Source organism: Thamnophis elegans, chromosome 4, assembly GCF_009769535.1.
Source record: "Thamnophis elegans isolate rThaEle1 chromosome 4, rThaEle1.pri, whole genome shotgun sequence".
NCBI classification, from domain to species: domain Eukaryota; kingdom Metazoa; phylum Chordata; class Lepidosauria; order Squamata; family Colubridae; genus Thamnophis; species Thamnophis elegans.
Window position 1 is genome coordinate 122,041,915 of NC_045544.1, and position 144,179 is coordinate 122,186,093.

General features: G+C 41.1%; 1 protein-coding gene and 1 long non-coding RNA gene across 5 annotated transcripts in view; one reads left to right on the plus strand and one right to left on the minus strand.

Moving 5' to 3' along the window:
- The first annotated feature begins 2,028 nt into the window (after positions 1-2,028).
- Positions 2,029-79,442, plus strand: ZZEF1 (zinc finger ZZ-type and EF-hand domain containing 1). 3 transcript variants are annotated; one of them, XM_032214867.1, is made up of 55 exons: positions 2,029-2,674; positions 9,195-9,339; positions 10,397-10,591; positions 12,531-12,702; positions 14,320-14,519; positions 18,279-18,489; positions 19,704-19,820; positions 19,915-20,093; positions 21,489-21,587; positions 26,507-26,598; positions 27,289-27,437; positions 28,274-28,385; positions 29,773-29,988; positions 31,109-31,209; positions 31,709-31,878; positions 33,242-33,372; positions 33,696-33,766; positions 34,937-35,051; positions 35,859-36,018; positions 36,200-36,321; positions 36,405-36,527; positions 37,440-37,606; positions 38,604-38,685; positions 38,809-39,010; positions 39,767-39,924; positions 40,657-40,897; positions 41,378-41,457; positions 42,398-42,491; positions 43,350-43,842; positions 44,682-44,846; positions 45,048-45,167; positions 46,669-46,830; positions 47,663-47,792; positions 48,658-48,796; positions 49,500-49,665; positions 50,437-50,699; positions 52,255-52,415; positions 53,323-53,488; positions 55,700-55,836; positions 56,172-56,449; positions 57,292-57,466; positions 57,862-57,994; positions 58,903-59,099; positions 60,295-60,414; positions 61,460-61,645; positions 62,575-62,675; positions 63,405-63,540; positions 64,603-64,962; positions 65,966-66,109; positions 68,687-68,855; positions 72,988-73,086; positions 74,159-74,324; positions 75,826-75,976; positions 76,063-76,134; positions 76,504-79,442. In XM_032214867.1, the coding sequence occupies exons 1-55, from the start codon at positions 2,150-2,152 to the stop codon at positions 76,576-76,578; spliced, it is 9,093 nt and encodes a 3,030-aa protein (XP_032070758.1). In that variant the 5' UTR covers positions 2,029-2,149; the 3' UTR covers positions 76,579-79,442. The 3 variants fall into 3 exon arrangements, with proteins under 3 accessions (XP_032070758.1, XP_032070759.1, XP_032070760.1); XM_032214868.1 differs by having other exon boundaries at positions 39,767-39,915; XM_032214869.1 differs by lacking the exons at positions 72,988-73,086; positions 74,159-74,324; positions 75,826-75,976; positions 76,063-76,134; positions 76,504-79,442 and having other exon boundaries at positions 65,966-66,137; positions 68,687-68,766.
- A 58,504-nt stretch (positions 79,443-137,946) lies between these two features.
- The window catches only part of LOC116508472, a 12,196-nt gene continuing 5,963 nt past the window's right edge, over positions 137,947-144,179 (minus strand). For both annotated transcript variants that reach the window (XR_004255343.1, XR_004255342.1), the window contains exons 2-3: positions 139,578-139,680; positions 137,947-138,245 (exon numbers count right to left, since the gene is read on the minus strand). This is a non-coding gene — a long non-coding RNA (uncharacterized LOC116508472). The remainder of the gene's footprint in view (positions 138,246-139,577; positions 139,681-144,179) is intronic.

Sequence of the window (144,179 nt, forward strand, 5' to 3'; positions counted from 1 at the left end):
CTTCCTTGAGTTATATACAAAAAAGTATAAAATAATAATAATATAGTAAGATTTGCCATGTCACAGAGACTTCTAATGACAATGCTGGGTCAATGAATGGTTGTATTCAAGCAACATGTTTAAAGACGTTGCTGAATTAACCTATTATCTGGGCCATGAATCACAAACTAATTAAACAAGCTAGACTTGCAGCACATATCAATGTGCCAATACACAAGAGAGAGAGAGAGAGATTTTTTTTAAATGCAAGGGATGTGCTTTGGCTTGGTGTGCCTTATAAGAGTAAGGAAAAAGGGGTAGTCTTTGATATCAAAATTTATTTTTATTAGAACATCCCTGCTTTGTCCCTGCCAAGCACCAGCTGTTGTAAAAAAAAAAAAGCAGTTTTGAAATGTAGGAGGGCAGTTTATAAGAATGCATTTTTGCACTGACTTGAGGATTTTTAATTATTTGGTTTGCCTGAGAAATGTTGCAATTTGAGGGGTGTTGTTGAATGCAGGGTCTTTAACCCTTGCTGTTTACCTAAGTCAGCAGTTCTCAAACACTGGATGGTAGAAGTAATGTATATCTACCGAGAATCGGCGTGAAGGCATTGTAAATCACACAAGGAGGTAAATATCTTACTGCCATTGCTTTCCAATCCAGCTGGAAGCATGCAGGTGGTAACTTATATTACAAAACACGTTACCCAGGCAGTCTCTGGGGGAATGGCTGCGTTAGATAATCAGAACCTCCATTTTCAAAGGTATTCTACCCATTACAACTTCCTGATGCCACCGACTGCATAGCGATTTCTCCATCTTCTACTCCATAGAAAACAAACTCCTGCTTGATGAGATAAACCACCAGAGGGTCTTTTTTGATAGATATCAATTCAAGCACATCTATCTTGTTTCTGCCTAGTGGGGCTCATCTGTTTTTCATTTCTATGCAGCCAATCTGGATCTGCAAACAAATCCCCTTTGAAATAAACTGATAGCAAACAGAACTCTTTACTAGCACTGATGATGCTAACTACTATATGGCGGTACAGTAGTATTCACTACTGTATAGTGAAATATAGTGCAATCTCAGGGGTTTTCAATTGCATTGTATATGAATGTGAAGGATGTGTGTGTTTTGTTTATTTTATTTTATGATAGTTATTACTGTGTTTCCCTGAAATTAAGACAGGGTCTTATTATCTTTTGACCCCAAGAATAAGCACGGCCTTATTTTCAGGGGGGGGGTTGTCTTATTATTTTTGAGGTGCAGGAGGCGGCGAGCGTGGTCACCTCATGGCTGCTGCTGTGTTGCAACATTTTTCAGAGAGGTCTTATTTTCAGGAAAGGTCTTATTTTAGTGCATGCACTCAAAAGCCTAATCGGGCTTATTATCTGTGGAGGTCTTATTTTCAGGGGAAACGGTATAATGTACACTGAAGATGGCATATAATTTCGTTGTACAAGGTGCAGTGACAATAAAGTAAACTAACTATAGCCTAGTTTGGGTAATGATTTTTTGGGTAATCTCCAAGAAAAAGACAACTACAGAGAGCAGCAAGGAGCCCTCATTTCAACCCTGGGCTACAAATATTCTCCTTTATTGGTGCCCTTTGAAATAAGCAGGTGACTCTTCCCTTTTCTTATCTCTATGCCGCAAGTTTCCCTCAGCCACAATTAACACTATCGGACAAAGACACTCTTGCCTCTGCCGTCAAAAAACGAATCCCGCTTATCTTTTGCGACATTATGAGACGCTCGCGCACGTTAGGTTATCATGATATATACTCTTAGCTCTAGGCGGCTGTGATTTTTTGCGACTCTGCCACAAAATGATGCCAGCCCTCTGTTGCTGTAGAGACCCCCTCCTCCCCTTGCTCAGGTTTGCGGCGTTGCCGAAAAGCGATGTTATCACTTTATTAGACGACAGGGGGCCATCTTTCGCCGTGCCGCTCGGGCCCTGGACCACACCATATTTTGCAGCTCTGCTGTACGGCAGGGTCGTAAACCGCCGCTGGGCGAGCGGCCTTTGCGACGTTTGGGCGGAAATGTGTCCTGAGGGAAGAAGACGCGAGAGAGAGAAAGAGCGAGGCGGCCCTTCCTGATCCGTGACAGGAGTTCGCCTGAAGGGAGGGAGCCGCAGGGCATAAAGGCGGCCCGAGGGCTTCATGGGGAACGTGGGTAGCCACAGCGAGGGCGAGGAAGAAGAGGAGGAGGCGGCAGCGGAAGGAGGGGGAGGAGGAGGAACGGCAAGCATCGTCACCTGGAGCAATAGTAACGGCAACTGGGCCGCTGGCACCAGCGAGTCCCCTCCACCGGGAGCTATGGAGGCCGCCTTCCCGGGCATAGCTTCCCCGCCGCCGGCTTCGTCGTCGTCGTCGTCTTCCTCGGCTGCTTCGACCCTCCCGCCGCCGGCGGTGTTGCTCGGACAGGCCCGGCTGCGCGAGGAAGCCGCCGCCCGCCTTCGCGAGGTGCCCTCGGCCGAGCCGCTGCTCTCGCGCCACCACGCCGCCCTGGTGCGCTGGCTGGAGGAGCGCCTGGGCCGCGGGGAGCACGCCATCAGCCTCGAGCAGCTCTGCGAAGCCCTGGAGATCCGCGCTGCACCCGCGCAAGGGACGGCCACCGCCGCCACCGCCGGGACAGGAGGGGACGCCGCTGCCGCTGCGGCCGAGGAACGAGTCAGGAGCGAAGAGGTGAGTGCGGGAGGGAACGGAAAGCTCAGGCTGGCTGGGTGTCAACTGCACCTGCAAGGGCGAACGGGCAGCTAGCTTAACGCTTCTCTTCCAAGACTGGCAAAAAAGACATGTTGCGCTCAGAATTTCAGGGCAACTTTCCGTTGGGGCATCTTTCTTCATGTATATGATACCAGAATCATCAAACAATCAGAATAACACAGCTGGAAGGAACCTTGTAGGCCATCTAGTCCAACCCCACTCCTCCCAAGCAGGAGACAGATGGCAGTCCAGTCACTTCTTGAAAGCCTCCAGTGATGAAGCTCCCACAACTTCTCAAGTTAACTTCATTGATCAATTGTTCTCACTGCCAGAAAATTCCTCCTTATTTCTAGGTTGAATCTCTCCTTGTTCAGTTTCCATCCACTATCCCTTGTCTGGCCTTCAGGTGCTTTGGAAAATAGCTTGACCCTCTCTGTGGCAGCCACTCCAATATTGGAAGACTGTTATCATGTCTCCCCTGGTCCTTCTCTTCACTAGACTAGCCCTGCTCAGTTCTTGTAACCATTCTTCCAATGGAATAGCAATCAACTAGTGGAATAGTTTGCCTTCAGAGGTTGTGGGTGCCCCAACACTGGAGGCTTTTAAGAAACTGGACAGCTATCTATCAGGAATAGTATAGTTCTTCTGTAAGAACAGGGAGTTGGACTAGATGACCTCCAAGATCCCTTCTAACTCTATTACTGAACTGCAGTCTAGAGCTCACTTCCTGCCAGCTTCCACCATGCTCAGACTTAAAAAACAATGTTCAAAATAACGGAATGAACTCACTTCAAAAAAAATCAGGCTTTGTGTGTGTGTGTGTGAGAGAGAGAGAGAGAGAGAGTGAGAGTGAGTGAGAGAGAGAGAGAGAGACTGTTTTTGTTTTCCACTAAAGATGCATGGAGTGACTCATAAACTCTGGGTTACATTTAGTACTAAGTGTATTATTGGAATTTCATCTTTGACTTTCTCCTGAACCAATTAGCAGGCTTCAAGCATGTGCAGTTTTTACCAAGGATGCCATTAGGGAACGTGCCATTAGAGAATACATTTGAAATAATGAGATATGGAATGCCTACAAACATATTTTTAAACCATGTCTAGTTGAACTTAGAGGGATGAATACCAATTGTCAGTATGATTTTAATGGAGCCCTTTCAGCATGTTTATTTCTAGATAAATACAGAGTACTAATCCTAGTGATTCCTTTTGGGGCATCAGGGTTATGCTGAAAAAATAGTAAGCAAAATAAATTAGAATCTACTGGAGTTGGCAGACAGTAAAATTTAGGTTGAGTAAGGATGGCAAGAGATAAGTGAAAAAAGGTAAGTAAAATCTAATGAAAATATTTATACCTTTCCCCCCCTTACCTATCATGTTTCCACTATGTCTGTACACTGTCTCATACATTACTGTTCGTTCTTTAATCCCACTCTATTCAACTTTTCATTTTTTTCTGACCAACTCTTCTGTATAACAACATAGTTAGAATCATGTTTTATTTTTCTTCTTCTGGTAAGCATTCATTCACCATGTATTTCCCCTGCCTATCAATTTTTCTTAAATTTCTGTCTATTTTCTCAGATTTAATAAATTTTCTACCAAATTAGGCAAATTTTATCTACTTATTCTATTTTTTTTATTTATCTCTAAAGCTGGCAATTGTTTACTGCACTTTCTTGGTCCAACACATTTTTGTTATATTATTGTAGATACATATTCTTTGTCGTATCATATAGTGCAATATTTGTGGCAACTTCTTTAGGTTCTTAGCCAACAACTTCATAGTTGCATATAAAAATTACAAACCTGTTTATGTAATCAATGACTCACACCAAATAGCTGTTGGCTACGCTTGATATATTCTCTTTATCACAGAGAAATGATCTGATAACATGAGACTTTTGCACCAGTTCTTGTTACAGGCGGATCATTCTTCATGACAAAGAGTTTAATGGGGGTTGCTAACTTCCACAGGGAGAAAGCATTGATTTAAGATGACCTGTCTGAAGTGCTTGATGAACATACAGGGTTTTCAGATGGCTTTGGGGAATTCAACAATTAGGGCAGCTCTATGGAATGTATTGATAGCCTCTTGAATATGAAGGCGGCTGCTTTCAGAGTGATTTCTGATGAGTTTTGGGAAATTAAGTAAGAAAAGAGATACTTGGAGCAAGTTTGGGGAAAACAAAGTGTGACTACAGCTGAAAATAGGCATGAGCAAAAATTTGCGCCTGCCTCATGTAATAAGGGCAACAAAGCAAGATTGCATTTCTGTGAGATAGGCAGCATATAAATATGATTCAATAAATAATTTCTCACTCTTGTTTTGTCTTCAGAATATTTGCCCATTCACGGTGTCCTAAGCTCCTCTATAAAATTACAGCGAGAAGTCCCTGCTGGGAAACTGCAATTACCTGGCTAAGCATTTCAGGGATAAGGTTGCTCATATTTCTCTTTGAAGCTGGGCAGACAGTATCTTGCTAGCTCCAATGATGTTATATCTAGTAGGGTAATGAAACATCTGCAAGAAAACAACCAAGCTCAGGGCACCAAGGATCCCACAGTATCTTAAAATATTGCAGAAACGGCATATTTACCTGAGTTGGTCTTTTAGCCTGTGGCATTTGAGGAAGTGAGGAAGTTGTTGAAAAAATTGTTGGAGCAATAATTAAAGCTCTGGACAACATGGGATATCTGGCAGTTGGGAAACAGGCCTCAGTAAGGAGATAATCTGATTGTCCTCATGATTGTGGGCTATCATGATGACTGTCCTTATCCTCTCCGTGACAAATACTGTCAAACACTGGGCCATCTGTGAGGATTGGGAATTGGAGGCATTTTTGATTGATTACACTTTTATTTGAGTAGGTGGATCTGACCCTGGCCCAAAAAACCCTGGCCTTATGCTTGGAGTCTTGATAGGGAAAAAAAGTTTATACTTAAGCCAAGCAAAATAGAGTGGATGTTAAGTCAGAAGCCAGCTGAATCCAAGTTAATATTAAATATAACTCTTAGTAGGGTTATGCTTACTCAGCACAGGTTTACTACCACAGGTTTCTTTTGGATTCATAGTACCTGCTACAAAAGCAGTTGGAAGCTGTAGCCTATACTGCCTTTTGTTCAGCTCCAGTCAATGCACAAATTGTAGATTGGATTACCGTATATACTCGAGTATAGGCCGACCCGAATATAAGCCGAGGCACCTAATTTTACCACAAAAAACTGGAAAGTTATTGACTCGAGTATAAGCCTAGGGTGGGAAATGCAGCAGCTACCGGTAATGATGTCCCGTGCAGCCGCGGGAGCGATGTCCCGCCTCCTATGACACACGGCACAGTGATTCCTATCATTGGATCACTGTACCAGAGGAGGTGGGACATCGCTATGTGGCTGCTTGCCATAACAAGGAGGAGGTGGGACATTGTTGCAGAGCGGCAGGAGGGGGAGGAAGGGGAATCGTAAGACAGCCCTGCATTACATTAGAACGTGAGGAGGGGGGATGGTGCGGTGCGCGCTGCGCGGCAAACTGACACAGAGGGAGGGGAAACTCACAGGGGCACTGGGCCATTCACGAGTGTCACCCAGCGGCATGGCCCTGCCCCTTTTTCTCCTCCATTTCGGGCAAATTTTTCACTGACTCGAGTATAAGCCGAGGCGGCTTTTTTCAGCCCAAAAAGTGGGCTGAAAAACTAGGCTTATACTCGAGTATATACAGTACTATAATTTATTCTTAATGGAACTGCTCTCCAAGACCATCCAGGAACTTCAGCTGGTCCTGAATGCATCAGCAACATCAGTTAAACTCACTGAGAAATCTAGACATTGCAAAGTTACACTACTGTTCTGAGAACTACATTGATTAGCATGTCTTTTCTGAGTGCACCTTAAGTTATTGGTCATTAAAGTTCCTTTTTGTTTGGAGCCTCAATATCTAAGACATCTTCTTTCCCAATTAGAGCCAATTCTGATGACTGAGATGGATGTTAAAGATTTCTTGATTTTAAATGATTATAACCAAATCAAGTAAAATTGAATCTGCAAAATATTTTGTTGCTTATGCGGGAAGGGTGTAGAAAATAAATAATGTAATAAAAGACAATGTCAAGAGAAGTTCAGTATTGCTTCTGGGCAAAGGTTTAGTGGACCACACCCTGTTAAAAAACAAGTTATTCAGATAGGAAAGCTGGTTGATTTACATGCCTTCAAGCTGTGGCAAATGGCAAAGTTATCTTCCTTACTTATATTTTTGGAGTCCATTTCTGCAAATCCAATCATGCTATGGAATTATGCTATGAAATATATTGAAATAAAGTATGATCTTAAAAAAATAACACGTATATCTAGTTAATTAAACATTAGAAAATTCAGATGCAATTCACAATATATGGTACATGAAATATTAAGATATACCATAAATAATGCTTGCAAATAGAAATAATCAAAGCAGCACTATAGGAGACAAAAACAAAATTATTGATTATTAAGTAGATAAAATCTACCAGTACCTGAACAGAGAGAGCTCTGAATAATAAATGTACTGCCTACTTTGTTTACATACCATTGATCTCAAAACATTGCTGCTTAAGGTGTGATAGGTGCTGAATACAGGTGAAACAAATGTATTCTGTATAAATAGTTTTAATTACACTATCGCTAAATATGCCCAGAGCCAGGTAATTATTAGTGCATATTTCTTCTTTGTTTCCTCACAATATCCCTTATGGTCATTTTTGTGGATTGAAACAGATTCATCAGAAATTACTCAAACTCAAAGTCTTGTGTCCTTCAGATGGACTTGGACTCCCATAATTGCCATTCATTATGGTTACCACTCTTACTAGCAATTCTTAGGTTTAGAGTTTTAACACATTTGGAGAACACCATTCTATGTTAAATGGATGTCATCTAACACAGGAATTGAGACAGGATAGGCTATAAATGTTCTCCAAGATTGTTTGCTTTCATCAGACAAACCAAATCTGCTCAGCAGTATATTTACATTCATTGAAGATAGAATCTTAAATATGAGATCCTCTCAAAGAGTCAGTTCTTTGAGCTGAAACTGCCATATTCAAGGTAGCAAAATATGTATTCTTAGATCATTGTGATATCAGTTAATATATTGTTTCATATATATTATATTTGTAAAGTTTAGATGCAGCAGCATTCTGTATGCATCAGTTTGCAGTGTTGTGATTACCGTATATACTCGAGTATAGGCCGACCCGAATATAAGCCGAGGCACCTAATTTTACCACAAAAAACTGGAAAGTTATTGACTCGAGTATAAGCCTAGGGTGGGAAATGCAGCAGCTACCGATAAATTTCAAAAATAAAAATAGATACCAATAATGCCATTGCCCATTGAATAACATATACAGCCTGCCTGTGCCCATTAAACATACAGTAGCCATTGTAAAAATTTGCTCTGCATAACAAATTATTATCACACAATACCGGTGTATTCAATGAAATACTTCACTCACCTCATGATGCTGATGTCCCGCTGTGATGATGATTTCCCGCCTCCTATGACACACGGCACAGTGATTCCTATCATTGGATCACTGTACCAGAGGAGGTGGGACATCGCTATGTGGCTGCTTGCCATAACAAGGAGGAGGTGGGACATCGTTGCAGAGCGGCAGGAGGGGGAGGAAGGGGAATCGTAAGATAGCCCTGCATTACATTAGAACGTGAGGAGGGGGGATGGTGCGGTGCACGCTGCGCGGCAAACTGACACAGAGGGAGGGGAAACTCACAGGGGCGCTGGGCCATTCACGAGCGTCACCCAGCGACATGGCCCCGCCCCTTTTTCTCCTCCATTTCGGGCAAATTTTTCACTGACTCGAGTATAAGCCGAGGCGGCTTTTTTCAGCCCAAAAAGTGGGCTGAAAAACTAGGCTTATACTTGAGTATATACAGTACATGTTTCAGAGAAAGGTCTTTGAATGCTTTGTTTCTTGTCATCTAATATTTGCAGTCAGTAAGGATACTGTAATCTAAAATTGTGGTTTACAGTTACCTTAACTGCAGAGATCAGAAAATCTGAGGCCTTCATCACTATTAATATCAATCCTTTCTGGGTTGGACTGTGGTAAGTGAAAATAGGGAACAGTTGCCAGGAGAAATATGAGCATTTGTTTCTTCAGGCTGAGCATACTGAAAACCTGTCACTCAAGTTTGTATATGTTGTGTTTTGCTTTGCATATTATCTCAGGAAATCATAAGTGTCATTTATTTGTAATGACTGCAATTCTTGATTTCTCCTGTGAGAAACCTTTTACAGAATTTAATTTTTTAATAACTGTATTGTGAATACTATTATTATTAGAGATAATTTATATGAGAGTTATTTCTTTAGAAACTCAGGAAAGTGTTTGAGCAAGATGGTGTTAATGCTGACCAAATTCTAATCAAGAATTTGTTGGTTTCCAACTGCTGATGGATATGATAAGTACTGAGAGGCTTTTCTAACTTTTTTTCTCCCCAATAGGCTTTTGCTCAGTTTGATCCTGAGGGTGATGGCACAGTAGATGTGGAAAATATGCTGGAGATTCTCAAGAGTTCCAGTGGTGCAAATTTGCAAGGAGAGCTTAGTTACGTAATCCGGCAGATGCAGAGTTGTTCACTTATTCCAGGTAAAAAAGAAGGAAGAAACATGTTCTTGTCATTTTCACTTAAATTATCTTTGATTTATGCACTGGATAAATCTTTTCACTGAGGCCTTGGAGAGTCCTGGTTTAGATGGATTCAGCTTTTAAGAAACGTGATGTTTCAAGTTGTGTACATTCATATATACTTTGTCTACTGCCTGAAATAAAATATTATTTAAGTTCATGGAGCTCTTCCAAATTTCTAGAGAGAAGAGTGGAACAAAATTATATTTTCAATGTCCTTATTTTATCTCCAGGTTTTTTTTTAAAGCCAACTGAACCTTACAACTTAGAACCGGAAACTTTTATAAAAATGCCTACAATTATGAAAATGTGTTCATAGGTTCTTAAACCAGGAATTAATTGTCAATTTAAGATAATACTGTGGAACCATTTATTACTTTTTATGTGGATACATAATCAAATCATGGATAGCATTTAAATGATAAGTTCCTGCTAAGCAATAATATCAGATTCCACACAGTCAAAATTAACCCATGCATTCTTTATAGCATTTATGCTTAAAATAATCTGTTCATGAGTTTTACCAGAAATAGCTTTTCTCTCTTTTTCCCCAGCTCCATTTGATTGATTGATTATGTATTATAAAGTTGCCAATTCAAACACCACATAGATAGATTTTGATAATCTATCCCTAACCTGGTTTTTTAGGTCATCCAATGATGCGCTCAAAGCCACTATAACTGAGTCCATCTGTTTGACTACTAGTCATCCTCTTTTTCTTTCTTTCCATCTTTCCCTGCATTAGTTTTCACCAGAGAGTTAGGTCTTCACATAATGTGTCCGAAACAGGATGATTTGAATCTGGCCATTTATGCTTTGAATGTGAACTCTGATTTTGTTTGTCTTCTGAGGGTATTCTCCAGCATTCAATTTAAAAGCACCTATAATTTCCATTTGTGTTGAGGTTTTATTAAACTCCCAGAGTGAATATATATGGGAAAGGATATGGTAGAATAAAGTGAGTTTCCCCACCAACTTTTATATGCTTTTCCTTAAGGACTTTTGCTTTTTCTTGCAGGTTTTATAGATATATTTTCAGACTCAAATGAGCGCCTTAGTCTTCATGCTACTATGATTCTTAGATTCCTGCATCGGCATCGTATCACCAGCACTGTTATCCCATATCCCGTCTTGGAATACTTTAACAATATTTGCACTATGCGATCTTCTGTGCTAAAGGATTCTTTAGATCGACTACTCCTAAAAGAAAAAGGTATTAAAAATTAATTTTAATAGATTTACTTTGGGCTTGCTTTTTTAAAATATTCATATCCTTTTTTTCTGTTGCTAAATACAATACAATAGCAGAGTTGGAAGGGACCTTGGAGGTCCTCTAGTCCAAACCCCGGCCTAGGCAGGAAACCCTATGCCGTTTTAGACAAATGGCTATCCAACATCATCTTAAAGACTTCCAGTGTTGGGGCATTCACAACTTCAGGAGGCAAGCTGTTCCACTGATTAATTGTTCTAACTGTCAAACTATCTTGAAGATAGTTTTCAAAATTGGGTACCAATGCAGTCTATATTGAACTGACCATCAAAAAAAACCAATTGCAATTGGTTTGTTTACCTTTGGAATGCACCACTTAAACACACATACACCCCCCCCCCCCCGTTCTCGCTCCTATGTCCTTCATCTCACGATGGCATCCTAAATATCAGCATCCAATGCTGATATTACAAAAAAGAAAGACAGGATTATATGAGAGAAGGAATTTGTTTAGAAATTCTGTCATCAAAGTAAGTATCAGGCTGACAGTTGGGATTTATAATAATATGACTTTTGTATTTGGTTTTCATAAAATTAGTTAGTGATGTGTTGCCCTATGTGCTTTTCTTCAATTCCCCTAATACTTACGAAGACAATGATTTAAAGCAGGATTCTCCATAGTGGTCAGTATCAACTCCCAAGGGTCAATGAGGGTTGACCAAAACTGGCTGATGATACCATTATTATTTATATTATTAGTTAAAGTAGTATTTAGTAAATTGTTTTCATATAATAAATGTTTGGGGGGAGCAATCAAAGAACAATCTCAAAATTCATGACAATGTTAATGAACTGAAAAATATGGGGATCCCTGATTTACAACATACTTATAGAATTATTTTCCCCTCGATGCTCTTTTTTTCCTGGAAGGATTGTGCAACTAAAGAAGCAAGCTGCAGCATTGTGTAATTGTTAATTTAGGAAAGTGGATTTGAAGGCTTTTAAGTGGAGCAGAGCCAAAACCACTTACTGTTCTAGGTATTTCTTTCTCATTCCTCTTCTAAGTTAAAGTCCATTTTGCAGAATTTTCCTTAAGTGTTCTGCAGCATTTTGGAGGTGGCCATCCCTCTACTTAAAATGACCTAGAACAATGCTAGGGTTGAAGCATGAAGGAAGCTACAAAGCAACAACTATAGCTAGTGCTGTCCTTTGCTCCCTTCCTTCTTGAAAAACTTTAGAAAAAGAATTAATTGCTCTTCCATTGCAACAGAGACCCATTCCTGAGTAACCATTGAGGAATGTTTCTCACACACTGAAAAACTGAAGTAAAATTATTCCATACATTCTTTTGCCCATAAATAGTGTGGTAAAATTGATTTGCGCAAATCAGTCAACAGTTTCATTTGGGTTTTTTGTTTCGTTATTCAGACAAGTGCACATTAGTCAGCAAAACTGGGAAAGAGGTACTTCCTTCAATTTTTTTTTTATCAAACTGAATAGAGACAGCTAAAGATGTCAAAAACCACAAACAAGAAAATATTAAAAATTAAATGTAGAAGTAGTAGGCTCAGTAATCGCTATACAGGGGTGGTGGTGAAATTCTTTTCTTCAAATTTTAGTTGTATTCCCTATGGGATGAGGTGAATTTTACAATTTGTGTGAATGCAATTTTTATAAGTTTTTAGCTGATGGCTTGCACACTGTATTCTGAGTTTCTGGTGCCACATTTTGAGGGTAGCCACCATGAAATGAGAGAGTAGACATTCACAAAGAACAGCGAACAGATCTGTCTGTCTGTCTGTGTATCTGTCTATCTATCTCAAATGCATATTTCTAGGAAGTTAACAATAAAAGCAAACCAGTATGCAAATTAATAGTGAAATCTGTTGATAATGAGTGATTCCAATTCTCCTCTTTGTCCCTATATCCAATCTTTTTACAGAGAGCCCTAGTGATTTAAATGGAAACCAGGAATTGGACAAACTCAAATCAGTTTCTAAGTGCTACACCCATATAGAAACCTCCTCTAATTCATCCGATATAGACAAAATGACAAATGGAGAAACTTCCTCCTTCTGGCAATCGGATGGGAGTGCTCGATCACACTGGATACGGTGAGGCCTTCTTGCTAAATATTAACGAACTGTCTAAAATGGCCAGAATAAAATCTGACTTTGATGAAATTGATCTATAATTTTGTCAATACAAGACTCCCAGGTGTTAGGGGTGGCACAACTGGATTGTGTTCATTTAACCAGCCACATTTATATAATACACATAGATTAGGCCTAGCCCGAGACTAATGCTGGCATATACTTAAAACATGAACTCTGACCAAATAGAAATCTGACTGACCTGGCCAAAAAAATCAAAAAGCATTTCTCTCATACCAATTGATGGATCTGAAATAGCATACTATGATTCTCTTTCAGGACTATTAATTGACTGCTTGATATGTTAAATGACAAATGTTTAAATGACAAATGTTAAATTTGCATAAGAGAAACCTTTTTCTAATGGGAAAAATTTGTTCTCTTTTCAAAGTCTTCAGAATTATGCCTTCTTGTATTGGAGAAAATTGCAGTTTTAGCTTGATTTTATATGTAGTGTATATTATATGCACACATATATACATGCTATTTATTACAAATAATTTGATGGCAGAATAAAAAAATAAAAACTATGTTAAAAGAAAAGCAGGAAAATGCCTGGATAAAAGCAGTGCATTAAAAGACCAGGGTTAATGACTGGATATGGCTAACACACATTTGGAATTTTTTAAAATATTCTTTAAACATGTAACTTTTATCAGTCTACGATGCAATTCTATACATCTCTGATAACCTGTTTTAGGTAAACGGAATTTTATATTTTTGAAAGTGTATATTTGTTTCTTCTGTTTATATGGCAACCCATCTCCGATATATGACTTTAGGCAACTAACAAGAAATTAAAAGAATTAAAAACATCATAACATAAAAAACAAAAAGAACAGCCAAGATAAAACCATCCATCACAATCAGTCAATATCAGGGGTGTCAAATTTCATTTCATTGAGGGCCGCATCAGGTTGCCTTTGACCTAAGGGGGCCGGGGGGCATGGCCAGCATAGGCATGGTTAGCTCAACGTCACTCGTGTTGGGGGCACTTGTGAAGACCTGAGTGCTCTGCCATCAAAAACGGAGCAAGTTGTATTTTTGCTGGCAGAGGTTGCAGAATGCGCTCCATTTTCACTGGCAGAGGCACCATGGGCCAGTCCTTCGCTGTTTCCATGGTGGCCCCGCAGGCCAGATCTGGCTCATGGGCCTTGAGTTGACACCCCTGGTTTATATCTCTCTCTATATATATCTAAATGTTGCAGCCCTTTGTTTTCTCAAGATTCATTGAAATGGAAACATTGTTTTATCTTTCTCATGAAATATAAACCTATCAATTGATATAGTCATGCTTGCTATGTTATACTGTTTTCTGTCAAGTAGACTACAGTTGAACCTATTTTTGTATTAGTTGCTGAGAAATGTGAGTATCGAAGGCATTCCTTTTGGTTTCTTCATGTTTTCATGAATAATGCTTCTATTAAAAGTTTCCATAACAGTGATGTATCATCACACTTTAATTGTCCTGTGCTTATGTTTTTATATTTCATATATTGCATATATTCTTACTTTGTGAGCCAGTGAGGCTGCTGTAGTTGCAGTTGATAGATAAATTCTTTTCTTTCTGCCTTGCAGTTTAAAGATGAAGCCAGATGTCATTCTGAGGCACCTCTCCATTGCTGTCGCGGCAAACGACCAGAGTTACATGCCCCAGCAAATTACAGTAGCAGTTGGAAGGACTCCCAACAATCTCCAGGAGGTCCGAGATGTTCACATTCCCAGCAATGTTACTGGATACGTGACATTGTTGGAAAACGCTAACATTAGTCAGATGTGTGAGTCAATAACAATACAATTGGCTTTTTTTTGCTTTTTTTTGCTTTTTTTTAAAGTAAATTACTGAATGATTTGGAAGCTAAAGGGAGACCTTTAAAACAAGGTTTTAAAATATTGCTTTTTCCACCAAATTATATGAATATAATCGCAAATACATTATTTGTGTTGCGGCTTGCTCTTCCTGTCCCTGAATAGGAGTATGTAGGGAACTCGAGGAAGGAAGTTATATTTGATGCACTTTTAAAGAAGGCGCAAGCAGCCATTGCTGTTATTTGCTAAAGCTGAATGAGAAAGATCACTTTTTTTCCTTCACCCTGGCTTTCTCTACGAGAAAGAACATATTTCTTTTTTGTTAAAAGTTTGAAGGAAATAGAAGCAGCAAAGCATTGCTGTGGCTCTCTGCAAATGTGGAACCTGAGGAAGCTTCTCCATGGAGAAAATAGATGGTTTTATCCCTGTAAGGTTAGCTTTTTCAGAAGAATCAGGTGTGCCAATCAGCCATTCCTTTTCTTTGTAGAAGGTAGGGAGCTATGGGTGCATTTTCCATTAGAGTTTTGCAGGCAACAGCAATGAGGTCCAACAGATACTTTGTAACTGTGTTGATAGAGAAAAATCATCTTTCTTTTTGTTTGTTGAGTAGGAAGTTAGTGGTAGTTGAGTCTTCCTGCAAATTGGGCTTTTAAAGAAATTGCAACCACCATCTCCTGTTTGGCTTTTTAGAACGAAAAAGAGACTGTCTCCAAAATCTTTTTTCTTTGTAGTTATGTTGGTTTTTTTCAGGAAATACTGTAGCTGAGTATTGCGTTCTTTAAAAAAGGAGCCTGTAAAATAGAAAATAGTTTCTTTTCTGAAGAACCTGAAAGGAAAGTGGGGTGGGAATTTCTCATAAGTAGGAGATAAACATACAGATGTAAAAGGGGCTCATCTCTTAATCAAGAGATGACAATGTGTTCATCACCTCTTCCATCAGATATTTTCATTACAAATATGTTTCCTCCTTCATCCATTCATAGAACCTTAGAAAAATACTTGCACAAGTGAAATTATTCGTCAAAATTCTGTCCTGAGATTGTAGTTTGGTCCATTGCAAGCATCATTATCTGTGCAAACAGCAGCCTTGAATCTTCGGCTGTTTATTTGTGTAGAAATGGAATAGGGCCACCTAAAAATAAGATAGTGACTTTTACATAAGCAGGCACTTTAGCAGTGATAAATGATGTCAGTGAAGACGGCATAGATTATTGGGAGCACTAACACAAGAGCTACTCTAGGTTTTATAATACCCAAATAAGGTTATATTCGGGACTCCATATGCATACGTATGTACACATCTCTAAAAATAAGAAAAAACTCAAAATTATTTTGAACTTTCCAGTATCTACAGAATGTTGATATACCAGTTTGTTGTAAAGAGGAAAATTTCCCACACTTAAATAAGTTTGGGTTTCTCTCGTATGTTTCATAACGTAAGAAGAGGGTGACAGCACCTTCTGTTATTTTTTCAAATCTCCCTCCTTTGAACTTTTAGGTTTTCAAGGTCAATCAGCTCTAAACAGGATGGTTTTTTAGATATAGAGCTATATTGGGACTCTTGATTGCAGATCTCAGTTGTTTGTCTAAATTCTTGATTGTGTGAATATGCCTAAAACATTTCAGGGATCACTAGAATTTCTCTTTGGGCAGTAGTCATGTATCATAATTATAACTAACTCTTAAATATATATGCTGGCAGTGACAACCAAAAACAAAATCCTGTTTTAAAAATCATGAAATGGTTGCCTAGGCTGGATAGATCAGTAATGTTCAGAATCTGTCTATGAGATCACAGACAAAAGAAGCCCCATTGGAATAGATATGATAGGGTTGAAAGAATTACATTATGTGGAGTATTTATTGGGTTTGTCTAAGAAATGTTTTCACTTTAAAGAGTTGTGGTAATAGTGGAGCCCTGTTTCAGAATAATTAAACAACAATACTATAGGAATAATGGAGGCCAATCCATTCTGTTCCCTTCTGCCATTTTTTTTTAAAAAACTACTGGCGCAGTGGTTAAATGCAGCACTGCAGGCTACTGCTAGATCAGCAGGTCAGCGGTTCAAATCTCACCGGCTCAGGGTTGACTCAGCCTTCCATCCTTCCGAGGTGGGTAAAATGAGGACCCAGATTGTTGGGGGCAATATGCTGACTCTCTGTAAACCGCTTAGAGAGGCCTGAAAGGCCTATGAAGCGGTATATAAGTCTACTGCTATTGCTATTGCTATTATCTCCCCACCCCAATGCATTATTGCTGGATGTATACTTTCCTCTATGATTAATAGTTTGAGGAAAGGTAATTGGATCAGAAAAAATAGTGCAGGTTGACTTGTATCCTGATCCAAATGGAATTCTACTTCCCTTTGTAATTTCTGGTTTTATTTCTCCCCCTAAGTGACTACTTTAGCAGATAGCCTGGCCATCTGTCAAACAAAGTTCTTGGCCTACATCCATCTGCTGTTTTGCTGTTGATATAATATACTATCTTAATTCCTTGTAAATTTGATTGATTATTTAGATGTAGGAATTTATTCTTAATTTCGGCAATTGAGTGCTGAACTCCAACCTTACAATCATTGAGAGGAAATAATGCTCTAATAAGTCAGAGATGGTAAATTACTTGTTCTGGTTCCCCCCCCCCTTTGTTTTTTTAGTACAACTCCAAGAATTGAACTTGCAAACATAAGACACATCAGCTTCAAGTGGCAGAACATAAATTCCTACTAAGTTATCAGTGTAGTTGTTCTCATGGTGCTGGGACATTCATGAAATTTTTGGGTGTTGTGCTTTTTATTTCAATAGACTCATTCAGAAGGATATACCAGATAATTGAATTTGTATTAATCCAGTTAGGAAATAGCATGCCATTTTGCAATTCTCCAAAGCCCCAAAACCAGAACTGACATTGTTACAGGAGTATTGCAGGTCATTTAAAACTCTTACATTTGACAGACATGGAAACTATGTACTTTTACTTTTTTGCTCTTAAATCATCTGTATCTTTTCCCATTTAAATTAACTGGGGGATGTTGAGTATTTGTGTTCAGCACATGTACCCCGCTGGAGATGGTGTTGCAGTGTTTGCTTCCCTTTAACTTGCTTGCTTTCCCACTGTTAAAAAATTCATAGGTCATTTCAAGGTCATGATTCTAAAAGAGTCTGGTATAGTTTTCAATTGATACAATTTTGAGCTGGCAAGAGGTTACTTTTTTCTGATGCTTCCTATGAAAGCATCTATTCATTACTCTTGGCATGAGAAATGATTAGAAATCAATATTTAGAATGACGTCCGAGAAAAAAAAATACTATTACTACAACAACAAAAACAAAGATGTGTAATTTTCCCATTGTAACCTGATTATGAAAATGACTAGACATTTACTCTTTCTAGATTATCAATTTTTCCCACTGATTCAGGAGCACACTCTTACCTTTCATATTCCCCATACAAACTGTCTGACAGAGGATCTTCAGAAAGTAGTCCTGCCTCAAAAAACACCATGAGCCAAATGAGCCTACCTTTGGTTAGATTTGCTAACTAGGAAGACATATTAGTATTGAGATTATACCTAGATGCAATTGTGTCTTTTAAAGATTAATTCAACTGTGTAGCTATGTGCCTTCAGAACTGTTCTTAAATGGTGTATCAAGAACTGACTGACTTCTGAAATTTTCAGTTTGGCCCTTGACTGGAAGAAATTACCCTTGTTTGATATTCTTGACAGATGTACAGATTAACATCAAGCGTTGCCTTAGTGATGGATGTGACACAAGAATTCATGGTCTCAGGGCTATTGGGTACCAAAGAGTGAAAAAAGACTGTGTCTCTGTATGTGATGCTTCAGCAATCTGGTACTGGTCACTTTTGACCTCTCTGGTCACGGCATCCATGGAAACCAACCCTGCGATTGTTCACGCCATTCTGCAAAATACCCAGTAAGTTCTCTCCTCTTTCAGCATGTTAACTCTCCTTAAATCACTTTTTTTGTTTGGTAATTGTGTACCTTCTTATGTATTCCTTTATAGCATTAAAGAACAGTATTCATCCATATTCACATTTAACTTAGGTATTCAACCAGGTCAGCCTTCCCCAAATTTGGCACCTTCCAGGCTTTAACTCTTGGCAGTAATCATGCTGGCTGAGAAAATATGGGAATTGGTTCACCCATCTAGAGAGCATTCAGACGAAAAAGGTTGCTCTGCAGCTTATGTTTGGAACTTTGAACTATAGCATGTAAAATATCTTTAATCCAGAGATGCAAAAAAAAGTGATTGGTTCGGAACAGTTTCCTTTATTGATGCTGCTCATAGCCCTACAGCCTATACATTTTATAAATGCATGCTTCACTTTTATTAATATAATATAAACCTTCAAAATGAAGCAGGCAATATTTAACTGCTCTTGTGCAAATATCAAGATAGGAAAATCAGGTGCCTTATCCTTTGCTGGTTTGTCTGCTTTAGAAGCAATACGGCTCATTAAATAAAATATCCATTTAGAATGATGATTTTCAAGTGATTTTATTTTATGCATCATAATGAAAGTTAAAGCTCCGAAACAGTTTTAAAAATGTAAGCTATTATTTTCAAAAATAAAATTGTATAAAGTTATGCAATTAACGTAACCACTAACTATTTTCTTCCCTGCCTCCATGGAGTGGAGGAAAAGCTCCAGGCAACCTAAAGATATTAACTGCTAGCCTAGTGGCCAAAAAATTCAAGGTCTATATACTGCAAATGCTACTTTATAGATAACCACGTTGATGATCAGCCAGTTTTTAAGTGCACCTTCAGGGCAATACTAAGAATTGTATCACAGGACTGGATTGTATGGATTAAACCAATTTGATCACAAGCTGGGATGTTTTTGTTTCTTATAGAAATTAATTTCTTTGAATTCTCTGTAGAATAAGCTCTAGTGATTGAGCCTGTTATAGGGCAGGTATCCGGGTATTTATTAACAATCTACTTTTAGGAACCTGAATGGCTAAAAACAAACAGAGGTTGCTAAAACACAAAGTAAAGGCAAATGTAATTAAGTGCCTTATTCCTTTGTTGCCAAATTCTTGGGCAAATATTACCCATTGTGGCTGTCTTTTTGTGATGGGCTTGAGGCAATTACTGATGGCCTTCTTTCTCTTCCCCTCTAGGAAGGCATTGCAACATATGCCACCTCTGTCTCTGTCTCCAGGCTCCACAGATATTTCAAGTTTCTTATCTTCCAATGTTTTGGAAGAAGTGGACAATTTTCTCCTGGGAATTACCAGGTATGATAAGATTTAAGCTGGAACATAAAAAGGGGGAGGATGGTGGCAAGGTAGAATACATTTTTTAAATTTAAACTTTCTTTTTCCATTTCAGTTACTGTGCCTCTCCAGAAGTAGAACTTACACTGCTAGCTTTTTCTCTGGCCAGAGGGAGCCTGACCAAAGTGTTGAATTCACTTTGCACAATTGCTGGCCACTTGGAAACTACTTATAAGGCTGCTTCTCTAATTACTTCCATGGCTACAGTCAGGCAAAACCTGCTCTACAAATATGGTAACCATCATTGGAAACTTTGGGCTTGTTCTGTTCTCTCTGTGCCAAACTTTGACAGATAACCTATTGTTGCCACCAGGAGTTTGTTTTGTTTCTCTGTTAGCCTTCTACAGTCAAACCACAACACAGGGAGGCAGCCTACAGGCCACCTCAGAATCCCACACATATATCTGCGATTATACTGACAAGATCCAGTGGCAAGATGGCCCACTTTATACTGTATGGTGCAATATTTTGGAAGCAAATTAAAGGTGGGAATGAATGTGGGAGGCTTCTAAAAGTCGAATCATTTCTATTCCTGTCTTTAATACTCCCATGTCCTGCAACCATGAAAGCCATTTTTGTGCTAAGTATCATGAGTGTTGTTTTGTGTGTCTCCCCACCCACCCCACCCCCGGTCTCGTGTTGGGAGGTTTAAGGATGAGAATGAAAGAGGGTTGCCTCTTAGAAGCTCTAACCCTTTTCCACTCTCTTCTCAAGCCCCCAAATGATTCTGATCCAATTGAACATCTTAAGCTCTGTGCTGTGCTGACTTTCATGGAGTCTCAAATCATCAGGATATTTCTGAGCAGTGACTCAGCCACGTAATTTTTTTATAGTAGTAGAATTTAGTTCAGTCTTTTGCATGCACATCTGTACTTGATTCTCCTTCCCATTTCCCCCTGAAGTTGACTACTTTCCACAGCATCTGTTGTGGGGGAAAAAACCAGTTATTTACTTTCCTTTGTTTCACTCAGTTTAACAGCTTACTAGAAGAACACACAGGTACTCCTCGACTTACAACAGTTCATTTAGTGACCATTCGCAATTAAATGGCACTGAAAAAGGTGACTTATGGCCATTTTTCACATTTACGACCGTCGCACTATCCTTATGGTCATGGGATCAAAATTCGTCTGTTTGGTAACTGGCATGTACTTAGGATGGTTGCAGGGTCATGTGATTACCTCTTACAACCTTCTGACAAGCAAAGTCAATGGGGAAACCGGATTTACCTAACAGCCATATTACTAATTTAACAACTTCAGTAACTCACTTAACTGTGGCAAGAAAGGTTGCAAAATGGGGCAAAATTCACTTAACAGCTGCCTTCCTGAGCAACAGAAATTTTGGGCTCAATTGTGGGCATAAGTTGAGGATTTACCTGTATAAGTGTTTCTTGAACAGTGAGTATAATGCAGCACCTGTATTGTTGGACGTATATTGGGAAGAATAAATTTAAGTTTTCCTTTCAATCACATGTTGAAAGAAAAATTCCGCTTGTAAATGTTGGACCTGGAGTCATCCATGTGAACTTAAGCTGAAAGAGTAGAGGTTATTCTGAGTCATTCTCGTCCCACTCTGTTCTCCATTGGACGCCCTATTCTCTTCATAAAGCTTCTCTGCTTTTTCCAGGAACTGCCCTACAGCTAACTCTGCAAGCTTGTGATGTCAAAGGGAAGGAAGACAAATCAGGACCTGAGAATATGCTCGTGGAACCATGGACAGGAGATGGTAAGGGCCTCCTTTGATTCTCATTTTCAACTCATATATATCAATCTTGCTTTTTTTCTCAGAGAGAAATATCAAAGAGCCGTACAATAAAATAGAATATTAAAAACCCAATAAATGAAAGAGTAATGATGTCAAACAGCAATACAAATGTGTGACATGTATGACTTCATGAAACAGCCATCATCATGGTAGAAAGTGGTTTTCACTGATCATAGTATTTAGTATAGTGGTAAAAGTCAGCAATTTAAATTGAGGCTGGAAACAAAAGCAATATGCCAAATAACAGCCCTTTTAAAATATTTTCTCATATGTTATGATCAACCCAAAGCTTTTAGATGTTCTTCAGAGCGAACTCCATATTCAGCATATTGCAGTAGAACTGGACATGTGTAACAGTGGCTTGAAATGTTCTGTTTTCCCCAAAATAAGCCCTCCCCTGAAAATAAGCCCTCCCCTGAAAATAAGCCCTCCCTGAAAATATTGCAACACAGCAACAGCCATGAGGTGACTATGCTCGCTGCCTCCTGCACCTCAAAAATAATAAGACCTCCCCGAAAATAAGGCCAAGTGCTTATTTTGGGGGTCAAAAGAAAATAAGACCCTGTCTCATTTTTGGGGAAACATGGTACAAGTAGTCCTCGGTCAACAACAGCAATTAGGACTGGACATTCCATCATTAAGTGACACAGTCATAAAGCACAACTGCACAATGACATGCTGCACATGCTGCTTAGTGACAGCAATTACACAACTTCCAGTTGCTGCTGTTAGGCAATTCCTGCAACATCTCACAGCTGCCATTTGCGTAGGAAATATATTTTATTCAATTTTCACATTCCATTTGCAATCATTTATATACAGGGTATTTACTATAAGAAAAGAAAAAAAAAAAAAAAAAAGAAAAAGGGAATAAAACGAACAAGTAAAAAAGAAACACAACTCATCATTCACAACCCCACCTAACCCTTGCGTCCTCCATACACCCCATCTACCCCCTCCAACTTTCCTTTCTCCCTCTAACACTCCCCTCCTACTTCCCTTTCCCCTCAAGCCTTCCTTCTCCCCTTACTCCCCAGACACCCTCCTTACATTCCCCTTACTCCTTACATTCCCCTTACTCCTTCCTTACTCCTCCCTCTTCCTTCCCTCTACCTCCCTCCTTGGTGTATGCCTTTATTCGAGTGTTGTTTGATCTAATAAAAGTAAAGTAAACCAAGGAAAATAATAATAATAATAATAATAATAAGAAAAAAAAAAGAACCACCGTATATAAATACATTCTTGTTCTTATTAAAACTATATTAACACCCCCCACCCCACCCCCCACAATCCCCATCCCTAATCCTCCCGACTTCCCAGGGTCCACACCTGGCACTACCTTCTATCTAAGATATCTTGTATACATATGGATTAAAAAATAAAAGTAATATATCAAAAAAAAAAAAAAAAGAAAAGCAGAGAAAGAAAAAAAAAAAGGAAAAAAAGAAACCACTCTTTGTGTTGATCTCAGCCCCCCATCTTTATCTATGCTTAAATAGTATAAATCATTCTATCTATATTTTATTCTCATCTCTTACTTCTTTGCTATTTACCCCAACCTTCTGTAGACTCTCCCGTTCCCTTCCTAAACCTCATGATCCCTTCCAGTAAGATTTAAGCAGCGTAGTTTATGCCATATATTCAAATATAACTTTACAGACAAGTAATCAAACTTTCCCATCTAGTAAAATTTAAACAACGTAAATGATCTTTCTTTACCCCTTTTTCAAACAGTAATTCAAAATAATCTAACCCGATTTCCCCTTCTTAGTAAAGTTAAGCAGCGTAGATCAGATATTACTTTACACAGGAATCAATTTCTGTAATTCCAACCGACTTCCCCTTCTAATAGAATTTAAATAACTTAGTTCATTCCACATGTATTTTACCCTCATCCCCCACTTGTCTGATATTTACCACTATCAAATTTATACTACCATTTGTTTAAAATATAACTCAGAGCGATTTGTAGCATGAATCCTTCCACATATTCCAATAATACTTTCAGCAAAATTCAGTTAACCTTCTATTTTAAGGTAGTCGCTTCTAACAAAATTTAAACAACATAAATCATTCCACATTCTTTTTACAGTTATCTTAAGATAATCCCAAGCGGCTTCCTGTTCTAATAAGCTTTAAACAACGTAAATTTTGCCCTCATCCCTTGCTTGTCTAATATTTATCACAAATAACGTAGTACTACCATTTGTTTAAAATATAACTCAGAGCGATTTGTAGCATGAATCATTCCACATATTCCAATAATACTTTCAGCAAGATTCAGTTAACCTTCTATTTTAAGGTAGTCGCTTCTAACAAAGTTTAAACAACATAAATCATTCCACATTCTTTTTACAGTTATCTTAAGATAATCCCAAGCGGCTTCCTGTTCTAATAAGCTTTAAACAACGTAAATTTTGCCCTCATCCCTTGCTTGTCTGATATTTACCACAAATAACGTAGTTCATTCCACATGCATTTTACCCTCATCTCTTGCTTGTCTAATATTTACCACTATCAAATTTATACTAGCGTTTATTTGAAAAATAACTCAGAACTATTACAACCAACTTTCCCTTCAAATAAAAGTTAAATAGCATGGATCATATTCAAATAATGCTTTCAGCAAGAGTCAGTTAACCTTCTATTTTAAAATAGTCCCATCTAACAAAGTTTAAACAACATAAATCATTCCGCATTCTTTTAACCACTATCAGATTTATGCTAACGTTACTTTAGAATCTAGCTCAAAGTAGTTTCACCCAGCTTTCCCTTCTGATAAAAATTAGTCCACTTTTTCTACCGGAGAGAGGTCTCAAACCCCCATTCAATCCTCAACTTTAGGAAGTCTTTTGAAGTATCTAAATTCTCAATCTGCGTTCTTCTGCTTCTCCGAGGGAGGAGGGGCTACCCCCTCCATCTTGCAGCCGCATGGCCAGCCGTTTGCTTTCTCCTTCCGCTTGTCTCTCCTCTCTTCCAAGCGCGTCAGGAAGTCCCGCCTTCAGAATCCTACAATAGAAATCTTGAGCCTCCGAAACAGAGTTAAGACGAAATCTTTGATTCTCAAATGTAACCGTGATGCCGGCAGGGGCCTCCCATCTGTATCGAATCTGTTGACTCCTAAGCTCTTTAGTTAAAAAGGCGTAGTCCCTTCTTGCTCTCAACATTTGGAAAGGTATATCTTTGAAGACAATCACGTCCTGGTCATCAACTCGGAGACTGTTATTATGAAACTTTTGCACAATCGCGTTTCTAGATTCTTTTGTAGAGAAATGTATAATTATGTCCCTCGGGAGCTGTCGCTGTTCCGCTATCAATGAGTTCTGGCGATAGATTTTCCGAATCTGCCAATCAAGGTTAAGTCCCGGGCTTCCCAGCGCATGGCTGAAGGCTTCAGCAAATGTCTGTTTCAAATTCTCTTGCTCCTTTTCACGGAATCCTCTGACTCTTATTGAAAATGCCTTCCTATCAAAATTTAGCGTCATAAGCTGTTCTTCGTTATTTCTAATTTTTTCTTGTAAAATTTGAATATTGGTAGTCAAATCAAAATTAGCCTTCTCCAGACTTTCCAATCTGTTCTCTATTTCAGCAGAGTAATCTGACAGGGCAGACACGGCTGCAAACGTATTCGCCTTCATTTGATTAACTTTAGATTTTAGATCCTCATAAAGTTGCAATACAAATTCCTTAAGTTCTTGCTTAAGGGCATTAAATATTTTAAAGAGATATTCCTGTGTTAAAACTTCTCCAGTAGAGGGCGTAGGAGACAAAGGCTGTGTTTCCAAAAAAGATTGTTTAAATTCTTTAGACACATTTGTAGCAAGACGTTTCTTTGATCTGGGTGCCATAATAGATAAACAAGTAAGCAGTGCTTCGCTCCCCTCTATTTCCAAAGAAAAAGAGTTTATTTTGTTAAGGAGCGGTCTGCAGGAAGATAAGCCCGGCTAAGTACATCCAGTAATCATCCACGGAGAGAAATCGCCATTTTAAAGTCTATTTAAACAAAGAAGTCTTTAAGGCAAATGGTGCTGGTATTTAAGATAGTAATAAAAGCATAAATCTCACAGGGGTGGTACCCTCCCGTATCAACTCTAGCTTGAAAAAAACTTTGTTTTGTCCTGGGGGGGGCTAGCCTGTCTGGGGCTGCCAAAAAAAAAAAAGGCAGCTGAGAAGGAACTGGCCGGAGATAAAGGCTCCGCTTCGGCTGGATCTAATCTCTTCCACAGCCAAAAAAAAAAAAAAAGGCTGTGGCTTACGAATAGACCCTAACCTACGGAGCTACCCTCCCTGCCCCTTTCTTAGCCAAAAAGGGGTGCTATCTATGATCTTATTTAGATATACAGACCAGATCTCTGAGGAGCTCGGTGGAGCCCTCCTCGGCAACAGGCCACGCCCACAGGAAGTCCAGAACCATCACAGCTGCCATTTGCAACCTCCTATTGGCTGCCCCATTAATTTTGCTTGTTGGAAGCAAGCAGTCAAAGTTACAAACGGTGATCACATGACCACGAGACACTTGTGATGTTGTAAATGTGAGCCAATTACCAAGGACAGAGATTATGATCACATAACATATGTCCGCCCAGAACTTCGAGGACCGAACATAAGTATCACTTGTTCGTTGCTGCTCTATGTTTGAATAGTCACTGAATGAGTGGTCACTAAATGAGGATCATCTCTGCATTTTATACACTAGCCAGCCATCAGGAGTAAAACAAATTCCCAGAGAACATTCAAATTGCAAACTTAATTCTTAGACATGGTTAAGTTTTAATTAATGTGCACACTAATTGCAGAGTCTCAGGCAGACATATATCAAGTTGGAAAAGTTTGTTCTGAACATTCCAGATAAGTTGTTGCATATTTTGCTTTATCCAAAGGCTTCCTGACAGAGGCCGGAAAAAGACAAGCCAGCATCGTTCTCTCAACTGGGACAGAATCGGCCTTCCAGGTCACACAAATCAGAATAAAGGTCTGAATGCACTTCTTAAATATTCTTTCTGAATCTCTTTGTTTTACTTTTAATTGCATGGTCTCTATTAGTAAAATAAAGTTTTGCTCATTTAGCTTTTTGTAAGTGTTAAGATTTAACCTGTTATTAAAAATGGTGAAAACAAGTTTGTAGAACATATATTTCAAACAATGTAATATTAACAATAGGAATAGGTTTTTTTTGGAGTAGGGAACCCATAATAATAATATATTTTTTTAGAATTGAAATGGAAATGGACTGTTCACATAGCAAAAAGAACTGATGGCAGGTGGACCAAGGCAGTCATAGAATGGATCCCACTTGATAAAAAGTGTCCATGAAAGAGGCTTAAAACAAGACCAATTGACAACAGCAGCAAGTATTGCAGGCCCAATTGGCAAAGGAAAAGTCAGGACCATGTTGCTTGGAAACATGCGGAAGAGGCCTTCATCCTGCAGTGGGTACAATGGCTAAAAGGATGAGGATTATGAAATTAATAAGCAGTTAATATCTGTATCTACTTTAATGAATGAGTTAGATAATGCCTCAAATCAATTTGAAAGTTTAGAAGAGTATTATTTATGTAGAATACGGTTATATGGAGTTTATAGGAGCTAATCTCAGAAGAGTCATTTAGTTTTTCTCCTCTTGGTTTGTGCAATGCTAAACACCCCCCCCCCCCCCCAATAGGTGCGGAGAGGAGCAATTGGAGCTCGATGCGGACTGGTATTTGCTTACAATTCTTCCTCAGATAAATTTCATGCAGATGAGCATTTCAAAAGATTTGAGAGCTATGACAAATGGAAACTAGAGGATTTCCGACACTTCCTAAAAACAAGGTAAAACATTAAAACAAATGCACCTCATTAACATGTTATGTTAAGCTGCATTTTCCTAAGTTAGCCTATAAGCTTCTTTCATTGACAGTAACTCCCCAGGAGCTCAGTAGACAAAAGCCTTGCCTATCACTGCTTGCTTGTTCTTTTTAACTGAAAAGACCCAACAACTGATTCTGGGGCTTTCTATGCAGACTCTTTGAGTCATGATGTTTCCCTGACAACTAAAAGGTGGCAGTCTGTTAGGACTGAAAACACAATCCCAACAGTCAATTCCAGCTTCAGGTGTCACATTTGACCAATTGATCCACAAGATCATGACTAGCCCGTGCTTCTTGTCTTGTTCCATTCCCCACCATCCAGTCAGGGCTGAAGAAGCTTCTTAGATGAGAAGCGAAACGTCCTCAAAGAAAAAAACCAGAAAGTCCAGTTGCCTCTTGAAAAAGCACCTTTGGACAGAACCTGTTTGAATAATCTCAAAATGCTGGATATGGAAGGATGGATTTTAGTTATTACTGCCTCTGAAAATTCTTGCTAACAGTAAAAGCAGTGTGACAATGGAAGCCATTACACAGAGAACTGGTGGGCTTTCACAGAATATCTTCAAGACAAAATAGAAATTAGTTGTAGATGGTTTAGTTTGGATTTCCGCACCGATCAGGAGGTTGGGCACACCTTGCTGTCATTAGCTCAGTAATGCTTTTTGTTTATTCAGCCAGTCTTTCCATTCCTTTGAATCTTCCCCAGAAAAAGATGTTCAGTACTGGAAACTCTTTATTTTAGCTCTCTGGAGGTAAGATGTTATAAAGTTTTTTTTTTAAATACTGCCTGTTTTCCAGAAGTAGCACAGCATGTGATGAACTTGGAGAGGAAGATCCTGTTGGATGGTTTGAAATGGAAGAGGAATGGGATGAAGTAGAAATCAAAATGCAGCAGTGTAGAATATCTAAGGTAAAACAGACAGACTGTCTCTTTGTCTATGGATATATACATGACATCTTTTCTCTGAAAGCTCAAGATAACTTGTGGCAGGCACAATCCAGAAAGATCTTTGGCCACCTCAGCATGTGTGATCTTGGCTTCCTTGTTCAGAGGTTTAATAAACAAACCACAGGAAATGTGTCTGTAGTTAGCTACATCCATTGTCAGAAGAAGCCAATTGGGTCAGTGCTGCAGTTCCTTCCTTGTTCCTAGTTAAGCCAAAATCCTGGCTAGCTTTGTCTATCCATATTAAATGAATGTGGTCTATAACAACTTTGTTGTTAGGCATTGCTAGGAATGTAATACTACTTAATGTAGTAGTACTGTTTCAGTGGTGCTGAAATAGAAAGTGGAAACTGGAAGACTGTGAGTTATAGTCCTCATAGATGTGAAAGCTGACTGAATAACTTTGGACCACATAACTTTCTGTTTACCCACTTCACTAAGTTGTCATTATGGGAAAAGTAAGAGGCAGAAACATTTTCTATACCTTCTACAAATATTCAGAAATAAAGGTAGGGTACTAATCTAATAAATACATGAATTATATATCAGGCTTAATGGAGGTAGGTATAATTATTTGCTGTTAGGTATCTCAGTCACATCGATCTAAAGGCAGCATTACGAACGGCATCATTCTGTGGTTGCTTTTTAATTTTTCCATTGTTATGCCAATTTGGTGACTGTTATTCTGTGCAATTCAAATGGTTTGTATTAGGAACTGTTGTGTTGTTGCTGTTAATAGACTAAATCTAAATATATTTGATCATAACAAAGTATAACTTTAAAGCAGAGATGTAGTCTGGGGCCACAAATGTCCTATTAGCTTCTCTTATATCTGTCCTTGCCTAACACATATTGTGGTTGGCCCCATAATTCAGGCTTTTTTGTTATTTTTTGAGGGTTTTGGATAGTGATTTAATGAGCAAAATGTATACCTTAACTATTGCAAAGTTTTAACATATTTAAAGCCCCAATGACTTCCCTCCCTAAAAGGGTCCTGATCCTGCCTTTTTTTGCACTAAGTGCCTTGATCTAAAGGTAATTGCACTTTACTGGTCTAATGTAAAAAATCACACATTATTTTAGATGTGTGCTAAATGCTGCAACAGGCATTGTGTTAAAGGCATTACCCCCAACAGGAAAGAAGCTATTCTGTAATGACCTGAATCAAACATTTTAGTCTTGTGGATTCAGAACTCATATGTTGATATTAAAAGACCTGAAAATGGATCAAACAGAATAGCTAACCATATTTCATAGTAGGATTGTGTTTGTAAATCTTAGTGTGAAATGATTTAGGTTTTTTTTAAATGAAAATTGTTTAGATTTATGATTGTTTTCTGTTCTTTTCTAGTACTTAATGATAAAGTTCTTATGCACCAGGCAAGAGAAAGCTGAACGGCTCGGAGTACAAGGCTTAAGCGTCTTTGGTTATATTCGGTCAGCATCTGAAGAACCTAGCAGAAACAAAATATGTAGGGAATGTGACAGACTAAATGGTGATACCGTTTGTGGGATGACTCTTCTTCTAAAAACTCTGTCCTTCATTCAACAACTTGCACAAGACTTGGTATGTGGCGTTCTGTTCATTGTAACTTCTGTAGAGTGTTTTGTAAAGACACATTGAAACAAATTTTAAAAGGCTCATAAAAACAAAGGAAGAATGTAAGAATGACAATAGAAACTGGTGCAAATTTTCAATGAAACCCATTCTGTATGGAATTCAGATATGCAGAGGAATTATCAAAGGAGCTTTGTGATGGCACAGTGGTTAGAATGCAGTACTGCAGACTACTTCTGCTGGCTGCTGGCTGTCTGTAATTTGGCATTTCAAATCTCACCAGGCTCAAGATTGACTCAGTCTTCCATCCTTCCAAGGTTGGTAAAATGAGGACCCAAATTGTTCAGGGCAATATGCTGTCTCTGTAAACCACTTAAAGAGGGCTGCAAAGCACTGTGAAGCGGTATATAAGTTTAAATGGTATTGCTATTAAATCGCAGTGAGATTGCACTCTCTTCAAAATACAGATTTGCAATTTGAGGCATTTCTATTTGGCCAATTGCATTTAAATTTCTGAGTTCTCCTGTGTGCTGCTTGGGGAATCCAAGCATGGGTTAACTTTGTCCATTAGCCTAGAGACTGAGTTACGTAATTGTTGACCACGCCTCCTCTGACTGGGATAGTTCAGTTTTTTAACTCAGTCCAGCCTTAAAGAAATGCAAATTTTTTCTCCTCTAGGATAATAAACAAAATTAAGTCATTTGACTTGGATTTTTTCCTCTTTTTGGTACGCGTTTGATTACGGATTGTTGGTGTTCATTTCTTTAAAATTATAGAACTTGCGGTTCCTTGCGACTCTAGCGGCCGCAGGAACATTCGCCAGGAGGCTTACTCGCTGGACGCCTGAACGGGTCTTATCAGTAGAGAGTCAGTTTGCTAGCCCCAGAGTAGGGTAGGAGTGGAGATTTGTAGATTTTACCACGCCCACCAAGCCATGACCACAGAACTGGTAGTAAAAAAATTTGAATTTCGCCCCTGATTGAATTCCATTTCAGCAAATAGCAGATCAAGTGCATGATGCAAAATCAGTTCCCACCCATTATATTTAAAAGCTGTACTTTCTGTCCCAGCAAAATCTATTTCATATCAAATTCTTTTCCATTTTATTATTTAGTAATTCCTTTTATAGGTTCAGAAGAAGGAAAGTGGTCAACGGTATAAATCATATCTGGACTTCACAGGCCTGGATTTAAAGCTTTTCTGGAATTTTTATAGTAAACTTCACCAAAAGTAGGTCCCTTTCCATTATACTAAACAAAAATCAGTGCAGTTAGTTGAATGTGTGATTATCATTGTGGTGGTTATTAATAGTGAACATTATTAATAGTGAACAAAACCTTCAGCTTTGGTCTATTGTCAAATACGTGAGTACAATCACAGTGTCCTGTTGGGTGTAACAAATCAACAGATTGGAAGGCGTGAAACCGGTATGTTATAATAAGTGATAAATCACATTTGCAATTATCTGTAGACACAATGCTGTTGTTAAAAGGAAATCAAAATCTAAAGCAAGTATTGGATTTTCCAGAACTCTGTTACATAGTGCCTTCCGGAGGCATTTATTAACTCCCACAACCAAGCGTTATAAAGATTTTCTGCTGATTCGCATATAGGAAGTTACACAACGTAAGGTTCTAGGCTTGATTATGTTTAGGGAAAGCTTTTTAAATGCTGAATTACTGTCTTAACCATAGTTTCATGGCAAATGTTTTGTGGCTTCTCCTTGTAGCCCAAGAGAAGAATGCATTGATGCCCAGGCCGTGCTCTTACAGCTTCTTCAGAGTTGTTTCTCAATGCTTACATCAGATCCCAAGGCTGCAAAGACTGAGAAAGCTGCTCAGAAAACAACACTTGAAAGTACAGAAGCAGCAGAGGAACTTTATAAACATTTGTGTGAAGGTAATTATACCCATCTTTCACTGCAGTCCATGGATTCAATGCAGTTGCGACTTCTTCCTTTAATATAATAATATGAGGCATTTATAGAGCAGAGTAGCTGGCAATTCTTCTAGGAGGTGTGGGAAAGGGAATGCACTTGCTATGAAATTCCTGGGAACAAGGATCTCATACTGATCCTTGATTCCATGACAGATACCTAATCTCAGATCTCAAGATGACTGGCACTTGGAGTTGAGTTTACTTTCTGTTTAGGGAAGGAGGAAAACTAACTGTACCTGAAGTTCACCCATTTATAGGTGAAACTCGAAAAATTAGAATATCATGCAAAAGTTCATTTATTTCAGTAAAATAAATATTTCAGCAACTTAGAAGGTGAAACTAATATATGAGATAGACTCATTACATGCAAAGCAAGATAGTTCAAGCCGTGATTTGTCATAATTGTGATGATTATGGCTTACAGCTCATGAAAACCCCAAATCCACAATTTCAGAAAATTAGAATATTGTGAAAAGGTGCAATATTCTAGGCTCAAAGTGTCCCACTCTAATCAGCTAATTAAGCCATAACATCTGCAAAGGGTTCCTGAGCCTTTAAATGGTCTCTCAGTCTGGTTCAGTAGGAATCACAATCATGGGAAAGACTGCTGACCTGACAGTTGGGCAGAAAACCATCATTTATATCTCTCATTTGAGTGGTCTTTAAGATATGCCGATATTTTAGCCATCTCGGCTAGGTTTGTAACTTTCAATGTCCATTCTTGAGTTGTAGGCAAGTCTTCCTTCTTCCAGTATTGCGCCACCAACAGTCTTGCTGCCATTATTAGGTGCAGAACCAAGTTGGTCTTTACCGCTGTAAAGTCAGTACATATACCTAGTAAAAATAACTGAGGAGTAAATTTTATCCTTCTTTTAAAGATATTGCATGATCCATCAGATTTTTATCCAAAATGCCTTCCTTTTGACAAGTCCACCATATATGAAAATATGTAGCATCGAGAGAACCACATCTCCAACATTTAGGCTGTACATTCAGATACATAGAAGCCAGCTTTTTAGGATCTAAATGCCATCTATAAAACATCGATAGGGAAATCCATATTCACTTATCAACTGTGTGTTACTAACAACTTCAGGGATTCGCTTAACAACCATGGCAAGAAAGGTGGTGAAAGGAGGTAAAACTCACTGAACAACTGCTTTGTTTAGCAATGGAAATTTTGGGCTCAATGGTGGTCATAGGCTGAGGAATACCTGTATGAGATGAAATCATAATGGAAGTTAGAATAGAAACATCAGGAAAAGGAATTGGAATTTAAAATGGTTTATTAGGTCAGCATATTTTTATCTTTTTTAACACACAGTTGTTAACAGTGACAGTGAGTCCACACCATTGAAGACTCTGAAGCAGGAAGTGACTAACACATTACTCAATGGAGCAGCCATCTTTTTCCCCCATAGACATACCAGGCGGGAGCAGCTCTTTGCAATGCTGGTATGTTGTGTAGATCGGTGAAATGTAGCTTTTGTTGTATCTCCTACCTAAAAGTACTTTTTAAGATTAGATTCTTTAGATACATGCATCTTCTGTCCAATCTACCTCAACCTTTCCACCAGCAACTTATTTTTATTGGTTGTAATATTGATTAACTTTATTTTATCTTGTACATGTTCATTGTAAATAACGTTATCTAGTTAAGTAGATTCTGTCACTTCCATTTTGCATCTATCCAACAATCCTTTGAGGCTTATTTTTTCTCTTGCTAAAAGTGTATGTTTGTGAGATTTATTTTTAAAAGAGCCTTTTCTATTCTACAGAATAATATTACAGAGCAGAAACACAAGCCATCTGCGCAACTTACTTTCAAATCACTTTGTGCTTATTTTAGGTAAGCGAGTTAATCTTTGCATTTCTTGACTGACGTATCTCTGTGGCATTTTTTTTAACATTTTCAAATCTGTCATTTTGTGGTATGATCCTGCAGATCATCAGAATGAGATTGCTGGTTCAGGAAACAAAACAAAAAAATAGAAATGGTTAATATAGGAAATACATCTGAATTACTTAAAAAGATAAATTGTGGCCATAAGGATTGAAAAATACATGGCTCTATTTTAGAACCTGCAGCCATTCATATGTTTGTTATATTTTTTTTTGTTTCTATCCCACTTTTATTATTTTTACAAATAACTCAAAATGATAAACATATTTAGCACACCTTCCTCCTACTATTGTTCAATAGGCCTATGATGTAGGTTGGGTTGAAAGAGAATGATTAGCCCAAGGTCACTCAACTGGCTTTCGGGCTAAAGCGAGAACTCACATTCTCTTACTTTCTAGCCTAGTGTGATAACCACTAGACAAAATTGGCTGAATGATAGATCCATTTTTAATGCTCATACTGGCTGGGATGGCCGACATTGAATTCTGCATTATCTAGAGCAGTTTTTCTCAACCGTGGCAATTTCCAGGTATGTGTACTTCAAGTCCCAGAATTCCAGAGCCATATGGCCATTGATAAGAATTCTTGCCATTGAAATACATAGGCCTGGAAGTGGCCATGGTTGGGGAAAACTGATCTAAAGATTAACCAGTTGCCAATTCCAATTGTTTCAAAATGGATGTTCTAGAGCAGGGGTGTCAAACCCAAGGCCCAGGAGCCAGATGCGGCCCGCAGGGTACTTAGATCTGGCTCACAGGGCTGCCCTGGAAACAGCAAAGGACTGGCTCGCGGTGCTTCTGCCAACAGAAATGGGCTCCAGAGCTCTGTTTTCAGTTGCCATGGCATGCAGCCGTCCCAAGCTCCATTTTCACTGGCAGAAGTTTGCAGGAGGCCGTGGCAGCCGAAAACAGAGCGCGGGAGCCTGTTTTCACTGGCAGAGCGCTTGGGCCACCACAGTTGCCCCTGACAGGAGTGATGTTGAGCTGGCCACGCCCTCCCCTGCCCACCTCGAGGTCAAACACAACCCTCATGCGGCCCTCAATGAAATTGGGTTTGACATCTTTTTAGAGTATTTGGTAATTAACAATACATTATTGTGGAAATGTTCTTTGTCAGTGATCAGGATCCAGGTGGACTTCTGCTATTACCAGATAAAGGAACTTCTGCAGATGTTGATGTTACTCAAGTGCTAACAGTGATGAAGACCCTCCTGATGGTGATGTCAAAAGAGGTTGTATTTTTTAAAAATGATTTTTTTCCTTATAGAAGTGATAATTTATATATACGTTATTTCTGGGAAGTCTGTGAAAGCTACTTCTGACAATATGCTCCAATAGTTGCAGAACAGATGTATCAGGTATTTTTTCCAATAAATACTCTTGAAGTGACAATATTGATTGAATTTGCAGAAAATTACTGGCACATTTAATTACTAATCGAGCTGGGTTTTTGTTAGTCATAACTAAAGCTGAACAGAAATTTTGTGTGTTTAGTAATACGTTCTGCTTGATATAATATCACTATTTTACACCATTTTTAAATTAAACAATCCATTGTAGATTGTGCAGTAATGGTGAAGTAAACTCCATCCCCAGGTGTGCCTTGTGAAGGGAATCTGGTCCCTTTTCTTCCACGTAAGCCACGCAAACCCCGTTGCTCTCTTCTGCATTCTTCCCTGCATTCCCTATGAGGACTGGGTCGGCCTTGATCTTCAGCTGAACCCCCTCTCCTTTGTTCTACCTCTCCCCTGTTCTGGCCAGCCTGATCTTGCCCTTCCCCAGTTTCCTCCACAGCCAACGGAGCCACTTTTCAGCTCTCTTATCAGCTGTTTGTCTTCCATGTTAGAGTCAGACTCTGACCACATGACAGGAAAGTATCTGAAAAGCATCTATCTGCTCATTGGTTCCCTACCTCTTCTGGTCCCCAAGTAGAAAATGTGATCCCTCTCAGGCCAAGGAAAGGGAGTGCATTTTATTCTAGTTGCTTAATTTTTAGTTTTGATTTCTAACAGCTTTGAACTTAACTGATTTTTCCCCAGTGTGAAATGTTGATGAAGGACGTTGTCTTGCAAGATACTGGCCCTGTTCTCTCATCCTTATTCTGGTCAGTACAGGGTAGCCTCCTGTCTTGGTGTTACTTGCAAATTAAAGGCAGTGATGCAGCATCTAAAAGTCTTGCCAAAGAAATCCTTACAAAATGTGAGTAATGTATATCAGGTAATAATCATATGTATTACCAATCCTTCCCTAAAGCAATGTATGGTCAGTCTATTTGAAAATGAAGAAAGATGTAATCCGATATAGTTAGTGGGAACCCAGTAACAGGATTTTGTTGCTGATATTTCCTTTAACTGCTGCCTTGTACTCTTTTTTTGTCCAGATGTGCAACAGTTCCTGTCAAATGTTAAGACAATTTTAGAATCCCTCCTATCTCAATACAGTGTGAAAATCACTGTGGAAAAATTAAGCAACTCTGTTTTTGCCATGGTAGTCCGTCAGCTGGTGAGTGCTACAGCAGTTGCCTATTTTCAGTTTGGTGCCTCTTTTTGTAAGTGTTAACATCAGATGCGTTGTGTGTTCCCTAGATGATCTTTCTGCAGGATTTCTGCATTTTAGACATCCCCCATGGGAGCATCCTGCAGGATGTTGGCACATTGACAAAATTATTGAATGATCTTTCTGCAGAGTCTGAAAATTGTCCAAATAAGGTAACCTGAGAGAGAAAAAATATAAATGCTTAACAATATTTCATTTTTTGATTAAATGCTGGGATTGTAATACTAACACGGTGGATAAGGAGTCATAGTGAAGCTCTTAAGTAGATTGCAGGCTCCTGGGTACTTAGGAAGTTCTTATCTTCAGTTGGAACACATTCTTCTGGTATCTCAGCTTTTTGGTTACCTGTTCCATTCCAGGATCTGTTGCAAAATGATGATAGGCTGTTGAAAGATTTTAGGACTAGGAAAATATGTGGAGTACATTCCTGGGAGTGGCTCACATGTTAAATAAGGAATGACGTAGTTTCTAGTTTATTCTGAATCATAGAATCTCCTTGGGCTAGTCAGTTTTTTTCCAGTTCAACCTACCTCATGCTAATATTGTATTGAGGAAAAATAGGAAGAGCGAGTACTTTGTAAACTTTACCAAGCTCTGAATGAAAAGATGTATTCAAAAATAAGTTTGTATTGTAACTGGAGTAGCACTGAGACCTCTGTTTTTATTCAGTCATTAAATGAATCTTAGCTCTGTACTTCTCTATTTTTACAACTATGCTACTTGTAACTGATATTTCTTTGTCCTGCTTAAAGCATGTGTCAAAATCTGTAAAGCATTAGAGAGGCTTCACTTGAATCACAGATTTCTAGGCTCTGACATATGAAGATCTGTTGTTAATCAGTTTAGGAAAATCCAATTTTGAAAGTCAGATGCAGCTTTTAAATTAGAGAAACAGATCCCTGAGTGAGCAAGCCTATAGCTATCAGACAAGTCAAGATCTAAAGTGAGGGTCTGGATTAATTTTTCATGTGCCCACTGCATAAGTGGTCACAATTGTTTTCTAGATAAAAACTTCAGAGAGTTAACTAATATCTTCTCCTCCTCTGTGGTTTTGTTTGTGTCAGATGGGTATAGAAAGCTGGCAGCAGGAGCAGCCAGTGGTACTGCGAACATGGACAGCAGAATCTCCCCATAACTATGATAACAACTGCCATGATGTTACTGTCTTCCTGTGCCCAGGAGCAACTTCCTTCGAAGTTGAGTTTGACGAAAGATGTGAAACAGAGCGAAGGCAAGTTGATTAATCCTGTATTAATGTTCTTTGGTTAACATTAGCTGCATTCTTAAAGCTACTGAAAAAAAGAGGTAATTCATAGATTGTTTAGGTGAGACCAGTTCTAGGACTCTGCTTCCTCAAGAGTTGGAAATTTTAAATCTAGAACCAAATGTAAGAAGACAAATGGATGGTTTTGACCGATAACATTTGTCTCACATGGTATAACTTCCCCCATCAAGTCCTTTACTGTTTGCCACCCAAGGAAATATATTGTGGTAGTCAGTTTCTTGTAGGGATTACAGTTTATTGCATTCAGGTGGTCACTATGTGGCACCTTCAATTTAATCTCGTTAAAAACTATGAGGTATCGACTAGGGTGCTTGTAGAGGGAAGAGGGAATAACCTTGAAGAACAGGAGGAGGAGCTGCTAACAGGCAATGTCTATAGAGGTTCTCAATCATCCAAGTCACGGTTGTCCCAAAGGTGCTTTTTTCAAAAGGCAACTGGGCTTTCTTGGTTTTTTTTCCTTGAAAACATTTCTCCAAGAAGTGAAATGTTTTCAAGGGGGAAAACCCAAGAAAGTCCAGTTGCTTTTGAAAAGCATCTTTGGAACTGCCAAGGCAGTGGTCAAACAAAAAGGGCCCTGAGCCCAGGCCAAGAATAAAACATGAGGAAACATCTCAGATACATGTCCTCTCTATCTCCAAGATCACTTCCTAATTTTTTTGGGGTGGGGGGGACAGAACTCACTTGGCAACTTTTCAGCAACATTCTTGGGTAGAGTGGGCTTTCTGCTGTCCTGCTAGTAGACATATCAACCTATTCTCCATATCAACTTTCTGTTTTCCTTCAGCATCATAATGAGCCTCTTCAGAAGCATTGGTGGCCAATAACCATAATTTTAAAAATGTCTTGTGGCTCAGTTGCGTGTCTTGTTTTCCAGATTAATCCCAGGGTGCCAAAATCAGCCCATTTACGACTTGTTTTTTTAATCTGTTCAAAAAAAATGTAGGTATGATTATCTGGAATTTACTGATGCCAAAGGTGCCAAAACTCGCTATGATACCAAAGTTGGCACAGATAAGTGGCCCAAGGTGAGTAATCTCCAGATTCTAAGCGAGAAATTCATATTGATGTCATCCCTATCCCTGATAATCTGATCTTAACTTCTGACCTGATAGCACCTACAAAAATCTGACTGTTTTATTGTTCTGTAGAAAGTGACCTTCAAAACTGGTCCTCGGTTGCAGTTTCTCTTTCACTCTGACAGCAGTAATAATGAGTGGGGGTACAAGTTCTCTGTCACAGCCTCTGGATTGCCCGATGTTGACATTTCTTGGGTCCTGGATTTGCATCTTCTTGTGGCCAAGTTAATGGGGCGCCTCGCCTCACATAGTATGATGTTAAAATCTTCACAGGGTGAGTAATTATTAGTTTACATTTCTTCATTTTCAAACTCTTGATACTTTTACAGATGGGAGATGGATGTGATATGAGACCTCTGAAAACTATTGCTGACTTGCAATTTTTATTTTCAAGGTTTATTTTTAAAATGCTTATACATTTAGGAAACAGTTCAAGAAAAGCTAAGCAATGTGCTTTGAAACAAATATTCAACATCAGAGCTGAATTTGTCATTTGTCTAAATTTGTTTAGAACTTCTATGTCTCCATATCCCATTCACTCATTTATCTTCAAAGGATTATCTTGTCTGAAGTGATGTGCATCTCTCTCCGTCTCCCGCCCCCCCCCCCCCCGCCTCTGAGTTGTAAGCCTTGCTTTTGTCACCCTGACAAAAAAGGAACATATAATAATTTTGCTAGAAAGTGGATTTGAATAGGGATATCTATCCTCTGGTGCTTTACTTTACTTTAGCCACTATAGTTTCCCAAAAAATATTGGACTGGCATGAAATCCAAGATCCAATAAAAAGAGCACCATCACCTATGGCAACACTGAATGCATATATTGAGAATCTCAGAAGGAATAGAGCCAGGGTGCAAAGAGTGCCAATTTCTAACATTTTATTTGTATTGGCTGGCTTTTATAGTGAATTTACTTTTCGTTTTCTACTTTGTAGAGATCTTTGTAAGTATAGATTACAAACTATAATTGTAAAATATATTAAATTTGATAAAGCCTCTGCTATTCTAACTTAGCATTTATTCTCTTCAGGAGTAGGAAGTGAAATAGAATTGCCTCCTACTGAAGCAACAGCTGTTCTTAACTCTCCTTTATGGAAACCTGTCTTCAGGCATCGGATGCGTTCTGAACAAACACCAGTAGACAGAAAACAAAGCCAAACTCAACAAGAAAGTAAAAAGGTACTTAAGGTTGGTGGCTTACACTTAGTAACACCAATTCAGAGAGCCTTTTAATCATTCCCCCCCCCTTCTATTCTGACAGCTGTTATATAATTCAGGGACTGGAATGCTATGCCACAATTTACAATATTTTGTATCAGAAACAAGTGATCAAGACTAAAGATGGGATCACATATATTTTGGATTAAAAGCATGTTTAACCTCTGTCTGGGAGCAGCTGTAATTAGGTTAGATTTCATTCATGGCAGTGAGAGGCATCTTCTCTTTTTTCTCTACCTTAGTTTTAAAATTTCTTCTTAGTTCATGTTCAAGTGTCATGCAATCTTTGTTTTCCTGGATACTCTTTTATTTCCTTGCCTGGAATACTTAGGCTAATACAGTAGAGGGCTCAACTATAAATCAAACCAATGATTTATTCATACAATATCTACTTTTAAAAAAGAATTAAAATGATAGGATTTTTTATAAGAAATTGCAAGCCCACAACACAAAGAGTGCTGAGATCATACTGATTTATCTCTCAGGGTTTTATTTCCTATAATAAATTGTGGCATTGTTACTAATACTTGAATAACCTAGTTGAAATATTGGCTAGTTTGCTCATTTTCCCTTCTCATGGTAAAGCCAATTGTGTTAATGTTGAGGTTGCAGTTGGATCGTACAATGCTTACAGAATTAAACTTTAGAGACTTTGAATTGGGTTGAAGTAGAAGTTAATGCTGTTCTGATGTTATTTTTTAGGCAGTCAACTCAGATGCCAACTGCTGCCATGATTTTCTCCTCGAGTTCTCAAAGTCAGACCCTACCCAGGAGTTCTGTGGGCCAAATTCTGAACTTTTCAAAGGACTCTTACAGGCATGTAATAAACAGGCCCCAAAGACAGATATAATTGCTGGTTCCACTATCGATCAAGCTGTCCAGTCTACATTTGCTGCTTTGGTGTATCTGTCTCCAGATTTGTATGGGAAGCTGCAAAAATATGGTAACTTCTACATCAGTGAATATATACTCATAACAAAGACTGTTGCTCTTATTACATAGCAGCTTTCTGTGTCATGATGTCCACATGTGTTGAACGACACTGAACATTCAGAGGTTGTGGCAGCTGGAGGATTACGGGAACTGTAGCCTAGCAAATTAACAAGTCGTCAGGATGAGAAACTTGTTATTTAAAATTCACCAGCAAAGTACAGCTTGCACATCATGCTGGTCCTTGATGTAATCAGTTGAAAGGGGAAGACATAGATTCTTGAAAGTACTGTTAACTCATAGACCAAGATGGTTGGGAATTCTGAAAGTGGTAGAAAGGCCAGTTCACTATTTTCTCCTCAGCAAAGCTTTGCCACCTCTTTAAGAAAGATCTAGAAAGATTTTGCACCTTGTATGAAGGATGTGTCTTGTTCTTTGGCTGATTCAGGCTAAAAGGATCTCTCTTCTTATCTCCACCTATTTGTCCTTGCAGTGAATAGTGGTGGCAAAACTCCTTTAAGTGAAGAATTTGCACAAGTATATTTGCTGGCAGATGGTATCAGAATATGGATGGTAAGATGTCTGCTAAATGCTATCATATGTTCCTCATTTGCTAACTGGGTCACAGAGTTGATCTGTTTTTGCAGCTGTTCAGAATTGGTCAGATGTTTAAATGCTTGAGTATCTCTATTTAATGCTATGCTTGAGCATTGATCAACTTTTATGGGGCAATTCTGCAAAACTCATTTTTCACGGAATTGATCAACATCTGTGCAGATTATACCCCTAAATAGGTGAGGACTCCCAAATAACCTTTCATTTAAAAATATCATGAAATCTTGCTACTTGACATCAGAAGTTTCCAACCCTCAGTCTGCAGTCTTCTACCAGACCGCCACCCATTGGGAACTGGGCTCTGCAAGCAACAGGCAAGCACATGAGTGCATGATGCTCTATTTATGGAAGTGGCGGGCACACACAAAATCACCCCCTCTCCCCCCTGCTGCCGCTTCCATTCCGCGGAGCCAGAAAGGTTGAGGACCACTGCTGCTCTACATGTCAGGGAGCATGTTTAGCAGGTGCTATCCCTCTGCACCCCCAGGTATACTAACTTTCTAGAAGAAGAAAAAGAAATCCACTTAAATGTTCCTGAGACAAGCATATCTTTCATGTATCAGTTGGTTTTCCTGATGAATTACTGGTATCCTTTCTTGTGCAAGAAATGACATGAAAATTATGTTGTTAACCCACTAAGGGTCATATACTTCCTGATGCAATCTGACTTCCAAAGATCAAGTACTTTGCTGAAATCTGAACTGGTCATTTTCAAACTTAGGTCTATAAACTGCCCATTCTTATATTTTTCTAGGATTTTTTTTTAAAGGTGTGGACTTATAATACAATTCCATTGATCTGTTGATCTCCACTCATTGTTAGAAAATGTGTTTGTGGAGATGTCATCTGAGAAAGGCAAATTTAAAACTCATTATTTTTTAAACTCTCTTTTCTGCAGCTAGAAATGAAGCAGAAGTTCCACATGGGCCAGAGAAGTAATGGGGAGGAACAGCAGGCTGGTGAAATGAGCGAAGTAAACCCAGAGTGTCTTGGTAAGTCTCTCTCTGCACATGCCTCTTTTTGCAATCCTATTAGCTATTAATAATATCTCCATTTTCCAAAGAACTTCTTGAAGAACATTTGTCTTTCTCACAAGAAGTCCAAAAGTGGATTCATTATCAACTTGCCACTTTCTTTTAAAATACAACCAGATTCTGTACTTCGCTCTCTTTTCTATAAACCCATCTCTAAATCTTTAGCTGTCCTTATTAATCAGCAAAACTCCAGTAAAAATTAGCCACAAACATTCACAGGCATTTCTATATATTATAATTGCAGAAATAATAAAACTCACCAAAGAGAAATACTTAGTCTGTATCTGTAGAAATTATCTCTTTAACTGAATAACAAATTATAATCCAAAAATTGCAGTAGGTTCTAGTGTTCCTAAACTGGTGTGCAAACTTGAGGGAAGACCCTGTCTCCCTGTTGCTCACTTTACCAGCTGATTGAGGAAACCTCACTTGACTAGCTTTTCTGTCCCTCTGTAGTCCCAAGGTCTTGTTGCCCACTGAGGCTGGGTTTGAATTACACCATCCAGGCTCACCATCAGTTTCCCATTGCCTAGATTGACAAAACAGTGCACTGATATGCTTAAGGCCAGCCCTGAAATGTGCAGAAGAAGTCACCCAAGGCATTATTCTAATAGCTACTTTAATGTGTGTGAAATTTGTATTGCTTTTCTGTAGTCTGCATCATTCATTCATTCCTTTTATTCACGTGGAAATGCTGTATTCCAAATGTGGGTGTTCTACTTTTCTAAACAAAAATCGCAAGAATGGTCTGAGATTCTGGGGTGCAGTGTGTTGCTTGTGTTATTCTTACAAAACATATATTGCCTTCCATTGTAGCCCAGCAGTGTATCCAGAAAAGTCATCTGTTGCTGAATTTTTTGCCTGTACGGACCAAGACTGAAAGTCTGAACTCTGATCACCTAGAGGACCATGGGCAAGGCCTGAATGGTAAACGTCATAGGACAAGTTCTGTAATAGAAGCAGATTTCCAAGCCTCACATCCGTCACCTGCTTGTGAAGCAACTGGTTTTCCTTTCCCAGAGGGAGGTCAGAACTCTGAACTCAAGAAAAAACAAGGGCCGGATTCCCCACAGAGGGAACTGGCTTCAGCATCCCAGAGTAGTTCTCTGGAAAAAAACTCAGAGCCAGAAGAAACCTTGTCCCCCCCTTCTACCCCAACCCGCAAGCCTCCATTCAGCCGTGGACGGCTAAGACTCCTCTCCTTCCGTTCAATGGAAGACTCTAAACCTGCACCCAGCATAAAGGAGAAATATCCCATCTTGAAAGACATCTTGGATTTCATTAAAGATCGGTCTCTTTCCCATGAAAGGTGAGCCCAATTGTACCCTGGATGCAAATCTGCATAGGGCTGATCTTATTTTCTGCTTTAGAGTTTCAGGAATGGATATGTTTTAACCCTGTAAGTTGTAGTCAAGAAAGAATTGAAAAGATATTATGGCAAGCAAATTATTAAATTTATTTAATAATATTAAATAAATATTATATTTACAAAACGGAGGGAGCAAATGAAAGGAAAGATATTTTCATAGTTATTTCAGTACTCAAACATAGTAAAATAGTCCTTGTTTTAGTAAAGAAAATAGTTGTTTGTTTATAGTTCTAGAGCAGATATCAAGTGGATTACTCTATAGAAGAGTAATGTAGGGAATTAACTTAGAAAGTTCAGCAACAGCCCCAATTAATGTCAGAATAAAGCAAATATGGAGCTTAATCTTCTCTTTGAAATTGCATAAGGCACCAGAAATAGTATTTTCCGTTGATTCCTTCAGGTAGTGTTGATCTTTGAAATATGGCAAACAAACTGAAAGCTATATTTCCAACAGTCCAAGTGTGAGAGCATTGTTGTGAAAATAATAGTGGTTCTAACTGGCTCCTCAGGACTTGGGATTTGATTGAATAGTGGAAGCAACCATTCAGGTATTCCAGGATCCAGAATAAGCAATTTATGCCATTCTATCTATACTACTTTGGAAGAAAGATGTCTGTTTAATCTGAAGTTTACTCCACAACTCCACAAATATAGTTTTTTCCATACCAAGATTCTGTAAATTCTGAGTTATGTTCCATGCATCCAACATCTAATTATGACGGGGGGGTGGTATTCTGTCACCACATTTGGATTTATGTCTGTGTGTGTTTTATCCACAGTGTCCTGAAAATCCTTGCTTTGAGGAAAGCTCAAGCCAAAAATATTTTGGAAGTGCTGAAGATGATCCTCCAGTGCCTAAAATCCCTCAGCCAACCTCACTGTTTTGTTCCACCTTGCATAATTTTCCTGCTGGAACTTTTAGCTTGCCAGAAAGACTTCACAAAGTAAGACATGGTGAAAACCATTCCCCTGACATTTGATCAATTAGCCCATACATAATTGGACTGGTGTGTTTTGGAATGTCCACTTGTCCATGGAATGTCTACCCCCATATCCCATATATATGTATGGAATGTAGATATCACCCAGTGAAGGGTTTATGATGTAGTTCACCAGCCAGCCTTATTTTGTTTGTTTGTTTCCAGTTATTTTGGACACTTAGAAGGATGTGGGGCTGAATTACACCGAGAAATACGGGAATCCTTCTACCAGCTGCTTCACTTCTTGGTCAATGCTTTGAAAGGATTTAACAACTACAGTGACAAGTATGAGCGTTATTCATAAAGCATGCTAAATTACTCTTTAATCATTGCTTATCTTGGTAATTCATCTTCTTGGTAGCCATTGGTCCCTCTATGATGGTTTTATGAGTTTATAAACTCTTATTTGCTTATCTTTTACAAATACATATACTTTTCTGAAACTTTTTGAGATACTTATTATTTTTATATGAATTTCTCTTCATCTTTTTTAATGATGTATTTGATCGTTAGCCTCTCAGAGCTATCAGGAATGAATATTACAAAAATATTATAAATAAATAATCACCATGTATTGTTTGTAGTGGATGAGAAGAAAGAGATCATTTTCTCTGAGATTTTTTCATTGTTGTATTCAGATATTGCTGTTTTCTCTGGGATTTTTTTTGGGGGGGGTTGCTGTAAGACTGTTGATTTACAGGGCCAGGCATGTGGATCTTTTGATTATATTATTCATAGAAACTATTATTCCAATCAATGAGTTATAAAAAAAAATCAGCTGAACTGTCTTGGCCTATCAAATTAAACTTTCTCCTAGAAAGAGAGTTCCTAAAAATCCGATGTCCATTTTGGAAACCTGCGTTGCAAGCATAACAGCAGGTCTTAATTAAGTGGAATTTGGTTCCCCCACAATTCAGTTAATATCTAGATCAGTTTCTATACTATATAAAGATGATTTAGTGATATATTTAGTGATTGGATATATATAGTGATATATTTAGCTGAGAATTACACAGACTAAAACAGTTAAGCAGGACTCTGGTATTGTCTTTCTGAAGAATTTTTTTTTAAAGCTATTAAAGTAAAACCATGGCTTCATTTCTGGTACATTTCAGACAGATAAAGCTGCAGTGGTGCATTTTCATGTTGCATTAAATTTGACTAATCAAGCCTTAGGCAGACTGAGTAGCTATGGTCAATACAAGTATGTAAAAATTTGCTGACTTCCATGCAATGGTGTCTTATTTGTTCCTTTGTTGGAATTCAATTTATTGTGAGAAATTTATCAACATGTGGAGTGAGATTCAGGAATTTTTATTGTTAATAGCCATCAGATAACATTTCATTTTTTATGTACCATTTATATACTGATATAATAAAGTACAGCTGTTCCACTGGTGGAGATGGTGAGCTATAATTACCTTGGCGTTGGAAGAACAAAAGCTATATTCTGCATACAACTAAATGGGAAGAGGCTGAATCAACCAAATCATAAACACTGCCTCATTCGATCAGTGAAAGAGCCCCATTTTGTTTTACATCTGGATAGTTCTAAAAACAGAATAGTTTTCATGCTTTTCACCTGTCAACTTCTGGCTGTTCCTGTGCTTCAAAATGTAGATTCTTCTCATTGATGAATGTGATCTATTGCCATGTAAAGCCATCTTAGTTGACATTTATTATACAATCTTCCTGGCAATACTGTTAGCTAAATTATATATTATATAAAGAGGATGTCTTGAACATAACAGCACTCAATTTTGATGGATTATTATTATTTGTTTAGATCATTGCTGCCTGCCTTGTCCTGTGTGCAGACATGCCTCCTTCACTTTTTGGATATGGGCTGGGAAGCAAACGATCTTTCCTTCTTCATTGATATTCAGCTACCACGTCTCCTCCTCACCATGTCACAAGAAAATATAAGTACGCATGACAAGATAATTTGGTAAGTCAGGAAAACATGTAATATTAGAAAGAGAAGTCAGTGAAATAATTTAAAAATATGTTCTGCACATGGACATTTTCCACAACCACTTTAAAGACTCATTAAAATGGAGTAAAACTCTTAAATGACTGTAGAATGTGCAAATATTATAAAAACAATTCTGATTTCACTAAGTCACTTTCTGCAAAGAGGGAATAGAATTATAGCCTTAGGTTTGGTTTGGTTTGGTTTAGTTTGGTTTCATTTTGATTTCATTATCTAGAATAATGTAGTCATTGCTTAAAGCTAGATTTAGACTTATCTGCAACTGCATGCAGGTATCAATGTATACCTACACTGCAAAGGGGTTGATGGGTATGCATAAGTTGCAGATAGTTGCAGATGAGTTGATATGCACCCTTCCCAAATCTCAACTACACATTGTGCAACAAAGATGTGCATCCTGCATGGTGATTGATTAATAAGGCTATGTTTTCTATGCTTTGCTGTTTGAAACACCCCCCCCCCCAACCAGCCAAATGGTTAACATTTTCAAATGTATAAATGCAATAGCTATGCAACCATCTCCGAACAACAAACATATACATTCCCTCATGTGCAATGACACAGAAATATAATCCTAGCTTTAGTTGGTTTGGGGCATTAGGCAAAGTTGGTCCTTATTTTTATTGAAAAGGAATAAAGTTTAAAAGGGGAAAGTTATAAAAAAAAACGGATTTTTTTAAAAAAAAGATTCCATAAGTAGGGGGCATACTACTTTCTTTAAACACTATCAAGAAAAAACGATGTCCCAAAGTTACGTACAAGTTTTAATGTAATCTTTTGTTCTCAGCTCATGCAACAAAGAAGAAGAACTTGCTGACTACAAGCAAAACTCAGAGTGGATGGATGAATGCCAGGAAGGAGTTTTTGAAACTTGGTGTGACAAGATAAGCCAAGCAGACCCTGATAAACAGAGAAAGGTCATAAATGTTGACATGTTTTTTTCAGATAGAGATTTTTAAACAGAGTGATGTACTGTAGCTTACATATGTTAAATGTTTTTGGATAGCTGTAGGCCTGGAAGGGTCTGTTCAGGAATCTCTGAACAGGTAGTCCTCGACCTATGACTGTAATAGCCTGGCAATTAGGGCCGTAAGTTGTGATAGTCATAAAACAAGTCATCACATGACCAATTGTACCATTTTTGTTTTTATTTTTTGCAGTGGTTGTTAAGTGAACACTGTGATTGTTAAGCAAGTCCATTGTTTTTGCTCTGGGCCAGTGTTTGCTGGAAACCAGAAGTAAATGCCATAAATTGCAGTTTTGTCAGAAATATAAATCATGGTTATGTGATTGCAGGAGGCTGCAAACAGCCATAAATACAGACCTGTTGCCAGGTGCTCAAAGTGCGGTCACATTGCCAGAAGGCAAGATAGCAGTCGGAACTTAGAAACCAGGTTGTAAGTTTTTGGAGGGGGATCTGTTATAGCTTCAGATGGTCGCTAAGTGACCCATCATATGTCGAGGACTACGTATGTGGCTTTGGGAACTCTGTATCTAGGTCTCAGTTGAGCTTCAGAGAGATTAGATATGCTATTACACAACTTTTCCAAACCAAACCAGAACATAATATGCATTTCTTCCCTTTGAAATTCAAAGCAACTCGGTCACCGAAATTACTTTCAAGTTTTGGAAGATGCCATCGTTCTTGGATTCCCATTTCCATTTTATTGCTCCTGTGCTTTTCTCCAATGTTCACTAGGTGGGAAGATGACACAACCCCCACTATCCCTGGGCATTGTGTTATTTATTGTTCATCAGTGTTTTATCACTATTTCTTTCTAGATGCACATGTTCATTGCCCGGTACTGTGACCTGTTACATGTGGATATTTCATGCGATGGGTGTGATGAGATTGCGCCATGGCATCGTTACCGCTGTTTGCAATGCAATGATATGGATCTGTGTAAAACATGCTTTCTGGGTAAGGTAGATAGATGAAAACTATATCATAAGCTCGATTTCCTGTAATGGAACTGTAGTTTAGCTTTCACTGTTATACGCAGAGTCGGTTTGAAGGGGCATGCGCACACATAGACATGCACACACAGACTCACATAAATTCACAAAGTAACTCCACTATTTAATAAAGGGTAGTTATTTGTTGAAACCAAATGTCTATGTCCATTAAGTCTAAGTGGGACACATGTGATGTCATAGGCATTGGCTTGAAAAAAATGGAAAAAAATTAAATAGAACTATTCAATAATACAATGGAGTCCAATGCCAATTATGACTTAGTTTCATGGCCAATAATTTATGATTCTGTGAAATAGACCTAAAACAATCTGATGGTTTCTCAGGAGTAATTGGAGTAGAATAGAATTTATCAGTTTCTTATGGAATAACATTCATACAGCAAAGCAGAGCAGTTATTTGTGGCGCAGTTTCTTAGCTTCTTCAGTAGGAGGAAAATAGGCAGCAGGGGAGTGCATTTTCTGGCTTCCAGTTACATGACAACTTTGGATGTGTGGCTTTGAGGCTTTAGACCAGTGTTTCCCAACCGATGCAATTTTAAGATGTTTGGACTTCCAAGTCCCAGAATTCCCCAGCCATCGGTGCAGAATGACTTGCAGGACAACAATGTGAATGATGGAATAATGTGTTTTGCATTTGCCTACTAAAAGGTGGAGTGAGACCTGAAGGTCACGAGGCCAGTCATGACATGATTAACATGGAGTATGCTTGCAATCACTGCCAAGGTATTATTGTGGGCCAGCGCATCAACTGCAATGTCTGTGAAGATTTTGACCTTTGCTATGGATGCTACTCTACAAAGAAGTACTCCGACAGGTACTTGGCACATCAGAGGCTACTGAATGTCGACCTATCACTTGGTCACATTCTCTATGTATTTACACTGTCTTTGCTATATGGAGAAAGATGACTGGGGGAGGGTGAAAGGAACAAAAGGAGGTAATTGAAAATATTTAATTTCTTAGAAAATCACTTTGGCTGTTCCATTTCTACTTTGCTTAACTATCCTTCCCCTGTAAGCAAAGGTTTTCTATATTGATAGTCCTCAACTTATGACCATAATGGAGCTTACCCATTAAGGTTGTAAATTCTAATGGTCATAAAACATGTTGGTCACATGTGAAACCCAATTTTATAACCATTTTTGCTGCAGTCTGTAAATGTCAGTTTTTTGCAAAACCATCATAAAATGCAATCACATGATCACAGGATGCCACAAACAGCCATAAATGCAGCCTGGTTGCTTCCAGTATATCCTGATCTTATTTGTATAATTTCTGCCCATTTTTACTATAGTCTTTGGCATTGTTCACAGTATTTGGTATACATCAAGAACAGCCACTTTTGACTAAGCAAAAACCTAGTATCTATCAATTCGTTGATTTTCCACTGGGTGGTACAGACTGGGTAGTAGCTAATGTCTTGCTTTGAAGTGGGTCACATGACTGAACTATTTATGTTTCATTCTTCACTATGGCAGACAATAGGCTTCAGATCTCTCTAAACAGAGTGCAGGGAAAAATACCTTGTTTTTATTAATGTTCATATCAAACAGTTTTTATAACAAGGACTCTTTTGTCATTTTAGCCACCTGCCTACCCATAGCATCACTGTGTATCCAATGGTGACCTTTAGGATCAGTGACTGCCATAGGCTCATCCAGCCTTATCTTCACAACTATGCCTGGCTCCTTTTTTCTGCCCTGGCTCTCTACAGCGCTGACTTAACTTGTGGGAAACAAGCAGATGGGGAAGAACTCAGTCCAGAAATCATCACTCATGCTAAAATCCTACAGCAAGAATGTATTCAATTGATTGGAGATTGCCTGATGAAAGTGCAGCATGGCAAAGGTGAGTTGAGATATTATAACAGTCTGAGAAACAGGAGGAAGACGCACCGCAGCCAGAGCAAAAAGTAAGAGATGAGACATCTCAGCTCACAAAAATAATAGGGGAAAGGTTGGAAAGCATCTCAGAAGGGACCCTTCTTAGTTGCCTGGAAAATAAAAGAAAGCGGGCAGTGGTGTAATTCAAAAAATTTTTACAGCCAGTTTTGTGGCTGTGGCTTGGTGGGCATAGTTTGGTGGGCATGGCAGAGGAAGGATACTGCACAATCTCTATTCCCACCCCACTCTGGGGCCAGCCAGAGGTGGCATTTGTCGGTTCTTCGGACTACTCAAAATTTCCGCTACCGGTTCTCCAGAACCTGTCAGAACCTGCTGGATTTCACCCGTGAAAGGGGGGGAAATGGTGTCCTTTCACTCTTGCAAGATTCTGCTACTGTAACCTTACAATAAAGGCAGTGTTAGAACTCATGGTTTTCTACCTTGAAGTGGGGACAGACATGGTGGCAATTTGAATCCAAGCTATTTAACATTCCGGCCCTGGCACAGCTTTGGTAGACATAAGAGTCCACAGACATGAAGGATATTTGTCCACCAAGAAATATGTTCGTCACATATCCTCTTCCAGCATTCCAGATCAACCTTATCTGAACTAACTCCCTCCTGAATAGCCTTTGCAGTCTGCAGAGTTGATTCCTTAAGCTGTTTCTGTTAAACTTAATCATATAAAAATAGTAGGAATTAGGAACGTATGCTCTCCACACAGGTACTTTCAAATTGTTCCACAGTGGTAGATTAATGAACATGTCACATGCTGAGGTTTCTCTGTGGAACAAAGGGGAACTCATCTTTTCCCTTATGAACGAAGATGTTTTGACTACTCTTGCCATTATTTTGGTACCTATACCTTTTGGATGCTTGTCTTGCTTCAAAAAAAGTTCAGTTGCTGCTATTGATGGTTGACCTTCCATCTTTGTTACCACCATTTCTAGTGTGAGAATTCTCCTTGCAGTGACTCTGTTTTTTCTAAATTTGTGAAAATTTGCCAAGAAAATTCAGGATGGCCTCACTAATTTTCCAAATATCATCAGCAATGATATTTAATGCTACTGAGAATCAAGGAGGACGAGGAGGGCCATGTTCCCTCCCACTATCCACATTTTTTGCAGGCCATCCACACGCAATGCTATTCCTGACCCAGGTCCAGGCTTCAGCTCATGCCTGAAAGAGAACTTAGACAATCCAGTTCATCCCAGATCCTCTGAAGTAACTCCAGATGAGGTAGAAGTTGTCAGGATGGCTAGATAAAGGAATTCCCACTTTGTGGAGGATATATCACTCCCTCTCCCACATTACCATTTCCTATCATCCCTTTCCTGGCAGCTTGAACAAAACAGAACAGAGTAGACACACAAGGAAGAGGAAGGATTCAATAGATATGTGGTGGAACCAATTCCATGATGTACCAGGTCTTTCGGACATTTATTGATTGGAGGTGAATCCTGAATTCAAACTGTTTTTAACCTGTCTTGAACATCTAAACTTTCTTTCTTTGCATCCAGGTCTGAAAAGTCAAACTCTGCTTAGCATGTTGCCAGAAGAACCTTTGTCTGAAAATGGGATGTCCTCCGTTGATTTTTCTACAGATAGCAATGTAGAAAATCACGCCATTGAAGAAATCGTGGAAAATAACAAGATGCCCAAATCTGTCATCCACAGCAATGTAAATATTTTTGAAAACACACATGTATTGAGTAGTTTAAGTTACTTATGAATGCATATCAATGCAGATCCTTGATATTAAAGAGATGTATGCAAACATGGGCGTATGTGTTATGCACTCAACAGAGGGGAGATGGATTCTAAATGATCTTTAGTTTTTTTAATCTTGTTTTTTTACTCTGATTTTAACTCAAGGCAGAGAGCATGTTTAATATTTTTTCCTCCTCTTATTTTCCCTACAACAACCCTGTGAGGTGAATTGAGCTGAGAGAGAGTGACTGGCCCAAAGTCATGCCTCCTGTTTTGTAGCCTAGTTCCTTAACTACTAGACAGTAAGCAGGTCAAGCTGTTTCCTTCAGAGGAAGGTGAATGGGTTCCAGGATTATTGGTTCACCTGCTCTTAGGCGAGATCTCTTTATGACCTCAACTACATCAAATTGAAGAGATCCTAAATATTCCTGGGGCTAAACCTTGAGCCTCTGTGTCTCTCATCTCTCATGCTCTTAGTCAGCTACTGAATAAGCTGAAGTTGACATTCTCCCTTTGGAGATCTAGGAGAGTAGGTGTTCGTTCAAAACAGCCTTCTTTAACTCTGAATGCTCAAGATTTCCTGCCACTGCAGTTCCCCAGTCTGATGACTTTGCTAACTCTGAATTACAGACCCCGTCTATCTGAAAATTTCTAAGTTCAGAAGGCTAGTTCAGGTGTTAGGAATGATCCCCTTTATAATGATAGGAGCATTTCTTCAAGAGCATTAGAATTTTACACTGATTTAAGTATTTTATTCTATTGGAGCAGTGCTGTTAAACTTGATTGCAAATAAAATGGCTAAAATTAAAATAGCTTCTTTATTAAGTCAATAACTGCTTAAAAATACAGTTTGAAGTTAATCTGTTATTTTGACTTAGGGAGATGGAAGCAGTATTGAAATTCAGACTTCTATAAACACTAAACAAAAGAGTAAAATGAAGATTGAGAACAAACTTTCCAATGGTCTTCCACCAAATAAAGAAATGCTATCACAGACACTTGCTTTTAATTCAGATTTACTTGCAAAAGAGAACATATCCCCAGGTAAATATTACTTTTTAGCTCCTTTATAAGAAAAAGCAATTGCTGTTCAATTTCCTTTTTCTTGCTTGTTTATGTACATTCTTTGCACCCAACTGTATTACTATTGGTCTGCTCCTAATAGCAATACATGATTGTTAATTTCTAAATTGCCTAAAATTTTCTAAAAACTGACCCTAACTAGCAAATTCACAAGGAAAAATGAATAATTGCTAGCAAGCATAATATATGAAATGTTAAATGAAATTTTAGAGTAATCCATAGTTAATATTGCAAGTTGAAAGAGTGAGGAGGCACATGAGAGGAAGAAGAGAATGATCAGATTCCGAACTCATTTCCGGTTAACTGAAATACAACTTGATGCTAAGCTGGAAAACATATGATCCTCTATATAATGCTGAATATGTAACGCTTAGCAAGCCAAAGCACAGACTTTGGTAAAGGTGTTGGATTTTGAAAAGAGCAGTATTTAAAGCAGGAGTCCCCAATCTTTTGGACCACTAAATTCATAATTTTAAATCCCATGGACCACTAATAAGATATGCCTAATGACCAGCTGGGTGGGTGTGGTTAGGTGGTCATGTGACTGGGTGGGTGTGGCCAACTTGATGTCAATCACATCAAGGGACACCTCTCCAGCCTCTACTGGCCCCTCCCCTCCCAGCCACTTCTCGCCTGCAAAACAGGTGGTTCAGTTCAAACTGGATCTGACCGAGAAGGAGGCTCAGCAGAAGCACCTCACTGAGGACTACAAGTATAGGCTTTACAAGCAGAGGGAAGACCTGCGGGAGTGCAAGGCCAGGTATTGGCACCTGGAGGTTCAGCGGGCTGAGATGGACAGCCAGTTCCAGGCCATGATACAGTCCCACTGGAACAAGGCCTCTAGGCCTTTGCCACCAGCGGCACTTCCTTCCAGTCTTCGCCCAAAGCCTCGCACCAGGAGGCTGAAGAAGACCCCAAGTAAGAATTTTTGCCCCCCTCCGACCCGCACCAAAAGACTTCAAAGGGGGAGACTCTCTGCAGCAACACAAACATTCATTGCATATATCCTACCCAGGGGCCATAGTTTGAGGATCCCTGATTTAGGGCAATTAAAAAATGCAAATATTTTTTCTGCAGACCATCAAAATTTTCTCGCAGACAACCAGTTGGTGACCACTGATTTAAAGGGTCCATGGTTTAGTATTTTAATATTTTGTATGTTTATTTAGTGTGCCCTTATATCTAACCACAGTAGAAATCTTACTTTTTCCTACAACAAAAGCTCTGCAACATAAGTTGGGCTGAGAAAGTAGTTGGCCAAAGGTTACTCAGTGAGATTGCGTGAGGTTGAGGTTAGATGAGACACCTTATTCACTTTAACACCCAAGCTCTTGTTCATTTCTCATTTGTAGCTTAGAAAACCAGTGACATTGAGCCTAACTGCATACACAAGGACATTTTGAAAATTAATTCTAGTATAGTTGCCCATCATACAATCAGAAAATTGCTATTATTTTCCCAAATACCCTGTCTTTACAAACAGTAGTTAGTATACTACATGTGTAATGCTGTAGCTTGGTAATGCCAAAGATGATCATCAGTCTTCTAGAAGTAGATGCATGAGATGCGTTAATTCCTTGCATGCTCTGTCTTCCTCTCTACCAGACCATATACAGATATTCCTCAATTAATGATTACTTGTTTAGTGACAGTTCAGTGTTACAGGACTGCTGAATAAAGAAACAGCACAGTATCTCTGCAGTTACATAATTGAAATTTGAGCATTTAGCAACTGGCTCTCAATTATGATGCCTATGACGTCCTGCAGCCACATGATCGCCATTTGCAAGCTTCATTGTCAGTTTCTAACAAGCAAAGACAGTGGGGAAGCCGGCAGGAAATCATAAATGGCAATCATGTGACATCATGCTTAATGACTGTGCAGAATTTCCTTAACAATGGTAACTGAAAGTGCCATTTAAATTGGCTGTGTTGTTTATTGACAGAGTTGCCAGTCTCAACATTGTTCACCGAGGACTACCTATATAAACATAGAAATAATATCCATTTGGGAATAATAGTGACATATTTTACTATGATATATATGATGAGAAAATGTGCACCGTTATGAAGATTGAATTAATGCATTGTACATCTGCAGTGATTGTAATATTACTAATATTTTCAACTTAAGCATAACTTGAGGAAGCATTTTTGTTTGTCGGTTTGCAGATGTTGAAGTTTCTGATGTTTTGCCTCCATCCCAAGCTGAAGAAAAACCAATGCCTTGTCAAGAGGAAGTATTTGCTGAATGTTCCCAGAAGAGGATTCTTGGACTACTAGCTGCAATGTTGCCACGCCTGAAATCAGTAAGGAACTATCCAAATTAGGGAAATCAGTAAAGGAGTTTAAGTGTCCGATAATTAAGGAAGTAAGAAAAGGGCAATCCCTCCAGAAGTTCATATTAATCATATGAATCATTAGTGGTTCCATCAAAGATTTTAAGAGTAGGAAGGAGCTATCTAGGACATTCAATCCCTTCCTCAAATTGTTTGATATCCAGGAGACCTGTCATTGGTTCAAAAATGGAGGGAAAATCCTGAAAATTAACTGGAAAAACTGAACTTTTGAAGTATGTTAATTAAAGTATGTTGCATTATCCCTTCTGCTGATTTCCATATTCTTTCCTGTTTTCTCTTTGTAGGGCTTGACAATATCTCTAATTAACTTGGACCAGATCCTTCCTCTCATGTTTGATGTTGTGATCTCCAATGCTGGCCATTTAAATGAAACTTACCACTTAACTCTGGGGCTCCTGGGACAGTTGATTCGGAGATTGACTCCTGCAGAAGTGGATGCTGCTGTGAACAAGGTCCTCTCCACCAAGCATAGCCTTGTGGCTGCTGGTGATGGCTCCATCGTGCCAGAAGGCTGGAAAACAACCCATCTCCTCTTCAGTCTGGGAGCAGTTTGCCTGGACAGGTCAGTTTTCATGATGGATTCATCTTAAAGACTTTTAATATGTCCAGATGATGCTTTCTGTTATAAACCTGTCATGTAATGGCAGAATGTTAAAAATGTTTGCAAACATGGCTGTTGCTCAAAACAAAACACTCCTAAAAGGCAGCAAATACTGCCTTCAATAAAAAACAAAATTGAAGCTCACAAGAAATTAGTAAGAGCTGTGATGGTGCAGTGGTTAGAATGCAGTATTGCAGGCTAATTCTGCTGACTGCTGGCTGCCTGCAATTTGGCTGTTCGATTCTCACTGACTCAAGGTTGACACAGCCTTCCATCCTTCCGAGGTCTGTAAAATGAGGACCCAAATTATTGGAGGCAAAACGCTGGCTCTGTAAACCACTTAGAGAATGATGTAAAGCAATGTGAAGCGGTATATAAGTCTCAGTGCTATTGCTATCAGTAGTACTAATGTAAATATTTTTAAGGGAAGAGAGAAATGGGAAATGCTAAAGATAATCCTGTATTATAGCTTATTTGAAAATAGAACTAAATTTTAAATTTTGCAAGATTTTCCTGCCTAGAGCAAAGACCTCAAACTTATTGCCTGAAGGCCACTTACTATCCTCCAAGTCATTTTCTGCAGCTCATTACAATCCCTGGGGGAAACAGTAAGTTCTGCAAGAAATGTCCCTCTTAGCTGGCAGGATCTACCCCAAGAGAAGGCAGCCCATTTCAATGGGAATTACAAGTGAAGCAAAACAGTCATTGATCGCTTACAGTTTTTGAAGCAATGCTGATGCAAGGCAGGCACATGCAGGAGCACATGTGAAGATGAATAATTAATTCTAACTCTTGGTTTTTAGCCGTGTTGGATTGGACTGGGCGTGCACCATGGCAGACATTCTGCGAGCGCTGAACTCCTCCACTCAGTGGCATGATGTGATTGGTGCCTTCACCGACCACTGCATCAAGCAGCTTCCCTTTCAGTTGAAACATACCAACATTTTCACATTACTGGTCCTTGTTGGATTTCCAGAGGTGAGCATATTAAGGCATGTGCTTTTCTAGGCCACTTTCTAAAACTACAAGTAAAAATACAGCCAAGACATAGAGTTTAAACTTGATTGATTTCAGTTTAGAGAACTTCGGATGCAATAGACAAAAGTTATATCCAGGCATTCGTTCAGAATAACAAGATGAATCACATAAATTGATGGACTATAATTTGTGTCAATTTACATGTATGTGTAATTATGTCAGTGTCATAAATAGATACAAATGATGTAAATATAGATTGTAATGGCTAACCCCTCCCTCAAATTGTCCAGTAAATCATAGTTTTACTTGTAGCTTGCTTGGCTAGAGAGCAGCTCTAGCTTTAATCTACCATAACTGAATAAATGTCATCTGAATGTCTCTTTCCAACTCTACAGGTTCTATGCATGGGAACCAAATCAGTATATATGGATAATGCAAATGAGGCCCACAATGTGATCATCCTTAAGCATTTCACAGAGAAGAACAGGGCTGTGGTTGTGGATGTTAAAACCCGAAAGCGGAAAGCAGGTTCATGTCATTCATGTTTGGATATTTATTTACATCTTGTATGTAGATGCTTAGCATGTCTGTGTGTGTGTGAGCTAAGTGGAAATATTACATGATCACAACTGTGCTTTCCTTTTCCCCTCTCACAATCTAGTGCTGGGATAGTTGGCAAATAGATGCTACCTATAATTATTAGTTTCATAAGTTCCAGATGTGTTTACTTCCTAGCCATTACTGCTTTGGAATGGTCATTCTAGTCCTGGGATAATTAACAAGAAAGTAATTAGTATTTGTAATTGACATTCATTAGAGAGGAAGAGATTACAAGAGAGTAAGGCAAGCACACATTGGGGACTATACCAGCTGTTTGTATAGCATCCTTGGTGCTGCCAGGGCCACTATGTCCATTATGTGCTTTCTTACTCTCTTGAAATCCCTTCATCTCCAATCTCTCTGCTCTGCAAATGTGTGGGGAGTAAAACAAAATGATAATACACACTGATATGTAATGGTGATCATGTAACTGAAGGATGCTCTGAAGATTGTAAATGCGAACATTGGTTGTAAAATTATTTTTCATCACCATTGTAAATTGAATGGTCACTGAACAAAACAGTCAGTAAGGAAGGACTATTTGTATTGAAATAAAATATTAGAGGTGGCTGAATGCGCATCATATGACAAAATTATTTACTACAAGCCTATTCTTAATATATGTTCTGGCTACATCATCTTTCTGTGGATGTAAAAAAATCATAATTCTTTAAAGAATTTATTTTTGAGGTGGATCTGAAAACATTTTTTTAAAAGAGTTTGTATTTTTTTTCCACATTGCTTCGTGCTAAGCCAAGACCAGACTTAAGTAAAAAGAGCTGAACCCAGGACAGCTACCAACTGAAACCCTGTGTATTCATCTATTTCTGTTCTAGTAAAAGATCTCCAGCTGATTAAGCCATGTGAGCAAGATGATGCGGAGTCCCAGGGCCAGCTCCGCCAGTATCTCCAACATTTTGTGTTTATAACTAGCCATCTTCTCCAGACCAACATTGACAGTAGCTTTGCAGAGGCAGTGGAAGCAACGTGGGTTTTATCTCTTGCTCTGAAGGGACTTTACAGAACACTTAAGGTACAAAAATGGACAAAGATTCCCAAAATATCTTATGACCCAGGATTATATAAATCATTGTGTGTGTGTGTGGGGGGGGGGTATAGAAAAAATATCACTGCTGATTTCTGATAAAGAAACATAGAATCACAGAACTGAAAGAAGCCATATTGTTGTTGTTCAGTTGCGAAATCGTGCCCAATTCTTCATGACCTCATGGACCACAGCAGGCCAGGCCCCTTGTCCTCCACTGTCTGCCAGTCTTCCTAAGCCCATGTCCACTGTGTCAATAATACTATGTAGCCATCTCATTCTTTGCTGTCCTCTTCTCCTTTTTCCTTTTTTATCAGCATCAGGGTCTTTTCAAATGAGATAATCTCTTCTCGTTTGGCGGCCAAAGTATTTGAGCTTTAGCTTCAGAGTCTAAGAGGGCATTTAGGCTATCACATTCAATTCTCTGCACTATAATCCAGATTAAAGCGTAAAATAAAAATGACTGTTCAGGCTTGACTTTGAACCAACCATCTTAGGTTCTTTAAAATAACAGAAGAAAGAATAAGATCCACTAAGAATGCAACTTAAGAATGTTGATAATTTTTATTATCAAAATGTTACAGTTAAGACAAAAGCCAGCATCCCAAAAAACCCTTCACTCTTCTAAAAAGTTATTTTCAATCTTTATAATTTAATACACAAGCATTGTAATCCAAGATTATGTTTTGTTAATCAGAAATACTATATACCACACTATTTGTCTTTGGGAAGGAGCAGTGGTCTATGTCTAATACTGTAAACTGTAGATGAAAATGTGATCTTGATATGTTCAGTGCCTTTCTCATATAAGAAATCCTTTAACAAAAAATCCTGAAAAAAATCAGTCCATATAGACCAGGAGTGTCAAACTTGCATTGTCATGTGATGTATTGTGACTTTTTCTCTCTTCGCTAAACTAGGCGTGGGCGTGGCCTGTGTGTGACGCATCCGCTTGTTTGACAACCGTGGTATAGACCAACATGTCTCAACCTCAGCATTATTAAGATGTATGAACTCAACAGTGTTAAGACATGTGAACTCCCCCAAATCCTCAGCATGCTGCCCAGGGAAATTCCAAGAGTTGAAGTTCACACATTTTAACCTAGCTGAGATTGAGAAAACCCTAAACTATCATTCTTAGTCAAAGTGTTAATGGTTACCATTTTTTTCCTGTGATCAACAGACACATGCTTTTGAAGAAATCCGCACAGCCTTTCTGCAATCTGGTTTACTTAAGCTATTGGTGAAGAAGTGTAGCAAAGGAACAGGCTTCAGTAAGACTTGGCTTCTGAGAGACTTGGAGGTAACACAACAATGCATTTAAGCAGCTGAGCAAGTTCTTCCCTACGTACTCATTTATTTGAATTATTCCGTACATCAGCAGTTCCTTTTCATTTTTGAGGTTTTGTGTTCTTCATAATTTCAATCATTCTAATTGTGCTTCAACTAAGGGATGTTAAATTGATGTGTTACTAGCCTTTTTGCTCCATACTGGAGTGATGTACAGACAGCAAACCTAAACACAATGCAAATCGATGGAGGGAGGGGGCACTGGAGGTTTTGTGAGTCTGTTATGGGATTACATACAGCAAAACTTTGAGACAGCCTTTTTGAGAATAAGAGTTCCACGGTACAATTCAATAAATGAACTTTCATTTTATCATTTACCGATATATTATTATTGATTATGTTCATGCTTTATTGATCAACTACTAAAATCTGAGAGTATGTGTCTGATGGTTGGGTTGGCAATATATAAATCATATAGCAATGCTGTACCTGTTTCTTTAAATCATGCTGTAAAATGTGATTGGCTGCTGTTTTCCTCAATCGGCCATAAGAGGGAGCCAGAATGACTGTTAGCTCTCTGTTTGTTAGATGCTGGGCTGATCTGATCTGAGTGTTTTGGAAGCTGGCTGTTAGAAAGTGCCGTGAGCTATTATAAGTTTTGCAACTGCTAGCAAACTTTGAGTACCAGACTGTTTGTATGATTATGGACTATGTTATTTGGATTATCCCTTAACTGAAAGACATTGATGACTGACTGTCTTATCCATGTATGACTTGGACTGTTTGATGGACTCTGATACCTCTATTTCTACGAAAGTAAAAGCCTATTTAAACTGCAGTGTCTCTGTATGCTGGTTTGTGTGTTCTCCAACACAACTCTCACAACGCTTCTCTGAACGCACTCGCTCTCCCAACGGGGAGCTTACCCAACACTATGGCTAAAGGCTAAAGAGGAAGCAGCCTTACAGAAGAGAAGCAAATCTGGTCTGTAATTTGTCTTGTAACTTTAGTGGTTTTCTGATGGAATTTTGAGTTGTACCTTGTCTTTGTCCTTGTAGATCTTGTCGGTCATGCTTTATTCTTCAAAAAAGGAGTTAAACTCCATGGCTGAGCAGAAGGACTTAGAATTCAATGAGCGAGAGCATGAGCAAGCAGTAAATGAGTCTGTTGACACTTCCGACGCTGTGCAGAATAGGCTTGACCCACTGGAGGGCTTGGATGAAACCACCAAAATATGCTTCCTGGTACTGTTTTTTTTAATGTGCAATGGGTGGGGCGAGGATAGTGCTTCAGTTGTTGTCAAAAGCACAGTCTGTAAGCTTGGGTTGCACTGTGCATGTTGTTTGAAGTTCTCTTAACATAACAAGGGATTGGTCCTCATCGAGGCAAAAGGCAGGCCTAACAATACAAGCAGAAATTTCAGATTAGTGTTTCAGGGGAGAAGGCTAACTGGGATAGAAGTCAAGGAGTGCAGCCATACAGTGTGTGTCCCTGAAGTTGTATTCCAATTCACCATCTCTGCTTCAATGTTCAACTTCAGTTTGTCCCAAAATCCAGATAAAAATTCATGTTAGCATGTTACAATGGCAAAAATACAAGACCCAATTATGCCTGAATGATCAATAGATTTAAGTGTACTATTGGTTTCATGGGCTCTAGCCAACTTCGAACAGATAACATGGTTAGCCTCCAAAGTGGACTCTAACCCATGTAAAACTTTTTCTTGAACAGATCTATCTTATCTATTTCAGCTAATACTAGGTTTTTAGTGTTTTTAATTCTTTGCTGTTTTCTGTGAAAGTAAATGTAATGAATTGACAAAAGTTGCATTGACACCCCGACCCTTTACAGCCAGATCTTATCTATCCAATCAGTATAATGACTGTATAGGGTGTAGGTAGTGTATTTGTGTTTTGTGGAAGCCTAACATAGTAATTCAAATTCATATGTTCACTCTACGATTGCAATACTTCCACAATGGTTTTTAGGGACATAGAAAAAAAAATGGATTTTTGGTGTTCAGTGGCAAGGAAGCATCTGGTAAAAAATATTTCCTGATGGAAAAAAACAACAACAACCAAGCCAAAACCAAGAACCCAACAATTCAACCCAGAGCTACATTAGGCAGTATTTTTCCTTCTTCTCACCTAATTAGAGTTAAACCTATTTTCAGATGACACATGATGCTCTTGATGCACCTCTACACATTCTTCGAGCCATGTATGAATTGCACATGAAAAAGACAGATTCTTTCTTCCTAGAGGTTCAGAAGAGGTAAGAGAATTTCCAAACCTGACTCGGAATGAAAAGTTATGTATCCCTAGTGACCTAATCTATTAATCAAGTATACCTAAAAAGGAAACTAGCAGACGGCCAAGAATTTATTTTTTAACAATTGCAGATATTGTGCAGTGGGGCAGGGAAACTACCTGTATTTCTAAATGAGCTATTGATAATTTTGAGGAAAACAAGCGTACCATTTCAAAGGACAGCTTTCTTGTTGGCCAGGTTTTAGTGAGGAGAAGTATTTACTGTGCAAGAAACATTCCATCATGGTCTTGCTCATTTACAAACTGAAACGGCACAACCCCAGAGATAGGCAGACCATTTCTATAAGATACCTTTAAGCTATAATCTTTTGATAAAACAGCCATTTCCAAGCTGTTATCCTTTGATTCTTGCTATAAATCATGGTAGTTCATGCCTGGAACATTCACAAATTTTCTTGACATTAGAGGCAGAAGATAAATTACTTGCAATCAGTTACCTTGTCTTTGAAAATACATTTATATTGCAAATTAGAAGTGTAAGATAAAAGATAAATTGCATAGAACATGGACAAGGTACTTAGAAACAAAGAAAGCCACGTGGCCAGATAATTGCTAATATAAAGTAGCACTTGATGGGATGAAACACAGGGGTTTTAAATGTAGAAATTGCTCAGCTCAAAGGTACTGTCTTTAAATTCTGACAGTAAAAATAATTTGTGTGCATTTCTTAAAGATTTGATGGAGAAGTACTTACCATGGATGAAAGGATTCGTACATTGGCTCAAAAATGGCAGCCCAGTAAGCATTTACGCACAGAAGAGCAGAATTCCAAAGCTCTGGATACAGATATGATCATTGTGCCATGTTTGGTGAGTGTGCTGTTTTATGCAAAGCATTTTTAAAACTTTGTTCCGTTTATGCAGTAATATCTACCAATACTTCCATCAAATGTGATCATTAACTATATTACCTGGAACTGATTAGAATTGTAGTGTGAGCATCTCGAAGGACACATGCATTGAAAAATGCTTGTTGATTGCAATGTACACTGAACTAATATTTCTATTCGTCAATCATTCATTGGCATAGTTGTGAGATTTTTGGGGAAGCAGAAATTTAATACATCTAGAGCCATGATGGCAAACCTATGGCACACGTGCCTGAAGTGACATGTGGAGCCATGTCGCCTGGCACACGTGGCGTTGCCTGTTCCTCTCCCGGGTTTCTGGCATGCGTGCGTGACAATCAGCTGGCCTTTGTGCATGTGGCAGTGTCGGAAACTGGAGGAGCTGATCTTCTGTTTTCCGGCACAAGCATCTGCACCAGCCAGCTGATCATCGCACGCACATATGTGCCAGTAACTGGAAGACTAGCTGGCCAGCATGTATGTACGCGCCGGAAACTGTAAGTTCATTGTCCAGCATGCACGTGCCCCCTGGGCAGTTCCTCTTGCGGATTGTGCACCCGACAAGCATGCAAAGCACATGCGCACGCTCTCCCTTTTAGGCACTTGGTGGCTAAAAGGTTTGCCTTCACTGATCTAGAGGATATTAAACTAGAAACACACAACAAGAAATGTGACATATCTGCAGTATCAATCCTTACATTCAGAATGTACTGTAGCATGTTAATGCATTTTTAAACACTAGTGTCCATTTTGCAGAGCTTTACAACATACTGTCTTCAACATATGTCCTGTCATTTAGGTGTAGATGATTAGCTGATTCAGTATAGTATACCATTCAGGATTTTAGATGTGGACAAGCAAGACTTGAATTCCAGTCTCCACTTAATCATAAACACCCATTACAGTTTCTATTACTGACTGTTATTTTTAAAAAAATCACACAGTACATGGGCAGCATCCAAAAGCAGGGTAGGTTTGGAAATGAGAGAATTTCCAATCTACTGAGACTCCTTGTATGTTACAGTCCAAGCCTGCTCCGTGCAGCAAAGCCACTGAAGAATCCAACCCAGTGACCCAGAAACTCATCACCAACACAGAAAGTGACCTCCAGCTCAGCTACGCCAAGCAACAACGCACCAAAAGTTCTGTCCTGCTGCATAAGGAGTTGGACTCCAGAAGCAAGAAAACTGTGCGGGGTTATCTCTACCGAGTCAATGAAGCTACTGCTGTCCTCTACGCCAGGCATGTCCTCGCTTTGTTGTTGGCTGAGTGGCCTGATGATGTAGCAATAAGCGAGGAGATGTTAGATCTCAGTGGCCCAGCACACATGACATATATCCTGGACATGCTGTTGCAGCTAGAGGAAAAACAGCTGTGTGAAAAGGTAACTTGTTTTATCCCTCTGATTTGGGAATGGACTGAGAAAAGTAGCTTGACACTAGCGGACAAATCAGCCCCAAGCAACAAATGCTACTCGCTGGTTTAGTTTGGGACAATTTTCTTTTTAATATGCTAGAAGACGGTATTTTAGTCTTCTATTCAAGTTGGATTTTAAAAGGAAAAAAAAAGAAACAGAATATTCCATTTTTTCTCGTTTTGTTTTTCTCCCCTTTCCTTGTTACCTGACTGTCTCAGTTGCAATCAGATTGTATGACATTCATGACAGAAGAGATGAGATGTAGGATGTCTGTAAGAAATTGTAAAGTGCTTACTTGGCATGTAGAAGATCATAGTTCCCTCTCAAATAAAGTGATCCTGGAATGCCTGAGTATTGGAATAGCTGCTAGTCACCTGTAAATGGAATTGGGCTAGGTGGACAATAAATAGCTGCCTTATTTTCTCAGGGAGAAAGTATCCTTCCTGTTTTGAGCATAACTGATGTTACTGGAGCAGTCCATTAATACTAACAAAGAAAATTCCTTGAGATGATCAGAGTTTTGGCCTGTAGAAAAGTAGTTGCAAGATGTTCTTATTCATGTATTCTAAATTTTGGCTTCCAATTAGAAACAATCTCCTTCCTCCTAGGTTTCTTCTTTAAACTGGAAAAAAAGGTTTGAAATTGCTTTCTAATCTTGTTAAGAATGATCTCTAATTAAACTTATTCATACTTAAATCTATGAATCCATTCCAAAGGAGAAATAGTGTATATCAAGCATACCTCCATTAGTAATCTAAGAGTAAGTTCTTTTCTCACTTTTAGACCTCGCAGTCTTGGGCAAAAGCAGAGAAGGGCCAGCCAGTGTCTCTCTCTCTCTTACTTTACTTTTCTTGTTTCATCACTCATCACACCCACCTTTTTTTTACTGATATCAAACTTAACTTTAACCAGCATTTAGTTTGTGAATCACTTTTATGTGGTCCTTCCCCCACCTTGATCTTTCCTACAGATTCTACTGAAAGTGCTCCGTGGCTGCAGTGGAACCATGCTAGCAAAGATGGCACTTACAGCCTGTCAGTTCATGGAGGAGCCTGGGATGGCGGTCCAAGTGCGAGAGTCCAAGCATCCTTACAACAATAATACAAACTTTGAGGTACTATGCTTAGTAGTCTTGGCGCCAGGTGAGCAAAATGTCAGTCATGCTTGCATAGGCAGTTGCCAGTTCCAAATGAAAAAGACCATCCAGCTCGTATTGTTCCATTTTATCAAAAAGGTGGCTATGCAGGGGTGGGATTCGACCAGTTCAACTATCAATTGGGAGCGACCCGAACCGGTTCGCTCCGACTAGCAGCTGGGCCTGCCCACCTGCCCCTGTGCTATCCTCACCTATATTCCCTTTTCTGAAGCCCAGCTGATAGGCACAGCAGAGTGGATTGCCGCGCCTTAGCTGTTTTCCGCCCCAGCAGTAATGTGGAAGGTGATTTCTCTGTAAATTGTGCAAGTGCGCAGAGCGCACATCAGGCGCATGCACTCAATGAACCGGTTATTAAACCAGTAGGATCCCACCCCTGTGGCTATGGTCAACCCAATTAAATGCCTTACTGTAGATTAGGTACAAGGCTACCAAAGAAGAAATGGCAGGCTGAAGACAGTTCCGCAAAAAGCGAAGCTGATGACTGAAGTGAAATGAAGAGCTGGTGAATAGACTCGCTCTTTGATAATTCATCTCCAGGCAAGGAGAAGACATGAGATCATTCACTAGTGCTACAGACTGTTGTTCCTCATGAGGAGACTGAGAAAGCAGTCTCTGGCAGTTTTAAAGCTCTGAGAGATGAGGGAATGGCCACTTTGCTCAAACTGTGATTGGCATTTTTGTTTTCAGCTATTAGAAACTTTTGGATTGACAAGTTTTTACAGCACCAGATGGGTTTCCCTTAATCCTTAGTGAAAGAAGTTTTAAATACACATTTAGGGGTTTTTAAAAATTGATTGGGATAAACAACAAAAGGATGATTAAATTTTTGAAAGTTGCAAATGAGTTAAGATAAGATATTTCAATCTTGTCTTGAAATAAGATTTTGATATTGATTGTAAGGAGTCCTTCAAATCAGAATTTTTAAAAAAATTCTTAAAAACATCTATAATAAAATAAGATTTTAAAAGTTAGACTAGAAGGAAGTAAAGATTATAATTAAAGGAGAAAAACCATTTAAATGAGATTCTGACAAGATTGAGACTGATTTGAAAGTAAATTTTAAAATGTCAGGCAACAAGAATGACAGAAAAAGATGTTACATTGGACATACAAAAGAAACTAGCTGATGTCTTAATAATTGAAACAAATAACAAATCAATAATGACCTGGATAATTGTTTATATTTTATTTTAAATTAAGACTTATTAAAGCTTTGAAGAGTTTTGTGAGAAATGACAAAAAAGAAAAATCAAATTCCGGGACATTATTTGAAAAGACTAAAGGTCAAGATTGTTAGGAGTAAAAACAAGGATTCTACAGTTGTTTTGATCAAGGGCCAGAAATAACATATTATTTCTGGTAACCCTTAAACGACTTTTGCTGACCTCCAGATAGAAATGATGAGGCTTTAAGGATTTATTTATTTATTTATTTATTTATTTATTTATTTATTTATTTATTTATTTATTTATTTATTTATTTATTTATAAGAGATGGAATATGGGAAAGGATCATTTGTGTTTTAAAAGAAGACGGTAAGTTGCTAAAATTATTTGACAAAGTTCATCATAGCCACTTCCTTGATGATGGGAAACAATAGGTATGGGTGGCCCCTCTTATCAGATGAATTCACAATGGGTTGAATAACTGTACCAATACATGGCCCTTAACGCATCTATGTCTACAAGGGAGGAAGTATCTCAGGGGTCTGCCCTAGGCCCCGTGCTCTTCAACAAGGGGATAGAAGGGATGGTCGTCAGATTTGCAGATGATACAAAACTGGGAGAAATTGCTAATCCCTCAGAAGACAGGTTTTAGGTTCAACAGGATCTTGATAGACTTGAACATTTATTTTTTTATTCATTTTGTATGTATTAAAATTTTATACCATCTGTCTCCCCTTAGAAGATGACTCTAGGCCAGTGGTCCCCAATCATTCCAATGTGGTGGAGCAGCAAAGTGGGGGCGGGGGGGGGTTTGCAGAAAAGATGGTTTTGTATGAGTAGCAGGCATGCACATGAGCATGCACAACTCCATTTGTTCAAGCAATTCATTTAAGGGGAAAATCAGGAGGACTGTCAGAAAGTGGAGCAGGATAGCATCTGAGTTTTTGGTGTGAGGTTAAAAACAGCAGACACAGAAACCTGTTGAAAGAATGGTGAAATAAATATTTGATTCTGCATTCAAAAATGACTCTGCAGGAATTGAAATGCTTTAACCTTCAGCTTTTGGTGAGGTGGTTAGATAGACCCATGGAACTTTACCTAAGGCCAAATGGTTTTGCTGGGCTGCACGTTCCTCTTCATGGACTAGGCAAGGATGCCTTTTACAACCTATCAATCACAAGAAACATTTTTAAAATTCTCCTTGCATCAGAGGCATGAAGTTATCAAACTTCCAAAGTGATTTCCCCTTTTTTGAGCTCCAGGATTCCAGCAGGTTTTCTTTAGTCGTTTTGGTTGATTGGCTTCTACCCATTTGGGTCATGTTGGTATAGGACTGTGGATTAACACTCATACATTGTTTTATTCACAGGATAAAGTTCATATACCTGGTGCTATCTACCTCTCAGTCAAATTTGACTCTCAGTGTAATACCGAAGAGGGATGTGATGAGTTGGTCATATCCAGCAGTTGTGACTTCATCCATGATCGACATACATTCAGTGGGCCTCCACACAAATGGACTGATTTTGAACTTCCAGGTAAACTACAAAAGATTTCTTCAGGAAACCAATTGTTCCTTATTTGTCAGAAATAACAGCATAACAGAATAACAAAGTTGGAAGACATCTTGGAAGACGTCTTCTAGTCCAACCCCCTACTCAAGCAGGAGACTCTATACCTAGGATGGCGAATCTATGACACGCGTGCCACAGGTGGCACGCGGAGCCATTTGTCAGGGCATGTGAAGCGTTGCCCTGTCAGCTGAGTTCAGCCTTTTTTAAAGCACTTTTTCACCCTCCCCAGGCTCCAGAGGCTTTATAGGAGTCTGGGGAGGGCAAAAAGAGCCTCCCCCGCCCCCCGGAGGCTCTCCAAGGCTTCAGGAGCTTCCCCGAAGCCTCCGGAGAACAAAAAAAACCGGCCCTATGGGCAAACCGGAAGATCGGGAACGGACTTCCGGTTTGCTTGTAGGGTTAGTTTAAGCCCTCCGGAGGCTTCAGGAACCTTCAGGAGGCTTCCCTGAAGCCTCAGGAAGACTAAAAATGACCCTAAGCCCTCTGGAGGCTTCAGGGAAGCCTCCTGAAGGTCCCTGAAGCCTCCGGAGGGCTTAAACCGACCCTACGAGCAAACTGGAAGTCACTTCTGGTTTGCTCGTAGGGTCATTTTTAGTCCTCTGGAGGCTTCAGGTAAGGTCTCTGAAGCATCCAGAGGGCTTAAACAAGGTCCCTGAAGCCTCCGGGGGGGGGGAGGGGAGGATGTTTTCACCCTCTCCAGCTCCTATAAAACCTCTGGAGCCTGGGAAGGGCAAAAAAAGCATGCAAAGAATGGGGGGAGCGCCTCTCATGCGCGTATGCACACTGGGGGGGGGGGTGTCGTGCTTTGCATTATGGGTGCAGCATGCCTGTGCATGACCCCCCTGCGCTTCCCCCTTATGGCATGTGAGCCAAAAAAGTTTTGCCATCGCTGCCCTATACCATTCCAGACAAGTAGCTGTCCAGTCTCTTCTTAAAAACCTCCAGTAATGAAGCACTGACCACTTCTGAAGGCAAGCTAATTCCATTGGTTAATTATTCTCACTGTTAGGAAATTTTTCCTTAGTTCTAGGTTGCTTCTCTCCTTGATTAGTTTCCATTCATTCTTTCTTGTCTTGCCTTTCGGTGCTTTGGAAATAAGTACCCAGTGTTTTAGGCCCAGTGGACACATTTTGAAATTTTGAAAGGATGCTATGACAATTTTTAAAAAATGGCTACTACAGTGGATATAGACAGGCAAAAACATTCATGTATCAAATATTAATTGATGAGATTATTTTCTGCCACCTTTCTAGAAGCTCCCAGATGCTCCCAACTATCACAACTGACCTTTGACTTTTGAGAAGCATTTAGACACCCTTTCAAACAAAATACTAAGTAGTATATGCTCGCTGTTTGTAATTTCTAACAGTGCCTTTGAAATGCTTGTAAGAACTCAGCCATATATAGGAATTAGACCTATTTGTTTTGCCAGAAATGTCCAGTTTGGGGCAAAAAAAATGCCCATTCCTGACAATGGGTACCGTATTTTCACGACTATAAGCCGCACTGAAAATCCTAAAATTTGATCAAAAACCGGCAGTGCGGCTTATAACCCGGTGCGCTTTATATATGGAAAAAGATCGAAAATCTCTCCCTCCCGATTTTACGCTCAAACTTGAAACTCGCAAGCGAATGACCGCGAGCAGGCACGCACACGTCCCTTGGGTCTCTCCCTCCCTCCTTAGCCGGGAGGCACCAAACTGCGCCCAGCCATCCTCACTTCGTCCTGGTTAAGGGTGGGAATGTCTGAGACGCCGCTGGGAGAATGTCCACTTTGGGTTGCCGGGACAGCAAATTTCAAGGAAAAATGCAGCTGCTGGAATCGGTGCACCACCGAAAGTTCTCTGGTCTGGCTGCACCCGAGCTGGTGAAGCGCCCTTGCGATCGGAGCAATCGCGCGGCTCACCTGCACTGGCTGTCTCCCTGGCGATAGGCGGGCGGTTGCGAGCACTCCATCAGCTTGGGTGCAGCCTGACCAGAGCCCTTTCTCTTCTCAGAAATGTCTTCTCAGTGGAGCTATAGCAGCCTGCATGCCCCTTTCAGGTACTTTGACACCCCCCCGGGAGGGAGGGGGCCAGCCAGAGGGGCATAAAGGGAGCCACAGCTTCTCTGTGAATGGAGGGGAAAGAGTTCGGCTTCTCTCTGCCATTTAAAGGCTGCAGCAGGGAGAATCCCAACTTTTTTCCTCTCCCTCCATTCAGAACGAAACTGCTCCAGCCTCCCCCACCCCCACGTTGCCCAGTAACCCTAACCTTCGCGCTCTTCTCCGCGTTCTCCTCGGGATTGCAATAGATGTCCAGAAGCGGCTTTTGGGGCTAATGGGGATTGGATTTCCAGCTCGATATCCCCTGCCGCTTCTGGACGTCTATTGCAGTTGTGAGGAGCCGAGGAGAGTGTGGAGAAGAGCGCGAAGGTTCTTGGCGCTCCGGGAAGCGGGAGAGGCGCGCGCTTTGGTTTATCCTCCCTGGATGTCGCAGTAGCAGCCCCAAACTCACCGATCTCAGTGTTTTTCGCATCGGGGTGTGCTGCAAGAGGGAATGAGTGAAGAGTGAAGACCTTTTCCAGCCAGCGCAAAGGACTCCCCCGGACTTTTTTTGCTGAGCACAGGGCGACGGGCCCGCACCTCCACCACCAGCAATCCGGAAAGGTCTTCACTCACTCTCTCTTGCAGCATGCCCCGATGCGAAAAACACAGAGATCGGTGCGCTTGGGGCTGCTGCTGCGACGTCCAGGGAGGATAAACCAAGCCGTGCGCCTCTCCCAGCTGCTTTCGCGGCTTCCTGGAGCGCCAAGAACCTTTGCACTCTTCTCCGCTCCTCGCGACTGCAACAGATGTCCAGAAGCGTCGGGAAACGTGTGGCTTATAACCCGGTGCGCTTTATATATGGAAAAAGTTTGAAAAATTAACGTTAACTGATACTGCGGCTTATAATCCGGTGCGGCTTTTGGTCATGAAAATACGGTACATTTAATGACAACCACACCTTGTTTGATGTACACTCTGTTCTATAGTTTGGAATACCTCTCTATTCCCTTGCTTGTTTGCAGATTGGAAAGAGCCTTATGAATGAATTCTCTCCTTTATAAAATTATTTCCATACTGGTATTAATCTGGATTCTATCATGATAAGAAAGGAATCTTGATAAAGTCTGTTGTTTTAAGTGCAGAAGGCTTGCTGTTCGTTTTCTTTGTTTTATTTAAAAATGCTACTTTACTACATCTCTGTAAACCAAGGGGACGGGAATGTAGGCCTTCCAAATTATGAAGACAATGTGGTTTTTAATTTTGTACTAAATATTCCTAGCCCCGCTTTAGCTGTTACTAGATATTATAGACCCTATTAAATGGCTCAAATGACTGATTTGAGTGTGTGTTGTCGCCAAGTGGTGGTGGTGGGGAGGGTGTATTATTTTATTTTTATTACTTTATTTTTATTTTTATTTTATTTTTATTTTTTTATTTTATTTTTATTTTATTTTTATTTTATTATTTTTATTTTATTTTTATTTTATTTTATTTTATTTCTGTATTGTACTTCTATTTGTCTGTATGTCACCTAGAGTCTCTGTGAGCGAGTAAGTGGCTATATGTGAGCAAGTAAGAGCCGCAGTGGTATAGTGGTTAGAGTGCAGTACTGCAGGCTACTGCTACTGCCTGCCTGCTGCCAGCAATTTGACAGCTGGAATCTCACCAGCTCAACATTGACTCAGCCTTCCATCCTTCCGAGCTGGGTAAAATGAGGACCTAGATTGTTGGGGGCAATAGGCTGACTCTGTAAATCGCTTAGAGAGGGCTGTAGAGCACTGTGAAGTGATATATAAGTCTAAGTGCTATATAAATTTTCTAAAATAAATATACAAATAATTAAATCTTGATTATTAATTTTAGAACCATCATCTTTATTAATTCCAATAAGTGTGTGTGTGTGTGTGTGTTTGTGTGTGTCATTTTAAATACAAATTCCTATGAAAACTACAAATAGCAAAAACAGTTAAAGAGGTGAGTCTCCCTCTTGCAGGGATATGAAAGAAAAGGAGAAGCCTTGTCAAACAGGTCACTTCAGGCTGTGTGAGAGAATCTTTCCTTCTTATTTGACAGGAGATACGCTATACTACCGATTCACCACTGACATGAGCAATACCGAGTGGGGTTACAAGTTTACAGTAACAGCTGGTCACCTGGGGAGATTCCAAACAGGTCAGTACTGTTTAGGTCACACCTTGTATTATTGCTTAGTGGGTATCTTTGTGTAGAGATACTAAATGAAATAATAAATATCTATGTTGAAAATTTGAGAAGTTCTAATTCAGTCTCCTTCCAACAACATTGAGAGTGACTGTCCAACACATCTAGATTGGGTAGAGGTGGCATTCAGCAGGTTCTGACCAGTTCTGGAGAACCGGTGGCATAAATTTTGAGTAGTTCGGAGAACCAGTAAATACCACCTCTGACTGGCCCCGCCCCCATCTATTCTCTGCCTCCTGAGTCCCAGCTGATCAGGAGGAAATGGAGATTTTGCAGTAACCTTCCCCTGGAGTGGGGAGGGAATGGAGATTTTTAGAGTATCCTTCCCTGCCATGCCCACCACGCCACGGCTGCCACGCCCACAGAACCGGTAGTAAAAAATTGAGACAGGGGAAGTCAGAATGCTGTTCTAAACAAATAAAAATAATTGTACTACCTACCGTATTTTTCGGAGTATAAGACACACCAAGGTTTTGAAGAGGCAAATTGAAAACAAAAAGTTTTTGCACTCTGCAAACCTCCCCAAAATGGCCTGTTTTTCGCAAAAACGGGCCCATTTTTTTTTTAAAGGGCATGAATAGCCTTATAGAGTTCTTCTGGGGCCTGAGAAGAGAGGGAATTGAGCAAAAAACGGCCCATTTTTTTCCTCATTTCTGCCAGCCCCAGCCCCCAGGAGCTCTCTGAAAGCCTCCTAAAAACTATGCACGGACATTTTGGTGAAGGGGATGGGGTTTCAGGAGGCAGAAAATGCTGTATTCAGTGTATAAGACACACCCATATTTTCAGCCTCTTTTTTGAGGGAAAATGATGTGTCTTATACTCCAAAAAATACGGTATGATTATTTTAACTTTATGAAACTGCTTTTCTAATCTCCTCAATTGTACTGTATGTTTTTCTTAAGCTCTGTACACCATCTTAGTTATGAATTTTTCTACGGATAAGAATATAGGATTTATTAAAGAGAAGAATACAGGGACTTAAAAGAACCCATAGAAAATGCAGTGTGCTTATATTGAATTTCAGGCTTTGAGATCTTGAAGCAAATGCTGTCAGAGGAAAAAGTAATTCCTCATATTCCACTTGTGAAAGTTTGGGAGTGGCAGGTGGGCGTGGCCTGCAGGCAAATTGGACACCAACGATTGAAAGCCATCCACTTGCTCTTGAAGATCATACAGTGCAGCAGTGAGAGGTACACTTTCTGATCCCACTTTTGTTTTTCTAGAGGGAGTTCCTACCTCTTGTGTTTGTGCAGAAAACGCATAATTCACACTACTACTGTATATCGTGTCATTTTACAATTTTTAGGGCATTTTCATTTTAAACCCTTTGTTTAAGTTGGAATTGAGAGTATAAAAGGTTGAGTTCTCTTTGGCTCACAGGTGGTTATTTAGCTTTTTTCATACTTCTTTCTTCCTGAATATTGACCTGTTTGTTTTTCCAATCAATCCAATGGTAAGTCCCTCCCAACCATTCTCAAGGCAGCACTTAATTTTTTTTCCCCAGCCTCTACAGCAGGGGTAAGTTTGAGACTTATGGACTTCAACTCCTCACTAGCATGGCTGGCTGGGGAATTCTGGAAGTTGAAGTCCACAAACCTTAAAGTTGGTAAGGATGGACATCCCCACTCTAAAAGGATAGTCTCCTATCCCAATTGTTGCCTCGTCTTGCTCCGGAGACAATGCACAATGGTGAACTCTATGGGCTATTCATGTGACCAGAACTGTCAGAACTTTCCCCCTCTCTTCTGTTCCTTTTTCCTTTAACCTAACACAGGTGCCATGGTCAACAGGCTCATGTAACTTACTCTGTCGAAGATCACTGCAGTGGCTGAGGCCAAGCATGGAGACTGGGCCTAGTGGTGCAGCAGTACTCCCCCTCCCCCCTCATCTCACCGTGGTATTCCTTTCTATGTTTCCCCAAGAAGAAAGCAGGAAACATTGCCTTGGGTTGCCAGCTGGCACAAGTCACAAAGACTTTGGGGGCGGAGTGAAATATCACCAGTCTGCAGCTCAAACTGAGATTCCCCCACCCCAGTAGGCAAGCACCATTCTGCCACACCTGCAGGTGGATTCTTGACTGCATCCTAAGGAGAGACTTACGTTCACTATATCAACTATCATCTGATCAGATGCAGAACCAGATAGCAAGGAAGTAGAATTATCCTTAGTTAAGGAACATGGCCAGCAATGAATCCACAGGGCCACTAGACTTAGTCAGAAAGCAGGGTGTTGTTGTTTTTTTACAACTATTCAGGAACATCTAGACATCAATAGGCTTGAAAGACTCAAAAATCATTTGGCCCCTCAGATGCCCCAAAAGTTCTAGCCAGAAAAATAGGCAGGCACCTCAGGATTCCATCCATATTTGCAGCCAGTTGTGTGTGGTTTTCACACCTCAGTGCCTCATTTCTTCCGCATCTTTTTCTCTAGCTTTGCATTCTAACACTGATGAAATACTTCATAACAAGTGGGCAGAAGATGCCCACTATCAATTGCTCCAGCTCCATTGTGGAAAATGAACTGTTGCTTTTTAAAGCTAATGCTTGGATTCATAAGAACTACAGGGATAAAATGGCATTCAAAATAGTAACTTGAGAAATTAGCATGCGTGCGTAAAACAGCAGTTAGCAGTCATGCCATTTGTGGGGTGCTGCTTTTCATGCTAATTCTAACACACCTTTTTCCCCCCAGGGACTGTGATCTCACTTTGCTGAAGCCACTGTGGCATCTTTTCAGCCACATGGAAAAAAACATGAATTTTGAAGTGACTAAGCCAGGGGTCCTTCTTCCACTCCACCGGGCACTCACTGAACTTTTCTTTGTTGCTGAGAGCAGAGTTAGTGTAAGTCATTTGCTTTCCTTTGTTTTGCAGACCATAAATATGTGTTCCTATATTTTGCTTATGAGCCTCACTTTTTCTGTTTGCAGGAACTTGGGTCTCTGCAGGATTACTTGCTTGCCTTAAATTCGGAAGACTATCTCTACCACTGTACAGCCCAGGTAGGGCAACCTGTTCCTTCTGTTCTAAAGCTCCTCCGTGGAGTACCTTGAAGAGTCGAAATAAATTTGAAATGGGAACAGTGTGAAGCCCTTTGAAATGACTAAATTGGCATCAGGCCAATGAAACCAGAGACATTGCTCCCAAAGTTAGCTCAAATACTGTAGTAAGAAAACCCAAGTGTTTATTCTATTATTCTAAATCCACTTTCTCTTACTGGGGAAAGCTGGCTTTGAAATTCAAATTAACATGCTGAATTGAACTTGACAAAAACTTAGCAGCCAGTGGCATTTCTCGATAGTAAATGCAATGTGCTTTTAACTATCTTTCTGCTTTTAATTGTTGACTTTTTTGTTTATTTATTTTAACAGGCCCTGAAAAACATTGCTGCTATTAGTCTTGCCATTAACTATCCCAACAAATCAACAAGTCCCTGGAATGTCTAGGAATGACTTTCGCTGCTCAGAATAACTTAGTTCCTGTCCAGAGGAAGCTTGGTGCAGGCGTTTTCGCTTGGTTCACAAATCGGAGAAAGGCAGAGGCCCCTCCTGCTTCAGTGTGTGTGCACTCTGCAGCCAGCCAACCTTTCTTCCTCCCCAATCTGGATTCTGTAAGAGCAAAAGCGCACCTCTGGGGAAATGGGGAGAATTCCCTGGAGCACTTCCGGTGCCATCAAGAGTCATGTATGCACTTCATATCTTTGGAACAGTATTCACCCTCTGAATCTTGGAAGGAAAAAAGGCAAGAGAAGAGGGGATGACGTTCCCCCAAAGAAGGAGAACTCAGGTCATCTTCTGGCAGTCATCGCATCCTTCGGTCATCCTGGGCACACCCTCTCCCCAGAAGGCGAATGAGCGAATGAACTGGAATTAGCAAGTAGCAGCCTGTAAATGCCTGAATGAGGATGGAAGAAGCAAGATGCTTAAGAGGGTTTTGGGCTACAGCATGGCAGAAAGCGGAATTGCTGCCTTACACCCTTTTTCCTTTTGGGAGCTGAGCTCTTTCCTAGCAAAGGGGCAGCTTCTAGGATCCAGATCAGTTTCTGCAAATGAGCAAAAAGAAAGAATGTATTTTCTGGGAAGAACAGGGTACATTTTGTGAGCAGTTATGGAATGATAGTGTTGGAGTCCGAATTCCTGGAGAGATCATACAATTAAAATCCCTGGGGCCTGGAATTTACAGTATTTGCTCATAAGAAGGCAAGAGAAAGGAGGGGATTTTTCCCCCCCAATAAGATCACATTGCGAAGAGAGGGGGAGTGCAACAGGGTTTCTTTTCCTCCCACAAGATCCCAGGAATACTGTGATGTAAAGAAAATGAACTCTTTGTCTTGCTTTTCACAACAGTAATCACAGAGCTCCTTCTGAATTGGGAAGACATAAGATCTCAAAGATGAAATGCATAGGCTTTAATTTCTCACCTCAGGAGGGAAAGTTGCAGTGCAGGGTAGGGGAGATTTTGTTGTTGTTGTTTTTGTCCTCTCCCAGGACAACTGCATGGAAAGCTAGATGCTTCTATGTAGGAACCATATATTGCCAGCTGTATACTTATATTCTTATCAAGCTTGCCAGTCATCAGTTGTGCTTCGGTATGTCTTTCAGGATTTTCAGAATCCAGGGGGGAAATGCACCTGGAGGATCTGAACATTGTGAGGGCAAATCAGTGTAGAGAAACACACATCAAATATATTGCTCCTGCTGAAGCATTTAAAAAAGAAACCAGTGTTTTCTTTATAAAATACCTTTTTTAAAAAGTGGTTGATCTTTTGAAAGTGAGATTCAATGTTTTCTCAATCTTAGCAGCTTTCAGATGTTCAGACTTCAACTCCCAGAATCCCCCAGACAGCCTTGCTGTCTGGGGGATTCTGGGAGTTGAAATCCACACATCTTAAAAGTGGCTAAAGTTGCAAAACTCCAGGCTAGATATAATTGCTGAAGATGATGCTGGGTGCTTGCATATTGGTCTTCATGATTGTGCCAAGGGGCTGGAGCTTTCCTGGCTTAAGCAATACACTATAGGAAAAGCGGAGAGTGCTTGACTGTTTACAATGGCAGGTGTCAATCAATGTTTTTAAAAAAACCTCCAACTCTTCTCTCTCATCTCTCTTCAAGAGCAGAAGCCATAACCAGCACAATCAGCTTTTGGCCAGGTTGCATTCTCTCACACAATCAGATTTTCTATCCATCACAGGAGATGATCCCTGTTGTAGCAAAGATATCTATTGTCTTCCGAGCTGTATGTTGAGGCAAGCTATGGATCCGGTACAACCAGATGGGAAGCATTTTCTGAAGGAGGCCATTTCAATGATAGTTGTATCCAAAGAGGTCAAAAATCCATTTTTAGAGCAATGTTGCTTGCTCCTGTAAAAAAATAAAATAAAAAGTCGCATCACAATTTTTAAAACACAGGATCTTTTGATGGATAGCTTGTTGAAAGGGAAAAGGAACTCATGACAACTCGAGTCTCGGCTTATTTTTTTCTCTCCTCTAAAACAAACGTGCAAATTTTATTCGTGGGACATAGCATGACCCCGAGACTTGTAATCAGCAGCGTCATGGTTTCAATTCCTTCTGTTTCTGTTTGGCTTATAATGTGTCTCTTTCTACATAATCATATGAATATTGAAAAGAACTGTTATACCTTGCATATTGCTTTTCCTATGACCAATAAGAATTTTGAAGCTAGAAAAGATTGAACCCATCTTTTTTGTTCTAACCTCTGTACACGGAATTTACTGGGTCACCGCTGAGCATGAACATAAATCATTGCCTTACATTTTTGCTCTCTTCATTTCTTATTTTTCTCACAGGGAAGAATTATGGCCTTTGTTTTAGCTAGCGTGAAAGATGCACAGTATACATTGAATTTAAGACAGTTAACAAACATTGCAGTTCATTATCTATAGTAGTTTCAAATGAATGCAAAACCTGAGATTTGAAGGGTGAATGGGGAGAAGAAAACAAGAAACGTGCCTACAAGTGATTTATTGTGTATCTTAAATTGCATCCAACATATCGAGAGACTATTTACCATCCTAATGCAACTTTATTTTCCCAACATAAAACTTAAATGTTAGTAGTCATTAATTTTCTTACGTGCTTATTTTTGGGGGGGGGGGGGGGGTTCAGAAAAAAATATTATTTTCGTTGGGGGAGGATAGTCTGTTTTGGTTTAACATAATTAAAATCAACTTCTTAGATTTATTCCTGTTTGGCTTAATATGTATTTAAAAAGAAGTTGTAAATGCAATGAATATATACAAATGAAGAGATATATTGTAAAAAATTATATTAAAAATGGAAGTACCAAATATGTGACTGATCATTATGTAAACGTATTTGTTGACAATCAACAAAAAGTGTTTGAATTGTAGGAATTTCAAATAAATGTTTTTGGACTACCAGAGCTTTTGAGTATAGCATCCTTCTCCAAACTGACGCCTTCTAGGTGTGTTGAATTAGCTCCTACCTTCGCCATCCAGTGTGATGGGAAGTATATCTCAACATATTTAGACGGCATCAGGATTGGAAAGGTTAGTCTATAGAGAACTGCTTTATTTTCTCATTCTCCTCCAGCATTAACAGATTCTGTCTTTGTCCTGTAGATTGTGCTCCGCCATTTCAGTACCCTCCAGTGTGTTAGGACTATAATTCCCATCCAGAATTTCCAGCTACTCTAGGTTGGGAGTTGAAGTCAACACACCTGAGGGGCTGCCAAGGTTGAGAAATCCTGCTAAAGATGATCAACCAGTGCACTTTTCCACTTTTCATTTATATTCTTCGTTTAGTATGAAACAGGCTGATGGTCACTTCCGTGGCTTTGGTCAGCAGTCAAGGCTTATGAATTATTTTGATTCTGGGACCTGATGTCCTGCTATGCCACCTCCTCGTTGTTGGAGGAAGGGGATTCCTGAGAGATATAAACAAAGAACACTGAAAGTATTCCAAGAATACAGTGTATAATTCCAGCAGGATCACACAAAGCATGAAGGTGATCCCAACTGCCCAGTTAAAGCAAGCAGGCGCTTATATCTGACATCAGTAATGTAGGAAGATGCTGAAGACAGTCATACTGTGTAGGAGAAAGCAATGGTAAACTATTTCTGCACTTTACCAAGAAAGGCAGATGGACAAACAATATAAAGTGGTTGACAATATGATGCCAGATGATAAGACTTCTCGGGTTACATGGCAATATTACTACCAAGGAAGAACTGAGAATTTTTCTACTAGTGGTGCATGACACAGCTACATTAAAGCCTTTTGGATGTTTAACTTGTGATGCTGCCATAAAAAAAAAAAGCTGCAGATTTACATGGGAATATGGAAAATAAGAACGTGAAATCAACATGTTGAAAGATTAAAAGAATCAACTATGCAGTAACATCTTGGGTGTCCGAAAAATTGAAATGAACTAGAATTGTAAACTTTCAGTCAGTAAGATCATACTGTTTACTCGTTGGGACATGGAAACAAGAAATTGTGTTGTTTTCCTACAGCAAAAACAGTATTTGGATGCAGTGCAGTCAGCCAGCAGATAACATCCATTAGATTTCATAGTCAGTCCTTTAATACAGCATTTCTCAACCTTGTGAACTTTTAAGATGAGTGGATTTCAGTTCCAGGAATTCTTCAACCAGCATGGGTGGGTAGAGAATTCTGGGACTTGAAGACACACCTCATAAAAGTTCACAATGTTGAGAAACCCTGCTTCACTAGCATTATTATTCTGGTTTATGCTCCAACAGATGCAGAACAGAAAACTGACAAACTTCATGGTCAAGTTTAGTCTGAAATCCATAGTCTAAATGCAAGCAGGACGTGCAGTTTTTTCCGTAGTATAAGACACACCTTTTTCCCCCAAAAAAGAGGGTGAAAATCTGGGTGCGTCTTATACACTGAATACAGCATTTTTTGCCTTCCGAAACCCCGCCCCGCGCATTCCGTTTTTCGAAAAAATGGATGCACAGAGGGTTTGGGATGCCTATAAAGTGCTCCTGGGGGCTGGGGAGGGCAAAAACCTTTTTTAAAAATGTACCTCTTCAAAATATTGGTGCGTCTTATACTCTGGTGCATATTATAGTCTGAAAAATATGGTAGTTGGAAATTGGAATGCTGAAATGGGACAATATGGCTTAAGTAACAGAAATGAAGCAAGATAATGACCATTTCAGGCAATCCAATAACTTCTTCATTACTGATGAACATTTTTCAAACAACATGGACATCCCCAGAAGAAGCAAACAGAATCAGGCTGACTATATTATTGATAACAAGGATGTGGAAGTGCTCAGTTAATTGGGCCGACTGTGGAATGGATCGTGAACTGCTGATATGTAAGATGCAAATCTAGCTGAAGCCAAAGAACAAACCCTGCGAGTTTCCACAATAAGATCTTGAGAGTTGTTATGTTCATCATTTTCAAAGAGAAACTCTGAGTCACTTTGAAATCCTGATCCTCATTGATAGGGAACCAGATAGGAAAAAGCGTCCGCCAAAGATCAGGAAGAAGAAAAGTTGGGTATCCGAACAAACAGTGGAAAGTGCAAAGAGGAAAAGCCAAAGCCAAGAAAGATAAAGATCTCAGGAAGGAACCTAACAAAGAATTTTTAAGACAACTGTTAAGAGGAGACAAGAAGCAGGATTATAATTAAATTATAAAGATATCAAAGATGAAAGCAAACAGAGAAAAAGGAGAGTTTTCCAAAACATCTCCAGATTCAGAATCATAGGGCTGGAAGGGACGTTGGAGGTCTTCTAGTCCAACCCCCTACCCAAGGTAAGATTCCTCATACCATCTCTGACAAATATAATTGGACAATATTTTCTTGAAAACCTCCAGTAATATCAGCAACCTGTACAGGGGTGGGTTTCCACTTTTTTTTACTACCGGTTCTGTGGGAGTGGCTTATTTTGTGGGCGTGGCTTGGCAAATGGTTGTTTCAGAGTGGAGATGGGGAAAAATATGCTGTCAAACTTTTTTAAAAAGGCAAAAGAAAGCAGCAACCAAAGCCGCTGAACGCAGGAGAGCTGGGGGGGTCCCAAGAGTGTGTGGTTTTGTTCGCTGCCTGTGAGCTCAGGGAGGAGGGGGGGGCAGCAGCCGAGCGAGCAAGCCAGCAGTCTGCCATCTACCAAGCACCCTGCTCATGAGTAAACTTGCTCATGAGTAAACTACAGATTAGAGGCAGCCGGCAGATCCTGGCATGCTCACTTGGCTGTTGCCCACCCCCCTCAGAGTTCACAGGCAGCAAACAAAACTAGCCTCCTGCCTCTGCATTGAGGAGGCAAGAAGGCTCGATCCCACTTAGGAGGTGGTGGTTGCGAAGCCTCGGGACTCCCTGAGCAGCCCATGCTGCTTACCTATGTGTAGGCACTAGGAGGCAGTTGTGTGGATGCACATGGCGAAGATGAGGCAGGGCAAGCGTTGGAGCAAGCCGGTTCGGGGGCATGGCCAGCCAGCCATCACTACCGGTTTAGCAACCCACTGCCAATTACCACTACCAGTTCTCCTGAAACGGGAGCAACCCATCTCTGAACCTGTACTATGCTGATGATATTACTTGGATTAACTGAAAAAGCAGATGATCTGCAAGTCCTAATAATGAAAGTCAATGGGCACAGTGAAAAAAATATGCTAAGGGTAAGTATGAAGACAATCAAATTAATAATAAGTAAAGCCTTAAAAATGAGGGGTCCTTACTGCTCTCTGAGCTTGCTTGTTTTGTTGCAGGCATTTCATTATCCAAATTAGGTGATATCACCAAACTAGCAATGATGTTATCTAGTTTGGATAATGAAATGTCTGCAATAAAACAAGCAAGCTCAGAGAGCATCAAGGACCCCTCATTTCAGCTACAAATATTCTCCTTTATTAAAGCTTTTAGGAATGACAATAAAATTATTTAAGCAGTAGATAGTCTCTGTTCTTTAGGATTAAATAACCACAACAATCAAGAAATATCCCCCAAGCAAGTATTTGGTAGAGTAGCAGTTGAAGGCTTTGGAAAAGATATTCATTCAGACATTATGGAGTTTCTGTACCCCAAAAAAAGATCAGAATCAAAACTAATGCAGGCAATGTTTTTCCCTGTGACCCTATAGAAGTAAAAATTAGACTTTGAAGAAGCAAGATAACAAGATGGATAATTCTAAACTTTGGTTTTAGAGAAAACTCCTGAGAATTCCATGGGAAGTCAAGAAAAGGAAACAGTGGATCATCAAACAAATCAACCCAGTGTTCTCACTCGAGGCACAAATGACCAGCCTCCAATTATCATATTTTGGACGTGTTATGGGAAAACAGCTAAGTATTAGACTGTTCAATTATAATTCAAGTGACACAATTTATTAGAGAGGATAATGGGCTCTTAGCAGGAGATCACAACATTTATGGAGTCAAAAGAATTGCCTTCAAAGATCAACGAAATGGCTCCAAGTGAAATTGAAGCAGCAATGTACAGTTAAATTGGTTACTCCTCGTTTAATCATCTAATTCAGGGGTCAGCAACCAGTGGCTCTGGAGCCTCGCTGCAGCTCCCTGTCACTCAAAATATGCATCACAACCACCAATGTGCGATAACTGCCGGCTCATGATTTATTGAGCTTTTCGACCCCAGCCATAGATAAATCCAAGAAAAGAAAAGTTTCAGAAGAAAACAGAACATTTAACATTTAATGCTAGTTCTGTGGCTGCTCAGGAAATAGGCACGGGAAGGGTTTTGTGGATCCCAGTGTTTTCTGTGGGAAACGGGTCCAAATGGCTCTTTGAATGTTTACGGTTGCCTGCCCCTGATCTAATTTCTCCACAACCTTTGGAGAGAGGGGAGTTGCATCCAATGCTTTCAAGATCTACATGCAGCCTAGAAACATCAGTGTATATCCCAGACTTTGAGAAAAGTTCAAAAAGTCTGGTGCATGGAATTTAATGTTGGCCAGTTTTCAGGCCTTTGAGTCTTTCTTCTTTATTTTCTCTTTTCTCACTTTAGGTGTTGAGGTAGATAGAAAGTTCTGGCTCTTGGTCTTCTGGCGGCCTCAACCATTGACGTTGTTGAGTGTTTTTGAGGTTGTTTCTTCATCTTTGGGGTTTGCCTCATGTTCTTTGAGCTTCTCTTTTTGTATATGCCTTGTATGGCAGAGAATCCCATGACATCCTTTCTAGGTGAACAAACCATTTTATTTGCTATTCTTGAATGTAATTTTAGATCGGTTCTATGCCAAGTCCTTTTTCTTATGGTCTCACTTCTGATTTCATCTCTTCTGGTCACTCCAACGCCTTTCCTCAAATATTTGATTTCTGTGGTGGCTAACTTTCATTTATGTTTTGTCGTGTTTATGTTTGGCACTGGTAACGTAGCCTTTGAGTACCTCACCTTAGAGGGACGTGGTGGCTCAGTGGCTAAGACGCTGAGCTTATCGATCAGAAAGGTCGGCAGTTTGGCAGTTCGAATCCCTAGTGCCACGTAACAGAGTGAGCTCCCGTTACTTGTCCCAGCTTCTAACAACCTAGCAGTTCGAAAGCATGTAAAAAAAGGCAAGTAGAAAAATAGGGACCACCTTTGGTGGGAAGGTAACAGTGTTCTGTGTGCCTTCAGAGTTTAGTCATGCCGGCCATATGACCACGGAGACATCTTTGGACAGCTCCTGGCTCTTCGTCTTTGAAATGGAGATGAGCACTGCTCCCTAGAGTTGGGAATGACTAGCACATATGTGCAAGGGGAACCTGTACTTTTACCTCACCTTAACCACAATTAGTTCAGGAGGCGGTTCTAGAACAGGAGGGCAACCTTGTTCTGTCATGCTTTGCAATCCTACATAGCCTCATTAACAAAGGTGGGTGGTTTATTCAAAATATTCTTAAAAAGAGGATAAAGTTCACCCCTCAGTTGTTCTTGTTAGGTATAATCACAGACTGTACAGTTATAGAGATCAATTTGATTCTGAACTTAACAACGGCAACAAGATTGTTGGTGACGCAGTACTGGAAGAAGGAAGAATTGCCTACTATTCAAGAATGGACGTTAAAAGTAATAAACTTAGCAGAGATGGCCAAAATCTCAGCATACTTGAAGGACCATTCAGATGAGAAGTACAAGTTGGAATGGAGAAGATGGATTGATTATATTCAAAATAAATATTGGACTAAGAAATTTCAGTTAGCTTATGAATGAATGAACAAGGAATGTTATAATTTACTTAAAGCTAGTTTAATAAAAGGGGAGTTAAAGTACAAGAGAAGGTAGGATGCTAAAGTTAGTTATCTTATGTTAGTGTATGATTGTTAAATGTTTATACCCTGTATTTTGCTCTGGGAAGTTGGGGGCAGGGAGGGTTGGAGGGGGGGCATGGTTGGGGTGGAGGGAGGGAAGAGGTTTCTTCCCTCCCCCCCCACAATTATCCAGTTATCTTTCATTTTATCTTGATTCCCCATTTCTCTTTCCACTGCAGGGCCCCTTGCTTTAACCCTGTCTCCACCCCCACCCCCCAAAGGAGTAGGTGAATGTCCCCCCCCTTTAAAAAAATTCTGGCAGAAGGAGGAAGAGAATTGTATTGGTTATAGAGTAAAATAGCTTAGTAGGTGGAGGATCCTTTTATCAAAAGTAGTTTGCTACACTGTTTCAATTTTAATCAGGGGCCTTTTTTGGAGGGCAGGGAGATCCTGGCTCTGCCAATTTTGGGTTGGCTTCCAGCAAGTATGTATTTGGAATTTAGAATAACAAGAGTTGGAAGGGACCTTGGAGGTCTTCTAGTCCCTGCCTAGGCAGGAAGCCCTACACCACTTCAGACAAATAGTTAACCAACATCTTCTTAAAAACTTCCAGTGTTGGAGCATTTACAACTTCTGGAGGCAAGTTGTTCCACTGACTAATTGTTCTAACTGTTGTTTGTATGTGTATCTCTCTCTCTCTCTCGCTTTTATTCGTTATAGTTATCTTAGGTATAATGTACACTGAATATGGCATTTACAGTAACTTTGTTCTATGAAGTATAATGACAATAAACTACTACTACTACTACTACTACTAGTAGTAGTAGTAGTAGTAGTAGTAATTTCAAGCTCCTGAGTTACAGAGGAGGTGAAATTTGTTTAGTCATTGCCCTCACTGGTCTACTCACCTTTGCAAGTAGCAAAACCCACCCACCCACCCGCCGGGACGCCATCACATCTGTTTTTGATGCTCTACACATGCACGTTCACATTTGCGAACCAGTAGCGATGGTAAGTAGATTTCACCCCTGGGGCTGGTTATTGGCCAAGATTTTGTGTGATTCCTTTTTGTGTGTATTCTTCTTTGGTTGAGAAGGATTCTCTCAAATTCAGATTAGTTTCCCTTTCAAGGAAGCAATTGTTTCTTTTCCTCTTCATCTGGCAGGCTGCCAAGGAAGGGACAGATCGTTCTTCCCACGTGTCTTCCCAGAAATCTTAAACGGGTGGCTTAAAAAGCACTTTCAAAATGAGATTGAGGACTGTGTGGCATTAAGCCAAAGGCTGTCCTTGCTGTTCCTACCTTAAATGGGCTAAAAGACCTTGTTCCTAGAGGCCTTCTTTCATTTAATTCAATTTGAGGAGGGTGAGAAGGAGACTGGATATGCAAAAGTAAATATTTAGCAGTAAATAATTGTAGGATTCATCAAATTAGCTTGCCCGCAAGGAGCCCAAAGTGACTTAGATGGGTTTTCTTCACCGCATTCTCGGAAAGACTAACTGACTGGCCCAAGGTCAGCAACATACAGTGAGGCTGAGTGAGTGGATTGAGCCAAATCCAATTATTGACTCCAGCCTTTAAGACATATCCTGAAGCCAGGTTAGGATTGTTTGTGTTTACATCTAGTCAGAGGTAGGTAGCTTCCGGTTCAGCTGAACCGATAGTGGTGGCAGCAGGAGGCTCCGCCCAGCCACCCAGAAGTGCACACATGCACAAGCACTCACGAGCAAACTGGTAGTAAACCGGTTAGCAGCCCACCACTGCATCTAGTACCATCTTCCCTAACTCAAAGAAAAGAAGCAGGGATCAATATCACCTTATACCAGGGGTGTCAAACTCAAAACCCACGGGCCAGATCTGGGCTGCGGGGTGCTTAGATCTGGCCCGCGGTGCCTCTGACAGCAGGGTCCTGAGCTCCATTTTTGGCTGCAACGGCCGCCTGCAACTCTCTGCCAGTGAAAATGGAGCTCCATTTTCACTGGCAGAGGGTTGCAGGAGACTGTCGCAGTCGAAAACAGAGCTTGGGAGCCTGTTTTCACTGGCAGAGCCCTCGGACACCACAGGGGCCGACACGAGTGACATTGAGCTGGCCACACCCATCCTGGACATGCCCCCACCCACCCCCTGAGGTCAAATACAACCTTGATGTGGCTGTCAATGAAATCGAGTTTGACATGCCTGTCTTATGACAGTAGAGATGCCAAAAAATGAACCGGGGGCTTTTTACATTATATCTCATTTCCTTATTTCTTCAGAACCTGTTATCTGTCTGAGCATGCCCTGTAAACATGCTCATCATCCTCTAGGATGTCCTCCATGTAATCCTCCTAGCTTGCAGTGTTCCTGACACCTATATAAAAGGTAAAGATAAAAGTTCCCCTGTCCAGTGTGTCTGACCTAAGTAAGGCTCATCACCGTTTCTTAGTCTAGGGAGCCAGTGTTGTCCGAAGACACTTCTGTGGTCATGTGGACAGTTTGGCTCTACACCGAGGCACACAGAACACTGTTACCTTCCCACCAAAGTGGTACCTATTTATCTATTTGCATTTGTGTGGTTTCAAACTCCTAGGTGAGCAGAAGCCGAGGCAAGAACGGGAGCTCACCCTCTTGTGCAGTGCTCGGGTTTCGAACCTCAGCTCTCCATTTTTCAGCTGACAAGCTCAGTGTCTTTAACTACAGAGTCATTGCACCCTGATAACTGTATACAGCCTCCTTTTGATCTTTGTGCATCTGGTTTCTGCACCAAATGTCGTTTCAAATTGCTTTATTATTGATTTTTAAAATTTGGCATTAATTTTCAGCTTTAGCCCCACGACCGTCACCTCCATTCCCAATGCTAGGAATTTAAGCTTTTTCCAGCCATGGTGGTTGAGATTGGCTGCTGGGTGTCTTGTATCTAAGACACCAAACTTGTTTGCTAAATGGCACTTTAGTGTTAGCATGGCAACAAGTTCTCAGAAATCTGACAGCAACCTACTGATGCTCATGTATTTATTTTGTTTCTCATAAATCTGGGGGGGGGAAAACCCACCTGGATTTCCACAAGTTGGGCAGACCAAGTTTTCAACTGATCTTTTGTACCATCCATAGGCATGTCATAGGAAAGTTATGGAAGGTGGAACTTCAAAGTTACAAAGAGTTAGCCAGTGGAAGCCTGGCACTCAAGCAAATCAGCCATCCATAGACACACAGAGATAAACAACATCTACATATACCACTCATAAGAGACAATAAAAAACCCAAAAGGAAACAAAGAGATCAAAACCAACAATCGACACCCAAATGAGCAGAGATGAACATCAAGATTAATGCTAAACCAACAATCAAGAAGCAAACAATACCCCAATCAAGAAACTACCAATTCACACAAACAAGCTACAGCAAACAACAGCCCAATCAAGGAACCATCAGGTCTACCCCCATCAACACTGACAGGGCAAGTGACTAGTACATAAAATAAAAACAAATCCCATTCCCTACTAGTACTGATGATGAAGTTTGGTAATGAAACATCTGCAAGTTTGGTAATGAAACATCTGCAAGAAAATAACCAAGCTCAGAGAGCACCAAGGACCTCACAAATGGCCAATTATTTTTTCCTCTTAATTAAATTGCATTAAAAGAATGGAAAGGGGGGAAACCATTTTTTTAAACCTACCACCAAAGGGATCAAGGACCTCAATACTGATTGGAGCCTAATGTCTATATCTGTTTAAGATGGTAATTGCATGGATGTGTCATACTCCATTCTCCTGGAACAATGTGGCCATTGCCTTCTTCCAGAATGGGTTTTGCCCAGGGGTGATATTCACTTACTTTCACACACGTGTGGTTTGCACGCATCGACGTGGTTTGAAAACATGCCTAAATAGGATGGCATAGAGCCTGGGTGGTCTGAACCAACTGAATATCACCTCTGGTTTTGACTTCCCAGCCTAGTTACAGACCTTGAGGGGAGTCAAGTACCACTGTATGCCTGATCTTACTTAGCTTTTCTGAGATTAGTGAAGTACGTAGCTAAATACAGACTCTAGCAGTAGTAGACAACTTGGCATCTTTATTCCCCCCCCCCCTCTCTTTAGGAAGTTGGTATATTGCAAAGCAAACTACAGTAGCCACTGCAGCCTAATTTTGCCTTTCAGCAGGATTTCTCAACCTCGGCAGACTTAAGCTGTATGGACTTCAACTCCCAGAATTCCCCAGCCAGCATGCCTCTGGGCTTCTCGTGAATGTTGTGTGTCCAACTTGGTCCCAAGAAGACAAAGAAGCTTGGAAGGTCAAGAGTATCCTAGAAGGATGAGACCAAAAATAACGATGTATCCTACTCTATTGTTTGAAAAATAGCTGAAAGCCGGAAGATTGATTGGAATCTATTTGTGCATCTCTGGAAGGTTTGTCCTAAACAAGACATTTAAAATGCTCTGTAGATTGAAGAAAGTGTCTTCGTGAGGTCACAGCATCATCCAATTGGCACTGTGCACAGTTGCCTTGTGCCTTAAACTTACAGGCCTTTTTGTTTTGCTGAACTCAGCTCTAAAAAGATAACAAAGGATATCTAATATGAGAATATATGCATCTCCTGCCAAGAATTTTCTGGTGACTGTAAAGGTTGCAACTTCTGCCAAAACAGGTCCTTCCGCTCTAGAAAGCAATCCTTATAAATCATTCAGAGTTTAGTCCATCCAGCTCTGTGCTGTCTTTACTGGGAAAGAAGCCCTTGAGGGTTTAAGACTTGACCTTTAGCATTCCTAAGATGTTGGGGATTTGAACCAGAGTCCTCTTGTTGCAAATCAGCTCTCCTGATGCTCAGCTATTGTTTACCCACCTGCTTTCCATCCAGTGTCTGGAGCAGCCAAGAGCCAGGGTGCTTATCCTTGATTGGTCCGGTTGCTGCTCACAAGTCCCTTGGCTTGACTCCAAGACACACAAAGGATATGAGGAACACCACGTCCTGCAGCCAAGGATGGGTAGGTCTGTTCCGGGAACTCCAGGAACTGTGACATAAGGCCTGCAGGCAACTCTTTCTCTGCCTACATATCAGCTGTTTGGGTGAGGGCTTCCTAACATGAAATGCAAGCAGCTGTTCTCCTGTGACTTCCTTCTGTCTCTTCCTTTCCTGTTCGTTGATGCCGTTGTCTTTTCCAAAGCCATTTTTTAACAAGCATCCCAGTGGTGGGTTCCTAACTGGTTTACTACCGTTTCGCTGAGAGGGCGTTTTGCGTGTACGCTGCTTGCTTCACTTGCTTGTGCGCCTGCCGTGCATTGCTGCACATGCGCAATTGACTGAAAACTGTTCTGCGGATGTGCAGAAACATGCCGTCAACAACAGAAGAGACTGGAGAACCGGTTCAGGGGCATGGCAGGCCTGAGTCGCTGCCGGTTCCATTGACCCAAGCCGCCATACCACTACCAGTTCGACTGAACCGGGCCGAACCAGTAGGAACCCACCACTGAAGCATTCCCTACCAGGTTTGCCTTAAGACCATTTGCCTCAGCAAATCAGCTAGTTTGGAACAAAGCAAGAAATGAACCTGTTCTAATCCTAAATAAATGCATTTCAAACAGATCTTAAACATCCTTTGCTTTCGATGCTGAGATGCAGAAGCAAATCAAACATAGATATGCAAGGTACCCTAATCGCTTCTGAAGGTATTTTGAGTAAAAAGCAAAATCAATCCAATGACAAAAGTGAGTTTGTCTTCAACCTTTGCGAACAAGAGGACTCCAGTGCCTTGAAATATTGGTTTGACCTAAATGCTATTCATTATTTTCCTTGGGTGGCCGCCAGGCTGCAGGAGGAAGTACTTGAAAAGGGAAAATGGCAGAGAAACCGATTCAGATCGACTCAATAAGGAAGTTGTGCCAGCTCAGGGTTAGATAGTTTCAGTGGTGGGATTCAACATTTTTTACTACCGGTTCTGTGGGTGTGGCTTGGTGGGCGTGGCTTGGTGGGCGTGGCTTGGTGGGCGTGGCAGGGGAAGGATACTGCAAAATCCCCATTTCCTCCCGATCAGTTGGGACTTGGGAGGCAGAGAATAGATGGGGGCGGGGCCAGTCAGGGGTGGTATTTACCGGTTCTCCGAACTACTCAAACTTTCCGCTACTGGTTCTCCAGAACTGGTTAGAATCTGCTGAATACCACCTCTGGATAGTTTACTTAATATTACTCAACAAAGTAACTATAGCATTTGTGCATGTACACACACATTTTCTCTCCTGGAAACTCTAGGTTTCCTTCATGTTTTTAAAAAAATGCTGTCTTGATGTACCTGTTAACATTTTTGCTGAATATACCTGTACAGTTGCTGGAATTTCTCAGGCTGAGGCCACCTCATTAAAGTCATGAGACCCAACTTTCTTAACCTAGGACCCTTCCAGATACAATGAAGGAAAATTTCAAACACTTCCACGTCATGATATGTTTTTTCCTTCATTCAATTGTTGGGAGAAAAATCCGGTCCAGTTCTAAGACAGGAGAAAGACATTGGAAATAGGTCTCTGTTTCTTTGGTTTCTAGAAATTTCAGTGACAGCAGCATGTTTCTGGAGTGGCTGACCAATTGTCTGGTTGAGTAGGTGGATTCTTACAGTATTCTGGGGTTTGGTGTTTGAGATGCTCCAGAGGGTTGCGCAATGTAGTGAACCTTGTGTCTTTTACTATTTCAGTGGTGGTGGGTTCAACCTTTTTATGTCATAAAGGCAGTGGTAGGATTCATTTATCATTTATCATTTATCATTTATTAAGACCCTTCAAATAATCTAACTGGTTCTCTGCCCTAATGACTGGCTGGATGGTCATGTGACTGGGTGACCATGGCCAACTTGATTGGTCTCACCCTTAGGAATTTTCTCCTTAGCCCCACTCACAATAAAACAGCACTGTTTCAATATTTAGAGTAGAGTAGAGTAGAATAAAATAGAATAATAGAGTTGGATGGGACCTTGGAGGTCTTCTAGTCCAACCCCCTGCTTAGGCAGGAAACCCGATTACCATTTCAGACAAATGGTTATCCAATCTCTTCTTAAAAACTTCCAGTGTTGGAGCATTTACAACTTCTGGAGACAAGTTGTTCCACTGATTCATTGTTCTGTCAGGAAATTTGAGGGGTTCCTACAAAAATGAGGGGGTCAATCTATTTTCCAAAGCACCAAAAGGCATGACAAGAAACAGTGGATGGAAACTAACCAAAGAGAGAAGCAACCTAGGACTAAGAAGGAATTTCCCAAAGGCGAGAGCTTTGCTGGCTGAGGAACTCTGGGAGTTGAAGTCCACAGGTCTTAAAGTTGCCAAGATTGGAGACCACTGTGATACAGCACCCACAACTTCTGACGGCAAGCTATTCCATTGGTTGATTGGTCTCACCTTTGGGAAATTCCTTCTTAGTCCTAGGTTGCTTCTCTCTTTGGTTAGTTTCCATCCACTGTTTCTTGTCATGCCTTTTGGTGCTTTGGAAAATAGATTGACCCCCTCATTATTGTAGGAGCCCCTCAAATTTCCTGACAGAACAATGAATCAGTGGAACAACTTGTCTCCAGAAGTTGTAAATGCTCCAACACTGGAAGTTGAAGTCCACAGGTCTTAAAGTTGCCACAGTTGGAGACCACTGCTCTATCACACACAAGCAACACAGTTGCAAGATAATTTGAAATCTTTACAGTCTAACATTGTAAGCTAACTCTGAAATGCTGAAAATGCAGGCTCAAAATGCATAAACATAGAAACAGCATTGCAACCCTATTCCAAATTAATAAAATCAATTCTGCTAATTAGAACCTTTATCTAAAAAGACATAAGAACTCTGACAAGAAACTCCTGCTCTGTGTTAACATTTTAAAAATTCCTTCCCTGGCCTAATCCTGTCAAGAACAAGGAGAGATTCCATCTGAAAATGAGGAGAAATTTTCTGACAGAAAAATCAACCAACGGAACAGAAGTTGCCTTCAGAAATTGTGGGAGGTTCATCACTGGAAGCTTTCAAGAAGAGATTGGACTGTCATTTGTCAGAAATGGTGCAGGGTCTCCTACTTGGGTGGGGGTGGGGGTGGACTAGATGACCTACAAAGTCCCTTCCAACTCTATTAATCTGTATGATCTGTAAATTTCTATTATTTCTGTGCTGACTGCATTCCTGCGGTTTTGTCATCGCAACTAAGTATTCGCTTGTTAAATGGTTCTTGGCTATCTGTAGCTATTAACTGAAGAGAGAGAGAAGAAGAAAACCCCTCTCTTTCACTTTATTTTCCACCCTGAGTTTTAAAGGGGCTAGAATTTTTCTGCTGAGGAAATGGCCATGTGGTTATTTCTCCTTGTTCTTTTCCCTTCCTTTGGTTAATTACAAATGAGCAGGAGCATCTGAGGTGTGTGTGAGCTACTGGAATCCCACAAAGAGTTAACCAACGGTTCTCACGAACAGGTGCCAACCGGCTGAATCCCACCACTGCCTAAACATCACAGGTGGGTTCCTACCAGTTCGCACCTATTCGGTAGAACCGGTTCGTCAAATCTACCGAACCGGTTAGAAGAGGTTCCACCAGAGGACTCAGAAAGCAGGCCACACCTACAGAAGAGGTTCCAATTTTTTTTGAAACCCACCACTGGTCCTTGGATATGATTATTCTACATTATCATGTTCATATTTATTAAACTCAGTGCCTCTGTGAAAGGTGACTACTGCATTTGTGCTTCAATCAGAACATTGCGTGTGTTGAAGTTGTTTTAACGCAAACCAAAGATGCCTTTTAAAAAACAAGTTTACATCATATTCTTATGCATGCCAGTGCTGTGTGTCAAGTAATTTAAGGTGGTTCTGACAGGTGTCGTCGGCATCTTCATATCCGGTCACATGGGCGGCAAGCCACTCCCATCCGGTCACATGGGTGGCAAGCCACTCCCACAAAGGAGGCCGCACCCACAGAGTAGGTTCGAACAATTTTTGAAACCCACCACTTCTAAAGATCATGTCATGTCCTTAGAATTTGGATGGGGGAATGTAAAATCTTATTCCCATCATCTTCAGCCTGGGGGAGCTGTGGCTGAAGGTGTTTTGTTTGCGAATAGTTTCTCAATAGATAAAGTCTCTCATTCATAAAACCTAACTATAGGAGGGACTGCCTGGAGTATTTTCATGGTAGTGGGGAGAAGCGAATGATTTGAGCCTAGGAAATTCTTCTTTTCGGTGGGGGTTGGGCAGTGGTGGGTTTCAAAAAATTTTAGAACCTCTTCTGTAGGTGTGACCTGCTTTGTGGGAGCGGCTTGCCAGCCATGTGAGTGGGTGGGAGTGGCTTGCCAGCCATGTGACGGGTGGGAGTGGCTTGTCGGTCAAGTGACTGGGTGGGGGTGGCCAACTTGTAAAATGTGGTGAAACTCGCTTAACAACGCTCTTGCTTAGCAACCAAAATGTTGGCTCAGAAACTCTGGCATTTGAAGCACGCAAGTCTTAAAGCTGTCAAGTTACAAGACCCTTTCACCCCTAACCCTTTAGAAAACAAAATCCCAGGAATGTTCAAACTTGACAGCTTTAAGACTTTAAGGTTTTAATAGGACTCTTAGAGGTGGGCGGGGGAGATTGGTGAGCCAGCCAATCAGTGGGCAGTGGGCGGGGCAAGCATTGTGCAGACGGGCAGGGGGAGGGAGCTGGAACCGGTTCTAAACAGCACTGTAGATTTGTGGAACCTCTTCTATAGAAGAGGTTAGAACAGGCAGGAACCCACCCCTGGGGGTATGTGCGGATGTGTGTGCTGACTTCCTACACAATGATGATCCAATTCTTTGAAACTGCTCCTGACAAGTTTTTTTCAGAAGTGGTTTGCCATTGCATCCTTCATAAGCCTAAGAGAAAGCGACTGGCTCAAGGTCACCTAGATGGCTTTGTGTCTAAGGCAGGAGTAGAACTCATAGTCTTCTGTTTTCTAGCCTGATACCATAACTACCACACCAAACTCTATTTGCGCTATATTGCATTTGTATATAAGTAAACCTGAAAACAAATAAACATATACATACATACATACATACATACATACATGTATACATACATACATACATACATACAACATAGGTGCATACCTTTCAAGAGAACTAACACTCTTTGAGAATTTTTATTTACCATTATATATCACACCAGTATATATTTTCTCCTCCCTTCTTCTTAAAAACCTGCTCTGCAATGGTCATATTTGTATTTTCATGCTCTTTTTTTTATACCTATGATGCTTCTGGTATCTTTTGTTAATGTGTATAGATAACCCAAGGGGGATGTGATGGCTCAGTGGTTAAGACACTGAGCTTGTCGATCAGAAAGGTCAGCAGTTCGGTGGTTCGAATCCCTAGCGCCGTGTAACGGAGTGAGCTCCCTTTACTTCCCTCAGCTTCTGCCAACCTAGCAGTTCGAAAGCATGTGAAAAATGCAAGTAGAAAAATAGGGTCCACCTTTGGTGGGAAGGTAACAGCGTTCCGTGCGCCTTCGGCATTGAGTCATGCCAACCACATGACCACAGAGACGTCTTCGGACAACACTGGCTCTTTGGCTTTGAAACAGAGATGGGCACCGCCCCCTAGAGTCGGGACGACTAGCACATATGTGCGAGGGGAACCTTGACATTTATAGATAACCCAACAAGAACTTTGGTCTAGATGCCAAATTCGAGGCCTCTTCTGGCTGTGATTTCACCTCCGATGACCCATTTTGTTTCTTGCTGGGAAAAATGTTTCTTCTTGGCATGGGGAGCGGTGACTCACTCACGTGTGAAACTCCCACTGCTTCTTGCCATGCTTTTAACAAAATGAGTTGGCAAAGGGGCTCATTCGTTTCTGCTTCACAGGGCTCAGGACCCTTGGGATTCCGAGTGCAGAATAACATTTGGCAAAGTCTCGCTCCTGAACCTCCGTGTCCATGCCAAAGGAACACGGACAGGCACACTTGATCTTGCAGAGAGATGTGGGAGAGATAGCAAGACACTAAACTCTTGACTAGATTTTCTTGCGGCCGATCCCTAAATACAGCTGAGATTTGCAGGAGAGGGAACAGCAAATAGAATGTGTTGAACGGGAGGCCTTAAGATAAGGTAACCTTTATTGTCACTGTTTTCTGTGAACACAAGGCACAGATTTTAAAAAATGAAATTTTAGGAGGCATTAAGCGGCTTTTCGAGTGTGTTTTTTAAGCTTGTATAACAAAATAACAGCTAAAAAGGGACCTTTTAATACAATATAATACAATACAGTAGCAGAGTTGGAAGGGACCTTGGAGGTCTTCTAGTCCAACCCCCTGCCTAGGCAGGAAACCCTATACAGTTTCAGACAAATGGCTATCCAACATCTTCTTAAAGACTTCCAGTGTCGGAGCATTCACAACTTCTGGAGGCAAGCTGTTCCACTGATTAAATGTTCTAACTGTCAGGAAATTTCTCCTCAGTTCTAAGTTGCTTCTCTCCTTGATTAGTTTCCACTCATTGCTTCTTGTTCTACACTCAAGTGCCTTAGAGAATAGTTTGACTCCCTCTTCTTTGTGGCAACCCTTGAGATATTGGAACACTGCTATCATGCCTCCCCTAGTCCTTCTTTTCATTAAACTAGACATACCCAATTCCTGCAACCGTTCTTCATATGTTTTAGCCTCCAGTCCCCCAATCCTCTTTGTTGCTCTTCTCTGGACTCTTTCCAGAGTCTCCACATCTTTTCTACATCATGGCGATCAAAACTGAATGCAGTATTCCAAGTGTGGCCTTACCAAGGCCTTATAAAGTGGTATTAACACTTCACGTGATCTTGATTCTGATTTTTGATTTTATTATATTTATATGCCTCTGTTTATGCAGCCTAGAACTATATTCTATCCCTCTGTTTATGCAGCCTAGAACTGTGTTGGCTTTTTTGGCAGCTGCTGCCCACAGCTGGCTCATATTTAAATGGTTGTACACTAGGACTCCAAGATAGTTACTTCTATTGAGCAAGGTACCACCTATACTGTACCTGTGCATTTTGTTTTTCTTGCCTAAATGTAGAACCTTACTCTTTTAGGTCTTCTAGTTCAACTCCCTGATCAAGCAGGCAAAAGCACTTCTGAAAAACTCTTGCCAAGAAAACTCCAAGAATCTGTCCAGGCATTCTTGGAGAATCAGATGTGAGTAAACTGGAAAAAAAAAATTCTCAGACTGGGATGGCGAACTTATGGCACACGTGCCACTGGTGGCAGGCAGAGCCCTCTCTGAGGGCATGCAAGCTCGGAGGTTCCAATCCCTAGCCCCGCGTAACAAAGTGAGCTCCCGTTACTTGTCCCAGCTTCTGCCAACCTAGCAGTTTGAAAGCACGTAAAAATGCAAGTAGAAAAATAGGAACCACATCTGGTGGGAAGGTAAAAGCATTCTGTACGTCTTTGGCATTTCATCATGCTGGTCACATGACCATGAAGACATCTTCAGCTTTGAAACAGAGATAAGCACCGCCCCCTAGAGTCGGAATCGACTAGCACATATGTGCAAGGGGAACCTTTACCTTTTAGGTTGAGATAGAATACTGCAATACATACAATTTGGCACTAGGGGGAGCTTTTGTGCTTCCTGGGTAGCTGTAAGGCTAAGCCTTTAGTGCTGTCAGGATTGTCTTGTCAAACTGCCTTTCTTTCGTTCTGTCTCTATGATAGAAAGTTAAGAGTGCCTACTGAGTTTGGCTCCAGAGAAACTTAAAAATTGCACCTTACAGAAAAGGATTAAAAAGAGAAGGACTCGGGGAATGCTGCAGGTTTCTGTAGTTAATTTAGGTTTGAATCAAAATTCCCTGAATTTAGAAAGAAAAAATCAGACCATTTGGCGTGTATTTTCCCCCACTTGATACAAATCCAAAGTTTTATACAAATCCTATGTAAATAAATAATCCCAAATAAATATGGAATAATATTGCATAGCATGTTCAGGATGGTTTAATATGGGGTTTTCGTAATAGTCTCTGCTGTGGAAAGTTATCACCCAGCCTCTACAATTAAAATTGGAATAAGTATTTGCAAGTAGAGAAAAGCCAATATTCTCTTGCCTGATTTGCTTGGTACAATGCCAACTTTCTGCACCAGACTAGCCTTTACCAGTTTCTCCCCTAGTAATAGTGACTGGAGCTGGGAATTCTGAAGACCAGAAGAACATCTGGAAAACTACACTAACCACAAATGCACTGAACACTGTTGTTTTCTTTTTCAAACTTGGCAACTTTAGGAATTTCAATTCCCAGAATTCCCTGGCCAGCTTGGAGTCCTGGCTTCCCTCACTCCACTATTTTTTTTTTTTTTTACAACAAAGCTTGTACAAAGATACACATACTTCCAATGTTTTCCTGATGGACAGGCTTGTGCGTACACAACATCCCAATATTCTGATTACAACGGGCATTGATACAAGAGCTATGTTTTGTATACATATGTGACTTCTAACTTGATGTTGTATAGAAAGTCAGCACCCGAAGAATGAAATATTTTGAAGAATAGTTTTTTTTAAAGGCAGAATATTGTATTTCCCTAAATGAGAAATGGCAGGAAGCAGACTCAGTCTTTCTTAATAGCCCCAGCAGATATTTTGTGCCCATTAAGAAAGATTGGGTCAGCCTATTCAGAAACCAGCCCCCAAGCAGAAACTGAGGAGGCCACCTTTTAGAAATGCAGATTTGGTAATCCATTAAGGCAGGATATTTTGAAACCAGCAGTGGGTTTCACTTATTTTTACCACTGGTTCACCCTGGGCACACGCTCTGTGCATGCACACAACTTCCGTGCATGTGCCCAGCCTTCCACACATGTGCTTTGCTTGTGTGTGCACCTTCCGTGCGTGCTCCTGGCCTAAAAAAATGTGGCTAAATAGGATGGCATAGAGCCGGGGTGGGTGGGTGGACCCATCTGTGATGTCTGCTACCGGTTTGCCTGAACCAGTCCGAACCGGCTGAATACCACCTCTGTTTGAAACTCCCTGAAGCAAAGTCTGAACAAAGGTGGAATGGTAGGATTAGCCATCACTCAAGATGCAACACAAGACAAAGCCGTTAAGACACAATAGGAATTGCCCAACACCCTTTCAGAACACAAGCCCCTGCATTGCACCATCTCAGAGCAGTCTAAACTTCAACCAAACCTGGGAGCTCAAACAAATACCTAGGATTTGCATTTCCTCTTTTGCCTATAGAGCCAGCTATGGCCCCTACATAACCCCATAGGAATCTGACAACAGCCAATAGAAGACATGTTCTTGCACAGGAACAGGAAGCTCAAATACAAAGCCCAAAGGAGGTATAAAACCCCGTCACTCTCAACTCCATTTTGTCAGTTGCCCAGAATCACATGTGCTTGATGGTTCTGCTTCATCAATAAATGCACCCTCTTTCCAATCAGCCTCCAGCCTCCATTTTATTTACCGTGCTTTCCTCCCCGATTGGAACTCAACCAGATGGACATTTCTTCCCACAGTTGGATAGCTTTATCCAAGCATTGTAGGCTGTATTGGGTTGGTACAGCCCTTCTGTAGAAATAAACAAGGATGTTGATCTGTTAGCTGAACAGCTTTACTGAGAAAGAAATATAGAGCAATACACTGGTGGTGAATAGCAAAATCAGGCAATAATGACAATAACTAAACAGTGGTAGGATTCAGAACTGTTTACTACCGGTTCTGTGGGTGTAGCTTGCTAGGTTTGGCTTGGTGGGTGTGGCAGGGGAAGGTTACTGCAAAATCCCCATTTCTGACAGATCAGCTGTGACTTGGGAGGCAGAGAATAGATGGGGGTGGGGCCAGTCAAGGGTGGTATTTACCGGTTCTCTGAACTACTCAAAATTTCCGCTGGTCAGAACCTGCTGAATACCACCTCTGCTAAACACAGAAAAAGGAGCAGGCACTGGAATCTGGGTGAGAAAAGTAATCATATCAAGAACATCAACTTGTGGGTCTTGGAATTCAGCACAACTGAGTAGCACCAGATGAGAGAAAATTGGACTAAATTTACCCCACTGCTGATAATACGGCCTTGTGGTTATATTGGCAAGGCTGACTTTTCCAAAGAGTGCTATCAAGGACTGTGGTCTTCCTGTTCAAAAAAGGGAAATATTCTGAGAAAACAATGCTATACAAGGCAAGCTTACACTTGTTCTGGCCAGCTGACTTTAAAATAAGGTTGCATTGTTGAACAAGTCTTACAGAATAATGCGCAGACCGCTGGACGGTTCTGCCCAGTTCCTGTGGAAAGGGCTTGCTCTGATTGATTTACGGTTTGTTTAGGTGATCCTTGAGTTGTTTTGTTAGTGGGGGGAGGGGTTGAGCAAATGTACCAAAGTGGAAAGCTGAAGCATCCAGCAATATCCTGTAGGTGTCAAATTGTTTTTTTAGATAAGGGCAATAATTTCCAAGCAGTGTGCCAAGACATTTTTGTCTAACACACACACAGAGATTTAATGTCAATGTTGAAACTTAAACTCTATTGCTGCATCTAAAAATGACTGAAGAGGGGGTCAAAATCTGCTGGTTGGGACAGGAACTTTCCCCCACCCTTCTGGTTCATGCAGTCATTCCACATATATAGAAGAGGTGAGGCTTGTATCTTGATGTGCCCACATCTTGAAAATTTGACTCTCACACATGCAAACAGGTGTCCCTGCTCTAGATATCTTTTCCCATTCAGTTCAGTTCTCACCCACCCCCGGCAGCAGTGGTGGGATCCTGCCAGTTTAACAACCGGTTCAGTGATTGGGCGCTTTGCACGCATGCACAGTTTTAAGAAAACGTACCTTCCGCGTTACTGCTGGGGAATAACACAGCTGAGAGGCAGCAATCTGCTCTGCTGCGCAAATCAGCTGAGAAGATAAAGGTCGGTATATCGCAGGGGCAGGCGGGGCCACCTGATCGTCGGAGCGAAGTGTTTCAATCCCAGCTGATCGTTGGAGCTACCAGTTCGAACCGGTAGAATCCCACCCCTGCCCGACAGTAAACAAAGTCTCTTCTACTTTGGGATATGCTCAAGATTTCACATTCCAGAAGGCAACTTCTCAATCTATTCAGAAGATCCAGTTCCTCTCTCTTCTGCATGTGGGCTGTTCTGGGCACTTAGGAAGGGATACTGAGATCAAAAATGTGTCCGGAAGAGAGCCAGTAAGATGGTAAAATGCTCTGGATGGAAGGTAAAACAGATAAGCAGTGTTTTTCAGCCGTGGCCACTTGGACTTCAACTCCCACAATTCCCCAGCCAGGCTGCTAATAATTGACAGTGTTGGGTATGTTTAGCCTGCAGAGAGAAATTATGATAGCTCTCTTCAAGTATCGAAAGTCCAGTGATGGGATTCAAAAAAAAATTACTACCAGTTCTGTGGGCATGGCTTGGTGGGCTTGGCAAGGGAAGGATACTGCAAAATTCCCATTTCATCCCCACTCCAAAGGAAGGTTACTACAAAATCCCCATTCCCTCCTGATCAGCTGGGACTCGGGAGACAGAGAATAGATGGGGGCGAGGCCAGCCAGAGGTGGTATTTACTGGTTCTCCAAACTACTTAAAATTTCCGCTACTGGTTCTCCAGAACTGGACAGAACCTGCTGAATACCACGTCTGATCAAAAACGGTTGTCATGCAGAAGGTGGGACAGAACTGTTTTCCAATACAAGGCAAGAAACAAAGGGTTCAAATGCCATGGAAGTAGGTTGCACAAAAACAAATACCAGAAAATGGTTCCTGACATTAAGAATAGCTTAGCAGTGGAGCTGCCCCAAGAGCTGAAGGCCTATTCTTTGCTGGAGGTCCTTAAATAGAGGCTCGGAAACCATTTGTCAGGGATGCAATGATAGGATTCCAGCTCGGGGGAAATGGTGGGTCTAAATGATCTCCCAACTCTCCTCCAACCCTTCTATGTGAATAGGATCGTGAACAGGGAGAGGAAATGTTTATGTATCACTTTACAGTGTGTTACAGCCCTCTCTAAGCAGTTTGTAAACTGCTTAGAGAGGTATATAAACTCTGTATATGCAGCCTATTGTCCCCAACAATTTGAGTTCTCATTTTACCCACCTCGGAAGGATGGAAGGCTGAGTCAACCTTGAGCCTGGTGGTATTTGAAGTGCCAAATTGCAGGTAGCTGGCAGTCAACAGAAGTAGCCTGCAGTCTACACTCTAACCACTGCACCACCGTGGCTCCCAAGATGAAGCCCCGCAACTTCTGATGGCAAGCTAGTTCACTGGTTAATTGTCTTCACTGTTAGGAAGTTTCTCCTTAATTCCAGGTTGCTTCTCTCCTTGATTAGTTCCCATCCATTGTTTCTTGTTCTGTCCTCAGATGCATTGGATAATAAATTAGCAGTTAGCAGTTAGACTTATATACCGCTTCATAGGGCTTTCAGCCCTCTCTAAGCGGTTTACAGAGTCAGCATATTGCCCCCAACAACAATCCGGGTCCTCATTTTACCCACCTCGGAAGGATGGAAGGCTGAGTCAACCCTGAGCCGGTGAGATTTGAACAGCCAAACTGCAGAACTGCAGTCAGCTGAAGTCGTCTGCTGTGCTGCATTTAACCACTGCGCCACCTCGGCTCTAAATTGCCTCCCTCCTCTTTGTGGCAGCCTCTCAAATATTGGAATACTGCTATCATATCCAGAGGTGGGTTTCACATAATATTACCACTGGTTTGCTGCACACTGAAAATGTGAGCAAGCATGCATGCGCACGGCTTTCCACGCATGTGCTTTGCTCATGCGCACAGCTTGCACACATGCATGCATCTTAGAAAATGTGGCTAAAAAGAACAGCATAGTGCCGGGGCGAGTGGTCAGCCCACCTGCAGGTCGCCACTACTGGTTCACCTGAACCAGTCCGAACCGGCTGAATGCCACCACAGATCATGCCCCTCCTAGTCCTTTTTTTCTCTAGACTAGCCAAACTCAAGTCCTGCAACCGTTCTTCTTATGTTTTACTCTCCAGTTTTTAATCCTCTTAGTTGCCCTTCTCTGCACTTTTTCCAAAGTCCTAACATCTTTTTTTTGTAATGTGGTGACCAAAACTGGATGCCGTATTCCAGGTGTGGCCTTATTAAGTCTTTACAAAGCAGTACTTATATTTCACGTGATTTTAAAGATTAAAGCTGCCAAGGTTGAGAAGCACTGCATTAGACCAGCCTGCATTCTCCATCCAGCTGACCTTCACAAAGGAAAGTTGGCAGCCTTCCCTTCTATTGTGAAGGCCCTGGTTCAAATAAAGAGCCGAGATGAAGGGACCTTATCGGGGCTAACATGTTTTTGGAAAAGAATGAAAAATCTCTTCCCACCAAGGGTTCCAAAGTCTCCTGTAAACAAGGGTTCTGGGGAAAAGTCTCCCACCTTCTTTCATAATGGATCCTCCAGAGCCCACAGGGAGACCTTCAGGGGAAGAAAAAGCACATTGATCATGGCTGCCCCCTGTGTTTCCAAATGGTTACTCTCTTTCTTGCCTTCTTTTGGCCTATTCAGTTTTCTAGGATTTTTTCAGGGTTTAACCCAAGCGCTACCACTGAGCAGAGTCCTCTCCTCCCCCCCCCAAAAAAAAAATATGGAGCCTTAGTGCTAATAGAGCAAGGCTGTCGGACTCGGAGGAGTCAAGTACTTTTTTAATGATGTTTTTGTTTAGTTTGTCAAACATGTACAAGATAACAGGCATAAGTATAAACATGGACATGAACAAAGGAAATGAGTACAAATAAATGGGGACAGTAGGACAGGGATGGAAGGCACCCTGGACAGGGGTGGGTTGCTACCGGCATTACTGTTGGTTCGGTGTACAATTTTTTTAAAATACGTGCGCATTTACACCTCATGCACAGAATGTTAGAAAAAGGGGGGGAGTACATTTCCACAATGGAGATTGTTCTGTTCATGAGCCGAGGTGGCGTAGTGGTTAAATGCAGCACTGCAGGCTACTTCAGCTGACTGCCGTTCTGCAGTTTGGCTGTTCAAATCTCACCGGCTCAGGGTTGACTCAGCCTTCCATCCTTCCGAGGTGGGTAAAATGAGGACCCGGATTGTTGGGGGAAATATGCTGACTCTGTAAACCGCTTAGAGAGGGCTGAAAGCCCTATGAAGTGGTAGATAAGTCTAACTGCTATTGCTATTGCTATTCATGCGCAGAACCAAAAATCAAGATGGCGCCACCAACAATAGAACTGGTTCGGGTGTGTGGACCTACTCAGCCGAACTGGGCCAAACCGGTAGGAACCCACCTCTGACACTGGTGCGCTTATGCATGCCCCCTTTACGGATCTCTTAGCAATGGGGTGAGGTTCACGGTAGACAGTTTGAGGTTGAAGATATGAGGGTTTGAGGATGTAACAATGGAGTCAGGTAGAGCATTCGAGGCGTTGACTACTCTGTTGCTGAAGTCGTATTTTCTGCAATCAAATTGGGAGCTCTTTACCTTGAGTTTGTATCTATTGTTTGTCTGTGTATTATTGAGGTTGAAGCTGAAGTAGTCATTGACAGGTAGGACATTCTAGCAGACAATTTTGTATACAATGCTTAGGTCAGACCGTAGGTGGCATAGTTCCAGGCCCCTTTCTTGCCTTGCCAACCTGAGAACAAAAATAGACATGATATAGGTAGGACTACCAGATGTCTCGCAAAAGGAGGACAGGTCCTCCTTTTGGTTCTCATGTCCTCTGTCCAGCAGGCATACCTTAAAATAAAATATTCTCTGGCTTTTTGAATACTATACCCAACTGAGCAGCAGCCTTTCTCCCCACTTCCCTAAACAAGTGCTAACTGCAAGTTAACTAACTTCGCTTGAAATTGACAAGACTTTTTAATCATTTACATGCTGAAGATCTTTAGCCTCCTAACCAGCTCAAACCACTTGTCTCAAGATTGTGTGCTGGCTTATTCACTTGCAATCTCATCCTTTCCAATTGTCAGGCAGGCAACATGATCAGATGAGCTAATATTACTTTACTATTTACTTTACTATTACTTTACTTTTATATTACCATTACTTGCACGGCTACCTGTACAGAATTTTGCAAGTCTGAAAGTACAATTTTCCCACCAGCTCCTTTCCAGCCTAACTTAGGATATCCTGTCTGAGCTTCTTTATCTACCCATTATGCAGCTGTGGTAGGTTATGTCCTTTCTTATCTAACCATTCCCTAAGCAGCAGCTTCCCTCCCCCAATCTGCCAAGGTCATTCTCATATACCATTACACCAATGAACGTAAATACAAATATTAAACAATTGGTGTGTTCCCCCCATTTCTCTTCTTTTTCAAATAGTCATGTCAAGCGCAGAAAAATCAGGAGCCCAGAGAGTTAAAATGAATATAGGATTATTATAAGCTAATGCTATCTGCTACAATCTAAACTACTAACAGTCAAAGTAAATTGGCAGCAGATAAGACTCAACAGAATTGAAGGTGGGCTGGACTTAGATCTTAATCCATCTGACCCCTCCCTCAGGATCAACCTAGTTATCTCCTACAGGTCCATTGCAGAGGTGGTATTCAGCAGGTTCTGACCAGTTCTGGAGAACCGGTAGTGGAAATTTTGAATAGTTCGGAGAACCAGTAAATGCCACCTCTGACTGACTCTGCCCCCATCTATTCTCTGCCTCCCGGATCCCAGCTGATTGGGAGGAAATGGGGATTTTGAAGTAACCTTCCACTGGAGTGGGGAGGGAATGGAGATTTTACAGTATCCTTCCCCTGCCACGCCCACCAAGCCACATCCACAGAACCGGCAGTAAAAAAAAAATTGAATCCCACCACAGGTCCATTGGCTGATTAGATCTCTGGTAACCCTAGATATGGGAGTTCTGCTATCAGATAGCCTGACATCTTTTAAACATTTTATGTGTGGCTCTGCACATTACTCTAACTCATGGTTTGACTTGAATTCCGAAACCCACAATTGGCTGGGTTTCCAGAACCTACCATTTACAAAGCACATGCTAAGCTAAACAGTTGAGGGCCACTGGGAGCCCCTTGAGGTAGACATGAAACTGTTGTGTATGGCTGTTTCCTGGTTCCACTAGAGTGTGCCATACTCGGTTCCTGCTTGACAGCCGGCATATCTAAAGAGCTGTCAAGCAGGGTCTCAGCGTTGCCGTTAGCTGAGACGTGCGTGTAGTGAAGTGCTGTGTTGACGTTACCTGTTAGCAATAAACTGTTAGCATTAAGAGATCTGGCTCACCTCAGTCCTTCCCTCCACCCGAGTTCTCCCAGATAGAACAGAAACCATAACCACGAGTACTAACAAACTCTACAGTATTGTAAGGTTACAGTAACAGAATTGTGGAAGTCTGAAAGCACTTCTCTTCCTTCTTGCCTTTACCTTCCAGAGAACTACAGAGGGTCCTTCTGAGACTCTTCCCACACCCTTTTCCCTTCTGCGGTATGAGATATTGTTTATCTGACCTTTATCAAGACTGTGGCTCTCAGCCTCACCCTGCCTCCCAAGGTTATTCTCCCTGCCTGTTACATTTGGCCAGAGCTATTTAAGATAGATGAGATGCAGTGGTAGATTGCAGGCGGTACGGCCTGGTATGGGTGTACCAGTGTCTGCCCGGAGCACCGGATACCATTCCAGTACGGTGCTCCTGTCCGCCCGTGCTCCTTACCTGTCTTTTAAGGCTTCCGCACTTCCAAGCACACGCATGGCATGTACAGCGCCTGCGCGATGCTCCACTGAGCAGCTGGAATGTCTCAGAGGCTCACGGAGGCGGTAAGATGCATGCACGCACTGTGCACGTGTGTGTGCACGCTGTGTGTGCCCATGTGGACGCCGCCGGGCCCATTTCAACCGTACCGGTTGGAACGGGATCTGGAACCCACCACTCCCACCAGATGAGATGAGAAGAGAAGATTTATTGTCATTTCTTTTCTGTGGGCACTCTGGCACAGGGGGAGGAAGATGTACTTTAGGCGTGATTGGCTATGATACAAATCAAACAAATCAATACATCAAAAATGGAACCAACTCTATTTGGTGTATTGTGTGAGCTCAGCCAAAAGCAGCTTTGGGACAAGGGAGCAGCAACACTGAAGGGGACGTCACTCACCTGGGAATCCTGCCTCCCTCTCCTTTCTTGGTTGCATCATCAGAATAGAGGCAGAGGAAGCATGCTATTGAGATCAAAAAATGCAGTGTATGGGGGAGCAGTTAATTTCTCCTGCCACCTCTTGAAAGGCCCAAGCAGTAGTGAGCAGTGGGGGGTTTGTACCGGTTCGGCACAGGTAGGAGGGATGGCGGAAGGCCCCGCCCACCCACCCGGATACTTCTGCACATGTGCAGAAGCATTGCACCTGAGCATGTATGGGAGCGTGCCCGAACCAGTAGTAAAAATATTTGCAACCCACCACTGGCAGCAAGGGAGTCAAAAGATCCAATTTCCCCCTGGATTTTTTGGGGGAAATGATTAGGAAGATTTGAGTGAGGAACTTGCCAGCCATGCCACCAAGCATCTGGCTGATTTCCTAAACTTTTATTATGTTTGTTTGTCCTCCCACCTGTTAATTTGACTGCTTCTTCCCTTAGCTCAGCTCTTCAGACTTCCACTGGAATCACTGCGTTGCCCTAATGTGACAAGGTGGTTGCCAAGGTAACAATTTCATTAAAGAAAATGGCCGGGTTTGAAGTCTGTCTCATTTCTCCAAAGTGAAGCACAAAAGATGCTCTGAGGTGGCAGCTTCCAGGGGCTGTAGCGTTGGCCTGCTCCTTTGATGTTTTTTTCCCCCCAGCTGTGGTCTCCTGCCAGCCAGACTCTGAACTTGGATTGCCTCCTTCGCTTTTCCATTTTCTCTGACACCTTGAGAAAGTTTTCAAAATCGCAGTGCAAAGCCTTCTCCAAGGAATGCTTTTAGGAAAGCATTCCTCCTCCTCCTCTGCTTCTAAAGTACCATGTTTTCCCGAAAATAAGACAGGGTCTTATTTTCTTTTGACACCCCCCCCCAATAAGTACTTGGCCTTATTTTCGGAGAGGTCTTATTATTCTTGAGGTGCAGGAGGCGGCGAGCGTGGTCACCTCATGGCTGCTGCTGTGTTGCAATATTTTCAGGGAGGGCTTATTTTAGCACATGCGCTCAAAAGCCCAGTTGGGCTTATTATTCAGGGATGTCTTAATTTAGGGGAAACAGGGTACTGTACGTAAGTTTTAGGGTATCATTAGCATCATTGCTATCTTGTGTTTTAGGATTATGACGAAAATACATATAATTTTTTATCTATCAAATTTAGACAGCTGCCCATCTCATGAGTGTGACTTGTAATATTCAAGATGTGGGCAACACCTAATTCTGTTGCCTGTAGAGCTGCCCCCCTTTTTTTCTGCCCCCCAAACTATGCCACCTCAGGATGCACATTTTCTTCCTTTTTAATGATATATTTAAGGCTACATACATACTTCCCTTCAGAGTAAACAGAGTTACGCCAAACATAAGAAAAGGAGCAGGGGTGAAATGTTACTGTTTTGAACCAGTTCGCCCGAACCGGTAGTAAAAATGATACTGGTTTGCCCAAACTTGTAGTAAAAAAAATGAAACCGGTTTGGGCAAACTGGTTTTTCCGATGATCAGCTGTGACACACGATTTATATTAGCTAGAAAGCAGGATTTCTGTGCACCAAGCCAGTAGCAAAGGTAAGTGGATTTCACCCCTAAAAAAGAGTAAGAAATAATAATATGAAGAAATTAAGAGATAAGAAAAAGAAAGGAAGACAGCTAAATTTAACTGATGCCAACATGATTCATAATTTGATCTCCATTCACTCTCTCTGTATTACTTAATTACCTTTACATATTTCTTCCTGGTCATTTAAGAAAATGGATTCCTATAAGTATTTTACTGTGTGACATTTTTACCATCTGTATGTAATGTGTAGTCAAGAATTCTGTTTTCCCGGAGAGGAGGAACTGACGTCGCGACGACATGACCTGCGAACTCGAAGTCCCGAGATCGCAGTCGATACTTTTGCCACTGGACAGTCCGTATGGACCCAAACCGTTCCACAGAGATGATGATCGGGAAGACTACATCTTGCTGATCTCAGGGACCCTGCAAAGTCCCTGATTGATCCAAGAGAAGTTCTTCTAGCCAGCGACACAAGCTGATGAAGTTGGGACAGCTCCAGAATGGAAGGAAACAGAAAGAGAAAGTGTGTACAGCTGGTGAGGAAATTTTACTGTTTTAAAAGAGACTGCTCAAAAAAACCTTAAAGCTAAATTAAATTTGAGAACAGAAGAAATAAGCGGTGAAATTAAGCTACATTGGATTGCATTGGTCAGTGTGTTATCTTTCTTTTTAAATGCTATTTTATGGATGGAATTTGCGCAAAGCTTTTTAAAGTGAATGGACTAGTTTTTCTTCTACTTTTTTATTTTTGTAACCTTGTAACCTTCATTTCTATATGAGTTTTTTTTCCTTTTTTCTATTTTGCCTCATTTAAGAATTTTATTTCTTTTAAACCTGGAATACAAAAAAGATACAAAAGGAGTACAAAGAGGCTTGTAACATTAGGGGGAAAGGAAGCAACACTGCCTCTTGGAGGCTGGAGGTTTGAGCCTTGGAAACATTGTACTTTTACTTCTCTCTTTGATCATTTCGATTTTGCGCTTTAAGACCTTGCAGCTTGTTTATAGAGAGTGATAAGAAGAGCACGGAGTGTTTATGCAGGTGTTCTTTTGAACCTTATTGCCAGCTGGAGAAAAGTGAAAAAAGGTCTTATTGTGAGAGATTATAAATGAATTTGTAGTTAATCTAATAAAAAGCTTTGAAAGCCAGAGTGGCAGTGTTTACCAGTTGAAGGAATGGCACAATATCAACATCAAAAAGGAACTTTAATATTGCAAGAGATAATGTTTGAAATTCAAAAATTGTTAGAAGTATCAGAGAGAATTGAGGAGAAACTGGAAAACATAGAGCATATAACAGCAAAACATGATGGAGAATTTCAATTGGAAAAAGTGGAGGTTAGAGTCCTAAAAATGGAATAGAAAAACGAGCACAAAGACAAGAAATTTGTTGACATCTACGGTGAATGGAGTGTGGTTGGAAATGGAGAGAGTGGAATATGGAAAGGGGAGCTAGAAGGTCAGGAACTCTACCCCAGATGGCAAGGTATAGAAGAAGGAAAAAGGGAAGAATTGATGGATTTAAGGAGAGAAATCTTATCAGAAGCATGATGACCAAGGATATGCTGATTAAAGAAACAGATGGAGGGTATCGAGATTATGTAAGAGATGCAACAAGCAATGAGCTGCGAAGAGAAGTCCGCACAAATATTATCAAGGAAATAATCAGAAGATTAATTCCACAAATAGCAAAAGACATAACATTGCATTATTACTGGAAAGACAGGTTGATATATGAAAGCTTATAACAAAAAATTAGTTAAATTTAGTTAAATTTAGAGCATTATGTAAAAAATGAAGTGATAATGGATATGGTTAAATAAATAATTGATAATGATAATAATGTATACATATGTAGTGGTTTGATAAGCATAATTGGATATGAATGGTAAATGGTGACTATGAAAGGAAGATTAGAAATTTTGTTATTACATAAAAGCTAATAATAAAAAATTAAATTAAATCTAGTTAAATTTTGAGTATTAGGTCAAAAAATGTTATGATAATGGACAGTCAAATAAATGATTGATAATGATAATGATAATAACATATATATATATATATATATATATATATATATATATATATATATGCTTAATAAAAGAAAATTGGGTATAAATAGTAAACTGATTTGGAAAGGAGGACTAGAAACTTGGTTATTAAATATAATTGATTTTTATTTAGAATAGGTCAGAAGGATTTAATATTATTGGATGATATTGGAAATAGCTAAAGAAATGCCATTATGTGGTTATGTTTTAAACTTTGGAATATTCTATGCAAAAGGACGTTAAAACAATTATAGTCAAATTAAAATTGAGGTATGATGATAGTAATATCTATAAATATAATTTGATTTAAAATATATGATTTGATATGAATTATAGGTGATGACTGTGGAAGAGATGAACAAAAGCATTTTGTAACCAATTGACACACTTTCTATAGTATGTAAAGAACAAGGATTCTTTGTGTTGTGTTTATGCAAAAATAAAAATTTTCAAAAAAATAAAAGAACTCTGTTTTCCCTGTCAAACATGACTATTTGGTCTTTGACTCATTAACGAAGTGATAAATTATTGCATTATACAGGCTATCTAACATTCACTGCAAACCATTTGGATTGTCAGCCAGTGACAATATCATTGTATGCATTCACATCTTCAGCTAGAGTAATATACTTCAAATTTTAACACAAGGACTCCTTACAGGTCTTCCTAAATGCATTAAACCAGTGGTTCCCAAAGGTTTTTTTGGCCATGCCCCACTTAAAATCCTGATGCCCCCCCCCTCCCCAGCCTGTAATTCTTTGTTTACTCAAAAAGTGAACTCTACTCGTGCGGACAAAGCCTAAAAGGCCATTAATTTGGTTTAACCAAGATTCAAATTGCCCCCATTAAAAATCAAATTGCTCCCCCTGTGGGGCATGGAGCGCATGTTGTGAACCACTGCATTAAACACTCAAAGAATGTCATATATTCTGATTTTATTCTTCATTCTTTCTTAAATTTTCAGGCTGACTTCATAACCAGCCAGTTTACTGGTGGAAAATAAGGAATTTAAGAATGCTATGTAAGAATGTTTTTTAGGACCACTTTGCAAACTAGCATACAGTGGCCGATGTCCCGCATCCAGTTACAACCAGCGCAGAGGCACTGAAGACATTTAGAAAAATGATCCTTCCTTCCCCATCCCCTTTTTCTTGGACAGGATTAAAATGGTCATGCTGCTTCCAAGAGAGATTTTGTTCTTCCTTCTGCTCGTGTCAGAATGCCATTGATGTGAAACTGCTTTGAAAATTGTGATGACAGCTGCGATGTGTGGCTACTGGTGGCCCTGAGGGACATCAGCAAAGCCACTTGGTACACGCTCAACTATTCGGCTTTGGGGTCTTTCTGAGAATGAAAACACAGGAAGTGAGGAAATGTATAAATAAATAGCATGTATAAATAAATAACAGGCTGTGAAACTACCAATTGTCTGTCTTCTACTGTGTCGGATGCCTTCCACAAATGTCCAATCTATTCTCTAAAAAACAAAAAATTCTACCCAGTATGATTGTTGGCCATGCTGGCCAGGGATAGTCAGAATCCAAAGGATGAGCAGCATTTAGGAATAAATTATAAGTGTACTATACACACCTAGTGCCAACCAGGGGTGGAATCCTCCCAGTTTGTCCCAGTTCGGCCGAACTGGTAGTAAAAAAAACCCACGCAATCATCGGAAGCTGTTGTTTTTTTTTTTGCTTTTTAAAAGCACTTTTTCCTGCCTATTTGCCCAAACCAGCAGGAAAAAAAATGCTTTTAAAAGTGTGTGGGGGTGTGTGAAGGCTTCTGAGGATTGCACGGATCAGCCGTGAGCTGCGCAATCCTCAGAACCTTTCACACACACACCCCTGCTGAATTGGCAGGAAAAAAATTGCTTTAAAAAGTGAAGAAAAGTTGGCCACGCCCACCCAATCACATGACACCCCCACCAAGCCACGCCCACAGAACCAGTGGGCAAAAAAAAAAAAAAATAGATTTCACCATTGGTGCCAACCATTGTATTCAGTGGTTGGGGATTTTTTGAAGACCCTGGCAGGGTGGTACCATCTCTGAACTCTTGCTGATTTCTTGGCTAATAAAGCTCAATTTGACTAGCACCTCCCACTGCAGCTGTTGAGAACAGAAACAGCGGTGTGGCATACGAGTAGCAGTGCGTTTCTGGGAGTAACAGGGCAGCTATTGTACAGCAGTTACTTCTTTCCACAAATATTTTATACTCTAAAGTGGTTTTATTTTATTAACCCTTTTAATAGTAAGTTTGTTAAAGATTGCAATTGCAACAATAAAAGCTAATGTAAATTAAAAAGAAGAGAAAAATATTTATTTATTTATTTATTTATTAGACTTATATACCGCTTCATAGGGCTTTCAGCCATCTCTAAGCGGTTTACAATTTTTTTAGCAAATTGAGTCAGCAACTTGCCCCCACAGTCCGGGTCCTCATTTCACCCACCTCGGAAGGATGGAAGGCTGAGTCGACCTTGAGCCGGTGAGATTTGAACCGCTGAACTGCAGATAACAGTCAGCTAAAGTGGCCTGCAGTACTGCACCCCTAACCACTGCGCCACCTCGGCTCACTAGAAGAAAAATAATAGAAGAATAGAAGAAAAATAATAATGAAAATGAAAGAAATATATAAAGAAGGGACTTCCCACTTGATCGCAATAAGCACAAATAGTCCTCAACTTACTGCCATTTGTTTAGTGACCATTCAAAGTTACAACGGCACTGAAAAAGGTGACCTATGACCGTTTTTCACACTTATGATCGTTGCAGCATCCCATTGTATGATCAAAATTTGGACCCTTGACAACTAGCTCATATTTATGATGGTTGCAGTATCCCAGGAAACAAACGATCACCTTTTGTAACCTTCTGACGAGTTAATGGGGAAGTCAGATTCATTTAACAATTGTGTTATTGTTAGGAATATAATCTAACAGTTGGGTTGGCAATATATAAATCATGTAACAATGTTGTACCTGTTTCTTTAAATCATACTGTAAAATGTGATTGGTTGCTGTTTTTCCTCAATCGGCCATAAGAGGGAGCCAGAATGACAGTTAGCTCTCTGTTTGTTAGATGCTGGGCTGATCTGATCTGAGTGTTTTGGAAGCTGGCTGTTAGAAAATGGCGTGAGCTATTGTAAGTTTTGCAACTGTTAGCAAACTTTGAGTACCAGATTGATTATATGAAACTGGACTATGTTATTTGGATTATCCCTTAACTAAAAGACATTGATGACTGACTGTCTTATCCGTGTATGACTTGGACTGTTTGATGGACTCTGATACCTCTATTTCCACGAAAGTAAAAGCCTATTTAAACTGCAGTGTCTCTGTATGCTGGTTTGTGTGTTCTCCAACAAAACTTTCACAACGCTTCGCTGAACGTACTCGCTCTCCCAACAGGGAGCTTACTTAACAGTTACTAACTTAACAATTGCAGTGATTCACTTAACAATCGTGGTAAGAAAGGTCATAAAATGGGACAAAACTAATGTAACAACTGTGTCTCTCAACAACAGAAATTTTGGGCTCAATTGTGGTCATAAGGACCACCTGTTTAAATAATTTTAATAATGTATTTTGTCTTCTCTTAAAATACAACAGAATATCTGTTCTTCCCATATCCTACATTTTATCTATGAACAACAAATCCTTAAAAATTTGTCATTTCCATCCTGAGGTCAGCAAAATTCTGTCAAGAGTTATCAGATATAATAGCATTCTTATTTTAATTTTGATCAAATAAACCAACTCTATATTCCTTCCTTTTATGTTGAACAATCTTGATCTTTAATCCCTTCAAATAATTTCCCTAACTTGATCTTTTTTTCCTAATTTTCTTTGTTCTTTCTCAAAAAAATTCTTCAAAATGTTAACAAGCTTCTTTTGTAAATCCAGTAACAGAAAATTGCCCAGGTCACTCTTTTGGTATCTTATTTGTACAAGCCTTTTAATTAAGACATCAAATGTTTCTTTTTTATGTCCAGTGTAACATCTTTTTCCATGTCATTCTTGTAGCCTGTCATGTAAGTCTACTTTCAAATCAATTTCACTTGATAGGTAAAACTTGTTCCTCTTTCATAGCATCTTTGAAACATGGTCTGTCTAAGAGTCAGACACTCTGGAAATTAACTTCTAGGTTCATTGTTCAAAACATCCATCAATGTTTATTTATTTAACATATATGCCATCCATCTCATCAAAGGCACAGTATGTCTAATTTTAAAATATTTTGCTTCATTCTATAATTGTGAGTTGAGTTTGAATGTTCTTCTAATTTAATTATAATCTTTAGTTCCCTCTAGTGTTCAGCTGTTAAAGTTTTATCTTTTTTTTTTAAATCATTATTATTAATCCCACAGTTTTACTTCAAATTTTTCTGGATCCTTTGTTCATTTGTAACTTTCTAAAATCAATGTTTTAATTGTTCTTTTGCTATTTATTCCATTGATAAAAAAGAACAAATAGTTAGCTTTGATGAGTTATATTAAAGTCTTTGGAAAGTATAGAACCAAAATACTTTTGCTCGGAATAATCATAAGCAGGCATGTGTTTTAACAGGAAGGATGACAAAGCCCTTGGGACAATATTGCTGCGTCCATCTTCCACTTTCCTTCCTATCAAGGAATGAATGTGATAAACAGTTTTGTAGTTCCTGCAAAAACGTTTCTAAAGTCATTTGAAGTGCACTCAGTTTCATAGCTGGTGAGTTATATACCAAGCAAGGAATAACTAAAGGGCTAATCAAAGAATCCCAGTGAGTCTCCCAAATACCTGCAGAATGCTTTTTCTTCACTCAATGCTGAGTAATATAACTAGCAGTCCTAGTTCTGTGATAATTTTTAATTAATTCTTTTTCAGCCAAAGTTCATGTTTGGGTTTATAATGAATTTTGTATACCAATGAACTTTATACACCAATAGTGTGGGATGCGGTGGCTAAGTGGCTAAGACGCTGAACTTGTTGATCAGAAAGGTCGGCAGTTCAGCGGTTGGAATCCCTAGCACCGCATAACGGAGTGAGCTCCCGTTACTTGTCCCAGCTTCTGCCAACCTAGCAGTTTGAAAGCATGTAAAAATGCAAGTAGAAAAATAGAAACCGCCTTTGGTGGGAAGGTAACAGCGTTCTGTGTGCCTTCGGTGTTTAGTCATGCCGGCCACAGGACCACGGAGACGTCTTCAGACAGCGCTGGCACTTCGCCTTTGAAACGGAGATGAGCACCGCCCTCTAGAGAGGCGAATGTCTATTACATATGTGCGAGGGGAACCTTTACCTTTATACCAATAGTATCAGCGTTTCACAATGTGTGTTCTCTTGCAATACCCCACAGCCTTCCTGCCTTCCTGCCTTCCTGCCTTCCTGCCTTCCTGCCTTCCTGCCTTCCTGCCTTCTCATATGGGTAGTTTTCATTTAGCAACCACAGTTAGGACCAGCAATTTGGTCATTAAGCAAAGTGGTTGCTAAGTGAAACTGCTGCTGTAGGAGATGGCCAGGCTGAGTCCAAGGGAGGGGTCAAACATGTCATCAGTCTCAAGTCCCTTTACGTACACAAGAGATCTTGGTCCAGCCTACCTTGAATTCCACTGACTTTTATTTACCGCCAGTTTGCTTTGACTGTTAGTAGTTCAGATTCCTGTAGAGAACATGAGCTTGCAATAAACCTTTATATTCATTTGAACTATCTGGACTTCCTGATTTTCTAGCCACTGTTCTTATGATCTTACTTCAGCCTTCCTCTGCTTTACAGGACTGCAAAGGCCATACATGTAAGGTTACTTTTTTACCACCATCATAACTGAGATGGTTGCTAAATGAGGCAGTCATTAAATGAGGACTACTGTACTAGAATGGAAAAATCTCATGAAATGTTGACGATGAAACGGTTTTGTTTTTTAATTACTTGGAGTACAATTGAAGGCAATCTTTGGGGAGGAATGTGGCTCCCCCCCCTCACAATACAAAAACAACCACAAACTGACCACAAAAGCCATTAAAAACTTTAAAAACGGTCATATAGTGACCGTCCAAAATTACAACAGCACTGAAAAGTGTAAGGCCATTTTTCATATTTACGACCTTTGCAGCATCCCCATGTGATCAAAATTCAGACATTTGGCAACTGGTTCATGTTTATGACCATTGTTGTGTCCCAAGGTCATGAGGTCATCTTTTGAGACCTTCTGACAAGCAAAGTCAATGTGGAAGTCAGATTCACTTAACAACTGGGTTACTAACTTATCAATGCAGGGATTCACTTAACAATTGTGGTAAGAAAGGTTATAAGGAGCCGAGGTGGCGCAGTGGTTAAATGCAGCACTGCAGGCTACTTCAGCTGACTGCAGTTCAGCAGTTCGGCTGTTCAAATCTCACCGGCTCAAGGTTGACTCAGCCTTCCATCTTTCCAAGGTGGGTGAAATGAGGACCCAGACTGTGGGGGTGATATGCTGACTCTGTAAACCGCTTAGAGAGGGCTGAAAGCCCTATGAAGCAGTATATAAGTCTAACTGCTATTGCTATTGCTAAAATGGGGCAAACCTAATTTAACAATTGCCTCTCTTAGCAACAGAAATGTTGGGCTCAATTGTGGTCCTAAATAGAGGACTACCTTTATTTTATTTTATTTTTATTTTCTTTATTTTTATTTTCTTTATTTTTATTTTCTTTATTTTTATTTTCTTTATTTTTATTTTCTTTATTTTTATTTTCTTTATTTTTATTTTCTTTATTTTTATTTTCTTTATTTTTATTTTCTTTATTTTTATTTTCTTTATTTTTATTTTCTTTATTTTTATTTTCTTTATTTTTATTTTCTTTATTTTTATTTTCTTTATTTTTATTTTCTTTAATTTTCTTTATTTTCTTTTACTTTACTTTACTATTATTTTATTTTATTATTTTATTTTATTTCATTTAACATTTCATTATTTCATTTCATTATTTCACCTTATTTCCTGCATTTATTACCAGTAATTCAGTGTGACGAACATATCCAACACACCTTCCTCTTCCTATTATTCCCATAACAACAACCCTGCGAGGCAGGTTGTGCTGAGAGAGAGTGACTGGCTCTAAGTCACCTAGCTGGCATGTCGGCAAAAGGAAACTCCTATTTCATTCTGAACTCAGAGTTTAATCTACTCTCCAATAATAATTATTATTATTGTCCCTAGAAAGCATTTCTCTTTTGCTTCCAGGAAGGAAGATATTTTCCTTTGAAAAATGTAATTCTCTTCCCCTTCCTCACTGTAGTGGTATTCACTGAATAGGTAAACGCATGAAGCAAACTCTCAGCTATAAGCATCCATGGCATAGTTAATGCATTATTATTGTTGTATTTAATTTTCCGTTCCTTGAATGCGGCCATATGGCCGAGCTCTAGGTGGCCTGCAAACCTAAGCCATAAAACAGTAAAACCATTAAACCATAAACCATGATACTGATTAAAATGAAGGATAGTGTACAGCCAAACAGATGGCAGGCAAAGTCCCGGAGAGGAGGAACTGATGTCGCGACGACATGACCTGCGAACTCGAAGTCCCGAGATCGCAGTCGATACTTTTGCCACTGGACAATCCCTATGGACCTAAACCGTTCCACAGAGATGGTGATCGGGAAGACTACATCTTGCTGATCTCAGGGACCCCGCAAAGTCCCTGATTGATCCAAGAGAAGTTCTTCTAGCCAGCGACATAAACCATGATACTGATTAAAATGAAGGATAGTGTACAGCCAAACAGATGGCAGGCAAAGTTGCAGATAATTAACCGCAAAGGGTTTGTTAGAATTAGCCACGTTTGAACAGCTTTCTAGAAAATGACTGAGGTAGAACCCTTTGTATATTGGTGACTCACTAGGACAGGGGTGTCAAACTCGATTTCATTGAGGGCCACATCAGGTTTGTGTTTAACCTCGGGGGGGGGGGAGGTTGGGTATGGCCAGGGTGGGCGTGGCCAGCTTGACGTCACTTGTGTCGGGGCGCCTGTGGTGGCCCAAGCGCACGCAGCCCTCCCAAGCTCTGTTTTTGCTGGCAGAGGGTTGCAGGAGGCTGGCACAGCCAAAAATGGAGCTCAGGAGCCTGTTTTCACTGCAGAGGCACTCTGGGCCGGTCCTTCGCTGTTTTCAGGGCAGCCTTGCAGGCCAGATCTAAGCACCCCGAGGGCCACAGCCAGCCCCCAGGCCTTGAGTTTGCACTAAGAGATCCACACCAACCTGATGGTCCCAGAGCTATCACAAACTTGATCTGACCTTGCAGAGCAGAATATGCTTCAGAGAAGGCTAATGGAGAAAAGAAATGCCAGCGTCATGCAGGGGGAAACCTCCTTTCTGAGCTAGTCCTTTGGGCTTTCAGGAGCCTTTAATTAACTGACTAATTTAATTCTTCCTTGGCAGCCTCTCTCTCTCACAGCCAACTAGAGAATTCTGGCATATGTTTCAGGAATTAACTGGCTTGTGAATGTCTTTACTTTAAAGACCAACTTGATAAAGTGAATGCTTGGACCGAGATGTTCTAGCATTTCCTTGGCCTTTGAAGGAATTTATCCATTTAGAAGGCTTGGAACGGAACTGAAGTTAGTTGCAGGAGATATCCAGACATACTGGATCCAACACAGGCAAAAGTAGTTATAATGGCCTCTGGCAATTAAATGAAAGAATGACCCACAAAGGACAATTACCCTGAGTGGCGCCAACTGAATCCAATCCAGAAGCTAGCAACAGACTTTTTTTTTCAAGGAAGCCTGTGCCTATGTGATGGTTAAGAGCAGGGATGGGATTGAAAAATGTTAGCAACCAGGTTTCTGCCCAATTGCTGGATGGACGTGGCCATGGTGGGCATAGCCTATTAGGCCTCCTGCACCACAGTTGGGGGGGTGTTTCACCCTCCCCAGGCTCCAGAGGCTTTCCTCGAGCCTCCAGGAGGGCGAAAACGCCCCCCCCAAGCTCTGGAGGCCCTCTGGAGGCCCTCCAAAGGCCGGAAACAGGCCCATTTTCAGACTACTGATACTTCTGGTAGGCCCATTTTTCGCCCTCCCTAGGCTCCGGAGGCTTTCTCCGAGTGTCCAGGAGGGTGAAAACATCCTTCCCCAGGCTCCGGAGGCCCTCCAGAGGCCAGAAACAGGCCAGTTTCTGGACTTCTGGGAGAGCCATTTTTTGCCCTCTTAGAGCCTCCGTGTGGGCCATGCACTTACCTGGCATGATGAACGGGCTGTGTGGAGACTCCTGGGAGGGGAGGGGGAGGGTGGGCGGGGCCAACCAGTCCTTGCAACAACCGGTTCGCCTGAACCAGTGCAAACCGGCTGAATCTGGCCCTTGGTTAAGAGGACTAAGGCAAATTCCACAGCAAAGGAAATAGAATACAGCAGTGCTTCTCAAAATTAGCAATTTGTGGCCTTCAACTCCCAAAATTCCCCAGTCAGCCTTCCAGTTGCCACAGTTGAGAAACACTGCAATGGAAGACTCAAAAGCAACCTAGAAGCCTACAGAAACAGATCACAAGTACACCTGGCTTAGTACTGCTGCCAAAGTAGCTCATCCAGGAGATTTTCCCAGCCGTACCTGGAGATCCTCGATATTAAAATCTTCATCTTCCTACAAAAAGTCCTGGCGCTGAGTTAGTGTCCTTTCTTGAACAGTAGAAAAGGGAATGAAATTCTAGACAAGAAAGAGTAATTCCAATTGTCTAGCCAGAGCCCCAAGTGGAAACTCAAGTTCTTCCATGCTTTATTTGATGACCCATTTTAGGGTCTCACTTATTTTGCCAAGTTGGAAAAAAAGGAATGAAAAATTGGAAAATAACACCAATGAAGTTGAAGCTGCTACACTGTATTTTCCATGGAAGCTTTGCAACAAAAGCTAATGACATGTGGATCAATCCTTCCTAATCTGCTATCCCTTCTAAGTGGGGGAGTCCCTGGGGATCTCACTCTGCTAGTCATTGTGACTATAGGAGGTGATGCTCATCTCAGTTGCTGTCTGAAGACATTTCTGCAGTGATGTGGCCAGCATGATGTCACAGAGTGCTGTTACCTTCCCACCAAAATGGTACCTATTTATCTACTCGCATTTGCATGCTTTTGAACTCCTAGGTGGGCAGGAGCTAGGATGAGGACGGGAGCTCACCCTGTCACGTGACGCTTGGGTCTCGAACCTGGGTTGTTGGTTTTCCAGCCGACAAGCTTAGTGTCTTAACTGCTGAGCCATCACAGCACCCAGCCCTTCTAAGAAGTATTGGGATTGCAATCTCTGTCTTCCTTGCTTAAACACTGCCTGCTCCTGTCTACATTTCATCCTGAGATGGTTGGTTTTCATAGTCTATCCCAGTGATGGCTAAACTTTTTGTTGTTGCATGCCAAAAGTGTGTGTGCGCGCATGCACATGCCCACACCCATAATGCAATGTGCGTGTGACATCCCCCCTGTACCCTGCCAAGTGCACATTCATGTGTGACACCCCCCAAGCTCCCTCTCCCCCCACGCATGCACACATGACCCCATGTGCCCCATTTAGCAGGCCTCCCTAAAGCCTTCTGGGACCAAAAATGGGGCACAGGAGTGTGTGCCCTGCGTGTGTGTGTGTGACCCCACACACATTCGTGTGTGTCTCCCACATGTGCCCCAACCCCCTCACATGCGTGGCAGAGATTCAAAAATCAGCTGGCCAGCGGGAAGTGTACGCACATGCGCAGTGGCACTGAGCTGGGGCGACGGCTCACTTGCCCAACTTGTGGCTCATTGCCATAGGTTCGCCATCCTGGGTCTATCTGCTCTCTGGCTGCTCGGGTTTGTTCAGAGTACTTGTGAATGGATAGCAGTGATCTAGCTCGCTATAGGAAAACTCTATGGGCCAGGTCCATGCATTTGGACCTCCATCCCACCTATTCTTGGTAGAACATGGGGATTATTTACAATACAGATGTTCCTTGACTCATTGGTTTCGTGACTGTTAGGTAAGCTCCCCTTTGGGAGAGCGAGTACGTTCAGCGAAGCGTTGTGAGAGTTGTGTTGGAGAACACACAAACCAGCATACAGAGACACTGCAGTTTAAATAGGCTTTTACTTTTGTGGAAATAGAGGTATCAGAATCCATCAAACAGTCCAAGTCATACACGGATAAGTCAGTCAGTCATCAATGTCTTTCAGTTAAGGGATAATCCAAATAACCTAGTCCAGTAATCATATAATCAGTCTGGTACTCAAAGTTTGCTAACAGTTGCAAAACTTACAATAGCTCACGGCACTTTTTAATAGCCAGCTTCCAAAAACACTCAGATCAGATCAGCCCAGCATCTAACAAAACAGAGAGCTAACAGTCATTCTGACTTCCTCTTATGGCCAATTGAGGAAAACAGCAACCAATCACATTTTACAGTATGATTTAAAGAAACAGGTATAGCATTGTTACATGATTTATATATTGCCAACCCAACCATTAGAATTATATTCCTAACAGTGACCATTCAAAGTTACAATGATACTGAAAAATGACTTATCACAGTTTTTCACCCTTATGATCATTGCAGCATCTCCAGGGTCACATAATCGATTGGCAACTGGTATATATTTGTGATTATTGCAGTGTCCTGCAGTGTCCTGTGATCATCTTTTGTGTTCATCTGATAAGCAAAGTCAATGGGGAAGCCAGATTCCCTTAGTAACCATTTTACTAACTTAACGACAGCAGTAATTCACTTAACAACTCTGGCAAGGAAGGCCACAATGTAGGGCAAAACTCACTGATCAACTGTCTTGCTTAGCAACAGAAACGTTGGGCTCAGTTGTTGTTGTAAGTTGAAGACTACCTGTGTATGTTTTCTTAATTTTGTGCTCTCTCTGTAAACCTTCTCCTCCACATTCATTAGAGATCTCAGTATAATCCCAAAACACATTCAAGGGGAGAACAAAATTGCATTTCATTATAATCATTCTGAGAAACCAGATATTCTAAGCAAAAGGCAAAATAATTATTGTGCATCATTATTTTGGAGATTTCAATATAATGATCAAATGCTTGTGAAGTGTTGAAAGGGGGTTTAATCCAGATGGCAGAGATTCGTCAGGGTCTGGGAGAGACCTAAATTGAACTGGATGCTGCCTTGACAACAGCTAGAGCCTAAATGAGCACTCCGCAAAAAAACGAAAGTGGTGTTTGCAGGAATGTAAAGCTTCAGATTTTCTCAGCCAAGGCAGCGTTCACCAATTAAGGTGAAAACTTCCAAGTGGGATTGAATGCAGCTCCCACAATGCTCAGCTAGCTTGTACATAAAATTGATGCAAGGGTTGCCTTTCCAATTATACGCATTTTGGTGCATATCTCTTCATGGGAAAATTGCATCACAAAATTTAGTACGTATTTCAAGGCATAATTCTCATTCGAAGAGTACAAGGCTCATCTACTCTGAAAGGTTGTTGCAAAACGATCAAAAGAAGAGACTTCTCTGTGGTGCCCCCCCCCCTTCTTTTGGAACATCATCTCTGAAAAGATTAGGTTGGCCTCCACCGGGCCAGTCTTTCACAAGGCTTTGAAGACCTAGGAAACCCAGAATGGGATGGAGTCAATGGTGGGATTCCATTTTTTTTTTACTACAGGTTCTGTAGATGTGACTTGGTGAGTGTGGCAAGGGTTGGTGAGTGTGGTTTGGTGGCGTGGCAGGGGAAGGTTACTGCAAAATCCACATTCCCTCCTGATCAGCTAGGACTGAGTAGAAGGGGGCAGGGGCAGTCAGAGGTGGTATCAGTGGTGGGTTGCAGGCGGTACGTCCCGGTACGGGTGTACCGGAGCCTGCCCGGAGCACCAGATACCGTTCCGGTATGGCGCTCCGGCAGGCCCACCCGCTCACCCGAGCTCCTTACCAGTCTTTTAAGGCTTCTGCTCTTGCATGCACGCGCACGGCATGTAAAGCACCTGCGCAACGCTCCCCTGAGCAGCTGGAGCATTGCGGGGGCTCATGGAGGCACTAAGATGCATGCGCGTGCTGTGCACATCCATGTGGATGCCACCGGGCCCGTTCCAACCGTACCAGTTGGAACGGGATCTGGAACCCACCACTGGGTGGTATTTACCAGTTCTCCAAACTACTCAAACTTTCCACTACCGGTTCTCCAGAACTGGTTAGAACCTGCTGAGTACCACCTCTGGATGGAGCCCATCAAGTGTTTCCATAGCTGGCCATGGGTTTGAAGTCCATAAGTCTTAAAAGTTGTCAGGTTTGGAGATCTTTGTGTTAGGATTCCAAGTAATACACTCATAGCAAGCAAAACTCTGAGGCAGATAAATTCCTCAAAGGATATATCATATTGGCACAGTTCTGGTGAAAACAAACTCTGAAGGTTCCTGCTTTTTTCTTTTAGAAGTAAGTAAAATTAAAAGGTTTACTTTTAAAAGTAAACCTTTTTTCCCTTTTCCCAAACAGTCACATGGTCCAATTGAGGTGCTGTCTGGTTGCCAGGTAACATCAATCCTTCTCTCTCTGACCAGATTTGAGAATGTCCTTGGTTCCCAGGAGAAAGTATTTTGTTTTGGCGACAAAATCCCAACTATCGCTATGCCCCCCACCCTATCCCTCAGCTACAGTGTGGCAACACTGGAGCTTCAAAATGGCTTTCACCAGGTCAGCTTCAGGGTTGACACTCTCATCTAATGTTCCCCAGATATTTTGCAGCCCATAAATCCTGGTTGTTGCCTATAACAGCCAGATCTGATGGACCTGTATCCCATCAATATCTGAAAACATCAAGTTATCTACCTTCCTTCTGACAACTTTGCAAACAAATCTGCCTTTTGTAAGGTAGGATTCAAGGTGACCATCATAAATAGCATCATGGCAGCTCACAACTTCAAATCTCATCCAACAAATGCTCTGTCTTACACACTGGCAACAAAAATCAGAACACCAAATAAAAAATTGGGCAGATACCTCGTAGACGACCCTCACTCTGTCAAGGACCTTGGAGTACTCATTTCAAAAGATCTAAGCTCCAGAGCTCACTGTGACAGCATTGCCAAAAAGGCATTAAGAGTTGTTAACCTGATTTTGCGAAGTTTCTTCTCCGGTAATATTGTACTGCAAACCAAGGCATACAAAACCTTTGCCAGACCAATCCTCGAATACAGCATGTCTGCCTGGAATCCACACTATATAATGGACATTAATACAATTGAGAGAGTCCAGAGGTATTTCATGAGAAGAGTCCTCCACTCCTCTACTCTCAATTGAATACCTTATGCCTCTAGACTTGACTTTTTGGATCTGGACAACCTAGAACTACACTGCCTATGGTCTGACCTAAGCTTAGTACACAAAATTGTCTGCTACAACGTCCTACCTATCAGCAGCTACTTCAGCTTCAACCACAATAATCCACGGGCAAACAATAGATACAAACTCAAGGTTAACTGTTCCAGACTTGACTGCAGAAAATGAGACTTCAGCAACAGAGTGGTCAACGCCTGGAATGCTCTACTTGACTCTGTTGTTACATCCTCAAACCCATAAAACTTTAACCTTAAACTGTCTACCGTGGACCTCACCCCATTCCTAAGAGGTCTGTAAGGGGCTGTGCATAAGCGCACTAGTGTGCCTACCATCCCTGTCCTATTGTTCCCATTTATTTGTACACATTTCTTATGTATATACTTATGCCTGCTTATACTTATATTTTTATATGTTATATTCATACTTATACTTGTTTTCTCATACATGCTTGACAAACCAAATAAAAATAAATAAAAGTAGGCAAAGCATGTACTTAATCAGCAAATCAATGGTGGCCGGATTCCTATCAGGGCCAAGGTTCAACCAAACTTCAGAACAGACCTTCTGAACTCTGCTCAGAACTATAACTCAATTTAATTTGTCAAACCCTGAATCATCCTGAAGGAGGCCCAGAGTTGTGAACCATCCTTAATTTTAGCAGGTGGACTGCTCAAGAGATCTTATGGCATTTCAGGTCAAGGAGAAGATCAGATACAAATTCAGGAAATAGAAGGGCTTGATGGGCTGTGGCACTTTAAAGGCTGTATAAAAATTAACATCCATAACTGGGCTTGGATTCAATTGAGTTTGTCATCTATATTGCTGAACAAATGTAGGGTGTTATATGCTAACCATTAGAGAGTGCAGGCCAGTGCCAAAGGCAAGAGAGAGAGATGGTCTTTACAAATTCGAAGACACAGCAATTTTGTTAAATAGGTTTCATTGTTACTTGATAAATATATTTTTATCCCACCCTTCCCCCCCCCCCAAAGAATGCAAGGCAGCATATTCTTATCACCTTTCTCCCTTGAAAAAGAACTTTGGGTGGCAAAGGCGGGTTGAGAAAGACTCTTCATTTCCATTTGTTATGTCCTGTTGTTGGAGATCAGTTCTCAGCATTTTTGGTTGGATGTCTTGGTTTCAAAAGTTTTATTTCTTTTAAGGCAAACATTTCATTATTCCTCAATCAGTAAGACATCGAAGTACAATTTTTTGTATGTCAAAATAATTCTAGTTTACCACCAAATTCTTGTCTAGCCTAATATATACCCCTCCCTCCCTCCACCCTCTCCCCCAACCCCCCTCCACCTTCCCCCGCCCCCCGACTTTCCAGAACCCATACACGGTATGGATTTCTAACAAACACAGTCTAAAATCTGTTGAGAAAAAAAAGAAATAAAAAAAAATTAATAACATTCTACATTGACCTTAGCTTCTTCTTGCTGAACCAACTTTAAACAATTTAAATCATTTCTGATCTTAAGCATAGGCTAACTGGAATTTCTTGGTCCCGTATTTATTTTGTATATAGTCAATCCAAATGTCGGCATATCTTAAAGATCACTCAAATGAGAGATATAAACGAGACTGGATGTCTTAAGACATTGACACCAGAGATGGTATTCAGCCGGTTCTTTCCGATTTGGGTGAACCGGAAGCGGCAGCTGCGGGAGGCTCTGCTCCCCCACCCTCCGACATAATGCACGAGCACTGCGCATGCGTGGCACACGTTCACATTTGCAAACCGATAAGGAAGATACGTGAATTCTACTGCTGATTGACACACTGTTAAAGTCAATTAATATGGATTAGGGACCAGGACAGTTGCCTTATATGAGTCAAACCAGACTGCAAACTGGGGGTTTTGGACTACCCAAAATGTTTGATGTGACTCATAGCAATCAAAGGCATTCTTCTTCTGTAATGAATCCATGCCCACAAAGAGCATAGTTGAGTCCAGGTTGACTCTTCCTCATCTTGCCTCTCAAGTCATGTTAGCTACTTGCAGGTAATAGTTTATAGTAAATTTTAGTTAATGATTTTATACTACTAATAAATAATTTTATACAATTAGTTACAGAAATGCTGAAAAAAGGCCAAACAGTATAAATACTACAGGAAGTCTTCACTTACTACTACAATTAGTACCATAAATTCGGTTGCTAAGCAGGGTAGTTGTTAAGTAACTCAGGCTAGATTTTACAGCCTTTTTTTCGTCATGGTTAAGGGAAGGGAAGGGAAGGGAACAGAACAGAACAAAATAGCAGAGTTGGAAGCTACCTTGGAGGTCTTCTAGTCCAACCCCCTGCCTAGGCAGGAACCCTATACTGTTTCAGACAAATGGCTATCCAACATCTTCTTAAAGACTTCCAGTGTTGGGGCATTCACAACTTCTGGAGGCAACTTCTGTTCCACTGATTAATTGTTCTAACTGTCAGGAAATTTTTCCTCAGTTCTAAGTTGCTTCTCTCCTTGATTAGTTTCCACCCATTGCTTCTTGTTCTACACTCAGGTGCTTTGGAGAATAGCTTGGCTCCCTCTTCTTTATCTCAGTGTTCCTGAGATATTGGAACACTGCTATCATGTTTCCCCTAGTCCTTCTTTTCATCAGACTAGACGTACCCAGTTCCAGCAACCGTTCTTTATTTAATCATGTGGCTGTTATGCCAATCCAGTTTCCTCCCCTGACTTTGCTTATAGGAAGCTGGCTTGGAAGGTCACAAATGGTGGTGACAAGAGTCCAGGATGCTATAATTGTCATCAATACATGCCAGCTGCCAAGTGCTCAAATTTTAATCGTGTGACCAAGTGAATGCTGTGGTGGTTGTTAAGCTGTAAGTGTGAAGACTAGTCTTCATTGGTGTGAAGAAAGGTAATTTTTTTTCAATGCTGTTGTAACTTCAAATGGTCCTTAAATGAATTGCGGGCTACCTGCAATCAAGAACACAAAAACAGTTTTAACCGTCTGCACAAATTGCCACGGAAACACGAAAAACAGAAACAACAGTAACAGCTGCAATAGATGCTGTATAAAACAACAATAAAGTAGGAGCAAAATGCCCAAGTTCTAAAATACCAAAATGGTTATTGAAATACACAAGAAAATAAAATAAAGCTGCATCTAGGGTTGAGCTCATCATAGAAATAACAGTTGAATATTTTTGGGAGAGCATGTTTTATATGTGAGGACATATAGAAAATGCTTTTTCTCTGATAACTGCCTGCCTTGTTTCATTGGATGGGATATCTGGACATGAAGATGTTAGGATCCCAGGAGGATAATACTGGTGTTGGGGGGATACTCTTTACATCCAGCTATGGACAATTTTTTAAGAGTTATGGTATTACGGTGGTTAGAATGTAGTATTGCAGGCTAACTCTGCTAACTGCCAACTGTTCGAACTGGACGGGCTAAATGCTGACTCCTTCCATCCTTCTGAGGTCGGTAAAATGAGGACCCAGATTATTGGGCGCAATATGCCGACTCATCATGGGATGCAGTGGCTCAGGATGCTGAACTTGTCAATCAGAAAGGTTGGCAGTTCGATGGTTCAAATCCCTAGCGCAGTGTAACTGAGTGAGCTCCCGTTACTTGTCCCAGTTTCTGCCAATGTAGCAGTTCAAAACCATGTAAAAATGCAAGTAGAAAAAATAGGAACCACCTTTGGTGGGAAGGTAACAGCTCCTTCAGCATTTAGTCATGCTAGCCACATGACCACAGAGACGTCTTTGGACAGCGCTGGCTCTTCAGATTTGAAACGGAGATGAGCACCGCCCCCTAGAGTCGGGAATGACTAGCACATATGTACGAGGGGAACTTTTACCTTACGATGACTCTGTAAACCATTTAGAGAGTGCTGTAAAACACCGTGAAGCAGTATATACTGTAAGTCTAATTGCTGTTGCTTTTGCTATTTTAGGAGAGCTTTCTTTTTCAATTCTCTGATCTGACTAAGTGATAACTGGGGGATTGGATAATGAATATAACATAAATCAGCTGCTATCTGATCCCAACACTTCGAGCTTTCTAAACCAGTGACCAAAGTCTCACAGATTGGGTGGAAAACTGAGAGTTGCAGTCTATCAGAGAGGAGTTCATCCTACAACATCTGGCAATCTCAGTTCAGAAGATTTGGACTCTGATCTGTGAAACAAACATGAAATGTCATTTTTCTTCTGAACCGTTGGAAGATTAGCATTCCCACAGCATCCAAAAATCTCCACTTTGAAGTCAGAAACCTAAACTGACCTCATATGCGAGCCCCTCATTTTTTCCCCCTTCCTCAAATTGTTCCTTCAGATCTCCCTGCCCGCTAACAATTCTTCTTGCCCTCCCACTGCAAATCCTAGCAACATAAACACTACGGGACAAATTTATCACAAAGAAAAATGTGCAAGACAGAAATCAGCCTCAGTCAGGAACTGAAGAGTTGATCATAGTAGAGGAACCAGCAACCTAATTACAGCACTCAGGGATGTGAACAGTTGGAGGTGGGTGTCCCATGCTGAGTAGCTGGATACCCAGCCATGTGGACATGTTTCATATGGCAATTTTTCCTTTTGTTTCTAAATGCCTAATGTGCAACCCATGCTGGGAAGCTACATCATGTAACCTGGTGCTTTTGAGATTCCAGCTCAGGGGTGAAATGCTCTGAAGTCTTCTACCGGTTAGCTTTGTGTGCGTATGCGCACTTCACACGCATATGCGCCAAACACATGTTTTGTGCAAATGTACACTACAGGCGCTAAGAAGCCTTTTCTGAATCTGCAAAGGTAAGTGGAACAGCGAGGGGTGGGAACAGCTGTGCCGCGGGATTTACATTAGCTAGAAAGCAGGGTTTCCTGCTTTCTAGATAATATAAATCTTGCAGCACAGCTGATTGTCACACCGCTGATCGTTGGAACTTTTTAAAACTTTTAAAGCATTTTCGCTCAAACCAGTAATTAAAAAAAAAGGCTTTAAAAAGATTTTTGAAAAGTTCCGATGATCAGCTGCGTGACAATCAACTGTGCTGCGCGATCGTCGGAACTTGTTTGTTTACTTTTTAAAGCATTTTCTACTACCTATTCGCCCGAACCGGTAGTAAAAAATGCTAAAAAAAAGTTTTTAAAAAGTTCCAACAAGCAAGTGGGCAACAATCAGCTGTGCTGTGTGATCGCCAGAACTTTTAAAAACCTTTTTGTTTAGCATTTTGTTTACTACCAGTTATGGGCAAACTGGCCCGAACCGGTAGCATTTCACCCGTGCTTCAGCTCCCAGAATTCCCAGTCACCAATGGTGCTGTTTCGGCTTTCTGGGAGATGTAGTCTCCCAGGACTTAAAAGTCAGGAAAGGCTGTTAACAACAAAGTGCGCCTTTTCAGAAGATTTTGAAATACAAACAGTCCCTATGCCATCCTCAACTCCCTACCTCATCCTGCCCACCAAAGAAGATTTTTTTAAAAACCTACTAGAAATGAGAGAGTGGAAAAATTAAAGAGAAAAACACTCCTTGCGGATTTTTGGCCAAGTGGTGTCTGGAGTTCATTCAAATGTAATCCATTTTCTGCCTCCTTGTCTGCATCCTAGCATTTGCTGACTCATTTTGAAGGAACTTCCTGTGCTCTACACGGTTTAATTAACTGTGTGGAATCTTTCAAACAGCCTTTCGAGGACTACCAAGATTACAGCACCCTGAATCCCAAACCCTATGCCAACTTCCATGGCAATGGAAATTCTATTTCTAACCCATCTGGAGGACACCAGGTTGCAGAAAACCAGCTCTTTATTCTCTCCTCAGAACTTGAAGAACGTTGGGAAGGACCACAGCAGAATGGAGAGCACTGCAGACATGATAGCAGTGTTCCAATATCTCAGGGGTTGCCACAAAGAAGAGGGAGTCAAACTATTCTCCAAGACACCTGAGGGCGGGACAAGAAGCAATGTGTGGAAACTAATCAAGGAGAGAAGCAACTTAGAACTGAGGAGTCATTTCCTGACAGTTAGAACAATTAATCAGTGGAACAGAAGTTGCCTCCAGAAGTTGTAAATGACCCAACACTGAAAGTCTTTAAGAAGATGTTGGATAGCCATTTGTCTAAAACGGTATAGGGTTTCCTGCCTAGGTAGGGGGTTGGACTAGGAGACCTCCAAGGTCGCTTCCAACTCTGCTATTGTATTGTATTGTATTGTATTGTATTGCATTGCATTGCATTGCATTGCATTGCATTGCATTGCATTGCATTGCATTGCATTGCATTGCATTGCATTGTAACCTACTTCAGATACCTCAGGTGCTGTGGAAAATTTGTATCTGAGAACTCAGCGATGTAGGATTGTTGCATCTGCAAATACAATATCTCCATGTTAGAATACCAGATCCCCTGGAGTAATTGTGAGAAAGAAGTTTACTTTTCTTGCTTTACATGTAGTCTTTGATTTACAACAGTTCTGGGAGTTGAAGTTCACGCATCTTAAAGTGGATGAGGTTCAGGAACATTGGCCTAGTAGCAAAACACAGCCGGGCTTTTTGAGCAATCCTGCAAGTTTTCCAGTAGAAGATGAGCCTATGATCCGATCCATACCTGGTTAATCATGGCCTATTTCAAATGCACCTTTCCTACTCAGGTGAAGCTTTTACACTTTTTGCTCTTCAGAGAAGTAAAGGTAAAGGTAAAAGTTCCCCGCACACCAGTTGTGGGTTCCGGAACCCGTTGCAACTGGTACAGTGCAATGTGGCCTGGCTTCCACCACATGCATGTGTGCAGTGTGCACACAGTGCACACATGCGTACTTAACGCCCGTGACACTCCATGATGCCTCTGCAACGCTCCAGCTGCTCAGCGGAGCGAAGCCCCGATCAGCTCAAATACAGGTAAGGAGTGTGGTCGGGCGGGCGGGTGGACCCTCTGGAGCACTGTACCAGAACGGTACCTCACCACTGCCTCACACATATGTGCTACTTGTTCCCGATACTAGGGGGTGGTACTCATCTCTGTTTCAAAGCCAAAGAGGCAGCGCTATCTGAAGACATCTCAGTGGTCAAGTGGCTGGCATGACTAAATGCCGAAGGCACACGGAACGCTGTTACCATCCCACCAAAGCTGGTTCCTATTTTTCTACTTGCATTTTTACATGTTTTCGAACTGCTAGGTTGGCAAAAGCTGGAGCGAGTAACAGGAGCTCACTCCATTACACAGTGCTGGGGATTCGAACCACTGAACTGCTGGCGTTTCTGATCGACAAGCTCAGCGCCTTAGCCACTGCGTCCCCCTTCAGAGAAGTATCGAGTCCCAAATGGTGCCCTTCTCCTCCCCACCCGTGTCTCAGACTGAATCACCCACTTGACCTCCAACTGGCTGCTGCTTCCTCCGACACTCACCCACCATCTTCTGTGCAGCAAAGGCCAGGGTCGTGCAGCGCAGCCAAAATGGCTTCTCCTAGTAAAGGAGACCGGGGAACCTAGCAACATTGTTTTCTATATTTGCATCAGTTTTAAAGGATGAGAGAAAGGATGACACACTCTTCCGACAAGTGTGTAAATTCAGTACTGAGGCCATCTGAGCCTCCCACTCACCCTGTTAAAATTGTTTTCCCCCCTCCCCTTTCCTTTCTAACTGTTAGCTTTTGAGTGTCTCTATCACGGCCAGTGCTTCAGGCCCTAACGCAACCAGGGAAGGTTTGAGCAATAGCAATCCCTTGCTAGAAAAGGCACCCCTGCCAGAAATCAACAGTTTCTACTGTGTTTCCCTGAAAATAAGGCAGGATCTTATTTTCTTTTGCCCCCCAAAATAAGCGCTTGGCCTTATTTTTGGGAAGGTCATATTATTTTTGAGGTGCAGGAGGCAGCAAGCGTGGTCACCTCACGGCTGATGCTGTGTTGCCATATTTTTGGGGTAGGGTTTATTTTAGCACATGCACCCAAAAGCCCAATTGGGCTTATTATCCAGGGAGGTCTTATTTTCAGGGAAACAGGGTAGATGAGCAAAAAGAATCATCAGCAAGGAAACCAAGATTCAAACCTACCTGTTTTATGTCACAAGAATAGACCATAGTCTTCCTCAAAATTTTCATCCAGATGCGTGTCAGGGTGCCATCTTTAAACAGGACCCCCAGCATAGAAGCGGGAGGAGAGGTCGGCTTCATCCAAATTCTTGCTCAGGTTGAAGGAAATTGTAATCCAGCTCATCTATTTTGTAGTTTTTATTATCATATTTCTTATCTCATGCAAATTACAATTTGACGGTTACTTTTGGAAGACTTCTAGGGGTCTCTCCCAAGGTTTCTGGATACAATGGGCTCTCATAAGGCCCTCCGATGGTCCCCACAGTGGTTAGAATGCAGTATTGCAGGCTAATTCTGCCAGCACTTCAGCAGTTCGATCCTGACAGGCTCAAGGTTGACTCAGCCTTCAATCCTACAGTGGTTGGTAAAATGAGGACCCAAATTGTTGGGGGCAATATGCTGATTCAGTAAACTGCTTAGAGAGGGCTGTGAAGCACTGTGAAGTGGTATATAAATCCAAGTGCTTCTGTTATTGCTATCCCTGCCTAATAGCAACTCCACTGCATTTACCACTCTCTGATAGATCTCCCCAGCTAGACTTTATCAAGACGTTAAGTCCATGGGGTTGAACAGCTGATGGTATAAAGCACAGGTTGGGGAGCAAAAGGAAAATGATGGAACTCCACCAGAAGAATGCTGTTCTCAATTGGCAAAGGAAAGCATGACATTTTTCCACAAAGGGGGTCCCCTGTTCCGTCTCTGCCATTGCTAAGTCAAAAATCAGCCTGAAATGGTGGAAAGCCAAGGGCGGGCTGCTACGGGTTTGCACAGGTTCGGGAGAAACCGTAGCTAACATTATGGCCAGTTCAGAGAACCTTCAAATCCCACCTCTGGCTGGCTCTTCCCACCTTACCCCGCCCCTCCCAGGAACCTCCACGCAGTCTGTTTTGGGTGCGAGGTAAGTGCAAGGCCTGTGTGGGGAGCAGGGATGAGTTCCAGCTTCTGCTACTGCCGGTTCGCTCAGGGACGCACTTCGTGTGTATGCACGCTTGATGCGCACTACACGTGCATGCACAGTAGTAAAAAAATGTTTCTTCCGAAAGAACCGGTTCGGGGGCATGGCAGACTGAGTTACTACCTACTCGGCTGAACCGGTCCTAACTAGTAGGAACCCACCTTTGGTGGGGAGGCATTTTTCACCCTCCCAGATACTTGAGGAAAGTCTCTGGAGCCTGGGCAAGGCGGAAATGCCCCCCCCCCGCCGTGGTGCAGGAGGCCGACTAGGCCACGCCCACCATGACCACGCCCACCCATCAACCGGGCAGAGAACCCATTGCTGAAAGTTTTGAAGCCCACTTCTGTGGAAAGCCATTGCCACTCAAATTGGACAATCCCTAACTTCATGACAATCCAACAAGACTCAGATTGTTGCACAGAACACCGTAGCCAGCATTAAACCCCTTGGGTCATTAAACACAATCCCAGTTCAGTGCATGAATGCAGATAAAAGTATCTCAGTCAGATGATTGCCGAGCTTCCGTGAACACATCCAGACAAGAGGAAACTACCATTTGGGGCTTCGAGGGGAGGAGCTGCCGCCGTCGGGAGCTCAATAAAGCTCCTGCCAGGACTCTGGTTCGTATATCTCATAAGATCTATAGATATCTCCCCTTTCTGGCAGAAAGGGGCAGAGAGGAGGTCAGTCGTTAGGATCTCTTTGTAATTCATAGCTTTTCTTTTTGCTGTGAATGGAGAAGAGGTTCAACATTAGCTGAGCCTTTACTCCGGCCAGTTTTCCGCGCTGCCTTTTTTGCAGCCTAGGCAGATTGCCTCCCCCCCAGGACAAAGCTAAGCTATTTAAAAGCCAATCCGGGCGGGGACCATTCCCGAGGAATTTCTTCTATTACTATTTAAAATACCAGCTTCAATTTCGCAAAAGGCTCCCTTTCTTTTTTAGCTGCGTCACAAGATGGCGATCTCGTAGCTTTTGTGTTTGATCTGACGTAGCTAGTTGACCCTACCCTCCTGAAGGCTTCTCCGTACTAATTGCTAAAAGATTAACTGAGGGGAGCACAGACTTTGATTTTTGGCTCGCTTGATTGCTTGTCTTTTATTTTTATTCTGGAATGGCTCCCAAACCTAAACAGAAGCGCTTCCTTAATAACATATCTCCAAAAATTGCTATGAAGTCGCTACCCTTGTCTCCTACACCCTCCACGGGAGATTTGCTAACACAAGAATTCCTTCTCCAAACGCTTAATGATTTCAGACAGGAGATTAATCAACTGATATCGGATTTATGTGATCAATTTGATGCTAAAATTGCTCAGGCAAAGCAGGATATGATCGGAGTAATGACAGTCATGACAGATTATATTGCTGAAACGGAAGACAAATTGGAACTTTTGGAAGAAACTAACCTTAATCTGATATCAAAAATTCAAACGTTAGAACAGCAAATTGAAACTGCTCAAAAAGAACTTGTCATGATAAATTATGATAAGACTGCCTTTGCTATACGAGTTAGAGGACTGCGTGAAAACCAACAGGAGAATTTGAAACAGACATTCTTTGAGGCTTTCAGTCGCTTGGTGGGAAGTCCGGGACTTAACTTTGATTGGCAGATTCAAAGAATTTACCGCCAGAATTCCTGGGTAGCAAAACAGCGACAGCTTCCGAGGGACATAATAATATACTTTACTACAAGGGAATCTAGAAATGAGATAACACAGAGGCTTTACGGAAAGAGGTTTATAATTGATGGGGAGGACTTGATTGTTTTTAAAGAGATACCATTTCAAATATTAAGAACAAGAAGACAGTACGCTTTCTTAACCGAAGAACTCAGAAACTCTCAGATTCCATACAAATGGGAAGTCCCAGCTGGTATTACAGTTACATTTGGCAACCAAAAACACCGCATTAACTCCGTCTGTGAAGCCCGAAAATTTTACTACGAGACCCTGAAGGCGGGACTTCCTGATTCATCCGGATCTGGGGAGAGGCAAGGAGAAGGAGAAGACAAACAGCGAGACACGTGGCTACAAGGCGGAGGGTGTTGTTTCTCTCTTCCGGAAGGGCAGAAGACTAAAGAATAAAGACTAAGCGATGTTTTTAAAGTTTTATGATTTCCGTCTGGGATAAAATGGAAAAGTGGCATATCGAGGATGAGACATGGAGACTGAAAGAAGCGTTGCTGATTGTGGACATATATTGTACAGAAGTTTTGTCTGAACTCTAACTCAAATTGTGCATGAACTATTTTCTTAGGCGAGGAGAGCGGAAATTGTGATCTTTTTGAGTTGCGGTCTGGGACGAATGGAGTTGGGAGGTGCGTGGGAGAGGGAAGGGCAGCGAAAGTTTAATTAGATTACCTGGGGCTAGAACGCAAGCTGATGTTTGTTTGAGTTGCTATATCAATATAAAGTTAAGAAAGATTGGTCGGAGAATCTTCAGGAAAGTGGAGTAAACATGGGAGGAGCAATGAATGTGGATAAAATATATATGTGGATATGGATAAAGGCAGGGTGGAAGGTAAAAAATTTATATGTCGAGGTGGGTAAGGATAGAAAGGGAGGTGTTGGAAATGAAAAATGAAAGAAGTATTTGAGTTTAATGGTGTTATAGAAAGGTTTGGATATTTGGATAAAAAAGAGATAAATTAAAGGTCTGAATAGATAGACAAAGCAAGGAGACTTTTAGTTGGGGAATTCTAATTGATCAACTTACCTGGCTCTAATACAGTTTGAAACCCTGCAAGTAGCAAAATAATCGAAATTTGGAATGAGTCACATTGTTTAAGATTTACAGATAATGGGAAGCTGTGTTAACGTAGTGGGTTTATTGACCCTTTTTGTTTCTTTCTTCTTTTTGTGTGTGAGTGTGGGTGCTTTTTTTTTTTTTTTTTTTTATTTCTTATTTTCTACTATCTTTCCTTTTTCTTTTTGGCTTTACTTTTATCTTATTTTTTTCAATTTTAAAGTTAGCTGGCCTTATTATACTTAAATGCTTGTTAAAGAATTATGCCGGGCATGGGACCTGCGAAGCCGTAAGGGGGTTAGGGAGGGGGGATTATAGGGGGGAGGGGGGAGGGTGGAATTACAGTTTCAATCCTTAGAACAATAAGAATTCACTTGTGTACTGCGGCTCGTTTTTCTTTTTTTTTTTCTTTTTTTCTTTTTCTACTTTTATTGTAAAAAACAAATTGAATTGTATGGATACACCAAAGTGAGGAGAAGAGGGAAAGAGAAGGGAGAAGTAAAGAGGGAGTGAGAGGGAATGTAAAGAGGGTGAAATGGAGGGAGGGGGAGATGTCTGAGGGGGTAGGGAAGTAGAAGAGGGGAATGCTGGAGGGGTGAAAGGAAAGTTGGAGGGGGAGAAGAGAGGGTGTATGGGGGAATGAAGTGTTATGTTGGGTTTTTTTTTCTTTTTTTCTTTTTTTTTATGCACAGTATATAAGTGATTGTATAAAATGAAAATGAAAATGAAATAAAAGGTAATTTACGAACAAGAGGAAACTACCATTTCATTGGGGAATCTTACATTTTAAAAATCTTATCAAAACTGTTATACAATATGCTAAACGAAAGTTACTTCTGAACAGAATGCAGAATAACAGAGTTGGAGGGGACCCTGGAGATCTTCTAGTCTAACCTCCTGACCAGGCAAGAGACTCTGATTCTGGACAAATGGCTGTCCAATTTCTTCTTTAAAATCTCCGTTGATGGAGCACCCACAACTTCTGTAGGCAAGCTGTTCCGCTGATTAATTGTTCTCACTGTCAGGAAATTTCTCCTTAATTCTAGGTTGTAGCAGATGCAGCATGGAACAAGCTGAGCATCAGCCATTTGAGCAGCACATATCCAGCAAATGAGAAAGATGGGCAGCTATGTACATGTTTTAAATAAATAAATAAATAAGTTCCTTCAACAGGCCATGGGGTTCTTGGAAAGAGCCACCTCATGGCTTCCTCATCATCATTGTCCCTCCAGAAAAATGCAGACGCTGGTTTGCGACACTGAATAGGAGCAGAAGGTCCTAGGAAAGGAGAAGCAGGAATTAAGAAGCAGCAGGTATGGTCAGTTTAATTCCTGTGGAGAAAGCATCAGAGAATGCTGCAGTCAGGTCATTTGAGATCCAGGACAATATCTCCTGGGGAAGAAACGTTCGGAGAACCTCCAAATCCCACCTCTGGGTGGCCCCTCCCACCTTACCCCGCCCCTCCCAGGAGCCTCCACGCGGTCTGTTTTGGATGCGAGGTAAGTGCAGGGCCTGTGTGGAGAGCAGGGATGGGTTCCAGCTTCTGCTACTGCTGGTTCGCTCAGGGATGCACTTCTCATGCATGCGCGCTTGATGCGTGCTATGCATGCATGCACAGTAGTAAAAAGAAATGCTTCTTCCGATAGAACCGGTTCGGGGTGTGGCAGGCCAAGTTACTACCTACTCGGCTGAACCGGTCCTAACCAGTAGGAACCCACCTCTGGGCGGGGGGGAGGCAGTTTTCACCCTCCCAGAGGCTCGAGGAAAGTCTCTGGAGCCTGGGCAAGGCGGAAATGCCCCCCCTCCTGCCCTGGTGCAGGAGGCTGACTAGGCAACGCCCACCATGACCACGTCCACCCTGGGGAAGAAATGTTTAGAGCAGTTTTTCTCAACCTTGGCAACTTGAAGTTGGGGGACTTCAAATCCCAAATTCGTCAGCTAGCTGACTGGCTAGGGAAATTTAGGAGTTGAAATCCATAGATCTGTGATGGCGAAACTATGGCACGCATGTCACAGGTGGCACGAGGAGCCCTTTCTCCTGGCATGCGAACCGTCGTCCAGCTCACTTCCACCACGCATGTATGCATGCCTCCCGCTGGCCAGCTGATTTTTGGGTCTCTGCTGAGCATGAGGGTGACGCACGTGCATGCGTGGGTTGGGTGGGGTAGCATGTGCATGTGGGGGGGGCAGGGGGTCGTGCATGCATGTGGTGATGGGGGAGCACAGGGGTGGCAGCACCTCCCCCCGCACCCCATTTTTGGTTTCAGGAAGCTTCAAGGTGGCCTGCTAGGCCCAAAACGGGGCACTGGGGGGGAATGCATGCATGGGGGGAACATGGAGGGTTGTGTGAACATGCCCAAGGCTGAAGGGTGCATTGCATTGTGGGTATGGGCACAAGTCCACATGCTATCACGCATGCACACCTGATTTTGGCACGGTGGGGGGGGACAAAAGGTTAGCCATCACTGCCATAGATCTCCCAGTTACAAAGTTTGAGAAACAGTTGATTTTAGAGAAACAGAGGGGGGGGAATGGTAGACCTTTGATCAAAATACCCATCACATGTTGGCAGAAACCCAAGTAGGTTTGGTGGTACAAAAGGGTGCCTACCTTGGCCAAGGGATCTCTCCTACTGTGCAGATTTATTCTCTTCTTTTCAAACTATGAGCCAGCCATGTCCTGCAGCTGCCAAAAAAGCCAACACAGTTCTAGGCTGCATAAACAGAGGGATAGAATCAAGATCATGTAAAGTGTTAATACCACTTTATAATGCCTTGGTAAGGCCACACTTGGAATACTGCATTCAGTTTTGGTTACCACAATGTAGAAAAGATGTAGAGACTCTGGAAAGAGTGCAGAGAAGAGCAACAAAGATGATTAGGGGACTGGAGGCTAAAACATATGAAGAACAGTTGCAGGAACTGGGTATGTCTACTTTAATGAAAAGAAGGACTAGGGGAGACATGATAGCAGTGTTCCAATATCTCAGGGGCAGCCAAAGAAGAGAGAGTCAAGGTACACTCCAAAGTACCAGAAGGTAGCAAAAGAAGCAATGGGTGGAAACTAATCAAGGAGAGAAGCAACTTAGAACTGAGGAGAAATTTCCTAACAGTTAGAACAATTAACCAGTGGAACAACTTGCCTCTAAAAGTTGTGAATGCTCCAGCACTGGAAGTGGTTGGATAACCATTTGTCTGAAACGGTATAGGGTTTCCTGCCTAGGCAGGGGTTTGGACTAGAAGACCTCCAAGGTCCCTTCCAACTCTGCTATTCTATTCTATTCTATTCTATTCTATTCTATTCTATTCTATTGCCATTCTATTCTATTGGGTCCTGTCCTGTCCTTTGTGAGCAGTAGAAAATCTCAGTGGAGTCTAGTTAGGGAACCCACACTGAAATGGTTTAACATCTTTCCTATCCTGGAAGGAAAGACTTGTATGGTAGTCCATTTCTCTCCATTGTTGTTTATTTTATTGGATTTTTAAAAAAGTAGATTGCCTCCCATGTTTTCCCAAAACTAAAAAAAAAAGGTATTTTTACGGGCTCAGGTTTCTTTTGAGGGAAATCTCCTTTAACTGATGACAGACAATTAATTTTGTTAAGTCCGTGTGCTATTCCTACAAAACACACGCACAATTCCCCACCTGTTTTTGCTGTACACCAGGCAAGGGTGTTTCCCCGCCCCCCCCCCCCATGTTGAGTGGTGGGAAGGAACACTGAGAAAAGAAATACCCACCTCCACTCTTTTGCCAAGGCTGAGCTGAGTCAACTCTTTTTCTAAAGGGGGGGGGAATAATCTTCCTACTTTTCCTCTAAGCTATCCATCATCCTTTCAGCACTGATGGTGCTTCATGGCTCTGTGCAGCCAGAGGCTTTCCCGCAATCCAACCGCAGCCTGTGACTGGTGCCATTGCATCGGAAGCTCTTAATTCATCCTGGAAGCTGTGTGGGTTGGCATGAAGGTGAAGCAAAGGACAGGGCCGTCTCTTCCTTCAATGCCACATGTGCGCAAGCTGCAGCTTCAACTGGGCTGGGTGTTCCTGATAGGGATGGTGAAGCAAAACAACACCGCTATCCACTCAGCCAAATGTATCATCCTTGTTTGAAAGATTTCTTTTTTTCTCAACTTTGGTGGGCTTCAACTTGCAGAATTCCCCAGCCAACTGATCCTTCCATCAACAAACTCTTGGAGATTTATAGGAATTATGAATCAGTTAGAATGCACACATGTATTACAGTGGTGTATTACGACCGGTATAGATGTACCAGTGCCTGTCGGGAGAACCAGGTACCGTTCCAGTATGGTGCTCCAGAGGGCCCACCCGCCCGCACGCCTTACAGGTATTTGAAGTTTTCGGGGCTTCCGCACAGGCGCACAGAGCACACAGCGCCTGCCCAACGCTCTGACGAGCAGCTGGAGGCGTCACGGAGGCATCACGGAGTATTACAGGCGGTAAGTATGCATGTGTGTGCACGCTGCGCACATTCATGTACAGAGTTGCAACGGGATCCAGAACCCACCACTGATGTATTCATGTTGTGAGCTCCAGTATTCCTTCATCTTTAGTTAAGATTAATAAGAATTATAGGTAGTCCTCGACTTACAAACACAGTTGAGCCCTACATTTCTGCTCCTAAGCCAGTTGTTAAGCGGGTTTTGCCCCTGTCAGAGTAATGAGGATTTAATAGCTGACCAGCTGCTGTAAGCCTGTAAACCTAGATGATGACATGAGGATGAGTCAGCAGGGTTACTGCCACTTTAAGAAGCTGTATATATAAGGGAGGCCATGTGAGGGTGACTCTCTCTCTCTCCTCGTGTTCTATCTCCATTGTAGTTCTCCGTGTAGAGTTGAAGATTGATTGATTGCCTAGTATTTGCCTGACAGGTGCGTATATGTATATATAAGTCCTGTGTATAAACCACTGTTTGAAAGATCAAACCTCCGTGTATTGTATTTTGCTCCTGGGTTGTCTCAAAATAGTAGTCCCGCTGTGCACACTCTGACAGCCCCATTTTACAATCTTTCCTGCCACAATCCTTAAGTGAATCACTGCAATTGTTAATTTACTAACATGGTTAAGTGAATCTTTCCGCCTCCCCCATTGACTTTGCTGATCAGAAGATCACCAAAGGGGGCCACATGAGCCTGGGACACTGCAACCGTCATAAATACAAGTCAGTTTCCAAGCATCTAAATTTGGATCATGTGACCATGGGGATACTGCAACAGTCATAAGTGGGAAACGTGGTCATAAGTCACTTTTTTTTCAGTGCTGTTGTAACTTTGAACGGGTCACTAAATGATCTGTTGTAAGTCGAGGGCTACTTGTAGAGTATGGCATTGGGAAAAGTGATTGCGGAAATAAGCACAATATTAATCCAATGTATGCTTGTGGGATTTGATGGTAATCCGCTCCTCCCTTGGATGCAATCACTCCATTTCGCCCGGCATCTTCTGATAGGAATGTCTGCAGTAATAGAAGGCAATTGACCTAACATGATTCCCAGAAAAAGAAGCTTAAGGTGTCAAAAGCTATAAAAAGGATGATTTAATTATTCTTTGCTGGCAAAAGAAGCAGCTACCAGTAGCGGGCTGCAGCCAGTCTGTTTTCAGCCAATAATTTGCAATTGCCAATAGAAAACAAGCCTGCTCAGCTGCCAGGTCTGTTTTTTGGCCAGTAAGAAAGGAACAAAATGTGCTTTTGCAGTGTTTGAGCTTGCGCAGTGATGCCACTATGGAGGCCCTGCTGATGCTGCATCACATGACACTGGGGTGTAAAGAAGGAGCTTACAGGGCGGTGTCACCACGAAGCTTACTTCAGTGTTCCCCAACCTTGGCCACTTAAAGATGTGTGGAGTTCAACTCCCAGAATTCCGAATTCTGGGAGTTGAAGTCCACACACTTTCAAATGGCCACGGTTGGGAAACACGGCTATAACATGTCCCACTTTGCTGCAGCACATCTGATCTAGTACGGTGCCGGCATTTGTTTCTTGCACCTTAAATAGTGATAGCAACAGTAAAAACTTCAGTTTATCCAGTTACACACAGAAGGAGAGAGGGAGGGAGGAAGAGAAGGAGGGAGAGGGAGGGAAGGAGGTAGGGAAAGGGAGAAGGGGAGAAGGAGAGAGGGAGTGGGGGAGAGGGAGAGAGTGGGGGAGAGGGGGAGGGAGGGAAAGGGAGAGATTGGGGATGGAAAGAGGGAGGGAAAGGGAGAGGAAGAGAGGGGGAGGGAGAGAAAGGGAGGGAGGGGGAGAGGAAGAGAGGGGGAGGGAGGGAGAGAAAGGGAAAGGGAGAAGGAGAGAGGGAGGGAGTGGGAGAGAGGGGGTGGGAGGGAGGGAAAGGGAGAGTGAGAGATTGGGGATGGAAAGAAGGAGGGAGGGGGAGAGTAAGAGAGGGGGAGGGAGGGAGGGAGAGAAAGGGAAAGGGAGAAGGAGAGAGGGAGGGAGTGGGGGAGAGGGAGAGATTGGGGATGGAAAGAGAGAGGGAGAGGGGGGAGAGAAGGAGAAGAGAGAGGGAGGGAGGGAAAGGGAGAGAAGGAAAGAGGGAGTGGGGGAGAGGGAGAGAGTGGGGGAGAGGGGGAGGGAGGGAGAGGGAGACGGAAAGGGAGAGATTGGGGGTGGAAAGAGGGAGGGAGAGGGAGAGAGCGGGGAGAGGAAGAGATGGGGAGGGAGAGAAAGGGAAAGGGAGAGAGGGTGATGTGTCATGTTCTGGCCACGCCCACCCCCAGTTTAGCAAAGGGGGGAAAGTTGATATACGTCACATGACGACAATGTGTCATTGCGAGTGTGACACCCGTTCTACAATTTCTGTAAAAACAATACTCCTTCCTCCTTTCCCACTGGAAAAAAGTGACATGACCATTTTTCACACTTCTAAATGTTGCAGCATCCCCATGGTCACGTGATCAAAATCCAGACCTTTGGCAACTGACTCATATTTATGACCGTTGCTGTGTCCCAAGGTCACATGATCTCATTTTGCAACCTTCTGACAAGCAAAGTCAACGAGGAAGCCAGATTCCCCTAACAACCAAGTTACTAGGTTAACATCTGCAGTGATTCGCTTAACAACCGTGGCAGGAAAGGTTGTAAAATGGGGCAAAAACTCATTTAACAACAGTCTCACTTAGCAATAGAAATTTTGGGCCGAATTGTGGTTGTGTAATTTGAAGAGCACCTGAAAAGCAGCCTTCAGAAAGGAAGTTTCTT

What these genes read in the sequence shown, in the direction of transcription:
- ZZEF1 (XM_032214867.1), top strand. Translation starts at nt 2,150, where the DNA reads ATGGGGAACGTGGGTAGCCACAGCGAGGGCGAGGAAGAAGAGGAGGAG. An exon ending in TGTTGCCACGCCTGAAATCA is followed by an intron (nt 55,837 to 56,171) that starts GTAAGGAACTAT and finishes TTCTCTTTGTAG; the next exon opens with GGCTTGACAATATCTCTAAT. An exon ending in TTGCTGAGAGCAGAGTTAGT is followed by an intron (nt 75,977 to 76,062) that starts GTAAGTCATTTG and finishes TTCTGTTTGCAG; the next exon opens with GAACTTGGGTCTCTGCAGGA.